This window comes from Melozone crissalis, unplaced genomic scaffold (genome assembly GCF_028551555.1).
Source record: "Melozone crissalis strain CALT ecotype California unplaced genomic scaffold, PUWL_Pcris_2 ptg000018l_1, whole genome shotgun sequence".
Classification (NCBI taxonomy): Eukaryota; Metazoa; Chordata; class Aves; order Passeriformes; family Passerellidae; genus Melozone; species Melozone crissalis.
In genome coordinates, this window is record NW_026535796.1 from 19,483,567 (window position 1) to 19,594,655 (window position 111,089).

General features: G+C 40.2%; 5 protein-coding genes and 1 long non-coding RNA gene across 7 annotated transcripts; 4 read left to right on the top strand and 2 right to left on the bottom strand.

Moving 5' to 3' along the window:
- Nucleotides 1–16,249: 16,249 nt before the first annotated feature.
- On the top strand, nucleotides 16,250–35,647 carry CHP1 (calcineurin like EF-hand protein 1). Its single transcript, XM_054276219.1, has 7 exons — nucleotides 16,250–16,480; nucleotides 22,655–22,727; nucleotides 29,607–29,687; nucleotides 30,878–31,005; nucleotides 31,904–31,965; nucleotides 32,904–33,026; nucleotides 34,331–35,647. Exons 1-7 carry the CDS (start codon nucleotides 16,414–16,416, stop codon nucleotides 34,382–34,384), a joined length of 588 nt encoding a protein of 195 aa, XP_054132194.1. The 5' UTR covers nucleotides 16,250–16,413; the 3' UTR covers nucleotides 34,385–35,647.
- A 2,362-nt stretch (nucleotides 35,648–38,009) lies between these two features.
- Nucleotides 38,010–45,211, top strand: LOC128936416 (uncharacterized). 2 transcript variants are annotated; one of them, XR_008482988.1, is made up of 4 exons: nucleotides 38,010–38,100; nucleotides 42,806–42,841; nucleotides 43,381–43,601; nucleotides 44,419–45,211. It is a non-coding gene; the product is annotated as an uncharacterized LOC128936416 (long non-coding RNA). The 2 variants fall into 2 exon arrangements; XR_008482989.1 differs by lacking the exon at nucleotides 38,010–38,100 and adding an exon at nucleotides 38,473–38,739.
- Nucleotides 45,212–55,207: 9,996 nt separating this feature from the next.
- Nucleotides 55,208–59,274, bottom strand: OIP5 (Opa interacting protein 5). The gene is made up of 5 exons (XM_054276123.1): nucleotides 58,923–59,274; nucleotides 58,722–58,788; nucleotides 57,624–57,746; nucleotides 57,019–57,100; nucleotides 55,208–55,750 (listed from the first exon to the last, which is right to left on the bottom strand). The coding sequence occupies exons 1-5, from the start codon at nucleotides 59,272–59,274 to the stop codon at nucleotides 55,589–55,591; spliced, it is 786 nt and encodes a 261-aa protein (XP_054132098.1). The 3' UTR covers nucleotides 55,208–55,588.
- Nucleotides 59,275–59,637: 363 nt separating this feature from the next.
- NUSAP1 (nucleolar and spindle associated protein 1) lies at nucleotides 59,638–73,057 on the top strand. The gene is made up of 11 exons (XM_054276084.1): nucleotides 59,638–59,730; nucleotides 60,833–60,898; nucleotides 61,948–62,136; nucleotides 63,154–63,328; nucleotides 64,830–64,913; nucleotides 65,623–65,723; nucleotides 66,673–66,860; nucleotides 69,918–70,105; nucleotides 71,060–71,170; nucleotides 71,722–71,827; nucleotides 72,303–73,057. The coding sequence occupies exons 1-11, from the start codon at nucleotides 59,638–59,640 to the stop codon at nucleotides 72,388–72,390; spliced, it is 1,389 nt and encodes a 462-aa protein (XP_054132059.1). The 3' UTR covers nucleotides 72,391–73,057.
- A 1,229-nt stretch (nucleotides 73,058–74,286) lies between these two features.
- NDUFAF1 (NADH:ubiquinone oxidoreductase complex assembly factor 1) lies at nucleotides 74,287–80,749 on the bottom strand. Its single transcript, XM_054275799.1, has 4 exons — nucleotides 79,576–80,749; nucleotides 77,570–77,755; nucleotides 76,334–76,408; nucleotides 74,287–74,704 (listed from the first exon to the last, which is right to left on the bottom strand). The coding sequence occupies exons 1-4, from the start codon at nucleotides 80,077–80,079 to the stop codon at nucleotides 74,564–74,566; spliced, it is 906 nt and encodes a 301-aa protein (XP_054131774.1). The 5' UTR covers nucleotides 80,080–80,749; the 3' UTR covers nucleotides 74,287–74,563.
- Nucleotides 80,750–81,659: 910 nt separating this feature from the next.
- Nucleotides 81,660–107,563, top strand: RTF1 (RTF1 homolog, Paf1/RNA polymerase II complex component). Its single transcript, XM_054275988.1, is given in 19 exon segments — nucleotides 81,660–81,761; nucleotides 81,763–81,852; nucleotides 84,446–84,556; nucleotides 92,219–92,366; nucleotides 93,850–94,054; nucleotides 96,129–96,243; nucleotides 97,823–97,934; nucleotides 98,772–98,907; nucleotides 99,521–99,698; nucleotides 100,611–100,693; nucleotides 101,033–101,120; nucleotides 101,205–101,312; nucleotides 101,885–101,962; nucleotides 103,217–103,338; nucleotides 103,712–103,769; nucleotides 104,343–104,420; nucleotides 105,489–105,584; nucleotides 105,876–105,987; nucleotides 106,745–107,563. Coding segments are annotated over 19 exon segments (2,127 nt in total). The 3' UTR covers nucleotides 106,852–107,563.
- Nucleotides 107,564–111,089: the final 3,526 nt, after the last annotated feature.

Here is a 111,089-nt window from a genome sequence, read left to right on the forward strand (position 1 = left end):
TATTCTAAGTCAAGGACTTGTCGTGTCTCATCCTCTGCCACGGAGAAGGAAATCTTGGGAGGGTGCACAGCCAGGACAGCTGACCTGAACTGACCAGAGGGATATTCCATACCACAGGACATAATGCCCAGTATAAATAAGGGCAACTACTTGGAAATGAGGCCAATCTGGATTCAGGAAGGGAATCTGGCATTAGTCAGCGTAGAGTGAGCAATTGTATTGTGCATCACTTGTTTTTCTTCCCCTTTTTATCATTACTTATTGCTCTTTTTTTTTTTTTCCAATTATTAAACTCTTCTTATCTTAAACTATGAGTTTTTACTTTTGATTCTCTGCCTCATTCTACTGAGGCAGGGTGGGAACAAGCAGCTTCATGGTGCTTAGTTGCCAGCTGGGCTTAAACCACCACACACAGTTGCTAGGATATAAAAATAACACCACTGCTCCAATAAAACTTCACTAGAGTTGTCCTTAACTAGTGATGCTAATTGTACCCCTAAGTACAGCCAGGAATTGCATTGTTCAGGAGGTGTGCATGATTTGGTTACATGTTAGTACCACGTGAGCTCAGACAAACAGAGCTGGGACTGAGCAGCATCACTGCTGATGGACCTTTAAAAAAATAGCCCAGTTTTTCTTCTTAAGAAAATAGTATTTTTTCATCTTGTGCTTCAGTGAGTGATGACTCCATTCTAATATATTTATTTTCTTTATGCCATTCCTAAAAGAGAACCAAAGGGAAAGCAGTACTTATATTTACCCAAGAAAGTTTTGCTACTTTAATCATTATAGTGGCACAGATCCAACTGGACTGTGAAGTCCGTCTCTGGAACTCTTATTCCATGATAATGCCATTCCAGTCAGAGATCAAGTCCTTGGAAGAGGCTGAGAAAGCACTCAGTCTCTTATCAAGAAGGGTAGCCTCAGCAATTACTTTGTATCATGTAAAAACATTCCATACGACATCCCAGACTTGATGCCTTCATCTCTCAGCTCCTCTTCCCCCCCTCTTTCCCTTACCTGATATATCACTATTTTCTGTCTGGTAATAGGACTGCATGGACCATGTTGTGGAAATACAACCTAAGTGCTCTTGAGCTGTCTCTGACAGCTGCATGTTCCACACTGTACCCCACTGATCTGTGATAACCCATGACTGCTTGGAAAAATCTTCCTTCCTTTAAATGACAAAGAAAATCTTGGCAGTTTTTCTGTCACTCTGCCAAGTGAGGAAGTTTGACTTACAGTTTCAAATGAAAACCTATTTAAATAGTGCCAGTCTAGTACTTTGTGAGGAGAGGTAAAAAACCCAACACACCAGAAAACCAACATGTTTCCCCAAAAATATTTTTAAATGTTTAGATACATCATAAACACAGTCACACCAATTTACATCAAAGAAAACCAACGCAAACAGGTAGCGAGTGGCACGTACTCACATGCAGATGTCACATCCCTTCCAAGCTGGTGTCATCATTATTCCCACCTTTGCAGCCTGATGCCCAGATTGTTCTTGGACTGCCATCTGGTTGGCACTGTCACTTTTGATCCTTCTCCATTCTTCCCTATTCTACATTCAGTGTTTGCTGATATGTCAGAAAGCTTGTTCTGAGACTGAGGCACGGCCCACATTAATTTTGTCCTGTGACAGAACAGTAGTTTTGCCCTAATACTTTATTTTGCCTGGGGAGGGACTGGTCTGTACCTCCTAAACTGCTTTTTACACACACCACACAGCACAGTGGTGTTACAGCCTTATCCACAGAGCTGGATGTGGCAGCGTGGCGAACAACAGTGGTGGTGGTGGTCTGCAGCTTCCACAGGAAGCTGCTCTAATGAGTTTTACATACCTGCAACAGGTAGCAAAAGAACTAATACAGTTTAAGGAAGTGGTCTGTTAACAATGCAAGAAAAAGAAAAGTCACTCTTCTAAAATCAAAAATAGCTCTTGGAAAAAATGAATCTCAAAAATAGACCTAGAGAAGAACAGTCAGACACAGCAGGAATTTCCTCCAAAAGACAGACCATCGTTATTTCCATTCAACAGTGGAATGTTGAATTACCTGTCATCGTAAAGTCAGGAGCTTTTGTTGGACACCTCTGCAAGGGGAGTAGCCTCTTTTTTTCACTTGGATGTCTCCAAACATCCAATCTAAGCTCATCAAATCACCTGTGTCAGAAATTAAATTCATACAGTCTGCTTGAGGTCAGTTTAAGGTCCTCCCACAGATTTTACCATATGAATTTGATTTTCAAGCTCTGCTTTGACAAATACATCCTTCATTGTTGAAGGATGTGTTTTGAGACCCTGCTTTTTTGCCTTTTTTTTTTTTTTTTTTTGTGGGAAAGCAATCACCATCATCTCTGTAGTTTCTATCCTTCTGTGGATTGTTTCCCTCTATTACATTCCACGGCTGGTTGGATCAGAAGACCATCCTCATTCATTCTGTAGTCTTCTATTACTTTCTCCCTTCTCAGTTTCTGTATGTCTGCCAGCTGACACAGCTCCTCTGGCAGCTCCATGCAAATGGGCTAATAAAGACAAAGAAACAGAAATCAAATCAATAATATGAAACAGCATACTATAGTTTTGTTAGAACCAGGGACCAGGTCCCTCTGTAGTTAGCCAATGGAACACAACAATCCTGCTATCACATCCAGCACAGCACCTTATCTACTGCAGCTTTACCATAAGTGCACTGGGGATATCAACTGTGCTGCACATGGGTGTGGTAATGGCTCTGTGGTACCAGAGCTCTGCATGTGAACTGGCACCTCTTAAACAAGAGGACTCTGCACTCCTAGGAAAATATTTACTTCTGTACACCAGGTTCCCAGGCATCTGCTTCTTTGAATTCAAGTCCTAAACCTGAGAACAGGTCTGGATTTCCAAGTACCAAACAACCATCAGTATGAATCCACAAGGAGGGGTAAAATATAGCAGATGTAGCTGCTTTACTAGCTCTTTTCCTAGGTGTCTGCATCCTCAAGAAGAACAATTACTGCTGGCAGACAGTCACACTGAAAATGCAGGAACTGCCAGGCGTTTCAGGGTGGGAAGTTTGTGTTCACTCCTCCCCCTCAGCAGGGAGGAAGATTATCAGTTTCTGAAAGACAAGGAAGAGAGAAGCTGAGGGTTTCGCTAATGAAGCCCTGAGGATCAGAGGTCGCTGCTTTGCATCTGGTTTGTGGGTAAAACGTCAGGGAGTGTCCTCCCATTGCTTAGGAGGGAGCATCCACCATTCAGAAGACTCAACTACCACTTGCAGATGATGACACAGGCAACCACAGGAAATGTCAACATACCTTTCCAAAAACATCAGGATCAATGAGATGCCTTTCTTTTTATTTCCTTCCTTCTTATTTTTTTTTTCTATATTTTCTTCTTCATCCTCTTCTGCCAGTACTTGATCAACAAGAATGTTGCATTATCTCTTTTGGCTGCTGTGAACCACTGGCAATACTTTGCTGTTGCTAGTAAGTCAGACACAGTCTGATCACATCTATCACATTCAATGATGCAGAAGTCTCAAATCAAGCACTCCTGAGTATGTCAAAGACCACAAGGATGATCTGAGCCTAGCAGGAGCTCATTTAGTCAGAAAGTGATTCTGGTATTTTGCCACTACACATTTGAAGTTTAAATATGTATTGCAAACAGATTTCAAATAAAGTAGAATAAACTTTTATTTGTGTGATCTACCCACAATATATAGAAACAACAGAAAATTATTAACAGTGAAATGACAGTGAAAATGGCTTCTTTTGCTACCCATACTAGATTTCTGAAGCCAACTGCTTTAGAATGCAGAAAGTAATGACAACCAGTTGAGATATCAAATCAGTCTTCAAAATACCATTTGAAATACCCAGGATCAAGTTAATTCCTTGGCTAATCTTATGGAATAGATGGATTTACAGAAGGATTGTTTTCAGCAAGCTGAGAACCATTTTAAAAATTCTACAAATAGCCCAATACAAAGCAGAATTTGTACTCTCTTCCTTTAACAAACTGTTCTTTTCTCTTGTGTCATGCCTACTTTCGCATGCATTTCTCATGGAAATTCACATGTCAAGTTCTTTTTATTTTTTCCATGAACTAAGAACAACCCTCTTTGTTTTGGCAGCTTTCCTCTAAACAGAAAAGATTTTCAAATATGACCTCCTCTCTTATATCTGTGAAGCAACTATGACCTCTTGTGGTTATCTAATCTACTCCTAAATCCTCAATAATGGGATTTAAGGCTCTGAGCCCTTAAGTAATTCCCAAAGGATTCAAGTCTGTGCTTCAGTGCTTTGTTAAACTAGGGCAAAGAAAACCAGATTTTTTTTCATTAAGATAGAGCTGCATTCCCTTTTCCTAATAAATACTTCAAGACATTTAAAACTGCAAAAATGAGGAGGTAAAAGGATTTAATCATGTTAGTTTGGTCTCTTTCTTATGAATGAGGATGTTTGACCATGCACTTTGCACCCAAATTTAATACCAACAATGTCTTCCACAGTCAGTGTAAGCTCTCACAAGATTATGTCATTGAGCAGACAGAAAAGCACCACACCAATACCACTGCTTGTTTGGTTTGCATGGACCTGTTCTTTCCAGCAGTGCAATAAGTGAAGCTCTTTCACCAAAAATCTCATTTCCTCCACTTTCTGCTTTAAAAATTAACTAACAATTACAGTCTCCACCATCCAGCCACTCCAGGGTACCTGAGCATCCACTACCACTGGTTCTGTGTAACCAAAGATGAAAAACATTACTTTATTTGATTTTTCACTTTTTTTTTTAAGATAACTCTTGTGAGAATTAACGAGGATGACCAGATAACTCAGTCATGCTTTTATAGAAACAAAAATCTTTGGTGAACAAACATTACTCAAAACCAGACAGTTTTTGCAAACCAGCTCAGCAGCACAGTTGATAGATCAGGAGAAAAACAGAACAAGATGTGGGGACCAAACACTCTCACCAAAACAAAGCAACTCTGTCAGCTCCAGGTACCAGCACTTTACTCCTGCCTGTTGCGCTTCATATCCTCATACATGTACCAGCCCCTGTTGAGCCCAGTGGTTCTCAGTCTCTGAGCAGAGTGAACAGAAGGTGCAGGTGACTGTGCTCGTGCCTTAAGAGCTGCAACTCACCATCCACTAGGCAGACATGGGCTGGGTTCTGCTACTGAGCTAACAGGAAATGGAGCTAGGTGCATACAGACACCAGCACTGCTGCACACTGAAATAAGGTATGTAGCATAAAGCAGGTGGTACAGCTGCAGAAAAAGAAGCTTCTGGTAACTGGGTACTCCAGAGTTTGTCCATTAGAGCCCTAGATCCAATCAGTAGCCAGAGAAATAATCAAAGACATACCTACCTTTGTGCTCACAAAGTGATCTCCAGACCCAGTCCAATAAGCATTTAAATAAGTTGTTAGGTCAGACATCAAGTTATCCATTAGAGATGAGTGGAGCAGCAGAAGGTACTTAGCTTTCAGAACAAATGCTTTAGGCAGAGAAGCTAGGAAGGGTCTCAAGGACCATATATCAAGATTCTCCTGTGTATCCAGTGCAGATGAAACCAGTTATTGTTGTGGTTTAATCCCAGCCACAAATTAAATCCCATGCCAGCTGTAAGGTCACTCCCTTCAACCCCCATCAGGGCAGGGAGGAGAACTGGAAACAAAAGTTAAACCTTGTGGGTTGAGATAAAAATAGTTTAATAATTCAAAAAACACAGAAGCTAATAATATAATAATGATAAGTGGAGGGAGAGAGAAAAACAAAATCCAAGAGAAAAAGTGATGCACAATCATTGAGCAGCAATCAGCTCCCTTCCAGGTAACTCCTCTGGTTTAAATACTGGGCATGGCATTCTGTGGTATGGATATCTCTTTGGCCAGTTTGGATCACCTGTTCTGGCCATACTCCCACCTTTTTGTGCAGCTCCTCATGGCAGAGCATGGAAAATCTAAAAGCCCTCAGTTTAGGGTAAGCACTACTGAGTAAGAACCAAATCAGTGTGTTGTCAACACTATTCTCATACTGAATCCAAAAACCACAGCGCTGTACCAGTTACTAAGAAGAAAATGTACTCTGTCCCAAGACAGTTACTTAAGTTGAAAAATATTTAAGAAAGCTTTTCATCATTGACTTCTGCAGTTTACAACATATTTCCTCATGTTGATCTTTATTTTCAGTGCAACTGGATGTGCAACTGGATGCTTTCAGTGTCTAAGGCCATCTGTGTACAAGCCTGTGCTGGTTAGAGAAGCAGAAATTTGGAAGGAGGAATTGCTTCCTTAAAAAAACAAACAAACAAACAAACAAACAAAAACAAAACAAAAAAAAAAAACCAAACCAGCAAAAAACCCAACCAACAAAAACATGAACCGAAAACCAACACACACCTACTCCAGCATTTAATGCTAGATTCTCTCTCATCTATCTCTGAAACTACACTGGATTCCTAAGAGCTGAAATAAAAGACCTATAGACAAAAAACCACCTCCCATGAAGGGAGCTAGAGAAGCAGCTAGGGATAGTAACATCATCAGCAGTCAAAACCAGAAGAACATGAAAATAAGCCCCAATTAAACAGCATGACCATGATACCCTGGGCAAAACTGCACTATGGAGTGGTTTACACTGGTATATCTATTGCATGCACATTACATGGTCATTTTCCACGTTTAGTCTTCAGGGCAATAGGATGATTTGGTCTGGTAATAAGGAAAGCATGTTGTCATTTGGCTTAGGTTTGCTGTACAGAATTCTCAAAACAGAAATTTTGAGAGACACTATTGGAATTCTAAAACTTAGATAAAAATAAAGCTGTGTTCAAATTAGAGGTTTCACTGAGTAGCTTTTATAGCAATATCAAATAACATTTAATCCAGGCTTTTGAAAAAGATTTTAAGTCTATGAACAGGCAGCACAAACCCACTTATATTTACTGAGGAAGTAAAAAGAACAGAATGAAGGGATAAAAAAATGCTCTTGTAGGAAAGAGGTTGTTCCTATTTGGTAAAAAATATTGCCTATATAGCAAGGTGTCATTAAGTATCTGATATCCTTATTTAATAGCTTCTTTGGAAATCTCACCCCACCACAACCCCTCTACAGAACAAAAAAGCATGGTCATGTGATTAAAAATCCTAGAAAAATGATAGAATCATTTGGCTTGGAAAACACCTCAAAGACCATCAAGCCCACCACTAAACCACATCTCTAAATGCCACATCCACACATCTTTAGGGATGGTGACTACACCACTTTCTCAGACAGCCTGCTCCAATGCCTGACCACCCTTTCAGTGAAGCAGCTTTTCTTCATATCCAATCTAAACCTCCCCTGGCACAACCTGAGTCCATTTCCTCTTGTCCTGTTGCTTGTTACCAGAGGAAAGAGACCAATCCCACCTCACTGCAACCTCACTTCAGGTACTTGTAGAGAGCAATAAGGTGCCCTCTGAGCTTCCTTTTCTTCACACTAAACAAGCCCAGGTCCCCAGCTGCTCCTCACAGGACTTGTGCTCCAGACCTGTCACAGCTCCATTGCCTTTCTCTGGACATGCTGCAGCACCTCAGTGCTGTTCTTGTAGTGAGGGGTCCAAAACTGACTGCAGGGTTTGTGCCATGACATCACCAGTGCTGAGTACAGGGGGACAATCAATGCCCTGGTCCTGCTGGTCACATCCTTTCTGGATTTTAGTAAGGCTTTTGATACTGCCCCTCAGAGCATCCTTCTGGCTAAGTTGCCCAACTGTGGGATAAGCAGGTCCATGGTGTTCTGGGTGACAAACTGGCTGAAGGACAGAGCTCAAAGGGTTCTAGTGAATGGAGCTACATCTATCTAGCTGGAAACTGGCACCAGTTGAGGGATACCATTGGTATTCCTTGTGGGTCAATTCCAGAGCCTGTTTTGTTCAGTATATTTATCAACAATCTGGATGTAGGAGTTGAATGCACCGTTAGGAAGTTCGCTGATGGTACCAAAGTGGGAGGTGTTGCTGACTCTTGAGGGACAAGACGCCTTGGAGAGGGATCTACATAGTTAGGAGCACTGGGATATAATTAATGGGATGAAATTTTCCAAGTTGAAATGCCAGATTCTGCATCTAGGATGGAATAACATTGGACACAAGTATATATATTATGAGAGTGGCTGGAAAACAGCCCTGCAGACAGGGATCTGATTGCCAGCAGGCTCAGTGGGAGTCAGCAGTGTTCCCTGGCATCTTGGGATGCATCAAACACAGCATCACCAGCTGATCAGTGGAGATGAAGGTGCTGAGCTCTTCTCCCTGGTATCCAGTGACAGGACGTGTGGGAATGGTTCAAAGCTGCACCAGGGAAGTTTTAGTCTGGATATTAGGAAGAATTTCTGGGCTGAGAGAGTCGTCAAACACTGGAACAAGCTTCCTAGGGAGGTGGTTGATGCTCCAAGCCTAACAGTATTTAAGAGGAATTTTGACAATGTCCTTAATACCAGGCTTTGACTTGGCCAGCCATGAACTGGTCAGGCACTTGGATTACATGCTCACTGTAGGTCCCTTCCATATGAAACAGTCTATTTTATCAAGCTTATGTTCCCCAAATCTTAAAAGTTCTTAACCCATCAAGTTTTCCCTTGCTTGTTCCCATCTGAAAGATGAACAAAACCAAGGGAAACAGAATGATAAATTGGCTGCTGAACTGCACAAGGATTATTTCATTCTAATAGTGCTGTCAATAAAAGTTGCCTTTTCCCGCATTTGACTCAGGATTCATTTTAAGCAATTTGCTCTGTTGAAACTAGGTTTCAGAATTAGTCAAAAATATTAATATATCCAGAACATTTTCCCACCCAAGTTATATATAGCCTGTATTGTACAACCTTTGTGGTTCTTCAAAACCTGAATTTCAAATCAGCTATTAGGAAATACCAGCATAAGCACTGATGCCAACTAATGCTTGCACCTGTCTATCAAGGCAGTGTTACAAAATGTCCTTAACTACAGCAATTTAATCACTGCTTACTGCCTTGCTCTTAAAAAAGAACCTCACAGAAACATCTCAAGATGGGCAAAGGACAGCTCACCACTGAGTCTTCAGAAGGTGCCTCATTGAATCACTCACTGAAGTCACCTGCTGTCTGCACCTCATGATGGCATCTCGCTGGAAGGTATCTTCACCTGTAAAGTGCAGACATGGTCAGAAGAAAGCCACAAGTTGTCACTGAAAACTGCAGAACAGTTGCAGAGCATCAGCAGCCTGTGATGGAAGGGATCAATAGCCATGACCAACGTCCATTAATCCAAGGCAAAGAATGTGAAGGTTTGACAGTGGGGTTGCATATAAGAAGTAAAATATGTTACAAGCAAATTAATCACCATCTGACTGCATGCAGTGCAGAGCCAGCAATCTGACTCCTTAAAGCTGTTATGTAAAGGGGTAGATTAGGTTTTAAGAATGACTTATATAAGTTTTATGTTGTATTTGTCTATGTCTCCTTCTAGCCCAGTACTCTTAGTATCAGAAGAGAGTAAACATACAGTGATACTTTCCCAGGATACTTACAGTTTTACTTTTTATCCAAAACCTAAAAAAATGATTCCAGATAAGGCAAATAGGGTGAAAGAATAGCTAAGTTGTCAAACCTTTTGCCTATAAACTGATTTTGCCATTATGACTCATCTCTGACAACACATAGAGCCAGAAGGAAAGCAGGCAACAGAATAGCATGGTGTTGGCTTGTTTCTTTTCCTGCTTTCATCCTTTTTACCTGTTTGGATGATCTGTGGAATCAGATAGCAGCAGTGAGTTCTTCACTTGTGCATTTTATGGTTAAACCTTGACTCATGGACTTCTGTCTTATGGAAAGTCTCTCTTAAGCTGTCAAATTTTCTGTATTTTTTTCAGCACACACCTTTAAGAAGTGCAGTGTTTGTTTTGGTAGTACACAGATACGCAACCCACATTTTGCAAAGGCAGGAGTTTCAAAGTGTGAGGATGCCCAGAAAGCAAGGTTAGGAATGTAAGCACTGACAACAGCCAGTTGCCTGCTCACTATGCAGCTCTTTAGGCTGCTAGAGCCCAAGAGGTACACAACCCCTGCTCCCAGGGAAGTCAAATGTAAAATAGCAGTATCACACTTCCACAAACTTTATTAGAAGTTACTTCAACAGGTGATTTTTTAAGTATTATAAGAGCATCAGAACACTGCTACACTCTAAATGGTGTGTTAATTATATTAGTTTACTTATTGTAAGGAATAAACTGTTGCAGCCACTGGATAAAACCAGGGATAACATTTTTCAAATTATGCAGGCAGGATTCTATGTAAGCCAGAGTTCTTAATTCCACTGCTGCCTTTTAATGCAGAGTCTCACTTGTGCACCCAGCCTGTTCCCATATTAGCAACACTGAGAAGCTGTCTCTAGGAAGTGCTTCACAAAAAGCATCTGTGAGAATTTGCTCAGAAGTACCTCCCAGTTATTCTTCCAGCAGTACAGAGTAGAAGACAATTTCACAGTATCAGGTACATTACAGGGTACCCAAAACCAGACTCTGTCAGTCCCTTACTTCCATGAGAAGTAGGACTGAGGCCAAGGAATCAGAGTAATTGAGACTCTGAGCACAGAGAGCTATCAGTGCGAGGAAAGCAGGCACGGCAGCTCATACCTAGACAACAGAACAATGAGTGCAACTCTGTGTACCTTGGATCCTGCTGTGGGCAGCCCTGGTTAATTATTGCCACTGGTTCTGTTACATATTCCAGCCAGTACCTTTGGGAGTGCTTTGGGTGGGAATTTTCAGCTCTACCTTTTTCATACAGTCAAGACTTAACAATGACTGATATTTGATCTGTAATGAAATAACAATTTTTAGGGGCAAAAGGCCCCTAAAAATTCTAAGATTAGAATGTAACTGAGAGAAACCTGTGACATTGAAAGCTTGCTACATGGCTCATGTTTGGGATTTGAGGGGTTTCTACAGGCAGTCACACCTATGACATGAAAAGTTAGTATATATGCAAGGACAAGTCAACTATGTATAACATATCCATGCCCATTATGAAGGATCATAGCCATAGCAGATGGTTCCCACTGCCGGATGCCTCTATTTGAATTTGTTTCTGCACTTGTGCAAGGGGCAGAAAGAACAAAGAACATAATGCACAAGCTGACCTGGCTCCTGCTTAAGTCACAGTAGCCTCAGGTTGTTCCAAGTTTGATCAAGAACAGCAAAAGCATCTTTAAAAAAAAAAAAGGACATTAAACCTGCTGCTATTTTTGGGTAGTAACTACCTTTTAAAATGGGTCTACACAAGATTCTAACTATCAGCCTTGCCTGAAGTTTCTTTCTAGCTAGAGCAACATTCTTTCTAGCCAGAACATTCACATGGTTCAACAACTGTCACATCCCAGTAATGCTGACCTTCTCTGAGAGAATGCCCTAAAGTTTCTCTTGGCTAAATTTTTGTTCCCAAACAGAATACTTTTAAAGGGCACCTGTGTATCCAAGGCCCTGAAGGACACTGTACTGGTGAGACAGTCTGAGACACAGCAGCAGCCATGCATGACTTCAAGCATGAACAGTCTGATTTAAATGCCCACAGTCTAGAGCATGACCCCAACTCTGTTATTTGACAAAAACAAAAACCCTGTCTGTTTAAGAGTGAACTGCAGCACTAGTCTTTTTCATTATGATGCACAATGAAACAAAAAGGCTTCAGATTTAAATATTACGTGCACTAAAAACAGAATGCACCCTAATTTCCAGGCTTAGCTAGGGAAGGGAAAAGACAAAACTAACAGACCAATCACATCAACCCTTGCAATTTTTTTTTTTTTTTTTTTTTTTTTACACTCATACTTTGGTATTTGAATTGTTAAATATAAAAGTGAACAGACAGTGAAATAGCTGAAACACTTAACAGCTCAGCTGTGGAGAATATACAAACAGCAGACTATTGTAAAATGATCAAAGTGTATATTTTATCTGAAAGGAGATGTGCATGTTCTCTCCCTGGAATTGTTCAAGGCTACAGCCCAACAGGTACACAACCCCTGTTGGGGGTATGCAACCAAAGCTGCTGGGTGGAGCTCTAAGCAACCTGGTCTAATACAAAGTGTCTCTAGAATTAGATGATCTTTAAGGTCCCTTCCAACCCAAACCATTCTATGACTCTGTTTTCTCTCCCACTATCCAGGTAAAAGCAGGTACCTGTTCTTCAGCCTATACAGGCCTTGCACTCTTGTCACCATTCTCTGGGAACAGAATGAGCTGATTTTGGATCTGTGCTGGTATAAGTATAGACCTGCATATGCACCAGAGCAGGAACCACACAACCAGATCAGCACCTGACAGCCACCACAAACCCAAAGGGCAATCGTTGTTGCAGCACATGGCACAGTTGAGACAGCCACAATACACAAAGTATCACCATACAATTTCAGAAGGCATCAAGAATTCACCCATACAGAGCATCACCATACCACTTCAGAAGGCTGCAAGCAGCTGCCCTTCTTGTTCTTTAGCCCAACCTTTTATACCCCTGATGTTGATGCACTGCACCTGTGTGCCCTCTGTTCCCTTTGGTGACGGGTCAGTGCCCCTGGGCACTCCATGGCTCATTGCTGTCAATGCTGCTCATCTGCTTTTCACACCTGTAGCCCATGGGGCATGAGGCTCTGCTGCAGCCCCACTCCCAATTACCACAAACTGTGTCCCTACAAACAGACTTACTGAGCTTTGAGTTATATATCACAGCATGTACATTTCATGATCAAGTGTAAGATTAAAATAGTCACCAAGAGGAATGCTCACTGGCTGAAACACTTTGATTTCTCCAAAAGATCAGTGGTGCTGCTCAGCCACTTTTACAGTTGGTAAGAGCTACAGGATAAACATTTTAGAAAGCAGGCTGGTTTCCTTCCAATGTCTGCAGATAACAAGCTCTGTACCTACCTTTCTGTTACCATTGTTCTCTCAGAATACATCTTGTTCTGATACAGACAAACCAAGAGATAACAATCTCTGGGAAAAACGTTGTCTGACAAAGACTAAGTACACTGCTTGGCTAATATCCACATTACCTCAGAGGGAATATTTTGAGCTATCTGAAGCCCTGAGATGGCTTTCTAAGGAAACATAGGGAGAACTCCATGAGCCACAGTCTGCTTGGTTCTGTGTCTGCTTGTTTGTTCCTTCAACAGCCTAAAGTGCATCTGAGCAAGCAAGACAAACAAACCTAATACAAAAGTCAAAACATTATTAAAATGTCCATGCTGGTGCAATGTGAAAGAGAAATATTTCAGGCAATACCCTCTGCCTCTGTTCAGAAAATGAACTGCTGCATATGAAGCAACTCCTTAATTAAGTGTGTGTGGTTCTTACAGAAGATCCTGAAGCTAGCCAACAATAAGCTTATTTTCCATAAAAAAAGCCCTTATCTCAGATAAAATTTCACATTTATTCTGAAAATATAAGGTGAAAGCAGAACCTGAACAGATGTTCACTGCAAAGATCAGCAACACTCTTAAAGTAAACTGCAGTTCAAGGCACAAAGAATAAAGTACCTGACTGGAGCCCAAGAATGATGCAAATTAAATATCTGTAAGTCTTTTCCCTGAATCAATAATATTTGATCCATTAGTTAGGTAGTGTAATTGGAGAGCAATTATACAAGCTCACCAATATGAAAAAAAAAGTTGCATCACTGAAACTTTACTGTAGTCAAATAGAAGTTCCTAAAATAATAAAAAATGGTAACATCACAGGACCGTAAGAAGAAATATAATATTTGAATAAACTATTCAAGTGTGGTCTTGTGAGAAGACTTAAAGTAAAACCATCTTGGAGCATGGGTCTGTAGGAGTTTGAAATATATTTTTACTAGCTTTCTGAAGGCACACTTATAAATGTTTTGAGAGCATCTTTATAACTCTAACTTTCCTGTAAAATTGTTCTGCAACCATTCCACCATAGGTGAAATGCTCATAGGAAATTCTCCCTGAAACTACAAGGAAACAAACCAAGGAAATTCTTCTACCTAGGAACACTACTGGGAAACAAGAAACAAGAACAAAATCAAAACCAACCAACCGAAACCAAACCAAACAAACAAAAATAAAAAAGAGAGAGAAAAATGTGAGAGAGAAGAATTGTAAACAATGCCTTGGAGGAACCTTTTACCTTGGAAGAAGCCTTATACCCACCACCTTGTTCACCTTTTCAGAGCTGAGGAAAACAAACTTGGAACAACTGAGTTTGAAAATCAGAATTATAGTCAATGTGAGTTGTGGTTCCCCCAGCAAGCACTGCCCATCCCATCTCCTTCTGTGAAAGGAAGGAAGCATTTCACTATACTCAAAAAGCATTGCTGTTCCCTTCCCTGAATCTGTTTAATTTAATGACAGAAGCAATTTATATTCTAGTGCTGAAAAGCAACTTTTGGACTCTCATTAAGACTAGTCAAGTCTAATGACTTAAGCATCCCATCAGAAACAAAGTCAGCATTGAACTATAACTAATTAATTTACAGACTATTACATACAGAATAAAGCAAGTACATAAAAAAAGGCAGAATGAAGTAAGTTAATCACTTGGTAAGTCCAGTAGATGCCTTCTAGCTAGTTGCCCCTCAGCACTTTGCTCCTATCCCTGAGGCAAAGCAGATGGCAATAGAAATGCACAGGACCTTTATACATTAGAAATGTTTTTCTTAAATATTCCCATATTTATGCCATTAGTGAAGGAGGCTCAGATAAACAGATCATTCAATAGAGATGTTTTTGCCTATGTGAATAAAAGTAAGACCAAGTTAACATGACCTTTAAGCATTTTAACTTCTCAGCACAGTCCACAAGGGAAAGTCTTGCACATGTACAACAACATATCAAATGAACTTGCCTTCAGGATGTAAACAGGGGGCACTCTTATCTCAACTGAATACTTTGGAGGAGTTCCTTTCATTAGCAGTCTCATTGGTCATTAACCACTGTTATTTAACCAGTAAGCTTTAATTCAATACAATCCCAAGACCTTCCCAAAGTGAGCTGTTATTATTATTATTATTTCAATTATAGATAATTGGGGAACAAAAGCTGTTTGATTATACATCATTTTAATTCCTACTGATTTTAGGAGAAAAAATGAAACCAAGTAATTCAGATGTGAACCAGAAAGGATTTAAAATGCTGAACTATTGGTGGGCACAACCCCCCTGCCCCAAAATGCAGTAAGCAAACCTCACCATTGACTATTCCATGACCAAAAATTATCCTTAATCCTGGAGCGCTTCTGCCAGTTTCCAAGTTCTTCACTGACATGAAGGAGGGAAAAAAATAGACATACATGAGGTTCCACTCTTTGAGGTGGGAGCTTGTCATTACCACTGACCTGCTGGAAAGCAGCTCTGCAGACAAAGACCTGGGGGTCCTGGTGGGCAACAAGCCATGGGCCAGCAGTGCCCTTGTGGCCAAGAAGGCCAATGATGTCCTGTGCTCTAGGAAGAGCACGGCCAGCAGCTCAAGGGGGTTGATTCTGCTCCTCTACTCAGCCCTGGTGAGACTGCATCAGAAGTGGTGTGTTAGTTCTTGGTTCCTCAGTACAAGGGAGATGTGGAGCTCCTGGAGCAACCAGTGGAGTGCAATAAGGATGAATGGTCAGCTGGAGTATAGGCTGAGGGAGTGGGCCTGTTTGGCCTCAAGAACAGATGATTGAGTGTGGACTTCTTCAATGTCTATCAGTATCTGAAGGAAGGTGTCAGAGGATGGAGCCAGGCTCTCATCAGTGGTGCTAAGCAACAGGACAAGAGGCAATGGGCAGAAATGGATGCACAGAAGTTCCACCTGAACATGAGGAAAAACTCTCTTGTGTGGGTGACCATGCACTGGATCAGGTGCCCAGGGAGCTTGTGGAGCCTCCCTCACAGGAGATACTCAAGAATCATCCGGATGGGATCCTGTGCCAAGTGCTGCTTGAGCAGGGAGCTTGGACCAGTTGACCCATTGCAGTCCCTTCCAACCTCCCCCGTTCTGTGATTCTGCGATTTGCAAAACAAAGCAAGACCGCAGGACCGGGAGCCACTATCAACTTGGGGAAGAAAGAACAACGCAGTTACTGTAGCCGACCGCTCTCTCGCTGCGCACAGGCGCTTCCCACACGCCTGCGCGCGGGGTTCGGGGGCGGCTGCCGGGCGTGTGAGGGGCGGGCGGCGGCGGGCGGGGCCGGGCCGGGCCGGGCCGGGCCGGGCTGGGCGGAGGCGGCGGGCGGGGCTGCGGCAGTCGGTGCGCGCTCGCCTTCCGCCTCAGAGCAGGGGGCGGCCGCGGTCGGGCCTGTGCCGGGGCGGCTGTGGCACCGCCGTCGCCGCTCTTCGGCTGCGTAACTCTTCCCCCGGCCCCTCCCTTCCCTTCTCCTCGGGCCCAGCGGCGGCGATGGGGTCCCGGGCGTCCACTCTGCTGCGGGACGAGGAGATCGAGGAGATCAAGAAGGAGACGGGCTGTGAGTGCGGGGGCCTGAGTGCGGCGGGGCGGGGCGGGCAGTACGCGGGCTCGGCGGCCGGAGCGGGGCCGCTCGCGGTCCGTGGGGCCGGGCAGGCCCTGCCCGGCGCAGCCGCGGCGTTCGCGTCGGGGCAGTGCCCGGTCCCAGGCAGCGCAGCCCCCGGGGCCGGGATGTGTGGCAGGCCCGCGGAAGCCTGGGAAGCGCCTCTCGGTTCCCCGCCGCCGCTGCCGGTAGCAGCAGCGAGATCCCAGCGGGATAGAAGGGAAGCAGTGCTCTTGGTGTGTGCAGTATTGTATTCGGTCAGAGGTAACTCCTTGGGTTTTGAAGAGTTGTCTGTATCGATGTCTGCTGCTGGAGTGTCTCTCAGTTTTTAACCCAAAGAAACTGTCGTTGAATAGTAATTTTTTCCCCAAGTGTTATTTGTTTTATGGGCTAATGCTAAAGTTGCCGCAAGGGTATTCAGAATGAATGCTGAGTGGCATTTAAATCCTAAAGGAAGTAATGTAACTCACGAGAGATAAGTGTTATTAACTAAAAAGAAGTGAAATTCCTGTACTAGTCAGCAACTGGGAGAGCATTATATCAGCTGGACTCTAATATTTAGATACTTTACCCTACAGTATTTGATCGAGTTGTACTGCACAAACATAAAGTACCTTAGAGAAGGTGAAACTCCAGTGTTGTTAATTTGCCTGATAGAATGATTGCCTGAGAGCTCCAGCAAATGATAATAAATGATTTAGTTCCACTAAATGACAATAAATGCAGGATGCCTTCCTAACTATCTGGGGAGCAGAGGTCATAACATCATAGGTATCGCTTTGCTGTTTGTTCCCCAGGAAACTTCTCAGGTTAACATGCTTTCCCCAGCTTTTCCAATTTTTCTTCTGAATATACATTCTGATTTGTTTTTGCTACTTGGAAATGCTTTCTTCAGCTTTCTTTCCAATATAAATGGTATCATATATTCTTCTTAAGTGTTAGTTTATTTGTGTCAGGAAAATGCGTGTCTACAGGAGAGGAGTAGAAGATTAAGAGAGCACTGGAGCTAGTGTAGTGGCAGGCTGAGTGAGTTAACATAGTTTCCATGATCCTTTTTCCATCTGTCATGAAAGCCTTCTACAGGAAAGCTGTGATAAACAAGTAGAAATGTCAAAGTCTGTTTATCCAGCAATAACTTTCTATGGCTTTTTTCTTTTTAATCACAAAGATCATGGAGTAAAGGTAGCCTCCTCTCATTTATAAAGATGCTTCAAAATCCAAACCCCAAATATGGAATATTTTTCCAGAAGGTTTTACATTTTTCCTCATGCTGCTACTTGATTTATTGTCTGTGGTGTTTTATTCCTTACAGTTTACTTACGTGACAGTTAAATAAATACCATTTAGATGGCTGTATAGGCATTGTAAGCAATAAATCCACTTGACTCTAGCTACCTTCTAAATGCTCTTCTTGTATCATCAGAGGGTGATCAAAGTTATGACTGGTGGGTTTCAACTTCGTGACCTGATGTCCATTCATTTCCCCATGTTTTTATCTAGTAAATTTTATAATTAATGCTACTTTGTTAACCAGACATTGCTAATCTCTGACTCATGCTTGCCTGTAAGTCATCACAGTGTGTCTCATTGACGTTATCAATCATTTTCTTCTTCTCCCCAGTCTGTAACTGCAGTTTAGGAATGTGATTCTTCTCTGCTTTTATACTTCTCTAGCTAGATGGAAAATTCCACCAAGATGTTAGCACTGTTTTACACTTCATATAGGTGAAAGTATTCATACAAGGTGGGCAAAAAACCCAAAGAAACACTAGTTAACTGGGTCAAAGTTCACAGGCAGAATGCTCAGGTAGTGTTACTGAATAGACTGCTGTGGTCTGTTGGAAACTTGATGCTGCTGGTACTTTAGCTACTGAAGAGTTTGAGAAAGGGACTTTGTAGACATGAAAAAGTCTGGCAGCATTACAAGTCCATCTTGAACTGGTGCTCTGATAAGTGCTCCCAAAGATTCCTTTTTGGCCTCTTTACTGTGAAATGTGTTTCCTTCAGTTCATCTGGGGTAGGTGTGCGGTACTGAGTAGAACACTTAACCAATTTGATTGAGCTCAACTCTGGAATTATATACCTTCTGCTCAATTTCATGTAGCACAAAGCTGAATAGCTAATAGTACTGACATGAGTGAGAAACTGTATGTTAATGTTCTTCAGCAGAACAGATAAAGAAATGTCTTTTAGGGCACTAGAGGCATAGTCTTTCAAAAGCTAAGCAATGACACAATCTCTTGAATGAAATTTGCTTGAGTTAAAATTCTTCTCTTTTTTGTGGCAGTGAAGAGCAGTTTGTAGGGTAAGTTCAGAGACATGTGCAAAGGTAATGCATGAGGTTCTCAGCAGCAGGTGCGAAGCCTGAAGTTGACAGTCCTAAATCTCACATGGTGTTGTCTGGAAAGTGTTTGCTTTGCATATAAACATTTTGAGATTTGAGCAGGAAAACACCTTGAAGTCATCCTAATTGCTTTGATATTTCAGTAACAGCTATTAAAAAAAAACAGATGAGAGACCCAAGATGTTGCTTGTCAGCATTCTGTTGCAAGCTTTTGGAAAGCTGTTGGAATGTAACAGTATTCAAAGTATTTGGTTCACACCCTTTGTTTCCATGCTTTGAAGCACTCTGCTTAAGGATTAATAATAAATTAATGCTCATATCTTAATTTGGGAGGAAAAAATGTTTGCATGGTAGCAGATAATAGATTTTTCTGATGAATATTTATATATTTTCCAAATATATATATATATATATATATATATATATATATATATTTATATGAGTTTATGCTACTGTTGTAGACAAGAATATGTAATTGCTAAAAACTTTACAGTGATTTTACATAAGTAAAATAGAGAGAGCAACTCCTAATTTAGAGGTCTTGATCCTAAATTTTTAGGGGGATCTTAGTGGAGTAGCAGTATAAAATGGTGTTTCAGCTAATTTTAAGCTTTAACCGTAGATTTTCAGTCATAACTTTAGAAGCAGTCATAAATTGCAGATCTTAACTCTCCTAGTTATTCATGAGAATCTTTACTTTGCTTACAAATGCACTGAAAAATGTCCAGTGACACAGCTTTTGTGAGGGATGAGAGCCAAAAGGAAATTACGACAGAAGACAGTGGTGAACCTGAATCATCCTCCTTTTGCACAGAGCTGTGACATGCTTTTTGTCTAGTGTGACGCTAATGAAAATATCACTTCTCCTGTCAACAGCTACAGACTATTTCTCACATACTAGCTGTTCCAGCGATGTTCCAAAAATGGAGATGCTGACATCAGTTTGGGAATGATAGCTGAGTAGAATTCTCATCACCTTCTTTGTTTTCAGGGAGGAGTGGGAGTATGGGACTTCTAATAGATCTAACTTCAGCCTTCTTTTTTTCACCATCAGTTGTTGTTGTGGTATCTAAAACATTAAATCAGAAATGCGGAAGGTTGAAGTCTTCAGAGTACTGGTACTTGTTTTCTCTGTGTGTGTTGCTTAACTTGGAAGTGAGCAAGCTGCCCAGTCTTATCGTAGAGAAGTTGCCTGAGGTGAAACTGAGCAAATTGCCCAATCCTGTGCAAAGAATGCAAGTCGCTGAGGAGACAAGAAGGCTGGGGGGGGGAATGTGTTTGAAAACCCAGTTGCTGGCAGGTCATGCTAAAGGACAGAACTGTTGAACCAAAAACAAATAGTCTCGAGAAAGAAAGAACAAACCTGAAAAGAAACCTGCCTCACTTGTCACAGATCAAACACCTACTGTGCAACTTCTTCCCAAATAAGTTTGAGCAAGTAAGAGAAGCATTGTGCATGTCCTGGTGAAGGCTTTTTAAACTATTTAATCTGAGAATTACACTAAGTCCTAGTTTAACATTGTAGACAATCACACCTTTACTGAATACACATTAACATTCAATTCAGTCTTATTTCATGTATTTATTAAATTTATCAGAAGAGACTGAAAAGCCAAGATCTCCTGTAGGGCCTTGTGGTTTAATCTCAGCCGATAACTAAGTACCACACAGATGCTTCCTTACTTCCTGTCAGGGTCGGGGTAGAAGCTCGGGGAGAGGGGAGGTAAAACCCATGGGTTGAGATAAAAAGTTTAATAATTGAAATAAAGTAAAATACAATAATAATTTTAAAAATGTCAATAATAACAATGAAAATACTAATTGTAATGAATGAGAAATGAAACCAGAGAAAGACAAATGAAGCACAGTACAAGTACTGTACACAGTAGAGTACTGCTCACCTCCTGTTGACCAATGCCCAGCCTGTCCCCAGACTGCAGTTGGTCCCTCCTGGCCAATTCCCTCCAGAACTGTATACACCGGACGTGATGTTCTGTGGTACAGAAGATCCCTTTGGCCAGTTCAGATCAGCTGTTCTGGCTGTGCTCCCTCTCAGCTTTTTGTGCACCTCCTCACTGGCAGAGCCTGGGAAGCTGAGGAGCCCTGGGCTTAGGGTAAGCTCGACCTAGCAACAGCCAAAACAGCAGTGTGTTGTCATCGTTACTCTCCTATGAAATCCAGAAACCACAGCACTGTACCAGTTACTAGGAAGAAAATGAACTTTGTCCCAGCTGAAACCAGGACAAGTGTTCTTTCAGTGTTAAAGGAATTGCTATTCTATAGAGGTTTATCCCACTCACATCACAGACTAAAGATCTAGTTGTCTAATATCTTGGGTTGTCTAGTACCTTGGCAATGTTGACACAGTTATGCTGAATTTAATATTGCCTTTGTAATTTATGTTTCAAAGTGCAGATTTAAAGTCTGCAATAACTTTCTGCTTGCTTTGTAGCTCAACTCCTTCTCAAATTTCTTTAGAAATAGGCTTTTTAATTTTTAATTCCATGTCCCAGAACCTGGAAATTAATTTTCTGGGCAATTGGCTCCCAGGTTGGGTGCAAAGGGTTTCAGTGAATGGGGTAACATCAGGCTGGTGACCAGTCACTAGTAGGGTTCTGCAGGGCTCCATTTCAGGGCCGGTGTGTTCTCAACATCTTTGATGTTAATGAGACGTTCAAGGAGAACGTCCTTGTTAACAACTAGGATGCAGGACTGGAAGGCATACTAAGTAAGTTTGCCAGTGTCACTAAGTTGGGAGGAGCTGTTGACTCCCTCGAAGGCAGAGAGATCTTAACAGAGGGCTGGGCACCAAAGTATTGCTGGTTGAATGCACGATCTAAAAAATACTATTAAATTTAATGATAAATCTATCTTTGGCTCCAAGTTCTGGAACAAAACCTTCCTCATCTCTGCTCTCTGGTGAGCAGTCATAGGGCCAGAAGGAAAAGCATGAAGTTGTGACAGGGAAGGTTTAGGCTGGACATTAGGACAAAGTTCTTCACCCAGATAGTGAATGGGTACTGGAACAGGCTCCCCAGTGAAGGGGTCACAGCACCAGCCTGACAGAGTTCCTTAAATGTTTGGACAATGTTCTCAGGCACATGAGGATGGTGCTGTGCAGGGCCAGGAGCTGGACTCCAATGATCCTTCTGGGTCCCTTCCAAGTCAGGTTATTCTCTTATTCTGTGAACCCCAAAATGTTCAGATTTCAGCAGTCGTGTAAAGGAAAAAAAGTAAAGTAAAAATTAAAGCCTTTCTGACCACTTTGCAGCTGCAGAGAAACTGAGCTCACTTTCTGTCTTTAGGTGGAAAACAGACAATGGGAGTAGAGATAAGCAAAAGTGAAGGAAAGATTCTATAGCAGGGGTCTTTAGTGTCATGAGTGATATAGATGTTATCAGTGTAGGCTGTGTTCAGATTATTTCTAGCTGTAAAGGAATTAAAGGAAATAAAGTGGAACTGTGAATCAAATATTTTTTTCTTTTTAATTGACATTTACTGAATCAGATAACCAAAAATTGTTAAAGATAAAAAATAGAAATGGATAGAAGATGGAGTTAGATTTTTGAAGAATGAGCTAATTTGTGGATTCTTGAATATTAAGCTGTGATTTATAGCTCATAAAGTCCCTAAATGCTCCTTGTCATGTGCTTTCAATGTAACTGGTTCTACCCGAACTCTTTTTTGAATACAGCTTCTGGCAACAGCTCAGTTCAGTGTAATGAGGTCTTCTCCTATGAGGAATCATTGACATGCTAATTTGTCATCTTCTTTCTTTTTTTCTCCAGTCTCCCACAGTCAAATCACTCGCCTGTACAGTCGCTTCACCAGCCTGGACAAAGGAGAAAACGGCACTCTCAGGTGGGTAATTGGGCTGTACTTGCATTGGCACATCTGTACTGGTGGCTTGCTGTTGCAGGATGTCTGCCTGTTTTTCTCATTAGCAAATCACTGAGGCTGTTGTAACAAGTTTTTTCATACCTACTGTCTACATGAAAAGTTTAATTGTTGAGCTGAGGTGCTCTAAGTAACAACTGTCTTTACTGTTGTGTTGAAGGTTTGTAGTAGTTAATAGGAGAAAGTTCAGATTTGCTATTCAGAGTCTTATAAAAATGTTCAGAATTGTGAAACAACACTTTTAGATTGTTATTTCTTGCCTTTCTTTATATGTTTCTTCTACTATTTAAATACAGGAATGGTTCTGCTGTGTCATCTTTATCCTGGCTTTCATAAGAAAAAAGGTCTATACTTACTTGCCTCTGATATCCAGTGTCTTAAAACACTACTTGGATCTGCAATCCATTTACTATATTTAATTTTGCACCTCTTGTTGAACACCCATATCTATTAGTATGCTTAAAAATAAAAAAAAGAGCTGGAACCAAGTCATTGTGACTAAACATTCTATTATTTAAAGTGGTAGTGCATAATATTCTAAGATCTTTAGTGTTTGTTTCCTATCTGCAATTTGAAAGCTACAGAAGTAAACTGGTTTCTAACAGCTTAGTCATTAATTAAAGATGAGTCTTTAACTTTATCTGCAAAATATTTTTCATTTTGATGGACCAAGTCTGCTAGAAAATAGTATTCCCAACCAAAAGGTAAACTCTGGTGAGATGATGGCCTGTTAAAATATATCCCTGCCTGCTGTCATTCTGTAGCCTTTCCTGCTCTCATGGATTTTGTTTCCCATTCACCTTGTAGCCACAGCGGCACAGGAAAGATGGAGAAGAATGCAGGAGAGAGTAGGAAGGAGAAAGGCACATCGTTGTAGCATAACATGAGATCTGGCTCTTACAGAGTTAATTTCTTTCATAGCAGCTCTATCCCAGTCAAATTCAGTGATTCAGGCTTCACCTGAGGTGTTGTATGTGATCTTGTAAAATATGACTGCAGGATGCACTATAAACCCAGAAAAGCTATAGGCCTACCTTTAAACCAACCTAACTGTAATGCTGGAATCACCTCTTAAAAGGTCAAAGTGGCAAGTTGTAAGGTACGTGGTCTTTGGCAGTACTTTGGGCTTAGTGCACTTTCCTTTCCTGAAGGAAATGCGCAGTTCCTTCTGGTGCCATGAACTGCTGACTTCTCAGCATTTAAGTAAGTGGATGTGGAATTGTATGGTAAACAGGACTACAGAGTGATTGTTTTAGGTTGAAAATACTCTCCTTCCCTTTTTGCCTTTTGTAGGGTTTGAGGCTGATTGACTCCAGTGCTTTGGACTGTGGCTGTACTGTAAATTTCTTGCATAGCTGAAGGGACTAAATGGATTGTGCACATTAAAAATTGGCTTGGGATGGGATATGCAGGAACTTCCAAAAGCCCACTCTGACACATAAACCAATACATTATATAAATTGTAGCATTGGCAATTCTGATGTAGAGATCAACTGATGAGATTGTGGATAAGGTTAATACTCCTTATGTTTAAAATTATTTGGAAAAGAACATTAACAGCCTTTTCAAACTTTATATGTGAATTTAATATTCATTGATGAATAAAGGTGATGGCTACTGAATTAGTCTAGCACAATTTGAACCTAGGACGTGCTCTTCCACATCTCTTGCATGTTCTCCTCCAACACTAAATTCACTTACTGAATCTGTAAGGTTTGTATAAATGTCAAAGTGATTGTACTCAGTTTATGTAAGAGGAGTAATTGATTAAATATGCTATGAATGTCTGTTGCACAATGCTTAGTTTCACAGTATTATGCATCAGGAGGAGGCAGACTTCCATTGTTGATAATCATGTAGTGCTTAGGAGAGGAAGTGGAGGTTGTTTGGAAAATCCTAGCAACTGTGCGTATTATGATCCCTTGACTTGCAGTCTTGCCCCCTAAGCACAGCCCACTCTCAAACATGTCTGACTTAAGAGTGGCATTCAAGTTTTTAAACTTGTTCTGGTACCCTCAAAATGCAGTTTTATAAGTTTAAGTAGTGGAAAACTACTTCCTGAAAAATAGATTGAGGAGAGAGCAAGAACTACAGCTCGGAAGGTCATAGATGTTGGTTTCTGAGATACAGATCAAAGAGAACTCGATGCTTTAAGACGAGTAAGAAGTTATCACTTGCTTACTACCACCAGACAGTTTAGAGGGTATGTCTTCTGTTTGTTTCCTGTGAGCAAGATTTATTGTTTCCGTAAGGATGACTTGCACCTTTGACTTACAAATCAAATGTGATAAAATCACTCATGTGACCATGATTAGGAAAAGAAATGTCAGTCAGTTCTTTATGGCATGAAATAAATCTTTAAATGTGTACCACACTTCTGAAGAAGAGCAAAGTAAAGAGCACTTTGTACAGAAAATCTGGTAGATGATGATTAATCCTGGTAGTTCTGAAACTATAATCAAAAGCAGAAATCTTTCATAGCCAGATATTTCTATCCAGTGTACCTATGTGCAATTTCAAGGTACTTTGTTTTTAAAGACTTAGAAAAATGAAATATTAGAGATGGTTATTGATAAAGACAAAGCCTTGTCTTCAAAAAGTTTTTGGTTTTTGCTTCCTTTTTTCCCTTCTCACATATTTATTCTCTAAGTGATTACAGCCATTTTTACCTGTAAAGATAAAAATATCAGGTTTACCTTCACCTTTCTTTAAAAGTGTAGAAAAATTTTGTAATTTTCCTTAGCTTTTTCTAAACAAAATGAATTTTTCTAAACAAAACCATGTTGAAAAAGACAAGACAAAACTGTTCTTGAAAATTCTTTTGTCACCTTTGATTTAAATATTGTGACATGCTGAGTTGTCAAAACAAAAGATTGATACCCTTGGTTGTCAATAGCTACATCTAAATTGTGAAATCTGGAATATACTTGTTTTGTTTACATCCTAACTATAGCTCAGGAGGAAAAGAGTGCACATTTCCTTACTTACATGCTGATTTCCAGTATGGGGAAATAGTATAGCATGAACAGGGCAAGGATGTGATTGCTTAGTGAGTGTCCCTGTTGGGCTGGTACTGCAGTGTACACCACACAAGAATACCTTTGTTCCAAAGCTTATCAACTAGTAAGTAGCTCTAGACAGACATACATAGAGCTGTAAAAGGAGGTACTTATGTACACTGCAATCTTTGCCTGTAACTTTTGTATGAAACCTCCCACTTAACAATAATTTCTGGGGCACTGGGGAAAAGACAGGTTAAGCACTTGAAAAGGGGTTTTTACTGTACAGTAATTGGTATAGCCTGGCAAGCATAGAAGAAGGAAGGATCTAAAAGCTGGTAGCTACAGAGAATAGACACACTGAGCTGTTTATACATGTGTTGTGTTTATGAAGGCTGTTCACACATGTCTTCTGGAGAACTTCAGAAAGCCTCTGATCCTGAGAGAAGGGTAACATGAGCCAGCCAGGCCATCTGTCAGTCTTTGTCAGCTGACTGAACCATCTGGGTCTGGAAAGATGTCAGGCTTGGTCTTAAAAGAGATACTTCAAGATTGCTAAACGTAAAAGCTAGCTCTGTGAATGTGGAATTCTTTACTTTTGCTCAAGAAAACGCAAAGCATTTTTAGCTTTATCTAAAATAGAAAAGACAGGAAGGATATGGGTTTGGATTGGAAAAGACAGGGTACAGGAATAGTCTATACTGGTATCTTCAACCACGCTTTATGCATGCTGCCTTTTTTCTTCCCTTCCTTATTGCTCATCTAATTATCACCATTTGACATACTCCTTGGCCTTACGTTTATGAACCAATTAGTGCTGTGATAGTTAAGCAACTTTTAACGTTTGCGTAGAGCATGCGTAAGGATGGAGTTAGATGAGATGGATGACACAATCCTGAAGGGTGGGGATATTGGTATTCTTTCCCCATAACATCTCCAGGCTTCCAGCACCCCATTGTCAGCTGTGGTGCTCTTAGACTTTTTTGAAGTTTTTCAACTGCCTCAAGTTGTGAATTCAACAGAAAGCTAATTGGAGAGGGGGAAGGTAGGGAGTTTTTTATAGGGGATTTGTTAGACCATCAAAAGTTAGATGAATGCAAAGCTGATGTTAGCAAAGGGGATGGAGCAATGGAACCTCTTCAGCAGCGAGCTCTTAAATATTTTTGACTAACTTGCATAATACGCCTTACTGCTTTTAGTTATTTCCCTTCTTCAAGTCATTTCTTGTTACCTGTATAGTCTGGGCATCTTTCCTTTCCTCTGCCACTTCTGATGCTCATATATATGGGAGTTTTTTCCTTTCCATTATTTTACTTTCCCTCAGTTCTAGATACCCCTCCTCATCCCTGTCACCCTGAACAAATAGAAGAGCGTTTTGCTAACATCTAGAAGTAACAGGAGAATGAACAACCAGAAACAGAAGGAAAAAAAGGGCCTTGTAGGCTTTTTGCAGTCTTTAGGATCAGGCAGAACTACCTTTACAGTAGGGATCTGCTCTGTGCCTTGGAGGGAATACTCAAGCTTAGGAACACTTGTCCTGCTTAGACTCTAGAAATTCTTAGCTGCAAATGACATCTAATTGTGAATACACTGGCGTATGTATTAAATGGTTGGCCTGCATAATGTCCACATGCAATTTAAGGTGGCTTTGCCTGTTGCATTTAAGCAAAGATTTCATAAGAGCCAGGTTCATGTAAAGATACCTTAGAAGAGCCTTGTTGCCCATGAACACACAAGTAGTAGAGGGTATTAAATTTCATGTGAGTGCCAGCTTCAGCCAGGTGAAGTTGGTCCCTAATGAATGCAGGAGAGCTTAGCTTTATAAAGTGGAGAATAACTTGACTCACATTCATTTGCTTTTATGGCTGTTGCAGCTATTTCAGTTATAACACTCACTCAGTAATGTGCTCTTAATAAGCAAAAGTGCTCTGCTGCAACCCTGATAATGACAGGACAAATAGATTTGAAACTAGGGAATTATTTGTGGTTAATTGTTAATCTCCTGTTAGAAAACAGAATCACTGGAGGCTGAACACTAAAATGTCATTATATGCAAGTAAAAATTTCTGAAGGATTAGGATTTTGGTCTACATGGGAGAGAAAGCAGCTGCTGCTTTTAGGTTATAAAGTTAGCATTGACATTGAAGTTCTGCTGTTAAAATCCTGTTATTAGGACATAGGCTTTCCACATCACTGCATCTCCTGCTTAAATCACTAATGCATACTTTGCCCTTCAGCAATAGCTTAAAATGTTGCAGTCCTGAAGGGTCCGGTAACAAGTTGATCATGTTAAACAGATGTTAACTTTGCCTATTAAAAATAACACGGGACCTAGTCAGAGAAGTTTGCTGGGATAACTTCAAAATATGGTCAGGTCACTCTGTTAGAAGGTCAGACAGTTTAACCAGATGCACTGTAATTAGGATTCTTAACAGTGCTGTGGTGGTGACTGGGTGCAAAAAGTGCTTTAGAACACATTTAAAACTAGAACATCTTGCTTCTCTGCCTTTCCCAAGCTAGACTGGTGATAAAGTCAGCCAATTTCTTTTTTACCCTTTAATATCACAGCAATATAAAAGGCTTTTATATTTAAATAATCTCAAAATTTGTTTGTGTTTACTTTACTTAGCCAAGTTTTTGGTTTAATGATGTCATGAGTCAGACCTTGCCAGTTTAGTTAGTGAACATAGTTTTGAAAAATAGCAAACATTCAGTAATCAAGTTTGAGACTTTGACCCCAATTTCAAAACCAGCAAGACTGCATTCAACTTGAAGGGAACTGCCAATATTTCTGGAGACTGGGCAGGAAACGTCAAGTTACAGATGCAGACAGAACAGGGTGGGAATTTCTTACAGCTTAACCCCCTTGCTGTTTGCAATTTAAAATCTAGATGATTATGAAGTGCATCTTGAACTAACTGATAAGTTGCTGTGTTCTGTTGTAAGGAAAAACAAACCAAGCAAACCTGCTCACTAAGATACATTTGGTGTGTTTGCCTTGGTCACACCAAGATTACCCACTCTGCTGTCACTGACAGTCTGTCAGGTTGAAAGAAAAGAGAAAATCCTAGTGCAATTCTAATAGGAGAATGAAGCCTGTGTTCATGTCATACTGTTCTAAAATGTGTATGCAGTACAGCTCACAATGTCTTTCAGATCAGAAGAATAATAGTGTGAGCATAGCTGTGTTTATATTGTGCTGTGTACAAATAATCATGACCAAAAAATAGAATGGCTGGTAAGAGCAGTGAGTACTTGCCTGTACTGGTGAAATTATATCTGGTGTACAGGTACCTGTAAAAGTGTAACACTGCCAGTTTAAAATAGGAATACTGCTTGGTTGAAGCCAAAATAATCTGAAATTTGGTATTTATAATAAGATACAGATTTATTGCATAAACAAACAAAAAATACCTATCAGAACATGCTAATGACCTACAGTATGCTTAGAGAAGTGTGGTATTCTTCCAGAATCTGAAATAAGGCAGTCTAGAAAAGTCATGACAACTCATATGATTAAGTACCAAAATAATTATTTAAAAACTCCAATGAATATTTTCATTGAGCCAGAATTTCTTTCAAAACAACTTCAGAAGCTTTACTTTTCTTATATTGCAAACTAGTTGGCATCATTACAGTAAAGTTTCTATAGGTTTGGCATTGTCTTTTGTTTTATTTTGCCATTAGTCATAAAGAAAACATGATTTAAAAAGTTGCATTTTCAAAATCACCAAACGTCTTGCTGCAGAAATAGGATTCCAGTGATGTTTTACTGTAAATTGTTTTTAAGCAACTTCTCTGACTTCAACTTTATGCTGACTGGTTGTGTTCTTGCTTTCCTTAGCCGTGAAGATTTCCAGCGGATTCCAGAGCTTGCCATCAATCCACTCGGAGACAGAATTATCAATGCCTTCTTTCCAGAAGGGTGAGTTTCAACAAACTGAATTTATGAGCAGGCACAAAATCTGTGGTTTGTCAGAAGTTTTCATAGAAGTGAAATGCTGATAGTTACAGCACAGAATTTGGATTGACTAATACCTGAATACTTCAAACTTGTCATGCAGTGTGTGTGGGTACATAATTTCCTCAGCATATTTTAATTCTCTTAATGAGAAATACTTTACGACTTTACAAGACTTTTTTGGGCTTTATTTATTGACAAGCTCAGGCTCCTGTCACAGTTTTCCACTCTTCTTCTTAAACTACTGAACACTTTATGAAGAAATTCCTGGCCGTGTATAGAATTTGGTTCTTAAAGCAAACTTGTATCAACACTATTCTGTGCATTACAATCAACTAATTTGGTCTCACTGTATCTGATATAGTAAGTGTACCATTGTTATTACATTGTGTTTTTTGGTAGGTTGATTTTAGGTTTTTATTACATTTAAGACATAGATTGTGACACTTCTAACACAAATCCAAAGAGATGATCAAATTTTCAATATTGTCTCTCTTCATTATGCCTCTCTGGTTTGTCCTGTGGAATCTCTTGAACACAGTTGCTATTACTGATTGATGAAGGTTGGATTGTCTGATCAAGTCATAATAACAGCTAAAATGAGGCAAGGTTTACTAAACAGAAACAAGGCATCCTGGGAAGTACTTACATGGCTGGTTCCCACAGAAACTAGAGAACTCTGTCAGAGAGCACTGAGCAATGACAGCCCCACAGGCAGGGGCCAGGGGGGACAGCAAAGTTGGAAGGGCTGCTGTACTTGCTGAAGAAGGGCACACACCTGAACACAAAAAGCAGAGCAGGCCCAGTGACTGCAGTCAGGTCGGCCGGTCTGACAGAGCTGAAACTGTATCAAGTCAATCCAGATCAGCAAGATAGCTCAGGCATGGTTAAGGGTGAGGGCTTCAGCTCAAATAGACTTTGCAGATCAGGGAAGGAGAGCCCTCAGTAAGATTTCTCACAGCTTCTGGTTTTTTACACGTCATACTTTCTAACAGCACAATCCCAGTGTGTAACAGCATAGGCAGCCAAACCCTGGGGAGGTGAGAATGAGAGTTCACATGGTCTTGGTGCTTTGGATATTAATAGTCTTCCTCACTGAAATGAAGAGCTTGTATAAGGTATGCCAAAAACTGACCTGCTGAATTCTTACACAGAGAGGACCAGGTGAATTTCCGTGGATTCATGAGGACACTAGCCCACTTCCGACCCATAGAAGATAATGAAAAGAGCAAAGACCAGAATGGACCAGAACCACTGAACAGCAGAAGTAACAAGCTCCACTGTAAGAAATATGAACCTTCCTATAGAATCAATTATTTTTTCATCTTCTTTTTCATTGGGTTGGGGGTTTTTTTCTCCCTTAGGATTGGAGGAAAGGGGCTTGGGATTTCCTGCACAGTTATTTCCTGTGGAATGATCTCTTCTAATGCCTGATCTTTTGAAAAGCTTACTTGGAACCTTATCTGTTCAGAATGTCAACAATTGAGCCATTGTTTTATTAGAATTTGGTGGAATTAGTTGACTTTTGAGTAATATACATACTTTGCAAGATGTCTCATAACAGAAGTGTGTTTCAAAATGGTTTGTATCAAAATTATTTCAGATTTAGAAGCCACATCCCATACATGAATGAGCGTTTGTGCTTATTTCTCCAGTTCTTCAATAAAATTCTGCTTATTTTCCCCACCTTCAGCTGAGTACTTTCTTAAGTATTGGATATCTGCCTACAGTTTATGAGCAGAATGCTCTTTCTTGCTAATCAAAGTTGGCCACAGTCCTCAGAGCAGTTAAAATTTGTCATATCTCATCCAGAATATAGTCAAAGAGAACGAATGATCATATAAAAATGATTGGCTCTAAAATTAAAGGTCTGAATGTATCTTAGTGATAATTATTCTTCCATGACTTGAGGTTTTTAGGAAATATCCTGCAAGCAGAGTGCTTGTGAACAAAAAAAAATTCCATTATTGGCAGTAATGCTATTCCTGTGTGTGGTAACAATACTTTATGGAACTGAGGATGAGTTTTATGGTGAATTAAAATTCTAAGCTAATTCTCGTAAAATAATTTACAAGTACTTTGTTTTGTTGTTTTTCTTTCAGAGACATCTATTATTATGAATATAAATAACATCACTTGAATTTAACTGTTCCTTCTGTTTCTTTCTTTCTTCTCTGTAGTCGCCTTTCGATTATATGATCTAGATAAAGATGACAAAATTTCCAGGGATGAGCTTCTCCAGGTAAATAGCACAGGGCTGCTTTGAATGACTCAATCATGATGATCTCTGTCACTTCATACCCACTTAGAAGAGGGGAGTTGCAACGGTTTTCTCAAAAGCTGCTGGAGTAATGTGGTGGCTTTGCTTACCTCTGCCTTAAAGCTTTAAATATAGTATGGGACTTTATTCTTATTTGCTAGGCTAGGCAGATACTTTGCTAGTGACACCTAAACATTCAACAAATATACTAAGCTCCTTAAAAACTACCTTCTGTAACTTTTAAAGGTGCTTCTAAAAGGATTTCAAAAGGACAGTCACTGAGGTGGTTTAGGTTGTTTGCCTGATCCTCTGTGCATCCTCTGTACACAATAACACTTCTTGAAATTGCAGCAAAGGTAGTCAAAGTTCATCAGTTCTGCATATGTATGAAACTAGGCTTGTGCTAGGAGTAATTACACGCTACTAATCCTGGGAAGTACACATGGCAATTTGTGGTTCCTGATGTAAGAAAAAGGTTTGCTTTTGACTGGAACTGCCCTCTTCTATCCGCTCAGAAAATGCTTTACTGAATGTGGAGGGTAACAGCACTGGACCATGTACCTTCAAGATTCCTGTAGGCAAACATCTCAAACAGCAGATATTCAATCAAACGCTGGTATGTTTTCTGGGGGAAAAAGTAGAAGCATTGGACAAAATTACTCATTCCTAGTTCCAAAAATTTTCTCTTGCTTCTGCCTTTTCCTGCTGCCTAGTGAAAAAAGCGGGATTCTTTGTCAGTGGTGGCTGCAAAAGATACCTGTATTTCCTGAAAGACTTAATGTACAAAGGACAACAGAAGTCTGGCTAGAAATTAATTCAGTGAAAATCTTGTGTGGTGTTATTTTGACAGTACACATAAAAAGGAAACACTAAGAATACTTCTGTTCCTATGTCAGTGATGGTTATTTTGTATGCTGCAGGTATTACGGATGATGGTTGGTGTAAATATTTCTGATGAACAGCTGGGCAGCATTGCTGACAGGACAATCCAGGAAGCTGATCAAGATGGAGATAGCGCCATCTCCTTTGCAGAATTTGTAAAGGTTTGTAAACTATGTTTTTAATGACTAAGTGAAGCTGCTCAGTAATGAGCAAGTCATTCAGACAAATGCAAATGGGAACAGAGAGGAAGTCATTGAAATAGTTGTGCCTGCATTTGGGCAAAGCCTTCTGCTAGCTTTTTAATTCCTTTATTAGTCATGTTTTGGTTTTTTCAATACTGTCAGGGTGCTAATAATTAGTCCACATGTTTCTTTATACTCTTAAATAAAGCTACAGCCCTGAATATACTGAAGAACTTTCTGTTTTGCAGCTTCTTTCTACACACGTAACCTGACTAGCACAGTTAGAACAGATTAATTCTTCTGCTGTAATAGCACTGATCAGCTTTCACGGGTAGATTTCATCTATCTGCTAGCAACACAACTAATACTGGTATTCAAGTTCCTAGCTCTGGTACTTTGAATTACATGTTGTGACAGTCTAAAATAGGTAATAGTAGGGAGCCATTTTAGATAGTTAGTGGAGAAAGTTATCCTGTAGCAGAGCAATTTCAGCTATCTAATGGGACACTATTGACAAGAGGAACTGGACTTATCTTGGAGATGACAAAAAGGCAACAGAAACAAGTTGCAACATGGGAAATCGCAGTTTGCTCTAAGGAAAATGTTTTACAAGGAGGATGGTCATAGTTTCTGAAAGATGTAGAAATTTCTTCCTTGGAGCTACTTAAAGCTTTTAACCAGGACAATGCCCTGAGCAACCTGATTCAGTCGGCCCTGCTTTAAGTAGGAATTGAGGGATTGGACTGAAAGACTTCCAGAGGTCTCATCAAACATAAATTACTTTCATCTTGGAGCACTGAAGTCTGCTGCCTGAAATAGCCTGGAGCAGAGTAATGTCTTCATGCCTCAGTGTTAATAGCAATTTAGTGAATGAATTTGCCACCCCAGTTTTACAATGATCTACATTAGTGGTGCTCTGGTCTTGATTTTGCTCTTCAATGATTGCTCATATCCCTTTCTGTACTCCATTCTCCCTTGTGTTTCCTGGCTGGACATTACCACACAGTCTAGTTTTGGAAATCCAGGCCTTTCTGTGCTGTTGGCGGACTGAAACCACATGAGTTGCATTTTGATTTGCCTTCTTGTGGCTTTGATGGATATGTTCCTTCCCTTGGATGGACCTTAGCCCACAATGAGAAACAGCAGTCTCCATCTAGATGAAGGACTGGCATGCTGAGTTGAAGACATCCCACATTCCTGCCCATTCCCTCACTACTAGAATAAGAAACCTTGTAGGAGAGATGTACAGTAACTTAAGTAGCTGTTTCTCAATTTTATTGCAGGTTTTGGAGAAGGTGGATGTAGAGCAGAAAATGAGCATTCGATTCCTTCACTGATGGATGGAGAACCTATTTCTTTCTACTCCAACTATGTAATGAATAGAACTTCATTTTCTCCTCAGCACCATACCCCAGAGCATTGCTACTGGTGCACATACAGTACATCTCCAACCCCTCCCTGATTTGTTCTACCAATGTGAACATTCCCTGTGCAACAGGAACGAAGGGAAATGGCTGCCATGCAACTTGGAAAAGGAGCTTTTTTAAATGCTGTCCATCCTGGGTTTTTTGCCCTTTCTCTTTTCTCCTTCCGCACTACTGTTTTAGTAAAAATGTCTCTCCTTAAACACTACTGTTTAATCTACAAACTGATTCTTCTGAGCTCTGAATCTGAGACTAGAGAAACAGAAACATGCCACAGAAGTGCCCTCTGAAACATTTCAGAGACAAGCATCTACTCAAATACTAGGTGCATTGATAATGATTCTCTTTTGCCACATTACAGCTGCCTTTTTTTAAAAAGTATTTTTGCCCCTTTCCCATTTGTTCTTTACATGCAGACTTGTTTCTTCAGTGCTTCTAAGTCTGCCTTTTACTTGAGAACTTCTCAATTTGTATGGCTTCATTGTACAACTAGCACAAATGCACGATGATAGCCAAGAGTACTTTAAAGTACTGTGAACAGATTTTTTTCTTTGTGGAATGAATTCACAAGGACAATAGTAGAATCTATGGTGGGGACACATTGTGGTATTCTCAAAAGGAATAGGAAATCTGCACTATGTCACTTGAACTGTTCTAGCAGCAGAGGCAGAAACTTGTTTCTTTCCTTTGCATAGCTTGCAGGCCTGACAGCTGGTGGACCATGAAGTGTCCTCTGCAGATTGTTTTTGTCTAAGAGCCCTCCCCTCATCAGGGTGGTTTTGCTTCTGAAAGTGTAAGTTTGTTTACCAGTGTACAAAATGCAAGAAAACCGGTCGTGCTAAAATCTGGATTTGTAGTTCTATAACTGCCCCTGGTAACAGTGTCATGAAACACGAAATTGTGAAACTTGATTTTATAGGGTTTTTCCCCCAATTATAGTGGCCTGAATAATGAGTAATTATTTATATTTTCCAGTATGAAAATCCTAGTCTGTTATATTTGTGTTGAGGGTGGTAGCTGTATTTAAGAAAGCTCTGGCATAAGAATACAATTTGGGAAAGACCATATTATCCCAAATATTTCAGAATGTATTTCTATACAAATCTCTTTGCAAGTGTAAGATGATTAATACTATTAATGTAATGCTGATAAATTAAAGAGATCGAAATCCTTGAAGGTTCAATAGTAACAGTTTTCTGTGGCTAGATTGACAAATGATCTCGTGTAGTTCAGCTGGAGCATTCCACAATCTGGGAGATACTTCCAATAAAACCAAAAAATCCTGGGAGCTTGTTTGTTGAAGAATCGGTGTTATAACTGCTTCTCTGTCATGTGTTAACGTTTCTATAAATATTTACCAGTCTCAAAACTACTGTTAAATGTGCATTTCCTTTTTCTCAGTTCCTTCAATCATCACTTTCGTTGAAAAATAACATGCAAGTCTCTGAAGGATTTTTGATTTGTTATAAATAAAGGAATTCAAAAGTAAATATTGCACTTCATAGTTTTGCAGAATGCAGTACAGTTCCAGAAAGAATTGTAAATTTAAAAGCTCTGTTCTGTATGAGAAAGAAACATTATACTTTTATAACTGCCTCATGTAAAATAGTAATGTAACAGTACTAATGAAAAGTAAAAATTGCTGTAGCTTTGTGATTTGCTTAGAAGTAGGTGTTGCTGTCTTCTGACACTATAGTTGTAACCTACAGTTGTGCCTTATTGTCCCAGTGAGACTGGATATTGTATTTATCGATCCATAAATAAACCTTCTACTGTATAAACAAAAATCAAAACCAAGCCATCCCCTAGCTCTTCCTGTAGGGCAACCAACTATCCTTTAATTACTGGAAAAGCTAAATACCAGTAAGAATGGTGCTAGCAGCTCTTACAGATCAGTTTCTTATAACTGAGCTTATTTTCAGAGTATTGATAATCCTTTATTCTGGTGGCAGAAACCAGTGCAAAACATGACCTCCAGAAGAGGATACACAGACATTTTGTGACATTTGTTTCTACAAGCTCCCACCTCAGATGTCAGAGATTTTTGCTAATATGCTTGAAGGTGAACACAAATAGTGTAACACATGTACTGCAAAAAATCCCCATAACACAATTGAGCAAAGAACAACCAACCTTCCTACAATAATAGAAAGATTCTCAACTATCAGAATCTAACTTTGCCATTAGCAGAATAAATCACATGTAAATAACTATCTTACTTAATATTTTGAAAACTATATATATATAACATATAGTTTAAAAGGTGGTAGACAGTAAGAGGAGTTTTAGAGACCTGAGATGTTAAATTTGTTAAATTTAACTAAGCTGTACAGATACAAGCAGATTTCCACTAAAGTAGTATTTTTAGCATACCTGGTTGCTTAAAGTATTTTGTCGTGAAAAAGGTCATCTTGAAGGTGAAGGTGTTGGCAGCTCAGAGACAGAGCTACTTAATATTTCATCTTTGTCTTTTGAAAAAGTAGTACAAGGGATAGGATTTTAAATAGAGATGAACCATTCTCCAGTCTACTGAGGGAGAGTCTTATTTTCAAATCTGCAGCCATGAGTTTATATTGAGGCTGGCTGGAGGCTTGGCTGCAGAACTGTGTGGTTGCAGCTGGTTACCAGAGTGTTGTGAAGACTGTAGAAAGCAGAGTTGGGTTTGATATCTAATCACTACTGAAACCTGTAGGCCCCTTAGCTTGGCAACAACTGGGAAAAGAAAATAATCCAAATACAGGATTTGACTCATGAAGAGCAGGAGTAAAAATGTTGTTCTGTGACTGTAGAGTGGAACATAAAAACGTGGTTTTGGTTCTTTGAAACTGGAGCTTTGGTTGCAAATAGAATGTGGGCATAATATTGAAGTTAGGAAAAGCCTTTCATTCCAGTCTGCTCTAAAACGTGACGCCGCAGAAAAGCGTTGTATTAAATGTTTGAACACACGTGTTAAGATTTCGAGCTAAATGGTTTGTAGTAATGTGGGATGAATCACGGTGAGACGGGGGTGTTTCTCGAGAGTTTTCTGAATGGGTATGTACTCCTCTTCACACTCTTCAATGCATCCACCCGTCAGCTTGAAGTGCAAAATTATCGCTGCTAAAAAAAAATTGTAAAAAAAATTGCGGATGACAAAAACCTGGCAGAATGACTGACGGCCGCCTTTCGGAGCACGCACGATGCTCGATGAGCTCACCAGGTGCTATAGGGCCGGCGGACCGGGACCTCACGGCCGGTGGTGCGCGGCGGGTGCTCAGCGCGGCCGCCCTTGCGGCGCGGCCCCTTTAAATCCCCCTGGAGGTCACCGGAGGACTCGCCCCGGGCCAGTCCCGCTCGCGCCGCCCGAGCCAATCTCTTCCCTCTGCCCTGCCCGGGGCCAATCAGAGCGGGCCGCCTTGGAGGCGGGAGGCCAGTCCTGTGATTGACGGCGCCGCTGGCCAATCATCGCCAAAACCGGAGGGCTGATGCACGGGCACGGCACCCAATAGGCTCGCGGTCGAGTGGGCGGGCCCGGGCGCAGCGAGCCCCCGCCGGGAGGCCGGGGGAAGGAGGGGAAGATGGCGGAGTGAGGGGCGGAGGAGGCGGAGGGGCCGGGCCGGCCGCGGCCCCGCGGCCTCGGCCGCGCTCAGGTGAGTGCGGCGGGAGCGGCGGCTGCGTCCAGCCCGAAGCCTGGTGCCGGATCCCTGACTGGGCTGGGACCGAGCGCCCGCACACCCGCCTCCCCGTCCCGCCCCGTGATTGGGCTGGGCCCGGGCTCGGGCTCGTTCCCGCGGCGCCGGGCCGGAGCAGTGGGAGCGGCCGGGCGCCGTCGCCGCGCCCGCCGCGAGCGGGGAGCGGGCCGGTGGCCGTGTGGGGACGGACGGCAGCCGGAATCGGGCCGGTCCCACCCGCTCGCTGCCCTGGAAAGTCTGAGCAACTTCGGCGCTGGGGACGAGGGCGGCCGGCAGCTCCGGCCCGGGCTGCAGCAGACGGCCGAGGGGAGAGCCTGCTCCTGCACGGCGGTGCCCCGCAGCCCACTGGGCACAGCTGTGGCCGGCAGCGACCTGGGGAAGGGAAACCGAAATTATCATCTGAAATGAGGCTTCGCGTGTCTGCTACGAGCATAGCGCCGAATACAGCTACGCTGCTGTTATCGTTCTTATTCATGCGATGTGTGGGCTGGATGAATTCTGCTGATCTGAATGGTTATATCCTTTTATGATGTCTGTAGTGCTGACACAGGAGTGCACAAAAGGGATGGCTTCCTAATTGTTTGACAAAACCGGAAGGTACAAAAATCTGCCCTGCAAAACAAGTTCTATGGAAATCGGAGAGATTATAGTGGAATTTGATTTAGCCCTATGCATTCTTGTTGATAATAAGGTAAAAAGAATTTAAGGCACCATGAAACACGTGAAACTGTTTTCAGTTAGTACTAAGTGCAGTAACTGTTTTCAGATAGTGCTAAATGCACTATCTTTTCCTTCCAAGTTAGTACCGTGCAGGCCAGGTATGCCCCGAATTCTTCAAAATTGTCCGTGGAATTTTGTGCTAGAGAATGGTATTTATTTTAAATCTGAAGAAAAAAAAAATGGGGGGATCAACAGTTCTTACTGAAAGCAAAAGAATTAATGTCACTGGCATGAGATTCCTTGTGTTCTGTGTTTGACAGCAGTTCTTGAGTTCATCCTGGAATTGTGATTGCATTTTCAATCTGCATGGCAGGTAAAAGAAACAAGTTGAAGTGGTTAAATGAGAAGCATAGCTTTAGATTTTGTGGAGACATGGTGTGTTACCACAGATGACCTAATAATGAAGTAGTTATTTGTAACTGGTGAAATAACTCAAAAGAAATATAAGCGTGTCTTATAATTAGTTCTGAAAGCAGTAGCTACTTACGAGAAAAATTTCTTAAGGAACATTTTACAGATTTTTGTGTGCAACATTACTCATGTAGTAACAGTAATAGCAGCTTAGGAGCAACATAACATTAAGACACAGTATGCTGCCACTGATGAATATTTCTACTTATACATGTCTGTGTATGAACTTTTTAAATATGTCAGAAGATTTGTCTTTGGCATACTACATATAAAGATAATTCTGTTTTATATTATCATTAGAAGAATAATAAGCAATCAGCTTACTTTTGTGTGAAGTTGTATACTACTTTAGCAGTAAGAAATTCATATGGATTAGTATTTATTCTTAATTGCTTTCAATGCACAAAGCTGTGAGAAGTAGTATCTTAAAAATAATATCAAAATTTCCTGTTGCTCTGGTATATGTCAAATCAATATGCATTGGTTTACAATCTTGCCCACAGTGGTGAGTCTGCAGTGTGAAAATTTGCATGAGCAGGCTATGCATCTCATGGTTGTCACTTCTTATTCAGGGGTGTCAAAAGTCATGGGCCAGCCAAGGCTAAAAAGTCCTGACCAAGTTTGTGAAGAGTCTGGAGTATCACTTGAACACCTCCCACATTCATTCTTAAAAACTAAAAAAGGAGCAGTGTTTGAAACCAGTCCTGACATGCCAGAGTTTATGTGATTGTGAGATGCAAAACCTGCACAGTCTTTAGGGGATTAAAAAAATGAAGAGGATTTTTCCAAAATAGAATGTGGAAGAAGGGTTGTTTCTTTGCCTGAGCAGTGTTCCTAGGGCACGTTCCTACAGTGTGGGTATCATGGAATTGAAAGCTCATCTTTAAGCAGTTTTCTCTGCTGTGGTACGAAGTACTGGTAAAATACTGTGCCAACAATAAGTAGATGTGCATTGGAAACCTGGTAAAAGAGGAAAGGGGTTTTATTTAAAAATACAGAGTGAAACAAAAAATTAAGGTGGTGTGTGTGTGGTGCCTGAGATGTCTCTACAGCAGCCAAGCACCATGCCATGGATCCAGCAGACTGGCAGTCTCTGTTGGCAGGGGACAAAAGTTGACAGGTCCTTACTGTCTCCTGGCCTCTTCCTAGGCTGGCAATCACTCCAGGCTTCAGATGTGCCTTTGTGAACTCTTTTGGAGGGAACATTGCCCTGTGTCTCTGATTGTCCTGGCTCTGGGTTATCGGTGTTGTCTCCAGATCTGGGTGTGTTCTGAAGTGGCAGGGGGTGTGACTGCCAGCCTGGGTGCTGCTTGTAAGAGCCCGATCCTGCCCAGTGTTACATTTGGTGCCTCCACACTCAGGCTCCCCTGTTCTTTCTCCAGTCTTACACTTTCTTTTACAAGTTCTCACCTTTGCCTTGGAGCTCTGATTTAGATGCTTAGTTCAAAGTTACCTAGAAAGCAAAAAGAGCATGAAGGCAGCTAATTTTTTGCAGGACTGTAAGCTACTTTCTATTGTATTTGTGTTTGTAATTTCAGTGCTTGTCGTCGTTCAGTCTCCAGGTTAAATTTGGCAGTTTTTAAGCCATAGGGAAAACCACAGTAGACTCGTGGGGGCTGGTTTTGCTTTCTGTATCTCCGTAGGTCTCCATTATGCTTCCCATTTTTTGTCTGTTGGTCTTTCTATATAAACCTGCTTCTAGATCTTTCCTTCCTTGCTTCCTCATACTTCTCAGGCTCTAGGCAAGAGAAGTGGAATCATCTTCTGAGTCTTTTTAGTTCTGCTCATCTCCTGGAGGATTTGTGTCTGTATAAGAGTCAAAGATAGTATTTTGGAAAGCCAGATCTGATGGATCACAGTTTTTATTGTACCTTAAAACAGAGCATGGAGGGTGGAGTGGAAGTTGGTTGCATAACTGTATACTATTATATTAATATAGTCTCCAATTCCAGTGTGCTGATAATGTCAGAACACCAACTTTGGTGGTTTTTTTTTTTTTTGCCATACTGATGGATTGGTAATACAGTATGTTAATATATATGAGAAGACAAATATTGCAGTTTTGCTGGTAAATTTATGAGATAGTACTTAATCTCTTTTTGGCTTTGGAATTCCTGAAATTACCGAACTTCTTCAATACAGGCACCTCTCTGAATGTGAGATTTAAAGTTCATGGAAACTAATCTTTAGTTATGGTAGAGAAAAAAAATGGGCAATAGGTCAAGACTTAATGAAAATAATACATTCTGAATTTTTAACAAAGAAGGAGTCATGTAGGCAGTGTTGAGCTTTCACAGTTATTTCTTGCTCCACATCAATTGATTGTGTGTTCAGTACAGTATGAAACAAGAAAAATGGCTTTTTTTTTTCTTTGTAATGTCCACTAGCTTTTATCTGAAGAGTTGATAGTTTCACTATCAGTCTCAGTGCCTGCTCATTTTCAATAACCTTGATATATATCCACTTGCATTTGCAAGTTCTGTTGGACTGCTGTGAACTCTGTGCTCACATAATTGATGAAAGTCAGGTAGAGAGTGTATCAAGCAGAGTAGTTAAAAACTGGGGCATTCAAAGTCAGTGAACTTTTTAAAATTAAAAAAGTAGGTTAAAGCTAACTGAATTTCAGTGTTGGATGAACCAGTCCTTTGCTTGAGTTGCTTTAAATGTCACCAGCTGCTTTCTTTTTTAATAAGACTTACTTTAGTGCTTAGTTTAGTTAATTCACAGTCTTATTGAAAGAAGTCCCAGCTTTTCAAAGATTGGATTGGTTTCTATTATGTGGTTTCTATTATGACAAGGCAATTTGGGATTATTACCAATTATTTACCAATGCTGGTAACTGTTCCTTTTCAAGTTAATTCTTTTGTGAAGCATATGCTGTTGGTTCCTTAATGTCTCAAAAATCACATAGTGCTTGGCTGGTTCTTGAGGGAAAATTTGAGTAGGAAGGGCCTGAACTAACAACATGGGAAGGAAGTAACTACCCTGAAATAGGGATTGTCTCATGGCTGGGGATTTTCTGAAGGTCCCGGTGCCTGGTGCTTGTAGAAATGCTGTGTTGTGCAGGAGTGTGGCAGCTAATAACTCTGCTAAGGAATTTTGAATGATTCAGGTTCTGTGTGATGAGATAGTTCTGCTTATAGCAATCCATTATTCTTCCAGTTAGGTTGTCAGCTCAGCATCCTCACTACAGTGGTTTGTTATTAACGTGAAAGAGTTTCTTGCCATACTGGAGACTGAATATGTGTCCATCTCACTTCCCATAAAAATGAAATGTGTGCCTCCAATTATTTAAAGTTTGTGTGTCTTGGCTCTTCCACAGTCTAATTCTCTTGATTTAAACTAAAAGAGGGGGTATATCTGATAATTTGAAATATAACATCAGCATGTTTTGTGTAGGAAGTCTAAAAATGTTACCTGGTTCATGGAAGGTACAGCTAATCTTTTGTGTATTATGCAGATAATCATGTATTATCTGAGCTGCTTCCTAGATGCAAATTTAATTTTGTTTGTTAATCTCTTTCTTTCTCAGCTCACGGAAGAGGATGTGGAATGATCAAAAATAATGGTGAGTACCCTTGGGAGGTTATTTAGGTACTAAATGTAAGGAACTAAACCAAGTTTGTCAGCTGATTTAGTTCCCTTTTCCCTGACCGAAGAAATCTGTCATTGAGATTTAAATTTTGTGTAGTGTGCTTTCAGAGAAATGGAATGTTGCCACAGTGTCAGATTTCAGCTTGGGCTTCACCTTAAAGAAACATTGATTTGACTATTATATGTTCTAACAAGAATAAATGCCTTGAAAGTTATAAAATCCCTGTCCTGTGGTGTCATTTGCTCTGCTAAAACAAATTATGTTAACTTGTAATAGTTTTCTTAAAAGTGTTATTTGTTAAATTATAGGATTGGAAGTATGATAAAATAACCAAATGTAAATTATCAAATAGGAAAAAAGTACATTCAGAATTTTTGAGATTACAATAAACTTCTGTAGTTTTATTTTTTCCCAGTGAATAAAATAAAGATATTTTGGTAGTTAAGGTGTGCAACAAAGGGCTATATTCTGTTCTCAGCTCTGTCACAAACCTTTGGCATGTTTTATTGCAGCTCTCCAGGTCTGTTTCTCCACATCTTCATAAGAATAAGATTTTCCCAACAGTCGATGGTCAGCCCAATGATCAGCTGAAATATTTGAGTGACTCAAGAGAGATATTGATAGTGACATGTACTATATTGCCATTTTCATGGTCTACTCACTGCTTCTAACATAGGAGCTGAAAATTGTCACTGGAAGACTATTTCTGGACTTCATCAACGGAATGGTTAAGGTAATTAAAATAAGAAATAGAGACAGGGAAAAGAAAGGAAGAGATTAGTTATTCTCATGTTCTTGTATAAGAGAAAGATTTTTTTTTTCCCCTTTTTTCCCCCTCTATTTTGCATCTCTTATTTTAGCACAAGAGAATGTTAATAAACATTCTGGCAATAGCGATGCAGGAGTGGAGCCATGTTAGCTTCTAACTTAATGCAAAAATATCAGTGTTAACAGCTGCTGCAGCTGGGTAGTGCCAGGTGAGTATCACTGATGGAAGGCCAGGAGATCTGTGAAAAGATGAGTTCCTGAAATATGGCTATGCTGTGAATAAGTGGGGAGAAATGAGTAAAAGTAAGAAGCTAATGTATGTGATCTTAAAACTGTTGTAAGTGCTCTTTTCCTCTCTGGCACTGACAGTTTCATAATTAGTTGGATGGCAGTTAATGATGTCTCCTTGAGCTGCAACCTGCTAGAGCAGAGCACATACACTCTGTGCCATGTGCACTCTGCTGCTGCCTCTTCGTTGTCATCTCTGTGTTGCAGACACGGCTGAAGCCCCACAGCTGATTAACAGTGGTGTATTTTTAGCTGCATCGCTTCTAAGTGTGTAGTTCAGCATTTCTGAAGTGTTTCCTTAGCCAGCTTATGGCCATCTAAAGTTAGATACAGAATTTTACAGACCAAGGGACTGTTGCAGTTTGTGAAACCAGGTAATTTTATCCATTAGAGTCAGGCTTTTAAAGTAGTGAACTGGTGGGCATTTTAACGTTGAATGTATTTTATTCTGATTACTAAACTACCTTCCTTGTTTTTTTAATTTGGAATTCCAGATCCTCTCTTAAGAAGGTGGTCCTCTTACTTGGTCAAAGGCTATAAAATGTGGATATTTCTCTTCTAGCAAGCAAAACTCGTTCTTCATTTCCATGGAGCTGAATGAACAAAGATCTGTCCACTTCTGCTTGAATCATCTCACCAAACATTTGATTCACCAGATGACTTCCCCCACAGAAGTAGCCCACTGTTTTATCAAAACTCAGAAGCAGAGTAACAAAAATCAGCATTTGTTTTCCGGAAAAAATGTCTTCTGTGCCAGCTCTTCATACAGCTTTCTGCATTCTGTTTTAAAATGAAAAATACTTTGTAATCAGATGCAAGTGGAAGCTGGTGTTTTTCACTGGTATTTCCTTCTTAATTTTAGGACAGTTAAATACTTCTCTGTGTCAAATTGGAATGAATTCCTAGCAGATAAAGCGTCTGCATGCATTGCTGTGTCAGACTGACCTGATATATATGACAAGTTGCAGGAGGAAAACCAGAATGTTTTCTGCAAGAAACTTACCAAACAACTAGGGGTATCTCATACAGGTATTTTCTAGTCCAGGTCCCAGGCTTGACTTTGTAGATAGGTGTCAACTCACATAAAGCAGCTAATGCACAAGAACAAATACAGAATCACCTTGTCTATACTGTGTATCCCAAGCTGTGATCAAAATGTATATTTGCATGTGTGAACCTCTGTAAGTGCGGGATATGAAGAGCTTTCACCTGAAGAAGAAATTACTCTGCATCATTTCATTTTTAGCAAAGAAAAAGGAAGCTTTGAAGGCCTCTGGGGTAACATCATAGTGACTAGGTTTGCATTTAATCATTACCTTCCTCAGGCTTTTAATGAATCCTTAGCATCAAAAGGAACAAGACCATTCTACAGGAGAAGAGATGGGCAGAACATCTTTCTTTATTATAGAAATTAACTTTTGATGGGATGGAAGAGACCAGAGCTGTAAAGTTGCAGTTTATCTACCTGGCTTCCTCGACACAACTTCAGCTTTTCCTACTGCTGATGAAATCTTGTTTTTTGATTCTTTCATGACTGAGAGGACCTTTATGTTTCCTCCATCTAGGTAGAAATAGGCCCAGGAAAATGGAATGTTAGCCACGTAAGAGGGGTGAGTTGAGAGCAGAAATACTTAGTACAGTCCTTTTTCTGGCTCTTCTTATTCCTTCCTAAACTAAGGCACAATCTGGTTGTTCTCATGTTTACACAAGATTCTTTGTCTATGTAATTTGTGATTATATAGGATATTTTCTGTCATTCTGAAATGGGAGCATATATTGTTTACATGCTCCCTGCTATGGGATTATCTATAACAAGTAAGATTTTTTTCAAAAACCTACCAGAACTGGGATATGTATTATATTCCACCTCAAATCTGAAACTCTTTAGTGCACCTTATTCCAAGCTTGTGATTTAGAAATGTGGCTTGCTAGCTTAAAGTACGGGAGATACTAAAATGGCTGGGGAAGTGTTCTAGATTTCTTGTTCTGTTTTTCCTTTTAGAAAACTGCTGGAGAGAGCCAGACAGCCTGAAAATGGCTGAAAAAGCAAACAATTGAAATCCTTCTTAAATCTTGGTGATTGATTGCCAGGGCAGCATTCTAGTATCAGAAATGTGGTGACATTTTATGGGGCCAAGTTCCATAGCAGAGTGAGGACAAGCGATGATGTTGATTCTAATCCTCCAAGTAATGTCTGTGTTTAGACTTGTTTTGTAACAGTAGGATTTAGTGACAGCTTCACCCATTTTGTGTTTCCATGAAGCAAAGAGCAGACACGTGGGCAGGACGCAGTGTATCAAAGTAATGCCAACTTTAATGATCAGAGAGGTGCTCTAAAATTGTGTGCAACATTGTGGTGAGCTGTGTGATAAGAACTAACATTGACCCCTTGATGAGGCGACCACCAGCTTGGCCTGACTTTGCTGAATGTGGTCTGAACTTTCTGGCATTGGAGGCAAATAGAAAAGCACACTTTGTTTTAGGGCCTCCTTATGTTGGAGCCAATAGGATTTAATGGAGATGTCTGTAGAAGCAGGATCCATCTCTAAGTGGTGGAAAATACTGTCAATATCATAGGATTACAGTGGTTGGGAAGTATGTGGTATAAGAAATGTCTGATTTAGATCTGGGAATTTTCTTCCTTCTGCCCATACTTACCCTTCTGATGTTAGAGATAGCAGTTGTTTCTTGCATAGCTTGATGACAAAATATTTGGGGGACAGGAAGGTATTTTTTTTTCTGTGGACATGTACAAAAATTGCAAATTTGCCTGATTAGAGAGCTGATAATCTAAGCTCCTTAATATTTTGTAACCTGGCATTATAACAAAAAGTAGAATTACTGATTTTTTTCTTAACTCCTATTCATGACAGTGTAGCAGCATTAGTTTTCGCGTTTAATTTTAGAACATCAGGATTTTATTAGGTTAAGGATCTGTGACTTTCACAGAAATAATACTCCTATGGTGCATGCCCAGAAGACCCCCATTGCTGTACCTTCCTGGCCAGCACCTTTAAAGAGCTGCTGTGTATGGAAATGCTGCTTCATCTGACTCACTTTTCCTTGCTCCGCTTTTTCTTTATGTTGGTTGGAAATCTTCCCATGTGAAAGATTACAAAAACAAGGGGCATGTGCAATAGCTCATATATATATATATATACATATATATATTTTAATACTTGTGGACAAAATGATGTTACAAGTTGTTTGAAAACAACAAAATCACCAATGTCTTCCATTTTGAGATGTGTATAGTTCCATAAGCATTAGTGCTTTGTAGCAAACTGTAGTGCCATGTTAGGACCAGTGCATGAGCCTAGTAGTATTTTTACAATTTCTGAGTGACAAATTTATTAGTAAACAGTGATGATAATGTAATTAACACTAGAAAGGATACAATAGGAATGTCACAAACATGGTCTAAACATGCAGTATCCTCCCTTTGACAATGGCAATGCTATCCTTAGAAATGGAACTCATTCACTTAATGGGCTTCATAGAATCATAGTTGACTTTTTGATATTTGTCTGTCTGTCCAACTACAGTAGTAAGCTAGTGTATGCAAGTATCCATAATTCTCATCCCTATCAGTCTGATTCTTTTCTTTAAATCTTTGTTGGTGTTTTCTTCCATTTTCAATTTTATTGAACCATCTATTACCCATCCTGTGATATACTCAAAAAGTATGAATATGCTAAAGAGTTTGTGTGCATTCTGTACACATCTCTTACCTTCAGATAATTAACAATGTCTGTTAAGTAATCTTGTCTTTTTTTCAGATCTGACTCTATGATTATAGCTAGCAAAACATTATCCTCATTGTGTGATAAGTTAATAGTTGCAAAATGTGATGTGCTAATTATGCGTAGAAGACTTTTCTCCATTATTGCAGGAATGGGGAACCTTTTTTGGCTGAAATCCTATTGAATATTAAAATAACTTTGGTGGATCCTGCATTTACATACATCTTAATAAGAGAGAATGCGTTAAGGTCCAAGGCTGTTGGAAAACGGTGTTGTAGGCTGTATCTCTGCAGCAGGCTGTCTCTAGCCAATGAATCAGAGATTCCCCACCCCTGTATTATTGAGAATTCAGTATCTTGTATTTTAGGTAACATCCAGTTTTGCTTTCCAGCTCTAAGCTCAATTTTAATGATTTCTGTCTCTCCCTCTGCTTTTTTCAGAAGGAAAGTTTAGACCGGGGAAGTAAAATTGGCTTAGCACTCAATGGGCAGCTTAGACTGGTCGAATAGGAGACTGGCATGATTCTTGAGATGTGCATTGCTCTGTGGATGGCATCCTCTGATTTCCTAGGAATAAGTCTTTTATTTGATGCCAGTGCTGCTCTTCACCCATTTCTCTCTTTCAGCTTAGAGAGGATACTGCATCTTTTTTTCCTGAGACCTGCCTGTAAATGGCCATTAGGGGGAGGGAGGGAATGGGTAGCTTGGTTTTGTAATTTTGGTACGATATATCTTTAAAGTAATTAATCAAAAAGCATGTACTTCCGTGCAATGACAGTAATCCAGGCAGAGTTAATGTATGTAACAGGGAAAAAAAAACCCCAACAAAACCAACCAAACAACCCTCTGCATCTAACAAATTTCTGAGAAAATTGGACAGGTGGGCCATTTACAGCAGAGCTCTGGGGGACCTGTGCTAAGAGTCAGGTTCAGTTCTAAATGGACGTAGCTGTACCATTGAATAAAGTAGTTTAGTGCTTGGGAGAATCAATTGAAAAATACCTCTGAAACTGGAATGCAAAATAGCACAGTATGTAGGGGGAAGAATCCCTGATGCAAACAAAGCCATAAGATGATTTAATAAGAAAATAGAACTTTAGTAGCAATAACTGTTTTGCATGTGATAGTAAATAACTTGCATTAGCAAGACTGTACAGTAGAGTAAGTGGGTAATAACCAAATAAGTTTGTGGCGCTCTGTGCTGCAGGGAGTTGTGTGAAGAGTCTTCCTGAGAAGAAGGGTGAATTCTTCTTATGTTCCTCTCATTGGAGGGAATTTGGCACTTGAATACTAAGTTAATGAACGTGATATATATATTAAAAAAAGAAAAATTAGCTTTGCCACATGTCTGAAGCACTGTCAGTGAGTGCTGGGGGAAGGGCCGACAGTTCTCTTTGGAAGGATAGCTGAAGTTTCCCTGTAATTTTTTTCTTTCTCTGTAGCCTAGCACTTGCTCTATTTCTCTGAGAAATGAAACTTTTCCAAGTACTGTACTGTGAAGAGAACCTGATTCTAAAGTTAGAAGCTTTTGTGGTGGGAAGTACTTTTTATTTTCTTCGTTTATAAAGACCAATCTGAGGTAGTCTTTAAATAAAAAAAAAACACAAAACAAAACATTAGAGAGCACTTGACACTCAAAACATTTGTGCATGCCAAGCACAACTGTAGAATTCTAAAGATGTTACAGCAGAAAATAATTTCAGCTTTGCTAAACACTGCTTCAGACCATAATTGATTTCAGCTGATGCCTGAAGTTTTGCAGAGGAAAGTACTGTGAAGCCTCTGGTAACACAAAAGGTTATTGATCTTCACCTGTAGATCTGCATCCAGAAAATTACTTGCTATCAAAGGGTTGCATAAAAGAGCCACAGGAGTTCTAAACTGTTCCTAGTTGACACTTTTTAGTGTAGATGCCTCATCTATGGACACAGTGTGGCCCAACATACAGTAGTGTATTCTGAACAGAATTAGGTTTAGATCAATCTGACTGCATTTCTTCTGGAAAGCTGAAGTAATTTAGACTGTAAGCTTCCAGCTTAGTGGAAGCTTCTTGTGTTTTTAAAGCATGGGGGTGAAGCACTTTGGCTCTTCATCAATTGACAATGGAACTGTGAGGGCTGTGAGCATTTTTGCAGTATAAAGTAACAGGATAAGCATGAGAATGTCTAAATTAAGTGTTGGCTAATGTGTAATAAGCTTATGAAAAGTAATTGATCTGAAAGATTGTAATCAACTTAAATTCCAACTATTGATTTTTTGATAAAATTGGAAGCTGGCCATAGGGGACCTTCATTTGATTGCTCTCTGATTACATTAGAGAAATTACGTGGTCTGTGATCAGCAAGTACATTTACATAATAATGAAATTATAATTGTAACAAAGTCACATTCATACTTCTGAAGTATGAGCTTTGTGGCTGAACAGAATTCTTCGAGGGTATATCCACTCAGAACAGGGGGGAGGAAATAAAGACTGATGTAGCCAGGCAAGCTATCTACATACACTTCCCAGTTCAGGCTTTTAATAATGATTTGAATTCTGTGGGCTGCTAGACTAGGCATTACTATTCACACCAACAAAAGGAGTCCCTTTGGCTTTCAGCTCTTGTACTATGGCATGACTTTTGCTTCAACCTTGATTTAACAGCTTCTAAACCTAAGTGGAAGTGTCAGGTTCTACCACTCTTGGGTTGTGGTATATCAAAAGGTATAATGATCAGTATGGACATGCCTCCTTTAGCAGTACTAAACCCAGATGATACAAATATATTCTGTTTGTATATCCAGTAGTGCTGCTGCAGAAGGTCTAGCCAGTACTTGTGTTGGGAACCTTCTTATACCTTCTGAAACTGAGGGTATTTGTCAAATTTATGAGAAAAAAGGAAGTCTTGCAAAGACTTCTTGATAGCAAGTGGGAAAAAATTGTACTGAGCTTGAGGATACTGACACTTTACATGAGGATTACAATGTCAAGAACTGGCAGTCTGGTTTTTTGTGGGGGGCAGAAAAGGAAAAAATGCTGAAGGTAGAACTATTTTAGATGTATAATGAATCTTAGAAATTACTGCTTCTTGCATCCTTAGGAAACTGGCTGGTCTTCCTCCAAAACTAATAATCCTGCTTGCTGATCAGGTACAGAGCTGCAGAATGACAGTTCAAGTTAGATTCCACTGGATTTCTTTCATGGAATGATCCAACATTTTGTCCCTGTAGCACTTTGACTGGCATACAAAAGCCAACAGTTGAATCAGGGTGTCTTGTTCAACAGTGCAGACACTAACCATGGATTCTGAAGTCTGTTCCCTTTCAGTCTCTACACTTCCTCCTGCGTTTTAGAGAAAGTGTCAGTATTCATGATGTCAGCAGAGTGTGTTTCTGTCTCTGAGCCTATGTACCAGGTTATAATATAGATAAACTCCCAAGACTTTTACCCCATCTAAAGTTAAAGATAGAAGTAACTTTCTGTTCAGTGTGTCCTATGTAAATCCTGTCTGCTTCTCTCCACTTCCCCTCCAAATGAGTGTGTTTGCAGGTCGAATGAAAGGCAGGTAGTTTGTAATGCCTTAGGCATGAAGAACTGCATGGAGAAACTGAAGGAAAGCGGCACAGGCCCACAAACAAATCTTAGAGCTAGTGTTCTAATTATGCATGATTCAAAATGTCTAGTGTAGTGTAGTTATTACCAGTAAACTGAGATATGCATTTATACATAATGAAGCAATAGGAATTAATATACCAATAGCTTGAACTTCCTGCTTTGATTCTCAAATTTTGGGTTTTTTTTAGAGAATGTGCTGCCTCTGTAGGGAAGGGGGCAGAATGTATAGATAGGGACAGAAGCATGGCACCAAAAGTGTAAATCAGGAACCGGGATCAGCAGAACTCACCTCTGTAACCTCTAGTCTGGTTCATCTCACTGTCCTGAGCATGTAGAAAGCAGGGCATGAACTAAGCATGTTTAGAGGCGAGATGAGGTTTCTCACCTGCTGCAGCTGTAGCAAGGAAAAGGGTGCAGAGTTTCTTACATGGTGCAGGGGAGCTACTGGTGGGAAGGAAAAAAGCCAAACCCACAAAAAAATCACCCCAAAACCCAAGGCGACAAACGAGTAACAGAAACCACAGACTCAAATTGAGTGTAGTATTTGCCAGACAGCAGTAAGTAATAGCTTGAGTGTGGTGAGAGAAATTATTTGGAGAATACTGAAATTAATAAGCACAGTAGATATTTTTCAGGTGTTGAATAGCTTTTTAAGAGACAGTATTTTCAGGTAACTCTAGCCACATAGGCAGCTGTACTGAAGCATACTGGTACCAGCCAGCAATAATGGCATCTGCAGGAATGAACCTGAAAATACTGGTAATCTTGTATATTTTTTGAGTTCTTTAAAGAGATTTTTAAAAACAGAAAATTAGATTTGGTCACTGAAGGTCTTTATCTTCTGCAACAGAGGTTGCAATTGTCTTTTTTTCCTTATTTCGCTTACTAGATAAAAGGGAATTTGGGTGCCATCTTTCTGTAAACTCTTAGTGTGTTCTCTGTAATTCAAGTCTCTTAGTGGATAATGCAATTTCTGCGGTTTTAAAATAAGAGAATGTGTGGTATAGCCTACATCACTAATACTTTTCCAAGTTTAAACTTGTAATTAAATATGTAGAATACTGGCTTGTAATTGCAGAGTTCCATTCTTGTAGCTTAGCTTAATTTTGTAAGTGGGCTTAACTTGTGCAGAACACTTCTCCATGTACAGAGGCTCAGTCCTCTCTCTTAAGTAGAAAGTGTCTTGGAGGAAAAAAAGGTGTGTCAAGTTAACTCCTGTTCATACTTCATAGCCAACCATTCATAAAGCACTGTGTTTTGGGTATGGAATGGGAATTGTGGTTTTACCCATGAATGCTCTTTTTAAATATGTAAGGATTGCCAAATGAAGATACAAATTTTATAAAAGAAGATAACTATTACATGGTATCACAAGTTAGACTGAATGAAAGTCTTTGAGCCAACTCCTTCAAGAAACAAGAAAATTTCTAACACAAAGTTAGCCCAGTGGTTAACCATGGTCATTCATAATTCTTTAGAACACTATGCATGGTTTTAAAGTCTGTTAAATATTGTGATGAGTAAGCCATTGTATCCTTTGTATTTCCCTTCAGTATAACCTGGGGAATAAGCTACTTCAGGATATCAGTGAAGTTATTTTCCTTTTGAAAAACATAACAGCAAAGGAGAAGTATTAGGTGTAAATTCCTAAAAATTACCTTAGTACTTAATAGGCTAAAGAATACTTATATTGAATTTCTGATAGCATTCTTGCATGGATTAGTGGAGGAAATTATTGGTGTGACTACAAACTATGTACTCCCATTGCACATGTTTTACATGGTAACAGTGAAAGAATGTCTCCCTGCAAATTCTGATTTTTTCCAAAAGGCAGCTTGCTTTTATATCTATGCATCTTTGAGGATTTCAAGATAAGATTTTATTCTTTTGACACTGTAAAGAGGAACTGTTTAAAAATGAACCTGGAAACTCTGCACCTGTATACAAACTTTTTTAGCAATAAAGCAGCACAGGCTGAGAATGCACTAAAACTGGATGTGTCATCTGTTCAGAAGACAAATTAACCAAATTACTGTACATTCCACTCCACTTCTGAGGTGTACTTGCTGTAGCTCTGTCAAAACTTAACAACTTGAGCTGAATTCTTACATGCTGGATATCTGCTTTGGGGCCAGCTGTCCCAGCAGACTTCTGACTTAAATAGCAGCTAAACAAAAATTGTTATTCCACTTCAGTCCCTTTAAGGGTTATTTTAGAGGGTAGCAGAAATTCTGCTTCTTTTATTGATTGCTTAAAAGTAACAAGGCCCCTCAGAAGACTGTTTTATGGATGTATTGTTTATTGTTTTGGGGACTACACTTCAAAAAATTTCTTCTGTGGTTGATGGAGGTCTTCCCAGTTTCAAAGATTACAGAAATGCAGTTTAAAATTTACCAGCTATTCTTCAGCACATACTTATTTTTATTTAAATCCATGATAGGTAATATAATTTGTGGAACCAATACTTTAATGCTTTATAACAAATGAGGACCCAAGTGAGATAAAGTGATGGGTTTTTTCTGCAAAATAATCAAAGGAAAAGAAGTAGGCTTAGTACTCACATAATATTGGCAGTGATTCGGACTATATGAATTTCTGAGTTTCAGCTTTTATTTAAGAAGTTCCTTCTTCACAACTTTAAATATAGTACAAACATGTAACTGACAGTTTTTAGGGATCAGCACTAATGAAGCAAAACAATTTAGCATTATTCATAATACAGACATAAAATAGCAAGAACCAGTCTCAATGCAGAAACTAGAATGAAAGGGCAAAAGCAAACAGTCCCATTATCAATCACATTTCTTATACTCATCCAACAACAACACAAGCACTAAGGAAGTATTACAAAGGTGGTACCAGAGTTTGTGAGAGTCCCTGCTCTCCTTGCAGAACTACTGTTGATACTCCATGGTTTTGCTTACGACAATCAACTGAGTCCATAAGAACTCCCAAACAGAAAGCAGCACAGTGAGCATTAGTAGTAGCCTAAGTGCCAGTTGCCCACCTAAAACCTCTGAGGTGCCTTACAGTGAGTTTTGTACCCTCTGCTCCAAGCAGTTATTTTACAAATAACACAAAACACAGAACTGGCAGCAGCAGCAACGAGGTCTGCAACCTGCTGGTCATATACATGTTAGGAGAATGCAATTTGCATCACTGGAATTAAGTTGATCAAGAAAATAGAATTCTCTCTAGACTACTACAGACAACTGCTAAACTTTCCATAAAATTCACTATTCCTTTGGAGAAAAAATTAGCCCTTTAGGCAGGGAAGGGGAGAGGAAAAGGGACCTTAATCTTCCAAAAAACAAGAAGAAGGGATATTCTGTCCCAGTAACAAAGGGTAAGTAGTGCTTTCTTATCTGTAAAATTATTTTCTAAATATTTGGAAATAAGCAGAACCAATTTTCAACAGAGAGATGCCAATGAGCCACGAGTAGGTATTTTTTATGAAACATCCTAACTGGCCACTTGAAGGCAACAGGCAGTCCTAACTTCAGGCAGTGCTTCCAGGATTGTGCAGAAGGCTGTTCCTTGGTTTCATAGTTAACATTCCAGAAAGGAACCCTCAAATCTGTTCAAGGCAGTTGCTCACAGCCTTAGCTGGCAAAATTTGACTCAGTCCTGTTCCTGGGGCTGCACTTCAGCAGACTTGGCAGGCACATGGGTTGCCCTTTACCTGAAATTCAATACCTTGTGTTCTGCCTCCGTGGTGCCGTCCTGACTTATGCTCTAAGAATATTGCAGCATCTGTGACGTGCTTGTCTGCTGCTTTTGCAGGCAACACACACAAGCAAGTCTCAAAACTCTTCAGGAGTCCATATAGCAGTGGCTCACCCATCAGATGTAGCTAATGAGCCACTTGACCAAAATCTAGCTGCCATTAACAAGGCTGCCATTAACAATGGGTCTGTATTGAAATACAGGACAAGAGCTTTAGGTTTTTAACAATGTTCAGTTTGTAATGGTGGCTCTTCAATAGCATCACCTTGTTAAATATGTTTTGCATAGCTCCAGAAACCTGACTTCAGTATTTCAAAGGCTGGTTTTCCCCCTGAAGTCCTTAGAAAAACCAAAGTCAGATTTACACAGCCTCAGAGAGTAACATGCTGCATGGGTGAGCTATTCAGTCTCCCAAGCATAACTTTAGTATGTCAGACTCTCAGGTATTCCTGAAGGGATGCACTTCATCATCAGTTCTTTCCACACACAGATGAAGTGACAGATCAATACTCAGACCTGGTCTGGTGCATTATTTCTTTGTAATGACCAAACTCAGCAGAGATGGAGAAACAACTCCAGCAGTTCTTGAAAATGGGTATTAGTTGGTATTAACTCCTGCATATCCTGGTAGTAGGTCATCTGGATCTGTTGAAGAGTTTTGCCATTCTGTTACATAATTATTTTGTTGCATAATTATTTTATCCAGCTTCCTTGTCAATAATTCTACACGAGTACTTAACTCCACAAGCTTTTCTTTCATCTAGGAGAAAAGAGAAGAGTATTAAAATCAGCAAAAAAAGTCCTAACACTGGATCTTTCAATAACCTGCACCCCACTTAAAATGGCTAAAGAGCAGCTCACTTTCAAGGTGGGAAAATATAGAGGAGCTCGATCTCTATACTGCATGTTTAGTACTGACAAAAACAGCACCCAGATCAGAAGGCTGCACTAAAAACTGGAGATGGATCAATGTGTACCAGAATCAGCCCTTCCAGGAACATAGTGGAAGATGAAGATGGAGTTGTTGCAGTTTTACTATGATGAACCTGATCTTTCCTACTTAACTCAAGTTTTCACACAGACAGAGACTTTCTTTGACAGTATGTGGACAAACTGTTTCATCATTAGCTTAGGAATACATGTGGACATTATGTCTCAAAAAGCAAAGGCCAGATGCTTGAGCTTGTTCTAGTCAACAAGGGAACTCTCTACAGTCACGTAACTTGTGTTTGCAATGAAGTGCTGTCATATTTTTACTTCAGCATGTATTATTACTAAATCATGTCTCAACTTCAGAAGTTTTATCTAGATAAGATTTTTTTATCTTAGCCTCACTTGACCTGTGAAAACACTCTGATCTTATAGAAACTGGAAGATGACTTGGAAGAGGACAAAACTTAGAAATGTAAAAGGCCCATTACAAGAGAAACTAAAACCTAAACTCAACCCCCCAAAAAGTAATGAACAAATTATCACATAAATACTGGATATTCTGGCTGTCTCCAACACACAATAACTTTATTTGATCTAAGGCACAGGCAATTAACTAACATAACCACTAGTCAGGTTACAGATAAGAACATCCACTTTGAACACCAAAACAGGAGGGAGGTCCTAGAATTCTCTCTGAAACTACAAATACTGCCATGGTGTTTTGATCTTACACAGACATAAAAATATGACTTTAAAAATCCCTTCCAAAAAAAAAAAATCTATTTTTAAATTCTTCAACAATGACAACACAAGTCATAATACTTAGGCCAAGTCTGCATAAATGACTTTAGGGTTTTTTTTCTTTGCAAGGTATAGAGATAAAAAGATAACAAACTTTTGCCAAAATTTAGCTAGAATTTGGTATGTTCTGCACTTTAGAGTTCTTAGAAAATGTTTCACGTCTCATGCATTGAGTCAGCTATTGTCAAATAAGGCAGCATTTTCTCAATCTTAGGCACTAAAAACCCCCACATTTGTGTCAATGGTTTTGAATTAATGTCCAAAATTACCAGCATTTTAAAAGTATTTTCTTACATTCTGCATGCGTTTCTTTAAGGTCACTGCTGGAAAATTCACCTTAGAAGCTTCCATAATCATTTGATTTTTTAAGAAGTAACTGGAAAACAAAAGGGGAAAGAAAAAAAACCACAAGAAAAACAGTTAAAAACCTATAGTTGCACTATTTAGACAGATGATTTAAGATGGTTTTAAAGCAGATACAAATTTGCTGCCAAAAGCAGTAATTATGAAAATACTCAAAACACAACAATGGTTTTATTTTGGAATCAAGATCCTCTCATCACCTGCTGTAAGTAATTTACAGCTGCTATAGTCAAGTCCTCAACCTATCATGGAATCACTTTGATACCTTAGGTTAGCTAAATGAATCTGGAACTGAAGAGATTTCAGCATTGCACACAAGTAAATATGAAATCTTACATTACACAAGGACACTCAAGAGGTGTAAGGCAAATCAAAGGGATTCACATCAACACAGTTTAGACATCAAGAATATTAAAATCCTACACCAGTGTGCTCAGACAAAAGTCAAACCACTTTTGTTAGCTGTGGGCCAGTTGTACAGTAACTTAGTGAAGTAACCTGTGAAGTCACTGACCATAAGAATGCAGTGTACTCACCACATGATGCTGTCCTTGAAGAAACAGAACAAGTCCCGAAGATGTGCCAGCTCACTGCCAGAAGAATAAAGAATGAAGCCCACGGCCAAGCCACAGGACCGACAGAATAATAAATAATAAGCACTAAAAGGAGAAAGGGAAATGTTTTTAAAAAGAAGCTTTTGAAACCACAGATGCTGTATATTTGTCAGAGGACATCAAATCTTCAGTTCCCTTGGGGCAAAATCCAAGGCATAATAATGCCTCCTCCTCAAAAAAGTAATATGTACAAAACCAACATGACCATAAGAAACTGGGCATGTTGTGAAAGAAGTAATCTATCTAATAAGTGAAGTTGCTATTAAGGAAGAAAATGCACATCTTATTATCACAGAACGGTTTAGAGTATTCTACTCAACATGATTTAAGTAATAAAGCAATGCATGTGCTAGTTGTAAATTCTTTCTAATGAAATAGATTCTTACTCCATGCAGAGGGAGGGGTAAGGAAAAGTAAAAAAAAGAGCAAGTCTTATATTGAAAAAGTTCCCAGTCCTGACAGTTTGTAAAATAGCCTTTAAAAATCATTTAAACAAGCTATTGGTTCTGTAAGCCCCTAGATGACATTTCACTTTCTTCCCGTTAGACTGAGTTACCAAACCTTGCAAGAATAAGGCAGCGCAAGTTTTTTATTTTCAGTATTAAGAAAAACCAACCAGCCAATAGCCACCCCTCCCCCCAAGACCAAACCAACCAAAACCCCACCAAACCAAACAAAACGCAGAGATGTTTTAAGTAAGAGACCTTTTAGGGAAGGGAACAAAGGGACCTACAAGTTAAGCTGTCTTCTACTGCTTTGCTCGAATGTTTCTCTCTACCTACAGAGGTTATAGCAGCAAAACTCTTGGATTTCAAGTGAAAACTACATCCCTACAAAAGGTTTCTCCATCCGAAGTGTGGAACAGGCACAGAAGTCACTTGGGAGTTTGCCGAGCCCCTCAGAGCCCCCGCGCACAAGCCGGAGGAGCTCCCGGCCGTGCCGGAGCCCGGCTTTGCCCGCACGATTTACCGCGGCTGCCGCTCAGGGCAGGCCCGGGGCCGGAACTACGGGAGTACGCACCTTCCCAGGAGGGCTCCCTCCAGGCCGACCAGCAACGAGTCCTCCCAGGTCACATCGCTGGTGACTTCTGAGGAGAAAGAGAGAGACGCGCTGCAGCCGAGAGCCCCCGGACCAGCCCCCGCCCGGTCTCCGCTGCCCGCCCGACGCCCGCGCAGGGCAGCGGCGCGCCCGCAACACCCGCCGGCCCGACGAGGCACTGACTGAAGCAGATGAGGACGCGAAGCCCCGGCGGCTCCTGCCCACACAGCTGCAGCGAGTCCCCCAGCACCGTCCAGCAGCCACGGCAGTGGAACACGGCGCACTCCTCCGGCAGCGGACCCTGCCGCCGCGGCGGCGATGCCGGCACCGCGGCCGGCGGCAAGGAAGGCGACGGCGGCAGGGGCAACAGGGGCGGCGACGGCGGCGGCGGCGGCGGGGGCGGGGATGGCGGCGGCGAGGATGGCGGCGGCGAGGCCCAAGCGGCAGCGGCCGGGGGGGGCGCCCGCTCCAGCACGATGGCCCCGATGGGCTGCGGGTCCTGGAACAGCTGTCGCAGCTGCTGCCGCACCGCCATCTCCTCCCGCCAAGCGTTCGGGGCGCGGGGCCCGCCCCCCGAGTATCGCGATTGGAGGGTGGTTCGCAAATCTGCATTGCCACTGGTCAGTAGGCGTGTCAATCCTGGCCGCCCGCGGCTATTGGGCAGCGGGCCTCACCGCGCGCGGCTTTCTCTACCAGGAACGTCTCATGGCGCTTGAAAATAAGCAGGCGCGGCGGACCGCGCCGCCATTGGCGGCTCCCGCGCTCCGCCCCCTCTAGCCACGCCCCTTCTCTGGCCCAGCCAATGGGCTGGCGCAGCGGGCCAGTTCGAACGGCGGGGGCGGTGCGAGTGGTGTCGGTTGGCGCGGGCGGGCAGGGCCGCTCGGTTGGAGCTGTTGTCATGGCGCTCTCTTCGCTGCAGCCCCTGGAGGCACTGAAATACGCCGAGCTCCAGCGCATCGCCAAGGCCGCCGGGCTGAGGGCCAACCTTCGGGTGAGGCGGGGGCGGCTGCGAGGGAGCGCTGCCCACGAAGCTCCGGGTTCCGGGGTGCCCCGTAGCGAGAACGCGTCCCCAGCCTCCAGGGCGCACCCTCCCGGGTCTGGAGCGCCGCGGGGTGCGGCGGTGGCTTCGTCCTGGGGCGCCCGGGGGCTGCGCTGCCGTCCGCAGCGGGCACGCACTTGGGGAGGGGGAGAGCGGGGCTCCGGTGTCCGCCGGGCATGGAGAAGGGGCGGCTGCCCCGCCTCTGCTGGCCCGGCTGCTCCCCACTCCGGTGTCCCCGTGCGGGTAGCTGTGTTTGTGTGTTTGGCTTTGTTTGTTTTGGTTTTTTTTTTCTAACGACTCGGAGAGGGAGGAGCAGTGACAAGAGAGCACCTTACGGGAGGAGAGGGCCGTCGCGGTTAAGGGCGAGAAGCCAAAGGGCGCCCCAGGGTCCTGCCTGGAGCTGCGGGCGCTGTGAGGCGCGACCCGGCTCCGCCCGCAGTGATGGCACAACTCGTAGAGCCTTAAAGGAAAGATCTTGGGTGGACAAGGCAGTTCCCTGTCCTCAAAGGACTCAGAGCTTTTCTGGAAATATTAGTTTTGGGGTACTTTCTTTGATTTTGTGCTGACCTGTCTACTTAGGTGTTTAAGAGTCTTTCATAGCTTGAATTATCAATGGTGTATTTTCATCGTTGTTTTATTACTGTTACTGTTGAACGTATGCGAGGGATGAAAAGAATGCTTTGCCTGTAGCATGGGCAAGGCAGAAGCAATTGCAGAAATTTGACACAATTTTAATTCAAGTTCAGCTGCACTGTGGGGCTTAAAACAGTTTGTCTCCTTCCTTGAACAATTAACCTCCTCTACAATAGAGCAGGGGAAACCTAGTCAAGGAGATTTGCCCTTGTGCCTCCGTGGAGAATATGCTGCAGATTTATCTGCGGCCTTAGGCACTTTGTCTCATTGACTGACTCGAGCGAGTCCTTGGTGTGCCTTATGCTGCTGGATTCGGGAAATGTTCTGCTCGCTCAGTTTGTAGGATGTGGGTTGGGCCTGGGCAGCTCTTCAGTGACTGAATGGCCTGTTTGGTTCATGGGTTGTTTTGTTTTCTCTTCAGGCAGACAAATTGTTGGAATCATTGAAGCAACACTTTGAAAGGACAAATGAAGAAAGTGAAAATATGGTAACATAATAAATCAGACCTTGCTTTTAAGAAATGTGAACCTTAATTTGTAACCCATAGAGCAGAGCGTGTCCTGAAGAGTGATTTTGACCACAATGGGAACTGTAATAGAAATACCTTTTTCTTCTTAGTGCCCTTAGTTTTAAGTACTTATGTGCTGATAGAAATAGATATGCTAATGTTAGTTTTGAAGCGGCCTCTATGACTGAAAGCTGATTTCCTTTCAGCTGCCAAAATTACCAATGCATTTTTCAGCATCAGTACAAACCTATTCTCTGTGAACAATGACATTTAATATCCACTGAACAAACCTTAATTCTTGCTTGTTTGGCTCCAGACACTATTCAGTAGTAAATACAAAAATACTTTATTTATTTTGCATGCCTAAATGAGGAGGACTAGGTACTAATTGGAAAGCATTTTGCATCTACGACAGTTTACTTTCCCTATAATGAAAGCAATATGGTTGTGCTGCTTCCTTTATTTGCCTCTTAGTGTTTTGTTTTCTTAATTTTTAAAAAGTTTTCTGTAAGCTGAATTGTTTTGTTGAGTGTGCAATGTTTTTGATTAAAGTAATTTGTTATGTCCTTTTTCTAAAATACATCTCCCTTTAAGTGCATCCCTTAAAAATCTTTAAAGACTTGAGGAACTGGTATAAACTTTGTCAGCTTTTTAAAAAATTTCATGAGCAGGAAAGGAGCCCTGTTTTTACTGGTGAAGAGTATTCCACAAATGTACAAATATGGGAGGATCATGACATCATGCAAGTTAGATTTCAAAAATAAAATATTAGATTGTTATAATTTATTAAAATGAAATGTGATAAACCAGTCATCGGAATTGTATTTAAAGTCTCCAAACAATGAGCTTTGATGCTTAAGGGAATCTAGATTGTGCCAGTTTTTTGATTACTATGCTGCTATGTGGCATGCTACTGTTTATCCTTAGTATAAAATACTTTTTTAGATAATAAAATTGTAACTGTCCCTGGTGTATTTTGTTCATATTTGTATCAGATATCTTCCAGTTATAGTATTTTTCTGCTACAGGGTTCTGTAAAGAGTGCATGTGCTTCCATTAAATCGGATGAACTGAGCAATCAGGAGGAAATGTCTGATTCAGTGTGTTTCATTACAAAAATACCTGGTCAGGATAAGAAAATAACCAGAAAAAAGAGGAACTCCCATGAGGAAACTAACAGCAGTGAAGAAAACCCAGTGCTTTCTGATGAGAAACAGGTGATTTGCTTGGCCTGCTTTTGTGTGCTGTCCTCCCTTCCTCTGAGCATAATTTAAGCACACTTGATTTCTTTTCAGTCACCATTTATAGGTGGTATGTGTTCATATATGTGTGTGTGTTTTGACATGTAGAGAAATTGATATGCAAGCATTCTGGTACTGGTCTTTTGTATTTTGTAGCACTGGATTTTGTCCCTTTATACTGTCCCATAATAAACAGACATTACTTCTAGTCACTGCTTCAAGACAATAAATTCCTCTAAGAAATATACAATTCCGAACATTTTATCTGAGTGTAAGGCTGCTAGTTCATTGTAATATTCTGAATCTTAGGCTAGCTTCAGAATTTATCTAAAATAATGCTGTTCTCTCTTTTTTGGTACAGAAAAAATTATCAGAAGTTACACAATTGACTAAATATAATATTTTTTTTATTGTGAGGGGTTGTGTGACTTAGGAAGAGCAAGTTACAGGTGAGATGAAGGTTGAATTTTTTTGAGTTACAAGGAGTAGGTAAATTAAGAACTGTCTGAAAGACTTTTACTGAGGTAGAGGAGGGGAATGAGAAAATGAGGAGTATTAGTCTTTTAGTATTAGAGAATTGTACAGTATGCAAAAATACAGCAGTAAAAAGTACCATCCCCAGTGAATTTAATCTTACTTACAAATCATTAATTTTAATCCATAAAGGCAATTTTATACTAAAATGTGAGAGCTATGCAGGTCAAAGCTTTCTAATATATCTTAAGTGTGTGAAGTAACAGGGTATTTCACAGGTTAACTCAGTTTGGTCTTCAGAAAATCTCTTGCTCAATCTCTCAGTCAAAGAAGACTCAGCTGTGAGGTTAGAGCCCAGTGCTTTAGGCTTTATCCAATCTGATGCTGAAAACCCTTGAGGATGAAGGCTGTGCACCTCTCTGAGCCATCTCTTCCACTGGCTCACTGCTCTCAGAACAACAGCCTTGCTTTATATCCAGCTGGAACAAACTGGTTAAACAAGGTATGTTTAAATTGCAGGCGCATTCTGAAATGAAAGAAAATGAAGTGCCTCAGGGGGAGCACAAAAAGGGACAGAAGATATCACAAAACAGAATCCAAATAACTGAAGAGAGAGCTATTGAGAATCCAGGGATGGGTGCTGGGCAGAAGAAACAGGCAGGGAAGGCTTCTGCTAAAGGCAGGGGAGGACAACGTAAGTAGAAAATTGGATAAAAGTAACTTCAATTTGTGCTGCTCAGAATAACCAAAAGATAATTTTATTGTGTCTTCATAGCGTTGTTGTGGTGCATCTGCTGATCAGTAACTTGTTTTGGGGCTACCAGAAGAAAATTGGTCTGGTTTGAGTTTGTGTTACTTGTTTAACATGGTAACACAAATCCACAGATTCTGCAGTGTAGGAATTTTGCTGGCTTTGACTTCAGAACTCTTGTTTTAGTGAAGGAGTCTTCAGAGAGATGAGTGTATTTGAGTTTTATACTTCCAAAAGGATCAATGCCTTTTGGAATACCCTTGAGGTGTTGTTTGGCCTCTAGGAGGTGGCAAGAAAGAGAGGACTTTGCTTCGTTATGGTCCTTTTAGCTTTTTCTACAGATGAACAGTTTTATCTTTTGCTTTCCAGGAGTAAAATCAGCAGAAAACATAGAATCCTTTACCATTTGTTTGAACTACCTAAGAGTATCTGAATGTATTCTACTGGATCGCTTTTTCATCTGGTGATGTCTTTAGTCCTTCAAACATGATGCCACTGAAAATATTAATTAATTTATCCCCCACTGCTTTGTGTATGCAGCTGACATGAAGAAATTAGTTTGTCCACCTAATCTGATAATTTCTTGATATTGAGGGATCTGTCAAGTAAGATACACTTCTGCATTTGCTCTGTTAGGCTCAGTGTATGTAGTCTGTAAGTTTATTATGGATATTCTTCTTGTTCCATAGAATTTACAAGGACAGTCTTATGGGAGACCACCAATAATTTTGAACTAGCTCAGAAATGGGGTTTTTCTATGAACTAAAATGATTTTCTTTGTTTTTAAAAACAAAAGCAATAGGGTATGAGGGGACATCACTCATCTTGACAGTTGGTAGAGTGCTCATCTCTTCCTATAGCTGTAGCAACAAGTCTGCATTTAATATCAAATTGATTTTTTTAACTGCACGCCATTATTTGTTTCCAATAAGGACTTCTTTCAATATATTGTAGTCATCTAAGCTTAATTTTGAGGGGATGTGAATGACCAGAAATACAAGTGTTTGCTGTTGTTATGCAAAAGCTGAACTTGATGTTAAGTTGCTATCTGATTTTTTTTTTCTTAAGAAAATTAATCATTAAAATGTGAACGTGAGTGTATTACTACACCTGAAAACACAGATGACAAAAATAGCTTGGACTTTGTATATAAATAAGGCAGTGGCAGAAAAGTTGGTCAAAAGGTATTTCTTCTTTAGTATCAACATTTAAAAAACACAGACCAAGGCCTGTGAGTTTAAAGTTTTTGTTTACTGCAAGCACAGGTCTCTTGTAAACTTTCCCTGAAAAATATTTTACTATCATAAGATACTAACCTAATATGACCTGCTTTGAAGAGATAAAGTGCGTTTTGAAACAAACATTGGAACAATATTTAAAACCACTGTGATTACTTTAAATCATCCAGGAATCATAATGATTTTGTCTAATCTTGCTGTACCAGGTAATGCTCATCCTGCAGGAGGGAAGATCCCTTTACATGTAGGCCGCGCACCCAGGTCTGCAGGAGGGACAGCCACCACACCAAGTAAGATAACCTGCCATCTCTAGGAAGAGATGTGTTTTCTCTGTGTAAAGAGAGACTTGACTTAGTTTTTTAGAACTCAGATTTCTAGTTGTGCTCAAATGAAAGAATATTCTCTCTTTAAAAAGCAAGAAAAAAGAATTCCCAAATGTTACATATCAAGGTACATATTCCAGCTTGTAAATTCATAGTAGTAAAAGACTGGCATGTATGTTAAAAAACTGGTTTATTGAACATTTTGGTACTTTTCCATACAAAACTTGTATTAATGATTTTGAAAGAACAGGAACACATACATGCTATTATTCCTGCTTGTTTAGCTTTCACTTTATAAATACTATGGTTGTGCTGTACTACTACACATTAGCTCATGTTCATCACTTCTTAAAATGTGTTAAATCGTCTCAAATGTAGATGTATTTGTTTTCTTTAACTGCAGAATTTGGGTGTTGGGTTGGATGATCTTTAAAGGCCCCTTCCAACCCAGACCATGATTCTATAATCCTCCAGGCTACCAGGTAATGGGCCATGTAGCTGGTGAAAGATTCTTTTGGTCCTCTTTGGTCAGCTGTGTCTACAGCCTTTAGTTAGAGGGATGCATTGGCTTCTTTGAGGCCGTGACAATAGGTGTCACAAAATTCTCCTATTATGTACTAAACTCCCTTAGCACCAAATTATATCTGTGAATGTTCTTATTTTTGGAACTTCTTAGACTTCAAAAAGTTGCATGAGGCTCAGTTCAAGAAAATGGAATCTATTGCTGACTACATTGAGAGGAAAAAAAAACTGAATGAAAGTTGCGGCGCAGTCAAGGTAAGAGATAACATGGGAAGATACCCATTGTTGGCATATTCAATTATTTTGAGGGCCTTTCTGTAAAAGTCCTGCCAGGTCTTTTTAGATCAGTAAGTAGCTGGTCATGTGAACCTGCAGTGGAATATCATAACCAATATATATAGTTATTTGTATATAACTTATGTAACAATACAAGGTTTTACATGTTAACAGTGTACAGCTGTAGAAACCAACAACTAACTTGTGGTTTTTGAGTAAAAATAATTGTCACAATTACTTTGGTGAAAGATCTCCTGGATCTTTTGTTTACAACTTTTTTAATTGCTGCAAAATTTAACCAGGGGGATAGGTTATTTTTCAAAGAGCAGGAATTAAATATTTTCTCTTTTGTGCCTGAATTATCATCCCATGGCTGCCTATGATTCTCCTTAAAAATACATTCAATATGTGTTGTTCTCAGTTCTTGTATTTCACCCTCACATGGGTGAAAGCTGCTAACAGACCCTCTCACAAAGTGCAGTAAAGCCTAAAAAAGTGACAGTAATGCAACAATGAATGTGTGAATGAATATGGCAATGGCCATAGAATTGTTCAGGTTGGTTACTCTAGCACTGTCCATATCAAACAGTAACAATGAATGAAACACCTGAATGTTACTTTTTTTTTTTAATGGCATATATTGTATCAATGTATACTTCAGACAAATGACTATCTGCAGGTGCTGACCAGAAAATCAAATCCCTTAAGAGCACCAGAAAAAGACACTCCATATTCTAATGTATGTGTTGTCAGGTCAATTTAATAATAAAAATACTTACATTTAAAATATGCTTTTAAAGATGAAAAAAAGGGAGAGAACTGAAGGGGCCATATGCTTCTGATTCACTGTGTGTTTTCCCTTCCTCTTGGCTGCTTTGTAGATAAATTTTCATTAGAGTGTGGTAACTCAGAATTTGCTTTTCCCTAGAAACAAGCCAGTGGCAAAAGATTTTTATTCAGCCCAAAAGCAGAAAGAGGCAGGTTCTCCACCACCAGCACTCCTTGTAATGTCCGGCGCTCGCCACGCAATTCTCTGAACACTGCTAATCGGAGCATTTTATCCCAGAAATCTTCGTTTCATCCTTCTGTACTATCAACATCCAAAATGAACGTCAGGTAAAAAAACAAATCAAAGCTACCAGCAAGACATTTGATGTGATACACATGAAATAATTAACACTGACTGTGAATTTACTGCATTATTTCTCTTCCAAAAATGAACTATGCAAGACTAATTCTGATTACTAACTTTCAGCCTGGCTTTTTGGGTGGTTTAAGCCTCCTTGTGCTGTTACTGTCTTCATTTTTCATTTTTATGTCTGTTAGAAGAATCTCAAGTCCTAGCTTTCATTTTTGTGAAGCCAAATGATGCAAAATCAAGCAAATTATTTTACTTCTATTACTGTGTTAGGTTTTCTATTTTGCCAGGCAGCCTAGTAATTTCTGTTTATCCTAATTAATTTTTCTGTAAATTTTTAAAATCAGAACTCTCTTCAGTATTCCAGGTGAGTCTTGCAATGGTTTTTAGGTACTTTCTTCCTTCTGTCCTCTACTTCCCCTCCCCTTCAGTGTCACAGCATGGGTCCTCTTGTGATTGACTAAGCAGCCTGTTTCTAGCAGATGGGAACTGACACCAGAAGTCATGAGGAATTTTTAAATGGAGGAATTCTTACTCAATGCTATTATACCTTGCCTCATTTCCTTTTAGAACATCATGCGTATGTCATCATTCTTCCACAGTAATCTAATTCTCTATTAGTGTTAATATTTCATGAAATTTCTAATTTCTAATGAAAGCCTTTATTTCTACTATTTCTTTGTTGATTTCTAACTATTACACTAATTTTGACTTTATTCAGTTTCTTTAACCTTCCACAGCGACTGAAGTTCTGATTATTCTCCCTTTGCTAACAATACACAGTTGTTCACAGGCCTTGGTTCCAGTGTTCCTTGCTCTGATGACCTTCACTTTTCCACTTCTGCATGCCAAGATCATGGCTGCTGAGAATTTTTTTTTGTCCCTGACTAAAATGTATTTGGGATTATTGTTTTTAAGTCAGATAATGGAACTTCTCATATTACTGTCTGATAATATATATTTATGAGACTTTGGAATGCAGGTCTTCTGCTGTTTAAAGGTCAAAATCAAACAAACTTAATGGCTTTGGTTTTACTTTAAATGTCTTTTTGATTTCAATCGATAACAAATGTAAAAAATACACTGCCTCTCTTGGATGAGCTTGGATGTCTTCACTGTAGCCCTAATTGACTTCTAGCAATATGTGAACCAAAACATTAATTTCAGAATTTGCTTCCAAAATTCCATTCCACAGTTGCACTGTGGTGGTGGACCTTGCAAGCTGTACTTCACCATAAACTTGCTTGTCCACAAAAACAGCTTTCTTCAACATTTACTCCTTGTCTTTCTAAATCTTGCAAGCTCATGTCTTATTATCATGCGTTTTTGCAAGATCTTGAATTTTATGCATGTGCAGATATGAGTAATCATAGGTGTTCATTAAAAATGTGTATATACACATTTGGAATACATAGGGAATGTGTGTGTCTTGGTATGCAGGTGTCTTGGTTTGGAAAGACAGGAGTCTGCTAAGGAAGGCAGGAGCCACCCATGAAATGGAGAATGTAAACCCTCCCCACCCCTCCGAATTGCTATAAATTTTAAGGGGCTCTCAGGCAAAAATATGGGAGCAGGTGTTATAAATGATCAAATCAGTAGCCAAATCTATAAAAAAATTAACAAAGATTTATTAGATCAATAACAAAAAATAAAATTTCAAAAGACCACCACAGCCAAGACAGCATCAGCCCTGGGTGCAGGCGCTGGGTGAACCAGGGTCCGAGTGACAGAGTGACAGTGTGACTGACAGAGTGACAGTGTTTCCCCAGAGGTTCACCCCGAGTGCTTCAAGTGAGCAGCTGAGACATTCCAGCAATCATGGCCCCTGAAGGTTTAGATGCAATCTTCCCAGGTACAGATGCCAGAGAAGTTAGCAATATCTTAACGTTATCCAGGGACTAGTTGAATAAAAATAGGACTCTGTTCCCAGCCAGAGTGGTCAAACACATTACTTTGGTTTTCACAATATATTATACACACATATAGCATGAATTATCTCTACCATATACTACACAGAAAATAACAGTTCTTTAATAGGGAAAAAAAAAAGAGAAAATAAACAATACATACACTAGAACAACACTGACAGAGTCAGAACCCAACCTGACACCCTGTGGGTCAGGGTGTTGGTGGCAGTCTGATTGAAAATGTGGCTGCAGTCCTCCTGAAGTGTCAGGTGTGGTTCTGTTGGGGCAAAGGGGGGTCCTGTAGAGAAGGATGTATTCTTCCTCTGAAGATCCAGTGGAAGAAGAAGACAGCTGCTGATTCTCTGGGGAATCCCATGGAGAAAACCATGTTGGTGTCTCAAAAAACTTCTGGATTATATCTGGGTAGCAATGCTTGGCTCCTCCCTCTGGGCTCACATCTCCCAGTGGGATGTTATAGTTCTTATCAGTCATGCAGTGCCATTCAATAGTCTGTTATCAGCAATGTCCCCTCCTGAGGGAGGTGTGAATGTGGTCACTCAAAGAGAGTGATAAAGCAAACTGCCCACTTGACAAAGGTAATCTGCCATACAGATGGTGATTGAAAACATCTTGCATTGCAATCTTCAACAGCAGATAACTTGTGTGTTTCAAAATTGTCAGCTTCTTCCTCTTGTAGGTCTTTGAGGTCCAGCATTCTGTTAGTTGTCTTTCAGTTTTTCTTAATTTGAATTTTAAAACTAATGAAATATGCAATGCTTTACTACAGAATCCAGATCTAAAGTAAATCATATCTGTTGGTGAATAAATCTACTAGCTTATTGCACCCAAGTATATTTGCTTTTCAAAATAACAAGAAAGTCAGTTCTTTGTATTTTCTAGTAGTACTTACTGCTATTGACACTGGCTCGAAACTTGAAGTGTTATACCAGCAAGGTATTTTAGTACAGTTTTTGTATGAGCTGTGAACATCTTTCATAAAGTAAATATTTCTATCTGTAGTAAATAATTTAATAATAATTAATATAGAAGGCAGGACCTTCTATATTCTGGCACATTGCTTACATTCTTTGTAGGTGACTGAACTTGTCTTCATATTTCTAAAATCAGGTTCTCAGAAGCCACAAAAGATAATGAGCACAAACGCTCTCTTACCAAGACTCCATCTAGAATGTCTCCATACATGGAGGAGCTCTGCACACCTGACACTCAAAAGAGCTGCAAACTACGAAGTCAGAAGAACAGTAAGGGAAATGCAAGAAATAATGATCTGACTGCATCAAAGGGTAAGGTGCATGGTGGCTATTTGGCTCTTTCAGATCAAGACTTTTGTCTTACTGAATTACTGTACAAGTTTTTAACAATCAAATGTCATGTAGACCCAGGTTTTAATTTAATTCTCTAATTTATGACTGGTTCTTCAGAAACTGCAGCAGTTTCTTTGTTTCCTTTGTTTTCCAGTGATTTGACTAAAATGTTTAGTGCCACAACTTAAACATATGGTACCTAGCTACCTACAGAAAAGAGGATAGAAAGTCTTCCAGACCTTTAGGGACTACATAGCAGAAGATTCAGATAGCAGATACAGGGACACTCCCTCAGCACAGAAAGGAATTCCTGACACCTTCCCAGAGGTCTCGTTCTTCTTGTGTGGTTAGCATGCATCAGGCTTCTAGCTGTGCTTTAGGATAACCTGTTATCATCCTCAGCACCCTGATAACTCAGGAAATAAAATTAAGAAAAATCAGAAATCTTCTGATTACTAACAATTTCTGCAGCAGCACTGCTCTGCTATCCAGCCATTGGCACCCTTAGCATTACAGGGATATTTGCACAGGTCAAGAACCCTGAACTTCCTGGTTTGCTGTATAATAATACTGATGTTTTCAAGGGGCAAGCAAAATTCCACAGTGATCTGAAGCTGACCTGAGCCAAAAGAATTCTCCCTTAACATGAAAAACCACTTGGTTCCAAATAGGCATGGAAGAAACACAATTTGCCTTGAAGGACTAGAAAAACACATGGAGCTCTATGTGCTCTTCCAAGGTGTAATCATAGCTGAAGGGCCAGTACTCTACAACTCTTGTCCCTCCCTATTTCAAGTGAGAATTGCATTGTTTCTGCAATTCTATCTTTAGAAGTAGCAGCAGGGGCATTTAATGGCTCTTTGGTCTTGGTAATCGCAGTGTGGTCTTTCTGTGTACATTGATGCTCCTGCTACTCTAATGATGGTATCTTGGCGCCTTTTGTAGTTCTTACCCCCTTCAAGTTTGGAGCTCAACCTGCAGAACCCACAAGTGGCAAGCAGACATTTGATCTCAAAGCAAGTCTCTCTCGGCCGCTTCGGTATCAGCCGCACAAAGGTACCGTGACCCTGCGCAGCCTGGGTCGGTCACAGCCCTTGCACTCAGCTGCTCCTGCAGGGCACTTTGATACCAACAGTGAGAACAAAGTGTGCAGCCTCTTTTCCTGTCCCTTTTGCTTTCTCTATGGGTTCCCACACAGTCTGATATTAAATTTCTTCATAATATATGCTTCGAGCGCCTCCCTACTGAAGATTAGGATTTTATGACCTAAAGCCCATAAATACAAGAATAAATATCCTTGCATTCCACTGAATAGATGCATGTACAGGAAATACAAAATATTCCTTACACAACGAGGTGGGTTTTTTTAATCTCATGTGAGAAGCTGAACTTTTGCATGTTGAATGTTACTTCTAAACACAGTCACCTGTTTCTACTTACAGAACTACTTATAGAGAATGACACTGATAACATAGCTTAAAGAGATTTCATCTTCAAAACAACCAGTAAGAAACAGGCTAGCTAGGATAAATTCATGATAGGAAGTTAAGCACACAATTAGTTACTAAACTATTAAACTAGTCTCTCTTTTTGCTCCTAAATTGTAGGACGACTAAAACCGTGGGGAGAATTTAAAGAAAATGCTGTTCTCAGTAGGTCTGGTGGTATCTGTTCACGTAGGAAAGATTACAAACAGCCACATCTCCAGACAAGGTTAGTACACCACTCGTCTTTTTATAGATAGTGTTACTTAAAGTAATATGATGATTCATTCTTCTTATTAGGATTTAAATGCAGTTTAGGAAAGAATACTTTTGTATTAAAGCCATTTTTCTTTCCAATGACTGTTGAAATTTCAAGCAGGCCAACAAAAGGCTGCTCTGAATTTAAGACTTTTGGTTTTTTTCCACGAACAGTATCAGTTCCAGGGTTTGGAGATTTACCTTAATCTTGGAAGAAGCTGTCAATATTACCATGCTGTTACCTCGAGTGTTAGACTTGCATGTCTCAGCAGATGTATTTGCTTGAATGTTTAGGTTCAGTCCATAGTGGTACTCTTATCTCTGCCTATGGCAAAGGCAGCACACTGATTAAACTTGTGTTAGGCTGTGGTCAGCTTCAGATTCCTTTGGTTTCTAGTGTCTCTACCTTTAATAAAACTTGACATGGTCTCTTTTTTTCCCTCCAGGGAAGAAAGGCGTGAGATGCTTGAGCAAGACAGAAAAGAGAAAAGGGCTCATGCTCATGGGAAGCGTAGAGGCCTATCTGGGTGTTAGGATGAACAAGAAGTATCCAAGACTTCACTGTAAATACTGTTCCTCTCATGTAAAGGCTTGTGCTCTGTGTCTGGTTCAGGTTGCTTTTAGCTAGTGAAATCCAGAAAGCAATTAATGAGACCTTGTAATGTGCTCTGAGCATAATGATGATCAACTTCTCCACTGAGAGTTCTAACCTTTGAGGGGCTTAGAACTCTCTTGTTGCTTCATAATGTTTTCATTTAACTAATTTACTTGACTAAAAGATGTTAAAGAAGAAAATATGAGTGGAAAAAAGATGCTCGAGAAGCCTCCTTGCAACTTAGGACAGACTTGTGCATCAGAATGCACTTGTTGTGTGCTAGAATGCAGGCTTTAGATAGCAGCAGCTTCAAAATGTTCCCCAGTGTTCAAAATGACAAGATTTGGAAATACCTGCTTGCCCTGTTCTCCAAGTCAATCCTTAAATGCTCTAAGTTACAGCAATTATTCAGCATTTCTAATCTAATCCTATGGAATAGTAGGGAATTTCAAAGAGAAGAAAAAATATGCAAGCTCTCTGGCAAACTAATGTGTAACATAATTGTAAACTACCTTTTTGAAAAAGTCAGAACTGAATTTACAAATTACCAGTTGAATGCTTTGGTACAGTTAAGGTTTTCTTCCTTTCTATGGTAAATAGCAGATGTTAAAATTCTCTTGCTTTTCACCTCTAAGATGTCAGTTGTGTTGAGGTACGCTCAATACCTTGGTTTTAAAAGAAGCTGTTATTTTTGCATTTAAAAAATACATAGAAAAGTTGTCTGGATTTTTTAGGGATAGAAGTAGAAAGGTAATTTAGCAGTTGTAATCTCAGCTGTTAAGCAAATAAATGTTTCACTGAATTTAGTGTCCCATCAAATATATGTTGCAATGTCAAGAAAAAGCAAATTTTTTAATAAAGAAGACAATAAATGTTTTTTGTATGTCCTGTTTATCACTGGCTTTATCATTTAGTATACCAACTACAACTTCCTTACTCTGGCACTCATTTTGTTCCCACCTGTATTTACTGCTGTGTTTTCCTGTGCCAGGTTTTCCTCACTAACTCACCTGCCCTCCCACTTCATGGAAAGATGTTAGCTCTGATATCATCATTCTTCTACAATTAAGCAGCTGAATTCAATGCAAAATGAAAATGGTAGTATAACATTCTGTTTCAGCTTGCTTCATTGTGGTCTCTTCCCTATAAAATACAGTACATTTAATATTTCTAAAGTTCACTTAAACAAGGTCACTGTGGAGAGGTCAGTGCTTTGATTATTAAAATTTGACAGTTGCAACATGCCCTTTACAAAACAAGTGTTGGGTAGTTATCTTGAATTACTGAAAACTGGATTTCTCTGCAAAAGGGAGGTGTTAAGGTTCTGTGCAGCAGTTGAGGCTGTGAATTCTTGCTACACAGCTGAGTTAGGTAACTGCACACAGCAGAAGTGGGATCTGCTCTGCCCTGTAATGATGCTAAGTCAGCCAAGCTCTGCCCCCTCAGGGAGCAGACAAAGCTGCAGCTTTCCTCCCACCCCTCCTTTGGAGCATTGCTTCTTTCCAACATCCTTGGCTCTGTATCATTGTAGGATTATCTTCAACAGCTCTGAAGGAAAAGTCAAGCCTGCTGCATAGCTCTTGTTTCCATCTTGGCAGTGGCAGCTTTTTCTTTTTTTAGCTATCTAGAGGAGCCAAAGCTAAAGGTTGAAATACTTCTGTCTTTTCCACTTCTGGGGCTGCTCTTTGTAAATTTCAGAAGCTGAGTCACACCAGTCCTCAGAGTATTAATTCTCATACCTTTTTCAGTTAAAAACTAGCAAATGCAAGTGTTTTACAACTGTCAATAAACCACAATGTAGAAAATGAAAGTGTTGGACGAGAAAAGAACAACAAACTCGTGAAATACTTTTATTTTAGTGAAGGTCAGGATAGAAGCCAAGAAGAGTCACTACTTTGTAAGAACATCTCAACTGCTCTCAGGCTACATTGCAGTCCATCCATCTATGTACAATCTCTTCATGACTCTGTAGTTGGGAGTTTAAAGATGCCAGTGGTGCCACACTTCATGCACTTATCTCTTTAATAGGCCCCTCAAGTTGTTAAAAGCCACATGTTAATAAGTATTTTATAAAAATAAACCAAATATCTGAAGAAAGTACACCAGCCCAGCTTAGACTGGAGTGTTCTTGTCATATGCTTCATAGGCAAACTTTTCTTTATGAGCTCTGTCGTTCAACAGACCAATAAAATCGATCTCCAGCTGGAATGGACCATCTACTTTATCTCCAATGGTGAATCCAAGGGTTCTAACCTAGTTAAAAGACCCAGAGGGTAGAAGAGTATTTATAATATTGCAATCAAATTCAGTTGTATCTCCCAATTCTCTATTTTACATGCTGATCACAGCGATCTTCTTTCAACTGGTATTGTTAAAAACGCCGCAGCATTTTTTAAGGCTTGAACACTTCCCTACCCCATTTTCAACACAGACCCCAGTGGGAAATGACTCCACATGTGCCTTTCTACCACTGTGTAAGTAAACCCTCGATTTAAAGTGGCCCGAGTCTAAAGCAACACTTATCCTTCATGCTTTCATCACAATTGAGTTTCTAAACACATTTTCATAAAATCACAATTCTTTCATTAATAGGAGAAACAAAGATGTAATTAAGGATGGAAGGGATCATTCTACACAGTGATACACCATCTACTCTGGGAAAACACCAAACCAGACATTTTAGAATTTAAGTTTAAGCTGGTAGGAAACTTAATTACTGAGTTTAATAGTAAGACAAGGTTCTTAGCCACTGTTTCCCAATTAGAATAATGTTCTTAAATATACGAACAAATCTGTGTGGCTCGTGCCTGCCTTCTATTAGCCTGGGGCTTGCCCAAATGCTCCCTCAGCTCTCACACGTTACAAAACACCTCCAGCATTACCAGCTCAGTCCAGTCACCAGTGCAGGCACCTCATAAACTCAGCTGCCCCAAAGCCCTGCTGAAAGTGCAGGTCTGAACAGTGCCCATGATTTTAAGAACCGCTGTAAGTTTGGGAAAATAATGTCTAGGATGTGTCAGATGAATAAATGTGGACTCAATCTAAATCTACATTGCAAATATATGCTAAATAAAAAACAGAACAAAGCAAGGTAAATGTACTGACACTCCTCTGGATCATTCTGATGCTTTCCATGCTATTCCTTCCCCAGCAGCAAGCTCTACAAGTAGCCCCTTGGCTTTTGGAGTCCAGGGAGTTTTTAAAGCTCCTTTTTTCCAAATCACATAGTTACAGATAATCTACAGGAGTCACCTAAACTCTGCTCTAAAGAATCTATTCCTTTGCAAGCCATAGATACATTGACTGTTTCTTGCCTTTTTTATTCCTATTTAACAATTATTTTCTGCCTTTCCAGGTTCCTAGGAAAACATACATTAGTACCATGAGGGCCATTCATTTAAGAGTTGGACTTGATGGTCTCTATGGGTCCCTTCCAACTCCAAATACTCAGTGTGTGACCAAGAGATTTTATTAAGATTTCTTAAACTACCTTCACACTGCTTCCCTGATTTTTGGGTTTCTTTAAAATATGTTTGCAAAATTACACTGCAAGTGCATATTTTTACTGTCAAATGCTATACATACAATAATCATCAACAAAACTTCAGTGGAGCATACTTAGATCAAGTACTGATTTGTCCCTTTAACTCCCAGTAAATATTTTTAAATAGACCATATATGTTTTCATTTACCACATATGAGAATAAGTACCTTATAACATGAAAAAGCCCTTCAATTGCAAATTCACAAACATTAGAGAATATGTAAGTTATCTGTATCAGGTCATCTTGAAGGAAATTCTGAATTTCTTACAGAGCAGTTGTGTGCTCCTTATACTCCCTTTTCAAATGAAATTTTAAATAAAGCCTACAGAAAACTTGCCTTGTCTAACCAGACAGGATGCTGGTTATCCTGGACTCTTCCCCGACTGGAGAGAAAGAATTTGGAGAATGGAATCTGACATAAACAAAACAAAACAAAATCAGACTTTAGTGTCACCAGTGTATAACATAGAAACTTAGGGAAAAGAAAATAACATGGTACTAGCATTAGTTAGGTACATAAACTGGCACAAGAGATGGGCCACATTAACCTTTCAAGTGGCCACTGGCAGCCACTCCAGGCCCACCCTGTCCTGTGCTGGCCGCAGCCATCGCACAGGAGCGCTGCCCTGTCAGGACAGTGAGTGGCTGCAGCACAGAAGGTGGCTGCTTACAGAGAGAGTATCTCCTTCCAGTAACATGGAAATATCAACCAGAAATTACTGCAAAGTCTACCATGGGGTCATACTGACAGCTCATCTGTATCCAGGCTGTGGATTTCACAGTGCAAACTTTGTACTCAGACATTGGTATCTCTAGCAAAGCACTTCAGGGTAAAGTAAAAATTTCTATGAAAGTAGTAGGAGCAAGAAAGCAGGGCTGGCTGGTGGCTGGTGAGAGGAAAACATCCAAGCCAGCAATGACACTCCAACTTTCATCCTCCTGGCTCCTCGTCTGCGGAACAGCAGGCTGTTCCCACATGATTGGACAATGGTATCATGGAGCACTCAACACCAATTCATAGGGATGTGCAAACCTCCCTATAGCTGTCAACAGAGAAATAGAAAAAGTCCCCAAGTTTCACCAGAAAAGAGCCACAACTCACACTTAAAAATATTATTCTGTGTCACAGAGTCAAAGGTCATAAATGACAAACCCCAACTCTTGAGTCTGACTGACTCCAGAGAAGCTGCAAGTTAAGCAAATCCTGTTGCATGGAACAAATCCTACAACAGCCCATGCCCATTTGCATTACAGATAAAATGGTTACCACAGAGAATATTCCAGACAACACCTGCTAAGTTTCAATTGCTATATCTATCCTGTTAGTCCAGTAAGAGCCAACAGTAGGCATTCAGAGAAATACCTGGTGGATCAATTCTTTAACACAATTGCACAGTGTGCCCTCCCCTAGTCCAGTTTTGGGAACTCCCAAGCCAAAGGCACATGTCTATTGTATAATGAAAATGTCGAGTGGACCGCAATATAAACTGTGAATGTGGAGAGAATTCCCCTTCCTGTGCTTTGGCCAGGACCTCAAGATGGTCTCATCAGTTTGAAAGATTGCTTAGCTCACCGTTATCTCCTCCCAGTATGGGCCTCCTCTGGTAAACATGAAGTAGCTGTAGAGGTCATCCTTTTGATGAGAGAAGTAGGGGTCTGTATAAATGTTCACCATCCAAGGCCTGCCATCACCACGGACACGTAAATACAGACTGTTGAAGTTTGACCAGTCATAATACTTCTTCCTGTTAAAAGATCCCTACAAATTATTGATAAATAGAATTATTTCTCCTTAATAGAGGGACATTTTCATCATGAGGAACAGAGCATTGTTGCTTTGATCACTGCCCTTGTTATTATGTCAGATAGCATTTACTGTAACACAGTGAACACAGCTACTCTGTCATCACCCCGGCTGCTGAGCTCACTGAATTTCCTTCAGCCCTCTATCAGAGACCACAAATCACAATATTGCTGCCTGAGGACTCTCATTATAAGCCACAATCTCGTAACTATCAGAAATCAGACCTCCTTGCTAGGACTGAATTCCCTACCAGGCAATTACACAAATGCTGAAGTGATAGATCAGCACTTATGTAGCTCACTAAGTTTCATATTCTGTGGTCAGTTCTAGATCATTCAGAAGTGACAGCAGGAAATTGAAGCAGTGAAATAATTTATCTTCCTGGATAACTTCCCAACAGAAGACTAATGAAAACTGGGAGCATTTAATGCTTTCCAACATTTTTTTTCATTAACTGTGTAAAATGATAAGATTGCAAGCATGTCTAATTCTTTCTTGAATTTTTTCCAAAGATCTGAAAAATCCTGATGTTGTCATTTGCATGATGGCATATCCAAGAGTCCTCAGAGAGCTACACTGAAGTCACCAGGAGCAATAAGGGGGAGGGGGCAGGGTTATTCTTGGCCAGACTTGCCAAGAAGTCAAAATTAGCACCAAAAATTCGCGTTTCCCCTTTATTTTACAGCACGACTATGATTACCTATCAGCTATTGTTCTGGTAGGTAACAGAATAAGTAGATGATGAATATATAAATATAAGGCCTGTAGCTACTTCATTTTATGGTTTTAACAGTTTTGAGCCTTTCTACTTAAATAAGGATGGATTGATACACTCCACTACTTCAGAATGAGGAGGTGAAAGTTTGAGTCACATTTGCACAAGTCAGTAGCACTCCTGAAAGTTTAACTCAGACAGGACTCCACTTGTTGCAGTGACCTGATCTAATGCCACCATTTTATTCACTGTTCATATGCCTCTCATTTACCATGAGAGCCATATGAACACTGAATAAAATGGTTTTGCTTACTCATATTCTCTGCTCCCCAAGATTCTGGCCCAGAAAATATTTTACCTAAGCACTTGTGCCAAGACACAAGCAAGAGAACACATTAAATATTTAAGGATTTTATCCAGTGTGTGAAAACGTTCCTTTGTTTTTAAAGGTACTTAGAAATAAGGGATGAAACAAGCAGTGTCTGTAATAAGCACACCCATTTCTGGTTCTATTTTGCTCAATTCTAAGCTATCAAAGATTTGTGTCTTGCTTTTTTTCTGATGTACAGTAGGAGGCAGACTTTTAAAAAGTACATTTCAAAGCACTGTTTTCTGTTCCTGTGAGAAAATGATTCATTCACCCTAACAAAGTCTGATGAATAGACCAAGTTAAAGCTCAGAAAATTCTTACTAATGACACATTCAATCAATTTCAAATTTAGAAAGATGTCTATTTTGTTGTCATACCAACTTTGGATATAAAGTTTCATTCCAGATCCTTCATTTGTAAGGATGCTGCAAACAGGTCTGTCTATTGTACATAAGTAAGTGAGCAAATATGTATTATTCCTTTCTAAGAAAGGAAAACAAAATCCAAGAAAAAATTTAAGTTCCCTCCAGGTCAAAACAGCACAGCAGCAATTGCAAATCCAAATTGAGAGAAATGCAGTGCTCCTGAAAGGGATCAGCAGTAAAGGGCAGGCCACTTGCTGTCACTGGGACACCACAAACACCCTCAGCTCCAGCATCAGAAGCTGTGCAAGCACGGAGCTGTACTCACCACTTCTGGTTTGGATCTCATACTGCAATACCCACTGTACTTTGTCTCCCCATCACGAGGCACTTCTGTATTGAGGGTTCCATGCAGCAGAGCAGCCTGGTTATTCCGACCCAATTTGATGGAAACTTTACTTTTCCCTCCGATCTCCTCATCAGAGGAAATAACCCATTTATTTAAATCTTCTTGGCTCCTAAACTGCCACAACACCCTTGTTTGTTCCAACAAGTGCTGACTTAATGGATTGCCTCCAGGTCCTTTTAAGTAATCTTGGGTTTCCTTCTTCAGCAAGCTCAGCTGAGTCTTCAGGTGATCAATGCTCTTCTTAAAGCTGAAATCAGCATTTTGCCAAGACAGTTTTTTCTCAGGCTCTGCCCCGGGCCTCCTGTAGCTGCTGTACAATTTTGAATTGCTGAGGAGAGGTCCAAGTGAGGAGAGCAAAACTTTGTGCCTGCAGCATGCACTGTGGAAGGAAGCACCATCCCGCAGCATCACAGCCAGAGCCATACTGGTAACTTGAAGAATCCACGACCAGTAAGGCAATTAATGGATTGAAAGTTAATTTAACAACAGAACTAGCATTCAGAGCTATCTTACTGTAGTTACGTAGTTGATCTTACCCTTTAATGAGAAAGAGAAAAAGTTATAAAAAATTACATATGGGATGCTTGTGAAATTATTTAACTTTTATAATCAACACTAGCTAGAAATCCAAGTCATTGGAAAACAGAATGAAAAAAATCATCAGGAATGACACTTCCTTAGAGCTTGAATTTATTTATTGACTTCCACCCTACGCTTTCCCCTCTCCTCATGGTGTAAAATCCCCATGCAAATAAGAAAGCTCAAGTAAACTACTTCAAATAAAACTGAAACAGAAAAGAAAATCAGTTTCTCTTCATCCCTTCCAACAATAAGTTTAGGTGTTATGGATAACACCAGCAAAAACAACTCATGAAGAGTTCTAAAAGATGACACCTATATAACTAAAAAGTTTTATTCCTGCATGAAAATCACAAATTCACAACAGGCAGATGCTGCTGCCACACAGACAAAAATCACAATTTCATCTGACACAGATGACAAGACTTCTCAAATACTAAGTCCCACAATCTTCTTCCAAGTCATCCTCAACCTGTGTTAGGATTACAGAGACATTTGCAAAGACTGAAAAGTGTAACATGAAAGACTACAATTCAATATGGTTTTTTTTTTTTAATAAGGCTTCAGGAAAATTCTGCTCAATGCTCTGTACAGAGGCTGTTTTCTCTTACTTGTAAAATTAAACGGGGTTTTTGTCAGTTGTTTTTTTTTTTCATGCCACAGAACAAAACCGAAAACGATGTCACATGCATTCAACTTCTGTGAGCTTTTAAGAATGAACTCAGGCACCCCACTCATGTCCTCTATATGTCACTCACCTTCCTTTACTCACTGTAAAATTCACTACTGTTATTCTCACACTCTAATTAAGTTATGTCTAAAGCTACACTGAAGAAACCCACATTATGCTCCATCGTGTACTTCACGATCGGAGCAAGTTCTCGATCAAGAAGCCCTGTCTCCTCATTGCTCCACCCGAGTACCAGGAGAGAGCGGAGAATGTGAATGCATTCTACTTCAGCCCGGTTTCTGTCCCTCGGCACGGCTTTAGCAGCCTTGCCCGCCGGCTGTAGCGCCAGCCCGGGGCGCGGCCCGGCAGCTGCGGCGCCTCGGGCCCGGCTCCCGCCCGCACGCCTGAGCCCGGCGGGCAGGGGCGAGGCCAGGCCAGGGGGCGGCGGCCGAACCCCCTCGCCTCTCCGCGACCGACAGAGCCCGGCACCAACTCCGCCTCACCTTCCCGCCGCCGGGTCTGCCGCGCCCGGGCCGGCCAAGGAACGAGCACCGCGCCGCTCCGGTTGCGCCGCTCCGGTTGCGCCTCACCGACGGCGGCCACCGACGTCCCGCCCTCAGCGGCGGCCGAGGCGCGATCCGGGATCTCCGCGGGTCTCCGGGAGCCGGGAGAGCGACCGCGGGGACAGCGCGCGGTTCCGCGAGGGGACAGCGGCAGCGGCGGCCCCGCCCTCGCCCCGCCCCGCGCGCCGCGCATGCGCGGTGCCCTTTGTGTCGGGCGGGCGGGCGGCGCGGGTCAGGCCGGGCCGGGCCGTGCGAGCGCCGCCGCCGCCGCCGCCGGGGCGGGGAGGGGGCACCGCTGGCTCCGCCATGGTGAAGAAGCGGAAAGGCCGTGTCCTTATCGACTCCGACACTGAGGACAGCGGCAGCGAGGAGAACCTGGACCAGGTGCGCGGGCAGGCCCGGCCCGAACGCGGGGCCTGGGATCGCTGGCCCGCGCTCGGCTCGGCGCCGCCATCCCTCCCTCGCTCCCGCCCGGCGGTCCCGCGCCGCTGTCGCCCTCCTCAGCCCGATGGGGCCCCGCGGCCGCTGTGGGCAGAGCCCGCGTCCCTCCGGCGGGTCCCCGGCCCGCCCCTGGCAGGAGGCCCGCGCTGGCGGGGGCTCTTTGCGGCGGGCCCGGTGCTCGGCGCCGGCGGGACGGAGGCGCGGTTGATGCTCCGGGGCGATGCTCCGGGCGGTCTGGCCCTGAGCAGGGGATAGAGAGGCCCGGCTGCCCGCGCTCTTCTCACCTCGAGTAGTGGGGAAAGAGGCCCAAAGGGCTGGGCAACTTTTCCATGCTACTTTGGTACGCCGGGAGAACAGCGTGTCAGGTCCCTGCCCCTGCTCGGGGGAGGCAGGCTCCCGGAGTGTTAATGCGTGTTTAATGCGACCCTCTCAATCTCGGTGACCGCGCTGGAGAGCTCTGCTGGGGGGAAACCAGCGTGTAGATGTAAGAAGGGGTAGTATTATGTATTGGTCATCAGAGCATCTCCGGCGTTGTAAGTGCCATGTCTGGTGTGAGTTCAAGCGTGTCAGGGTTGCAAAGGGGATGTCTCCCCCTGTGGAGCGGGCTACTTTCAAAGATTCACCTTTTGGTGTAGCAGGTATTGATGGTGTGATTCCAGTGGTAAATAAAGACATTATAGGTGAAGTGTGTTGCAGTTTGGATGGCAGTGCTTGCTCCCGGGAGAAGTTTGGAAGGTCGAATAGGCTGAAGCCGACATGTCTGATGTAATTTATGTGTTGGACCTTCAGAGTTTTTAATACAAAAACTGTTGCTATGTTGCAATAAAAAGCCTTCCCCAACACACAAAAATACTTTTGCAGACTGGGGCTTCAGAAAAATCAATCAGATACTCTAGTAAAACAAATACACTGCAGCTGATGTGGTTGATCTTGCATACCTCTAAAGTCCTTAGCACTGCCAACATCTCACTGCTAATGTATCAGTTTGATAGTTTTAGAACTTGAAAATGGGAGTTGGACTAACTCTAGCATCAGTCAGACAATTGGAGTGATGGTGGTGGGAATAACCACGTGGTTCTGTATCTGTTCCATCCCTCACTGGCAACAGGCATCTGCAGCTGGACCCGAGTAGAAGGTGCTTCCCCCTCCACTGAGCTGCTTGTAGCAGCTGACAGCAGGGAGGTGTGTGTGCAAAGATGAAGATCAGGTAGCAGGGAAGCCATGTTTTTGAGATGAGAGAATACTGACTTAGATGTTAAATACTGAGTAGATTAAATGTCTGACAGATTCCCACGGCAATCTAGGCTTGTTGAATCAAAGGGCTAGCAGCCTTTTAAATATAGTATGTTGGAAAACACAGAACAAGTGTAGAAAGAAAGAAAAAAAAAAGGAATATAACTTTAAAGTGGTGCTTCCCTTCAAGAGCTTCCCAAAGAGAAGCACTGAAGCTTCTTCAGTAGCTTCCAGAGATCTGTTAAATGTACAATTGTGCTATATTGATGTTGCAGGGCTTCTTTAGAGGTTGGTAAAATGCCATTGCTAATGAACTAATAAAAAGTTTCTTTGTTGGTAAGTAGGCAGACCATCAGTTTCTGCAGTGTTTATGTTCTCATTTGAGGTAGTAAATTGTAATCAATTTGTTGAGATAATCTTCCAGTTGTGAAACTAATGGAAACTAATCCAGCATCAACTTCCCAAGACTGCAGAAGTTGGTGTGGCTGTATTTCTACACACAGCTAAGACTCATCAGCCCCAGAGTAATGTTTCTGAGAATAGATTCTGTGTCCCAGACTGCAAAGACAGTAACACAGCTTCAAAAATGTTTGCTTTGTACTACTGCTTGTGTCACCTGAACAAGTGATGAACAGTAGATGATGAGAGTATTTGAGAGCCATGTAGTTCTTTGTGTGTTGCCTGTGAAAATGCTTCCTTTTGAGCAGAACAGCTCTACTAAGTTTCACAGACTTTGAGCTTGATACCTGCTCTGTGTCTGTCCAAAGCTTTAAGTGCGTTCTGGGGAATGCACCAGCAGTGAAATGGAATGGAACAAACTGACTAAATATTACCAAACATGATGTAAAAGTGATGCCTAAAGCATTTACCCTTTAAAGTGTGTAATTGCAGACATCTCTGTAATTTAGGAGAAGAAGCTGCTATCTACTGGTATTTGGCTTTTTAGGGCTGATGCTTCATGGTGTAGTTAGGGTGGTTTTGAATTATTACCCAATCCAAATAAGACAGATCTGGACATGACTCTGAAAGTAATTTGTCTTATGTTGTTTATTCCAAGAAAGTAATGATAGTAATAGCTACCTTTTATAGCTTGTTATCTTTAAAATCCTTTTGTAGCATCTAGTGTTAAAATTGGGTGTGCACATGTATATTTGTGAAACACAGGTAGAGTTGTTCCTTAGTAGGTGGCAATAGTTGTGCTACTGAGATGTGCTCAGATGTGGCAGAGAACCTGCACGTGCCCTGACCTGGATTGTTAAAACTAATCACAACACTGAAAGAAATGTGTGTGTTTTTACACCAGGAGCTCCTGTCATTGGCCAAACGGAAACGCAGTGACTCTGAAGAAAAGGAACCACCTGTGAGCAAACCTACAGCATCCTCGGACTCTGAGACGTCAGACAGTGATGATGAGGTGACTTTCTCATGTTATCAGTGACATTGCTGTGGGTTATCTGTCTGATTGTACCTAAGCAGTGAAAGTGTATTTATCATGCAGTGTATTTAGCCTGCTGACTTCATAAGTCAGGGCTGGCTATCAATGATGGAGACTGATGGAGATCCATTAAGGCCAGAGAATTTTTTTATTAAATGAATATGCTTTGAATTCTAGTTGTATACAAAATAGTCTATATATAGAAAAGATGACTGCCACTGTAATCCCACATTCATATGGTGTGGTGAGCTGCCTGCTTTAAACTAGTGTTTTTCCTGTGTCGTGCTTGCCGTTGAAGTAGCAGTGAAGCTGCTAAAGCTGGACTCTGAATTCAGGGAGTGAGATTTTCACTTTGGAGTGGAGCTTCCTTCCTGAGAAAAGGGTCAAGGCAGATAGTACTATTTTACAGTAGTGAAACTGTTCTACTTAGCTGCTTTTATTCTCCAAGAACTGTGCTGTGAATTAGCTGTCTGGCCATTTGGATATGCAGCAGGGTGTGTTTTGATCGACATCTTTGAAGAAAGAGGGAAGAAAGAGTTCAGCATTACTTTGTTCTAAGGTTTCTCAATTTCTTGTATAACTGTGCTTATACAAGAATAACAGTGCTGGTTCTGTTTCTAGTATTTGTTCTTGGTACTATAGTCTAGAGCTGGTTAAAAGCCTGTGCATCGAGAAAAGAAATATTTAAAAAAAACCTATTAAAACAGGTACTGACAAATGTTATACAGGTATGTGAGTAAAAGCAATTTCTGGAAAGCTTACAAATATTTTTGCACACTTTCTGCAAATTATAGTGAGGTCATTAATTCCACCTATTCTTAAATATTTGTCAGGGAGATGTTTGGTGTGGGTTTTTGTATTTTTTACCTTCTAAAGTAACAGTACAGATTATCCATTGTGGCAACTTGCAGCCTAACAGGGTAGGCCAGTGATAAACTGTAAAGTATTTGTTAGTGTAGCAGAGTTCTTCCAATAACTGTGAAGAATGTGCAGTTTAATTTTCTTTCTGTGGCATTTTTTAAATAAATATGCTTGGAACTCTGTTCCAAATCAATAATTTTCTTAAAAACCTGCTTCTTGTATATCTAATATACGTTTAAGGCATAAAGACAGACAAAATTGTGGACAACCTAGATATATTAGGTTTCTTATTGGGGAACTACTCAGTCTGTCATGGTGTGTGTTCAGATCTGCTGGCTAACAGTTTATTTATTCTAAGTTATGTGGAGACCAGCTTGTCTGGAAAAAGTAGACTTGGGTGTGGAGAGCATGTGGATGATAAAGTCTTCCATTCTGTGTCTATCTCAGAAAGCTGTCAGAATTTTAACTTGTGTAATAAGTAAGGTCTACCTTCCTCTTCTGTGTAGAATGTGACAATACCTTTTCACAAATTTGCACAGACCTTGCAGATCAGCAGTGCTACTGTTGCACCCAGTGTGTTTGATACTCTTTCTAATCTATGTATCATTTCAAATTGATACTATGTTCTTTCTGACCTCCATGCAGCAAGAGGAAAAAGATTTAGAGAAGAGGTAATTAGGACACTTGATTCTATTCCTGTGCCTGAAATATGCATTCTGAACTGCTGCTTGTCACAGCAGGATGAGCGGCTGCCTTACAACAGTTCTGCTTCTGCCAGTCATTCCTTTCCTGGGCTTGACTACATTAGTCCTGCTGAATAACTCACGTTTTAATAAGTAGTATTGTGGTTGGTTTGAAGTTCATTCAACCTTGGGAATTGGAGTAGGAGGGATCCCCTCTTGGAATAGGGGGGATCTAAAAGTTGAATTTGTATTATTTGTCTTCCTGCAAGGTGAAGACCTTGAGGCAAAAGCATGGAAGTTGTTGCTCTGGACAAATGTGCCTAATCATACCCATGTGTTTCCACAGAGGCTTTTCAATGTGTGTGTCCTTTGTGATTCCTGGAAAGCACTAAATGTTCCAGGATTGGCACTATGTTACATGTACAGGAAAGAAGCCTAAATCTATTGCAGAGTGTAATGCAGCATGCTGCTTTCTTTTAGAGGGAGGAAAGTTTGTGGGGCATAGGGGAGAAAAAACCATTTTGGAATTACTGAATAACAGCAGGTACAAATCATGCCGCATCTATACAATAGTGCCCAAGGGATGTCACTACATCTTTAATGTTATATTTATGTGTATCAGTGAGAATGCACTTCTTGCCTAGATGCTGAGTTCTGTAACACTTCTGTAACCACTTCTGTGGTCTGAATCAAATTTTCTAGCCACCAGACTGAAAGTGAGTTGCAAGCAATGAAATAGGAAGGATGTTCTGAACTGTCTTCTGGTGGGGCTGTGGGGCGTTCTTGACTGAATCACTCTAGTCTTTTGTTCAGAGAGCTGATAAATAGCAATGACTGCAGGGCTTTGCAATGAGGAGAGCCACCTTTGCAAAGAGATGTACTAATCTGGACGCAGATGGCTCCTTTATCTGGTGTGTTACTATGTCTGCTCAAGAGCTCACCATGTCAAACTGGTAGCTTTCTTCATGTAACCAGTTTGGTGCTAGCCAGGTTCCTGCTGGTGCTACCAGAGGTTTGTGTCTCCACAAAGTGTTCTCGTTACTGATTGAGGGCATTAGGTGGATGATGTTCCTCAGTTGCAGTAGGTTAATTCTGGGCTCTTGCTTTTCCTTCTAAGCATCCTTTGCTTACAGTAAGATAATTCATTCTGTTGTGTGAGAAGAGGGGATGACTTCTGCAACAACTTCACTGACATTAGTGTTGATTAGACAGAAAGCCACAGTGCTACAGGAGCTCCTGTTTGTTTCTTTGGAAAAGTACACTCATTCTAATGTCAGGAAGGGTTCAGTTCTGCCTTTCAACACCTGCAGGGTCAGGACAGAATATCCTTCCAGAACTAGAAAACTGATATAATGAGTGCTTAGTACTATTCTGGAGTTTAGTGAGGATTATCTGTTTATACCTTTTTTTACAAATGTGCTAATTTGTTAGGGACCTGTATAGCTGAAGATCTTGTCAAGAGCTATGGGACAGAGGAGGAGGTGAGCAGTAGTCATGCAGCTGGTGAGGAGATTGGTTTTAAGTAACAGCCTAGAGGGTTTTATGCCTCTTTGTATCTCCTTACTGCACTTTAAGTTAGAGCACTCCAGCAAAGCGCAGATGAACCAAGTACTGCATGTGTTCTTTCTGTTTTGGGGATGTCTTTTTGTGGGTTTGTAGAAATTACAGTACTGAATATTGTCTTTTCCTGAGTGCTTTTATTTTATAATGCTGCTTAATTAAACCTTCAAAAATGAGTGGGTTCTCCAGTCCTATGAGGCCTTTGCCACACATTTTTTTCAAGCTTAGGACATTTGAAACAGGCCATGCTTTAATCTTCTTATACACAGCTTATAGACTGTGTGCTTTGTAACTTTGACTTTTCCTGGAGACAGTTTCCTTCAGCTATTAGTGGGTGCACTAGTAAATCTTTTCTCAAATAAGAAAGGTGGTGGTACTTCCTCCACTCCAAATAAAGTGCAAGTGCAAATCTGAATAGCATAAGCTAATTCTATGAAGGCTGGCATGTCAAAAGGAGTAATGTGAATAAACTGTGGACAAAATTGCTATAAAATTTAGTCGGTAACGAACTTCTTTAAATTGCAAACTAACATGGGGATAACTTCTTGGGATTTGATTTCTGGGAGCTTCTTGGAGCTGTACATGAATGAAAAGGGTAGATCAGGTGTCTGATGATACTCTGGTCTGTGAAACCTTCTTCAGCCAGTTTCTGGGAAAGCCTCTTCTGTGGCTTCCAAAGGTAGTGTGTAATGCATTTAGGTACTCTGTAAATAGAAGGAAACAGCAACTACCTGAGCAGTAGAACAATTCTGCACTCTGAGCTCACTTCAGGTATAGGGGTTTTCCCTTTTTTTTCTTTTTTCTTTTTTCTTTTTTCTTTTTTTTGTCTGCAATCTCATTTCATCTCCCTACTGGAAATATGATCCAGGTTTGCTGAGCTGTAAATTGTTTTCTTAAATCACTTTGTGTAGTTGTTTTTTTAGAAGCTGACTTTTAAATCTAGGTAATTTCTAATGTGGCAGGTTGGGTTTTTTTTTCCCCTTAAATCCATTCTGGTTACTGTGGCTTAATTTGGAGTTCTTAGAATCAAAGAATTATTTAGGTTGACAAGGACCTTTAGGATCATCATGTCCAACTGTTTCGTGGAGGAAATATGCAAGCTATTAGCACTGTGAACCTTGGCAGCAAGAGGGAAATTCAAAAGGCTCTCCTGGCTCCTTGTGAGAGAGCCATAAAGCACTGTTGTTGGGTAGTGCTGAACAATAAGCAGAAGGGCACATGGCAGGGCACTTGTGCAGGGGTTTATTAACTTGCTGTGTCTGGAACCACGGAGGGTTCCAGATGGTGGCCAAGGAGGCAGTGCTGAATAGAGGGGCTGTTCCCAGCAGGCTGTACAGCCATGGGAAGCATGAGAGGCATTGACTGGAGATGCCTGACTGCAGGACCTGAAGAAACTGCAGTAGAGGACCCATTTTGGAAAATGACTGTTGTTTGGAGTTAAGGGAAAAAGAGCGAAGAAATGTTTCTGACTATAACTGTGTGCGTTTTTACTTGATGTTGCATGTAAACATGTTGTATTTTTGATTTCTGCTGGTGTGATGGAGCATGAGGAAGGGACTCAAAGCCAATATATTTCCTTCCCTCTCCCTCCTAGGCCAGCTTAGCTGTTGTGTCCTCGTCTGTTGCAAGAAGAAATTCATATTGGCCACTCCCTCTGAGCAGAGCAGATAGATCATTGAGTGTCCAAACAGCAAGTGCAGCAGTGTCCAAATGCACTTTGTGAGCTTAGGAGTCTTGTGCTTGTCCTGGTTTTGAGTGGTCCAAGATTTGTCCTAACTCTTGTCTTGTCTTGTAGTTGTTCTGGGAACAACCAGGCATTCATAAGAGATTGAGGTAACTGAATAAACCCAGAGGCAACTGAGTTGGGTAAGAGTTTGGCTTTGTGACAGCACTGAAACTGGAAGATGGACATAGAGGTCACTTGAATGAACAAAAGTGAGATGAAGCGTTATCTCCAGGGTGAAATAGAAACCAAAGCACACTTTCCTAGATGAGAGAGCAGATTTTTAATTACCTTGTCCTGTGTTGGTTTGTTCGGGTGGTTTTTGGTTTTGGTGGTGTGGTTATTTGTGGGGTTTTTTGGTCTTTTTTTTTGTTGTCATTGTTTGGGTGGGATTTTTGTTGTTTGGGTGGGATTTTTTTTTGTTTGATATTTCTTTGTGGGGTTTTTTTTGGGTTGCTGTTTTTTGGGTTTTTTTTGTTTTTCCAAATGTTTGTCACATAGGTTTCTTTTCAGTCCTATCTTCCTGGTCACAGATTTTATCCACAATTCTACTAGTGAGTTAAAAGCTGAAAACAGTGATATGTAACACATGTATGTACAGCTATTAAACATTTTATTCACTGAAGTCCTGCTGGTTTTTATCTGATCTTAGCTTCTTTAATCTCAGCATGACCTCTCAAGGTCTTGATATAACTGTGCTGCTTTACTGTGGCTTTCTGTGTGCTGCTTCCTTGCTGTGCAGCATGCTGACATGAGGTATAATTCAGCATTAGAACATTGAAAAGAAGTGGAAGAGCTCTGAGAGGGAGGCACCTCTACATCACTGCTAAACACTGAGTTTCACTTTTCTTGCTGTTGTGTCCTCTCTGGTATGTCAGTGGTAGGTGAGTGTTTGAGCAAATAGCAAAAATGCACTTTTCTGTTCACCTGGGAGATGATTCCTTAATGCTGAGATTTGAGTAGATTTAGACAGAGTGCAAGCTTGTTCTTTACTGATTTATATGAGCATAGTAACCAGAAATAATATTAGACAGCAATATTGTAACACTGAACAAGTAAAACTTCAATGCTGAAGCCAGTAAAAACTTCAGTACAAGCTCAGGCTGGTGTAAAGTCAGAAGCTTTCTGTGCAGTTTTTTCTCAGCTGTCCTACAGACCATAGCAGACCCCGGGGTACCTGCATTGGGTATGAATTGCAAGGCTCACCACTGTACTTTTACCTCAGGAAAAAGAACAAAACCAGCTTTGGCCTTGACAGAGACTTCTAAATACTCTGATGGTGCCTAAAGTACCAAATGATGAATCATTTGGTAATATAGAAAGTACAAGGTTGGATGTGAGTAATCAAAACCTGGCAAATTCCAAAGGTATTTGTTCAGGTATTGTTAGATTAGGCAGTGGCTTATAATTACTTGCTTGAGTTTCATCTGGAGTAATTGAACACCAGGGATCTCTGAGGATGGTGTCTTATCAGACAGAACAATTTATCAAATTTGATGGAGTGATGACTGTTTGCAGAGATAGACTTGATTCATCCCCCAGAATAGAGTGATTGGGTAAGAAGCCTGAAGTTTTTATGTATTTGAGCTCAAATCTAAGGTGTTTTTTTTTTTTTCCACTTAGACTAGTTTTCAGCGCAAGACCTCACTTATGCACAGTTGTATTTGCTCACTTGCATTATGACTGGTTTTTTAAGACTCCATGTTCAACCAGACAGTGCTTTGCATGAAAGATGAGAATAATATGCAGGTATTTAGAGGATTTGTGTGTGTGTGTGTGTGTATATATATATATATATATATATATATATATATATATATATATATGTATAAAGCCTGAGGGTCTCATGCCTGGAGAATTTTTAGAAAGAGGTGGTGAAGTGCAAAAATATTGTAATGCCTTTAAGTAATAGATGGGCAATTTTATTGCTTCTGTTCCCTTCTGGCTTTACCCAGATAGTTAGAACAATGTAAAAATTCTATTAAGAAATCATACTGTAAGGTAAATACTAGTTCTTCTGGGACTTTGGGATTTAAAATGGCTATCTGTCTGGTGTATGTCTGGTGGTGTAAGTCCTGTACTTGGAAACTGTGGTCTAAGTTAACTGAAAATATGACATTAAAATAAAATTAAAATTTGGACTTGATACTGTATTTTTTTCTCCTTTTTTTCCTGACTTCTGTGATTCTGATTTGATTCTTCTTTTTGTACTTAGAGGTTAGTGCCACCACCTGCATCTCTGAGTGCACTGTTGGCTTGTTGCATAGAAATACAGACACTGTGTACTTTTGGTAAAACCAAGATTTTGAAGAGGCTATCACGTATAATTGGTGTCCTTCATGAATGTAAAATCTGCTCCTGGTTAAACTGGTTCTGGAAAAACATCAGTTGCTTCTGTTCAATAGTAAACTGAAGCTAATCTTTACAAACACATTGAGCACATTTTTTAAAATTATTTTCTTAGGGAAATATTTTCAATACCTCCTCGCTTGGCAGATATTGCCAACTTTGAAGTCTTCATTATCTTTTAAAAGCAGTCACCCACCAACTGTTAAAACTGTTTTTTTTTTTTTCCAAAGAAAAAGCTTCAACCAACTGCACAACACTCTACTCCCGAAAACCTTGTAAAAGGCTCTCATTTATGTGATAAGTTTCCTATTGGCTTCTCTTTTTTTCTCTTCTTTACACTTGTATGATTTTTTTGCTGTCAGCTGTTGGGCTGTTTCTCAGCTGATGTTACTCCAGTATTCTGGAGAAGGGAGAAGAGAGTGGTGTTTGTGTCTCACGATCCCTTTCTTGGTTCTTTCCTTGCAGTGGACTGTTGGAGGTTCTAAAAACAAAAAAAAGGGAAAAGCGGGTAAGGCAGAGAAGAAAGGAGCCATGAAGAGACAGATGAACAAAGCCGCCTCTTCCGGCAGCTCGGATAAAGACAGCTCGGCTGAGAGCTCGGCACCTGAAGAGGGTGAGATAACACTTGTGCATTTGTTTAGAGTGATTCCAAGTGAACTTACCTGTTGTGCACCCTGGAGAGAAATGTTGCATGGTGATATTGAAGACCATCTTCAAAGATTTTTAGTTGTGTAACTTACAGTCAGGGTAACTTTTACATTTACTGTGGCTTAAAGTAATTCAGTGTAGCATTGCTGTGAGCGCTCCATTACACCTGCAAGGTAAAGGCTATTTCATCTGAAGAATGAATGACATTTCATTGCTTGACTTTCTCCTGGAAAAGAGACTTCCTTGCTTCCTTCTAGCATGTCCTATCTATCCATGTGGGAAGCATTTTTGATTTTCATTGACGTACTTTCCCATCCCAAACTTCTTGTGATAACAAAGGGAAAGGTACATAGTGTTTGTGATGCAAATAGGCTTCTCTTTTATGCATTTACTCTGATTTGAATTGGAATTCTTGCACATTTATACTGACATAGAAGAAGAAAAATAATTCTATAACTTTGTCAGAATTATTTTACATTAATATTGAATACATTTCAATGCTGGGCAAAATTCCTATCTTCTGTTTCATCATGTCCATGAAGGTTTGCAGGTGCTTACTTGCAATTTCCATTGATGCTAAAAAAGGAAGTTAAAAAAGTATATGAAGGAGTTTACAGTTTTAAGTGTATCAAGCACAGCAGATACAGACAAAGGCATGGAGTGACTGCACCTGTATATACCAGTGCTTACAAATCAAGGGCTTTCGCAGTGTGAGCTTGCAAAGCTGGAAGTTTCCAGAAACTAATACCAGAATGGAAGTGAAAGAAGGAATCCTAATGGCCTGCTTTCATAATTCAATCTTATTTAGTCAATTAGGTGAGATAATCAAAGCGCTTGGACTTGGATCATGTTTAAAGGTAGTATTACCCAATATTAGAGGGGAGTCAGCTGTTCCCTAAACCCGTGTGGAGCTGGGAGGGCCTGTTACAGTAACAGGGCATTGCCAGCCCTGAGGATATTGGTTTCAACTTTATCTCCTGGTGTAGCAATTCATAGTGTTGCAGTGTTCGCATGACTAATTTTGGTCCTTCAGGTTGCTATAATGAGGTGGTTAATTCTGTGGTGGTTGATCATGGTGTTTGAGGTGTGTGCACACAAATTCATGGCTATATAAGCAACTTGTCAGGGACATAAGCACATGGGCATAGAAGTCTAACTGTAGGACTGCAACACATTACTAAAAGGCCTTTTAAATTTGTTTGTTCTACTAAGAAATTTTAATTATAACCCAGTTTGTATTCAAATGTAGTACCACTTGTTTTAGAATTTTTTTAGCATGCATATATTATGATAATTTCAATCTGGCCTTAAATTGCATTATATGTATGTTTTTAGTATAGTGGAAGACAAGTGTAGAATTAATTCATGTTATCTCTTGCTAATATGCTATAATGAAGTGGTTGGGCTTTGCCCCAGCTGAATCTCATTACCTTATATTTTTGATTTAGGAGAAGTCTCTGACTCAGAAAGCAACAGCTCCTCATCTAGCTCAGATTCAGATTCTTCATCTGAAGATGAGGAATTCCATGATGGCTATGGAGAAGACCTGATGGGAGATGAAGAAGACCGAGCTCGACTGGAACAAATGACGGAGAAGGAGAGAGAGCAGGAACTGTTTAACCGGATAGAGAAGAGAGAAGTGCTAAAGAGAAGGTGAATTTTATATCTGTTGATATTTGGTAGCAAATTCTTAAAGGCTGCATAGGGAGTATGCTGACTGTGCTCTTAGTACTGTTAAGTGAGTTAAGCTTGATTGTATATTCTTTGTAACTAAACTGTCCTTGCAGTAGTTAAGAAGCACACAGCAGGAGTTCTGCATATTCTTGTAGGAAACAATATCTAAAAGTTTCTCAACTGTTGAATATGCCTGGTTCTATCACCTACTCTTGTAGTTATGTTACTGCCCCATAGGTTAGATGCCAGACAGTCAGAAGGCCTGCTTTTCTCCATCTTTTTTGTATTAACTGTCATGTGTTGATGCTTTGGGAAAAGGCAAACAAAGCATAAGGTGTACATGAGTTTCTGCAACTTTTCAGAAAACCATGGTGAAGCACAGATCAGTGTTAGGATTGCCTGCATATGGGTGTGAAACTGGTTTGGGCCCTAATAGAAGGTAGAGATACTGAAATAATGAGTGGTGTTGGATATGTCCTTTTCATGAAATCTTTAGTACCTTATGTACTGTTGTTCTGTTTGTCTAGCTGTTTGTCTAGTGTAGCTGTTACACTGTCCAGGTAGCTTCTTTATTGTAAAGGTATTTTACTTCCCATGTGTCTTAATCAAAAGGATTTGGCATGTATGGGACAAAGTTTCTCGAGTTTCTTTCTTCTTTAGTGCCTTCTCTTTTCTCATTTGCTGAGAAATTTCCCTAGAGGACTGACATCTGTTGAGTAAATCATGTCAATACAAGCAACTGCCAAACTGTGTTTGTCCAAGCCATAGCTAGAGCACTGCCTGCCTGCCTTGATTTTAACACCACATTCAGAATCTTATGTGGTCTGCTGCTCTCCTCAAAGGGATCAGAATGATTGTAAGTTTGGATTTAGATCATGTAGAAGGACATCATATTATTCAAACTTTACTCTCTATTTCCTGGTAACTGAATGTCTCTGTTTTAGAATGAATGCTGGAGAATACTTGATACAAACAAGCTAAACAGTCAAAGCTTGAGTTACTGATTTAATCTTAATTGAATTTGTGCTGTCTGTGTAAAGTCTTGGCAGTTAGAACTAAGGGGGTAGTGGGGTAGTCATTTATGATAAATTGAATCTTTCAAAAGCTCTTTGTGTGCACATTATGCTGTGAGTTCATTTGGATTACAGCAGACATTGTATCTGCTATAATGCCTGTGCCTTGTGTGTCATGCCTCATGTTAAAGGCATAAAGGGCAATGAGCTCATCTGACACTTCAGTTTGTTGTCCACAAAATCCAGGTGTGAAGGACTGAAGAAGAATCGACTGTGTAGTGTGCATGTAGATAACATATTATGAATTTCAGTTTTTGGAAGCTATTTTTTTTCTTGTCTATGTCCATATGTACACTTCACTAAAGCAATGACCAGTCCAGGGTGCAGTGGAATCTCATTCTCGGGCCTGTTCTATTGAAATTACTACTCTTCTGAATTCAGTGGCTGAAAATAAGACATCAGGGTGATATATTTCATGAAGGTAGACATGGAAGTGCCTAAATTATTCTGCAGAAACTGAGTCTGATGAGAATTCAGCTGCTGAAGGAGGACTTGAAATGTGGCAGTCATTCTTATACAGACCAGTGCCAGTAAAAAGGTGAAGTTTAAGCATGAAAAAGCTAGCATGATAGTGGCTTTAAAGAAAAGAAAATCTTTAGCTGTTTAGGTTCAAATTATGTGAAATAGCCACATGATTTTAGAGTTTGAGACAGCATGCAGTGATCGCTGCACTGGCAAAGAGGAAGATGGAGTAAGGGCATCTTTCTGTGGAATAGTAATTTCTACATGGTCTCATCAACCCTTTAGGTTAGCTCTCTGTAGGACTGCACTTGGTGTGCTCAGCTTTTCTTCACTATGTTTTCTTGGGGAAGGGAGGGGATGGGAATAGGGGACAGGATTAACATAAAAGGGAGAAGGAGCAAGCAGTTGAAGTGTTACTTGCAGCTTAATAGCAATTGTGATAGCATCTGAGCAATCCTTTGCTCTCTCACGAAGCGCATTCTTTCATACATTCTTTTTATTCCATTAACTTCTACTAGATTTGAAATCAAGAAAAAACTAAAAACAGCAAAAAAGAAAGAAAAGAAAGAGAAAAAGAAAAAACAAGAGGAAGAGCAGGAGAAGAAAAAACTCACACAGATCCAGGAATCCCAGGTAGGAAATGAAACTGTTCTTTGTAATAACCCCTTTCTTCTTGGAGAAAGGGGGGAGGATATGGCCTCTCTACCCCTAATGTTTTCCCTTAATGTCAAACAGTGTAGTAAGCAGATCAGAATTTAGTTAATTTATATGCTCAAGCTATCTTCAGTTTTTCCAGTTCATTTAAGGAAGTTAACATCTTTGGCCTGTTGAGGGGTGCACTGATACCACTTTAATGAAAAATACAAAGTTGCAGCTATCTCTGCAGTTGCTGTGATAGCCCTCCCACATGAGAAAAGGAAAGCAACCTTTTACAGTTCCTTTAGCCAAACTTCTGTAGTTCAGTCTGAAACATTCCATACATGCTCTTCTTGAAAAGTTTGAAAGCAGACCAAAAACTGCTCAGCAATCGTATTAATTATATTGTGTGCACATACATACAGAGGCAAAGATGCTTAGTTTCCTCTGGCAGGGATGTCAAGGAAAAGCTTGAGTGCCAGGAGGAGCAGAAGTAGTTCTATAGTTTTTCCTACCTCCAGTAAAAAGAGGACAACACTAGTTTTTGAGGCCAGGCCTCTGTAACTGATCTGTGATTTCAAATAGTGAAGATCCTACCATTAATACAGAGTCAGGGCAGGTAGGCTCCCAGAGTGGGATGAGATTCATCTTGCCTAACTTCAGCCATCTAAGAACCAGTTGATTGTTTGCATTTTTTGTTGCCTGTTGTTTTGTGCAATGGAAGAGGGCATCTTCAGCTGACGATTCACTGTGTTATTTTCTAGTGAAACAGATGTTTAACACCTAAAATCTAATTGGGTGAGATGAGTTTTCCCTTAGGCACATGTTGAATCACATTTCCCTACTCCCTCAACTCCATATATGTACATTGTGTATGCTTTAATTGTCCATTTATAATACACAAAGTGTACTTGCAAATACGTATATGCATGTGTAAAAGGATCTTATGTAGAGTTCTTTTACAGTGCCTTGCAGAAATTACATCCACTTAGCTGAAATTTCTGTGTTTTATGCTTATTATAGAGGCTGCTTTCTCTGTAGAGATAGACCTGTTAGAAATGGAAAACACAAGAACTTCAAACATTTAAGATTTGGATCCATCTTGCAGATTTTACGAGCAACTTTCTTTCTGCTTTAAGTATTTTTTAACATGATGTTTTCCTTTGCTACTAAATGAAAACTAGTGCTTTGATTTGGCCTTGCAGAAGCAGCAAATGAGAAGACTATTCATCCAGTTTTTCCTCATTTCATGTTATCTGCTGAATTATTTCTGTTTTATTTCTCTATCTGTTTGTAACTTAAAGGAGGAATTTTGAGACTAAGACTTGGTGGCAGAAATATTGAACTATAAATATGTTCATTAATTTTGATATGAAGCAGAATAAAGACGTATGCTCCAGATTGATTTCTCTCTCTAGGTTCCATAAAAAATGAACTGAAAAAAACTGATTTCAAAAAGGAATAAGCTAGTAATTTCTATTTGAAAAAATTTCAAAGTATGCAAACAAATATTTGTTTTGATACTTTTCACCTTATGGATTTATGGTGTTGAGGGATTTTCTGTATATGTTTTTAGGTCATGTCACATAACAAAGAACGGAGATCAAAGCGGGATGAAAAGCTAGACAAGAAATCTCAGGCAATGGAGGAGCTAAAAGCAGAAAGAGAGAAAAGGAAGAACAGAACAGGTATGAAAGGGTGTTGCTCTTGCTACAGTTGTTGAGGCATTATTGCAGCTTTCTGAAAGCACTATTTCCTCTTTCAAATAAATGCAACAATCCTACACCTTGGAGTGAGTGAATTCCATGTCTAAGTTTTCCTTGGCCTTTGCCCAACATGACCATCTAGGGTGGTACTTGGCAATTTACCACTGATGGAGTATTCCTTACCCCTGCCCCTCCCTGGAGTGGCCTAACACCAGAACTTTAATCACAGCCCACTGAATGGTTCTTAGGTTTAGTTAATGTATCTGAATTGGTCACTTGAATTCAGGTTTTTAATCTCTGAATCATTCAAACTCCTGCTTATTGTACTTGTGATACCCTGTCTACATTTGCTTGCTTCTTCACTGGCACATCATCTTGTCCATCTTGCCATGAACTTTTGATGCAGCCATATTTTTTACTCTACTGGACTTCGTTGTAATCTCCTCCAAACATGAAGTTTTTTTTAAATTTTTACTTGTAAAATAACAATGAATTCTCTGATTATAATAGTTTTTTTCTTGTATATCCAGTTGTTACACCTATCTTGAGTTACTATGTGCAGTCAAATTGGGAGACTGAAATTAAGTACAATTGAGGTTTAAAATGATTTTAAATACTTCATGTATATGCAAAGAGAGAAGTCAACGAAGTGCACAGCTTACTAGTGGATTTGAACATGTGCCATCTGTATCTAGTGTAAAATTAATACCTGTCTGCCTCTTGGACTTTTTTTAAAGCAATTAAGGTTCAGCTCGTATAGGGAAGCATTTCATAAAATATTTATAGCTTGCTTTTCCTTGTTCTCTGTCCTTCACCCAGCTGAATTGCTTGCAAAAAAACAGCCATTAAAAACTAGTGAAGTATACTCTGATGATGAAGAGGAGGAGGAGGATGATAAGTCTAGTGAGAAAAGCGATCGCTCCTCCAGATCGTCATCCTCTGATGAAGAGGAAGAGTAAGTAGTAAACACTAGGCTATGATTACTTGTAAGTATGTTCAAAAATAATAGAGATCTACTTTAGGTAGACACATGCTTTTTCAGAGGATTGTTTGGGGCAGTTCTGTGTCTCTAAAGTGTTTTTGCCTCTGGGCAAAATTGCATTGCTCAGATTTGAGTCCTTGGCACTATATCATGGTTCATGGGACTTGTTACCTTGGGTGGGTTTGCAACTTCAGTTCCCTACTGTCAGATTTAGCCCAAATTACACTGTTGTGTACTGATTTGTTTAGTCCTGCAGTTCAGCAGCTGCAGATCTCTGGCATATATCTAGGCAGATACTTGTGCTGGCTTATCTTAAAGCATTTGTCTATAAACTGCCTCAGTGTGTGTCTTTCTGCTTTCTGGTAGCAGGGGCAGTATTTAATAAGTCTAGGATTTCACCTTAAGCCTTTCTCATGAATGCTAAATTCACACATCTACAGTCAACTCGTGCATGATGAATCATCCCTTTTACTGGTAATTTAAATTATGTAAGGTGCTCATGCTGCACCTTACTCAGGGCCCCCTTTTTGAGCTTCAATTATGTCTCTGCTTTTTTCTTTATTCTCTCTCCCCTTTCCCAAATCAGGAAAGAAGAAATCCCTCCCAAGTCGCAGCCAGTGTCCCTGCCTGAAGAGCTGAACCGAGTGCGGTTGTCGCGGCACAAGCTGGAGCGCTGGTGTCACATGCCCTTCTTTGCCAAGACCGTCACCGGCTGCTTCGTCCGCATTGGCATCGGCAATCACAACAGCAAACCTGTTTATCGGGTGGGTTCAGTGCTGAGGGATTTAGTTCTTTGCTTTGTGCTACAATAAAATATTTGCAGCTTATCAGGTCTCAGGTACCAGGGACTGTTTGACTGATAAAAAAAGATTGCTTATAACCAGAAAATGTAATTGCTGCTAAAGAGGTGGAGGAGACTGGTTTAAGAATAAATAAATCTGTGTGACCACCTAGGGGAGGAGATAAATTTAGTGAGAGAGATGGAGCACTAAAAAAGCCTGATCTTCCAGTTTTGGTTCATGCTGTCTTATCATTTGTATTGCAAACTAGAGTTTCAGACTCTGCTTAGACCAAGTAAGGATGAGTAAGATTCATTCCTTATTTCTAGGACCATTCTGAAGTTATTGTGTGGTCTTGACTCTTTTTTTTGCAAAGTTTCTAGTATACCCCTGTGCCTTCAGAAGAGACTGTATTGAGAACACAGTGTTGTTTTTCTGTTTCATTGTTGTAATCATAGGATACAATAATAGTCTCTAAAATTGCCTTAAGAAGGCCCCAGAAGGGTTGTGTTTAGTATCTGAGCAGCAGTAGTGTATTTCGTTTGAAACATATGTTAACCCAAACCAACGTTATTTGAGAAGGAAATAGGAAAGGTAGGAGAGAGTACACTATTTGAGCAGGAAGGCAGAGCTGAGAAGATACAAAAACTGCATCAGGCATTCAGATGGTATAATTTACTAACTCAAAAATTATGTATGAAGCAACTCATTCAGTACCTGATAACATATACTGAAGTGTCTTGCTTTCCTTGATCTGGTTAGAGTTGTTAGCTAGATTAAGGTTTTTTATTTCTAATGAAAAAGTTTGAATATGCCTGATACATGCCAGAAACATGAAAACAAACCTCTAAACCTCTCTTGCATCCTTCTTCTCATATATTATACTCTGTGATACAGGTTGCTGAAATAACAGGGGTGGTAGAGACTGCAAAGGTTTACCAGCTTGGTGGCACACGGACAAACAAAGGCCTACAGTTGCGGTAAGATACTAAAGGAATCCTCTTTAGTTCATGAATCAGTGTCCTTTTCATAGGAAATAATGGTCTGTGTGGGATTTGGAGGTGAGAACTGAAAAGTAGACTGAGCCTTGTCACGCTACTTAATGCTAGAATGTTTGGTTTGGGTTTATTTGGGTTTTTTTCCTTCCTGCTTGCGCGTAGTGGAAATGAAAAAATACCCAAACATTTCATGCAGGATGTTATGATTATGTTGATGTGTGGTTGTTTATTTTTGGACTTCTTTAATCAGATTACACATATAGATCCAATGTCACCACTTTACACCATCACAAGGGGATGTTTTGCATTTTATCGTTGCAGGCATGGCAATGATTCACGTGTGTTTCGCTTGGAGTTTGTCTCAAATCAGGAATTTACTGAAAGTGAATTTATGAAGTGGAAGGAAGCAGTAAGTTTGCTAGACTTCAGTTTCTTCTTAGCAGCCCTCTGCCAGACATACTTTAAGTAGAAAGTAACTCTGTCTTGTGTTTAGATGTTCTCTGCTGGGATGCAGCTACCCACACTTGATGAGATAAACAAGAAGGAAGTGTCTATCAAAGAAGCCCTCAACTACAAGTTTAATGATCAGGACATTGAAGAGGTAAATGGTGCATTGTAGTGAAGCTGTGTCAGTGCTTAAAAGTGACAGGAATTCATGCAGTAGCAGTTACAAAGCCAAATGATCATGGTATTTGCATTCCAAGAAGGAAGTAAAAGTCTCAAAGGAAGTTTCATAACTGAATAGAGTAGCTAGGTGATCCTGCTGTTGTTTTGTGTTCACTCCTGCTTTTCTTTATCATTTGTGCCCTGTTATCTCCTCTTGAACTTGTGTTGTGTATCTCTGAACTCCTGAGTATGGCAACTTAGTTCTCAAGTTGTGAAAAACTTAACAGCATCATGGTAGTTGCATTTATCACAAGTTTTGCAGTTTTGTACTTGCTTGGTACTGACCAAAGGTGATTAGCATCAGGCTTTTGTAGGTAGTAAGGAGAATGGAGCTGTAACTCATTACCAAGGGCACAAACTAAAAAACAGAACTATCAGAGCATACATCAAATTCAGTAGCAATAAATAAATTTCTTAGGTGATACTCATGTGTTGGTTCTAATGTCCAAGTACTGAAGTAGAGATTTCATATTTGCATATTCATGTTGTTTCCTCTGCATCTTACAGATTGTGAAGGAGAAGGAAAGGTTCAGAAAAGCACCTCCAAATTATGCCATGAAGAAAACTCAGCTATTAAAGGAGAAGGTGAGAGATGAGATGATGCCTGCAAGCTTAATGCAGTCTTTGATGTCAAAGAACTGGAGCTCATCTGGATTGGCAGAAGTCAGCAGTAGGCTCAACTTTAACTGTGTAGCTGGAAAGGGGTCCTCAAGGTTCATTGCTGGGATTGGAATACTCAGAATCCAGTCAGCTGTTGCACCCCTTTTTTTCAGGGGCAATTGCCAGCAATTTAAGCTGTCTCTTCTTGTGTCCGTTAAACAAGGTCTTAAACTGGTCTGCCTCAGAAACTTTTTATTTTTTCTTCATTTTTTCTTTTTTGTGGTTGTTTTTGGTCCATTTAGCTGTTGTTTTTTTTTTTTTTTTTTTAGAGTACTTGTTGATTTTGTTTTTAGAGTACTTCGTAATAATGTTTGGAAGTTGATTTCCTCTTCTTATTTTAAGACAGGAAAAACAGAAGTTGTGTTACATTTTTTACTCAGGACTAACTGAATTGTCACTTTATGCCTGGTAATTTCTATTGAAAAAAAAAGAAGTGGCTGAAAGGTTTATTTGCCATGAACTATTTTTACCTGTAGTCTTCCTGGAACAAGTAGACCTAACAGTGCATAAAAGCCAAAGCCAAGAAGTGATGAAAAGGAGCAGTCTTAAGTATCTCTGAAGATGGGACTGCACAAATAGAGCCAAAATTTGTTTGTCTTACTCGAGACATTAAAGCTTCATATACAGTAAAATCCAAGAGTTTGTATTGATGTACCTTTCTTGGTCCCTTGGTTTAATTGTATTTTTTCCTGTGGTCGCTATTTTACTATACACGAACATGTAGATGATGAGGTTCCCGTCACAGGGAGTGCAGTTGCCTTTTGTTGTCACCAGGTGGCGCAATAAGCTGTTGTCGTGCCTCGGGGGACTCCCCGCTCCCTGAAGTAAATGGCAACTGGGAATTGTGGAAATAATTATTTTCCTGATCTGCTAAATGGGGATGTTAAATTTTAATAAAACTTGTAATTTAAGTCATCTCACTGACCTGTCTTCCCCATGCTGGGACTGGTGTTCCTACATCCTCCCTAGTGTAAGTGTTTTGAGAGTTCTTCAGAATAAGAAATCCAGTTTTGCCCTGAGCTGTAAGGAGAGTGTAGCTCTTTGTTGTACTCTTACCATGCAGGGAAGAACATTCATGACTGAAGTAGGGTTGGCTCACTGATTCACGGATATATCTCTTGTCTCTCTGAGTAATTCTGGGTAGAGAGCAGTTCCTAATGAGTTCCTTTTTGGTTGAAGGCTATGGCTGAGGATTTGGGGGACCAAGATAAGGCCAAGCAGATTCAAGATCAGCTTAATGAACTTGAAGAGAGAGCAGAGGCCCTGGATCGTCAGCGAACAAAAAATATTTCTGCAATCAGGTAAGAAGCAGATACTGGGAATTTTCTTTCTTAAATAGTATCAAACAATATGTAAAAAAGACAAACTAATGCATTAACAAATTAACTGCAGGATTTTGTTTCTTTTTTCCTGTACAGTGTGTTAATGTGTATTGTAATGGCTCTGTTAGTCCTTGTCTGTCTTCACTTTCTTGTATCTGTCATGCTGTTAAAACTGTCAAAAATGTAAACTCTCTTCTATATACTCCAGGAGGCAGTTGCATTGCAATAAGAGTAATTTGTGGTCAGGATGAAGCTGCAAGAATGCTTTCAGCTGTTTTGCTGTGTAGGGACTGATAAATGACAGTCACTTTCTTTTTCTTTCCCCCACCCTCCTTTTTTTTCCATTCTGCAGTTACATCAACCAGAGAAACAGAGAGTGGAATATCGTTGAGTCTGAGAAGGCTCTTGTGGTAAATAGTGCTGAATTAATACTTTTCTACAAGTAGAGATGAAATGATGCAGAAGGATAATTGCATGGCAAAGTCGCTAATTTTTTAAAATCTGTAAAATCTTGCATAGAGGCAAATGATATGATTTGAAAGTACATTGCTTTATTCTTTCCCTCAATTCAGTTATCAGCAGATTAGTCACTATAAGAGTGACTTAATGCTTGTTGTATGGGAAAGAAAATGTCTCCTCATAAAGGAGACTTCAAATAAGAGAAGAGTGAAGGAGATATTAATTTCTTTGTAGTTACATTTTTATTAAGGAAGAGTTAAGCTGGTTAACAAATGCTTAAGCATTAACCTTCCTGAGAGTTGTGTGTGTATTTTCTGTTGTTGCATGCAATAAGGACACTTTTTCCTGTGAAGCACAGGACAGTGGGTGCATTAAAATCTTTCTAATCTGTAATGTTGCTGTTTTTTCTCTGATCTCAGTATTGTATATAGCAAATGAGTAATTGCATGGATGGGGGGCTGTGGGAGGATTTAAAAGAGAACAAGTAGCAAACTCTGCAAAACCATGTGCTATTTCTTCTCCAGGCTGAAAGTCACAGCATGAAGAACCAACAAATGGACCCCTTTACTAGGCGGCAGTGCAAGCCCACAATAGTGTCTAATGTGAGTGTAAGACTTAAGTTCAGTTGAGGCAATTTGTTGAAAAACAGAAACCAATGCCATCCAGAATGTAGGAACAAAAATTCCCAACTGTGCCATATGCTATTAACGCCCTAAATGGCAGTGTGAGATGCAGCTGAGTGAGATCCTGGTCCCTCTTCTTTTTTAATGCAAAGTGTGAAGGACATAAGTGATGTGGGTATGTACTGCAAAAGCAACCATGATTGAGACTTCTGTCATGAGTTCATCTATGTTGAATTATTCAGATTTAGTTAGCTCTGAGAATACAGTTTGCTTTAGGTGTGAGTTTCACTTTTAATTAGCTGAAAGTTTCCTGAAAGATCAGTTTAGGGTGAGAGGAGAACAAGCATTTGGGCCTGTGATGGATGAAGTAGTTCAACAGAAACCTCCCTTGTGATACTGTGGCAAAACCTTCTCCTGCAATTCCTCTGTGTATAACTGATGAGTAGCAAGGTGATCACCTCCTCCTTCTAAGTAATCTGGCCTTGTTGAGGTCTGTTCTGGAAGAGTATGTGGTTCTGGTGTAGGTACCTAAAAAACCAACTGCTCAGGTCAGCTTTCATCAGTCTCCACAAACCAGCAAGGAAACAAAAGAGAAATTATGTTGCAGGGCTTGAATGAAATATTTCTGAAATACTTCTTTAATGGAAAAGAATTGTAACTGAGTAGCTTTATTATGCTAGAGAACTATTAGGTAAAGACAGTAGTCTTGTATAGATTGCTTGTCAGTGTTTCAGGCAGAACTGTAAGCTGAAAGCAAATACATACTTAGTAGCATCAAGAATAGTCACAGAAACAAACTGTATAATCAGGGAATGTATTTCTGGTTTCTTTCTGAAGATGATTTTTAGTTTTTTATTGTCAGATAATGCCAGGATGATTTCAGTAGCCTTCTGGGATTCTGAAAGTTGGGTGAATGCATATACAGTCTCTTATGGTTTTAGATTCATGGATATGAAAACTGTTTTAACAAAATGTACTTCTAGTTTTTGCAAATTTAAATGCATGAATTTTTAATTTTTATTCTTGCCTAATATTTCACCTTTGCAGTCCAGAGATCCTGCTGTCCAAGCTGCCATCCTTGCCCAGCTAAATGCAAAATATGGATCTGGTGTGTTACCAGATGCTCCAAAGGACATAAATAAGGTGAGTTTCCATTTTGGTCTCCATTATGTTCCTCACACTGTCACCCTTTTGCTCTGTGAAGCTCATGAGTAACAGAGATGCATGCTTCAATTCTAGAACATAAATGATCCTGTAGAGCTTTATCATAAAAAGCAACAGTTTGTTGGTTACTTGAAAAAGGAAATTTAAGTTGCTCTAGCAGTATAAAAGCTACACTAAGTGTGTTTATGACAGAAGAGGGGAAAAAATATTTTTATCTCTGTTTTTGTGGCCAGATAAGGTTTGGAGACTTACCTGTAATTTTCATTTCAGGGTCAAGGAAAAGATAAAGATGTGAACTCTAAATCAGCTAGTGACCTCTCAGAAGATCTTTTCAAAGTGCATGACTTTGATGTAAAGATTGATCTTCAGGTTCCCAGTTCAGGTAGGTGTTCCATCTGAGTTTGGGGATGTGATCATCCAGCCCATTTTGATAGAACTTACTTCTTCGAGAATAATTCTTTCAAGGATTTGGTGGGCTTTTGGAAATGGGAGTAAGGACTCTGTTTACCATCTTGGCAAGTATCTTGAACTGAGGAGGGTGGGGATGTGTGATAGTGACATCCATTTCTTTCATTACCTGAAGGATTAGATCTGCAGTTTCTTGGAGGACAATAATTTAGGAAGTACTGTAAGAATGCACAAAGACAAGAAGCAAGAGGAGGAGAAGTTTTTCAAAACGAGGTCAGCTCTGGATGTAAGACTAGAGAATGAGGCAGGAGTTCAAGAACAAGAGACTTTATGTAACAGCTAGTGAGAGTTAGGAACTTGAGTTAGCAAGCAGATAAGGGTTAGGCACTGAAGGACACTGAAGAGAGAGGGATGAGGAGACAGAACACCATTTTGACATTTTATGCAGTATCCTTGCTTAGCAGAAGAATCTGGAGACTGATGAAAATGTGTGTTGTAGACATAGATAGAATGTTTGACTTTTTCTGCTTACTATCTGTCTCTGGATTAATATACAGAGTCAAAATTGCATGTGCTGCATCTCTGAGTATAAGCTCCCCAATACTGTCTGTATTATTAACTGAAGATATGTACTACAGAAGCCAAACATGATTTTGTGGTGAAGTTGTCAGCAAAAACAAGTGAAAATTTTGCCTGTGGTTTTGTCCTTACTCTTTTCTTGTCCCCAACAGAATCTAAGGCACTGGCCATCACCTCCAAGGCTCCTCCAGCAAAAGATGGTGCCCCTCGGCGATCATTGAACTTGGAGGACTACAAAAAGAGACGGGGGCTTATTTGAGCATGCCCACTCTGCTGCTTCTGATCCTGCATGCTCCATGATGATGTCCTACTTTTTCTTCCTCCCTTTTCAGTTCTCCCTCCTGGGTTGGAGCAGCAATGGAGCTGGGAAGAGACTCTTTAAAACTGCCAGTCATCTGTAACATAAACCATTCAACTATTTACTGTATAGACCTCCCTTCTTGCCCTTTCCTCTGCTCCCCTCACAAATGTGGATCTGTGCTATTTGGGGTTTTCCCATTTCTTTTAGTTTGAGTTTTGTTTTTATTTTGTTGATGCAGCTCGTTGGTCCACTCTGTGTTCAGTATTAGCCTGAGGTCTGGATTTCCATAGGAATCTCTTGGCAGTCGCAGAATCAGCACTTGGTGATCTCCCCTTACATACCACCACAGGCACAGTGAATAAACATTGGCGCAAGACCTTTGTGGCTGGAAGGTCATCTGCACTTTCTCCCTCTTCTTCCTCCTTCATCCTAGCTTTGGAGAAGGGAATCTTCAAAAACTGGCCTAGGTTCAAAGTGTAAATTTTTTTGGGAGGGTTGTGTGACTTTTTTTCAGGTGTTTTTTATCATTTTTAAGCTGCAGTACTATTTGTATCCGTCTGTCACAGTTCTTTACGGCTGTTTGAATTTCTACCAGCTGTATTTGAGCATCTGAAATTGCAAGAAAGAAACTCATTAAATGTGATTCTTCTTACTAAAACGGCTTGGCTGATATAGCTATTTAACTTCATGTTCTCTTTTTTAATTACACTTAACCGATGAGAAAGAGGTATACAGCTCTTAATGTGGGACTTGTCATCTATAACACATCCAGACTCTACAGCTGTAACTGGGTGAAGTAGCTTTTTATGGGGTGATCCTGGGGAGCTTATTTGGTTGGGCTTTAGTTTCTTCTCCAAGCCTTCAATATTACATATTTGTTAAGTTATCATGTCGTCACTGGACTCCAGCTTACTTTGTTTCTTGCTTTCTGAACCACTTAAATGGGGCTTCTATCATAAACAAAAATTTTTTTTTAAAAATCATACTCTATGGAAGGGGAAGGACATAATAGAAAGATCAGTGGGTAATATGAGAGGTAGGTGATGGACATTTTTCATATATAAACTGGTACAAGTGGAGTGTAACACAAGCACAAGAATTATATGGCTTTATGGAATATTTGACTAGGCACAAATTGACAGCTAAATTATCACTCAGGTGTAAAAAAGAAAAAAAATTCAAATGTAAATATAAGTGACATTTAAAAAAGAACTTTTCCAAATGAGATACAGGTGAATATATGAAACTAAGACTAAATTAAAAGAGAATTAGAAGTCTAAAAGTTAGAGGCCCTCGTTCAGGTAAGCGTGCAAGCACGTGTGTGTTCCTACTCAGGCCAGTATGAATATAACAACTTAAGCACTGAACTGGATAGGAATGTTTCTGGGGGACTCTAAGGCGTGAAAATGCAATGCTCTTCTTGTGTCAGAGCATCGCTGTTTTTCTGAAATCATACACTGATTATCTTAAAACCTGTGTTTGATACTATCTTGTTGAATTCTTAATGAAACTTTAATCTAGTTCTTATTTAACTTTCTCTTCCTTTTTTAACAGTAGCTTTAAAGAAACATCATGTAATGTGCAGATTGATTCTACAAACTGTGTATAAAAAGAAAATCAACGTATAAAGCCTACCATGTAAACAAATAAATAGAATTATTTCAGTACTTATTTACTGAATAGTCCATAGTTCTAGGACATGTGGATTATTCTGTAAATATGTAATCATAGACTACTTTATTTGATGGCCTATTTTAGCAGCTTCTCTGGAGTTAGAGTAGGCTGTCACATATACATACTTTTAACTTTTTAAGATTGGATTTATGGGACATACCATCATAACTTCATAGGAAACATTGTGATTCACTCTGTAGATAAGCATTTGATATGATTTGGTTTTTTCAACAGCTAAAGTGATTTGTGATTAAAAAAATATTAAACTTACTTGGCAATAGACAGTTTTAAAAATAATCACTCTCTAATGGTTTGCAGAAATAATTGCCAAATCAAAGAGATCAGGAACTGATTTTTTCTACAGAAATGCCTCAGAGCTCTGAGATGCAGTGACAAGTGGTGTCTAAAGGTAAACTTAACACAAATAGAGTATTTTTAATATGCTTGGCCTTGATGTATTAGTTTTAGTTAACTTCTACATTTGGTAACACAAGACTATCTGTAAAACACCAAAATGTGGATGGTGGATCCATACAGTGTTGCAAATAACTTTTAGTAGAGAAAACTGAAACACAGGAGATGCAGCGTGTTTAGGATGCCAGTCTGAATGATAGACTATGTCCTAGTTATCTGCAGTTATGAAGCTGCCACTTACCTTCTCAAAGTCTCTGGGTTTTGCTAAAATGCTGTTTTTCAGAGAAGGCAACCGTCAGTAAATTATGCAAACCTCTTATATTGAGAATAATACATGAAGAAAGTACTCTTGAATAGTTACATAATTGTATGAAAGCTGTAATCTTTTTTTCTTTAAGTGCATGTAAAGGTGAGTGACTACACCTCCCACTTGTTAGAGAGGGAGAGATTTGTTTACTTTGTTTCATTGGTGTCCTAGCATAGTTCATCACAATTGTACAGACTTATATAAATAAACTTGGTTTGTTGGTTTAATAAGGTTGATTGTTTATCCCTTGATCTGAGGTGCTAAGGGTTTCCTGTCTGGATCTTGTTTTTTCAGAAACTGACAGTATTATATTTAATACTAATATTGTGAAATAATTCATGAAAAGTAAGCCCTCTTTCTTTGCAAGAGCAGCTGTTGACTCCTGGATCACTCTCTAACATCTGGAGTTGGTCCTTATCACTAGACTCAAATGGAGCCTCTTGGAAGGTTAGTTCACTTGCACCTCTATTGCATCTCACTTAAAACAGACTTTGCTTGTCTTGTAGAAATCCAATCTACTTTTATAATCAAAAATGCTAAAGCATATAGCTGAACTTAAAGAAGATACTGAGTAAGGTGAAGCAAGATTTCTCAGGGGCGCTCAGTGTGAGAATGAGACACAACAGGCATAATTTGAAACAGGGTAAGCTCTGCCAAGATGTAATATTAAAAAAATTACCCTCAGGACAGTTAAACAGTGAACTAGGTTGCCTGAGAGATTTTTCTGTCTCTTTTGGAGGTTTTCCTCCAAAAAGAGAATGGATTGTGTTACTCATGCCTTAATCTAGCAATCTTGTAGCTTACTCAGTTTTGAGAAGGAGCATGGATTGGGGATCACCCTGAGCTCCTTTCTGATCTAAATTAATGTATGAGTCTGTAAGTAATTTTGTACTTTCTCCAGTTTTGTCTGTCTTCCCTGCAAGTACTGCCTCTGCCCCATCCCCCTTTCGGCATGCAAAGTAATGTAGTACCCAGAATTTTTCTCACAGACATTGTGGCTTAGGGTGAGCAGTGCAGGATTTCCCAACACATCCTTTCTGAGACTCCCTGGTTGTGGACACCTATAGGGCTCCTGCTAGGGCTGTCTGTGAAACAAGATTGTTCCTAGAGATTAATCACTGAGCAGTCTGGAAGACTTGGCCTGGAAGTTTGAGTTAAGAGGGGTAACTGAGATTTGCTTAGCAAAGTGTTCTTTGTGAATTGTAAATTGGGTCGTTAAGCTACTGATACCTATGCAGTCTTACTTGCAGCACAGTTGTTTAGTCTTTTAGAGGGAAATGCTTAAGTAGCCAAACAAATAGGTTTGTTTTCTTTTTTTTTTTTCATCTTGAACTCACTGGTTTTACCTTACTACCATCATACCATCATAAATTGCTTCAGATTTTAGATCACCTCTACACTCAGTAGCTGAAGGAATCTCAAATGAGCTATTTCTTAAGTTTATTGTGTGTGGAATTATCTGGGTAAAAAACCCCAAACAAACAAAACCCAACAACCAACTTAGGTTTCTGCTTGTTTAGTTGGACTGTGGGGTTAGTAAACCTGGAGAGTTGTAGTGGTAATATCTTAAACTTCTACAGGCAGCTCTTTGGAAAGCCAGCCATTCAATATTTGCTTGGGGTTCTTTATGCCTTGACATGTATCAAGATTTTAAAGGCTCCTGTGGCCCAGCTGTGTCAGACCATAACAGGTAGGCATTGCCTGCATAATTCCAGCCTTTGGAGGGACACTTGACTCTTTTAATTTAGCATACTTCTTTCTACTGAGAAGAAGCAGTATTCAGCTAAGAGAATGAGCAGTT

What these genes read in the sequence shown, in the direction of transcription:
- CHP1 (XM_054276219.1), top strand. Translation starts at nt 16,414, where the DNA reads ATGGGGTCCCGGGCGTCCACTCTGCTGCGGGACGAGGAGATCGAGGAG. An exon ending in CCAGGGATGAGCTTCTCCAG is followed by an intron (nt 31,966 to 32,903) that starts GTAAATAGCACA and finishes TGTATGCTGCAG; the next exon opens with GTATTACGGATGATGGTTGG. An exon ending in CCTTTGCAGAATTTGTAAAG is followed by an intron (nt 33,027 to 34,330) that starts GTTTGTAAACTA and finishes ATTTTATTGCAG; the next exon opens with GTTTTGGAGAAGGTGGATGT.
- OIP5 (XM_054276123.1), bottom strand. Translation starts at nt 59,274, where the DNA reads ATGGCGGTGCGGCAGCAGCTGCGACAGCTGTTCCAGGACCCGCAGCCC. An exon ending in TCGCGTCCTCATCTGCTTCA is followed by an intron (nt 58,789 to 58,922) that starts GTCAGTGCCTCG and finishes CTTTCTCCTCAG; the next exon opens with AAGTCACCAGCGATGTGACC. An exon ending in GAGGGAGCCCTCCTGGGAAG is followed by an intron (nt 57,747 to 58,721) that starts GTGCGTACTCCC and finishes TTCTCCTTTTAG; the next exon opens with TGCTTATTATTTATTATTCT.
- NUSAP1 (XM_054276084.1), top strand. Translation starts at nt 59,638, where the DNA reads ATGGCGCTCTCTTCGCTGCAGCCCCTGGAGGCACTGAAATACGCCGAG. An exon ending in ATGAAGAAAGTGAAAATATG is followed by an intron (nt 60,899 to 61,947) that starts GTAACATAATAA and finishes TTTCTGCTACAG; the next exon opens with GGTTCTGTAAAGAGTGCATG. An exon ending in ACATCCAAAATGAACGTCAG is followed by an intron (nt 66,861 to 69,917) that starts GTAAAAAAACAA and finishes TTCTAAAATCAG; the next exon opens with GTTCTCAGAAGCCACAAAAG.
- NDUFAF1 (XM_054275799.1), bottom strand. Translation starts at nt 80,079, where the DNA reads ATGGCTCTGGCTGTGATGCTGCGGGATGGTGCTTCCTTCCACAGTGCA. An exon ending in TGAGATCCAAACCAGAAGTG is followed by an intron (nt 77,756 to 79,575) that starts GTGAGTACAGCT and finishes AATAATTTGTAG; the next exon opens with GGATCTTTTAACAGGAAGAA. An exon ending in ATCCTGTCTGGTTAGACAAG is followed by an intron (nt 74,705 to 76,333) that starts GCAAGTTTTCTG and finishes TCTTTTAACTAG; the next exon opens with GTTAGAACCCTTGGATTCAC.